Below are 144,179 nucleotides of genomic sequence, written 5' to 3' on the forward strand. Positions count from 1 at the left end.
TGAAAACAAATGAAATGCAAATTTCTTCTCGCCCCCATACAGTTCACATGCATTCCCGTAATTTTACACGCTTAAGTAGTCACTACAAATAGGGACTTTGTTCTTCAATTTAATGTTCACATCACCAGCTATAATTTTATTTAAATGAAGTAGTATTTACACGGTCCTTTACCTTAAGTTTCATGTAAAACATCTGCACAGCTATGTTAACGGTTTTATATATCAGCATCTCTTACTAGATAAGCTCCGAAATACTTTATTATGTAAAAAATATCTGCGAACCCAACTTTTAAACTAACTTGAAGGAGTTAATCCTAAATACAAGCACTACAAGTACATTCCAGCTACTAGTCATTATTTTTATGATTATCTACGATTTCACCCGTAAGACATGTAGGCATAACAATATCAACTAAAACTTTGGAAATTGATATGGTATGTCTAAACTATAACTTTTTCAATGAAGGTAAGTTTTGTGGTTCTGTGGAGAGCATAATTATTACAATAAAGAACCATTCGCCTTTTTTATAAGCTTGTTTCTTTAGTAATATAGTAATTTGGATTTCGTATATATTAATTGTTGTGTCGATTTTTTCACGCCAATATAATGATTATAAGTGATATCATAAGTAATATAAGTTGCAATATCCTCAATCCAATAACTGCCGTTAATGTAGTAGTAGATTTGTTTACATTCCCACCTACAAGATCTACTGTACTATTTTTTCAGGATTAGTATTTCACCTTCATTACTATTTCAGCTAGTCTTTATCGTATAACAGTATGACATATATCGTAATCACATTTATTCCCTTCGTTATATATAAATTTCATAATATAAACATTGCTTCTTCCTTCGAACTATATACTCCCAATAAGGTGTGCAGAGTATATATCTTACTGGTTTTGGAAAATAGTTCGGCTATTATTTTATTGGTTTTATAACACAGTTATTTGTAAATTTATTCTATATATTTTTATTTTACATTAAATCTTCCAAACTTAAAGTTAGATACAATTTTTTTATTTTTAGTTTTAATGGACCAGCAACCTAAGCAATCCACACAAAGTAATACATTTAAAATTTTGTAATTATTTAGTTTCTTTTCTATTGCAATACCTGTTGGAAACTTTAAACGCTAATTAAGAAATTAGTTTAACTTAGAACTTTACACTTTTTAAAACTTCACTTAAATTCGTTCAAAAACCTTTTCAAATACCTTTTATAAATTTTTTTTGTTATTTCTGTGTTCATCTATCAAAGTATTGAATGTTCGCTAAAGTTATTAGTAAAATTCTTAAGAAACTCTTCTTCAGAAATTTTGATTAGAAGTTCAAAGATAAATAAAAGTAGTACCAAGTATTAGTGTAGCAATTACTTTAAAATAATTACGTGAATAATTCATCCATATAAACTATTTAAAATTAACCTCACACAAACATAATAATTTTTTTTTGTTTCCAAGTATACACAATCTCACATAGGATCAGATCAAACCTCAAAGGACATGCTCAAGTAAGCAGATGATTTCATTCAATTTGTTGTATTTCATTAAAAAAACTAACATAAAATAGAAATTCAAAAATTCAAACCAAGAGAAAAATAAAACCGTTTGATTTTTGTTGGCTTTAGTCACTTTAATTTTAACAGAAAATTATTTTATTATAAATTTCACTGAAGCGATTCTTGAAAGCAATATTTCGCCTAATAACAAATTCCACTCAAACCCAGAACTGTGTGAATTTTCTTGGGCTATGTACGGTCACGTACAAAAATTGTGATTTTTTATTTATTTTATTTGTTGTTGTGCACAATTTGCTAAATAATATTTTCTTTTTTGTAGTAATATTGTTATATTCATTCAAGAAAATACGAATAAATCCTGTCCTTATTGTACTATTGTACTTACACCATTTCGTTTCAATCGAATATTTTCATAATCCTTGGCCTTATACTTTACCAGCAAAGTTATTTGTCTGCAGTCTGCAGACTTTATGTGTCCACCGCTCAAAACCACTGACAACTGCTGAAATTTTTATTATTGAAATTATTTCAATTTTGACAGATTTAAGCAGCAGCATTAACCTTACCACCTCCCATATTTCGTACCCCATCCTGCTAGACTCATCTTCACTACCCTTCACAGCAATCCACTCAACTCGATTCGTCTCTGCTTTCACTACTTTGCTATCAAATTTCCTTACCACCTCCCATATTTCGTACCCCATCCTGCTAGACTCATCTTCACTACCCTTCACAGCAATCCACTCAACTCGATTCGTCTCTGCTTTCACTACTTTGCTATCAAATTTCCATTTTTATGTATGAATTTTTCTTCTTAGCTTGAAGAAGAACGGTGGCATCAACCGTTTATTGTACGAATCAGAATTTAAGACATTTGTCAAAGTCTAAGCAGGTCTAAATTATCTTTAACAATTCGATTTATCTTTGCCTTTGGTAATATCACTCCAACATATGGCAGTTTCTACTTCAACTGATTTATTCACCCCTTTTCATCGGTTCATCTTGACGTTTTTCACTTTTGTCAGTGCGCGTACGGAATTTAATTTCAGCACAAATTTTTATTCCATTTCAGTCAAGAAACCATCAGTGCTGAGATAGCACTCAATATTACAACAATGAACTGTATATTCCGATGGAATCGAATATCATTCAATATTGCTATTCTAAAACTTATGTCAAAAATAAATTTATATCTTACAAATTTATTAAGTGCACTGACTTCCTCATGCCAACATACCTCAAAAAGCTCGTACTTACAGCAGCTCCCACGTCGTGGAGTGAAAAGTGACACAAAGCACTCATGCCAGTTGACATATATGTAACCAAACAATAATTTTGAATTATAAAATCAACAAAACTGCAAAAACAAATACGAGTTTGTATGTTCATCATCTTATTAATTTAGTTGTTCTTTGCCGTATCAAATTTGTTCCATATTCGATGTAAACAATGTTTTTTGTTCTGCGGTATAAGCACGCAACCATAATATCGAACCGCTCAACGTTGTCTTCCACAGCAGAGCAGCTCAATGAGTATAAAAACCAAGCAATTACGAAATAAATTACTAGTTGGACATCTTCACTTATGTTTAGAAGTACGAGTGGCACTAGTAGTACAAGTATAAATCAAATAAGAGCAGAATACGATAATATAAATAACTAATAGAAGAGTAGCAAAATGATTTTGAAATTTTTATTGTTTTTTTGCTTCTTGGCTTTGATAGTTCCTGGGATTACTGGCAGCGCAATCAATAGAAATCGTAATGGCAAAATTCGTTCTCGAGTACAAAATGATGAACAGACACACACTGTGGACAATGCCAACGTCGCGAACTTAGTCCAATCTCTTGTCCAACGACAGCTTGTACATGGCACTGAGACGAAAAATTTATCCCTCGCGGTACCGACTCGTATTAACAGCAGACAAACTAGATTTCCCGAAGACAACAAAACGGCGACAACAGTTAAACCAGTAAGCGTAAGAAACGGAAACGAAAGGCAGCGTTTAAGAAGAATTAATCGCACTAACCTAAACCGCACTAACCTAAACCGCACACACCCCAATCGCAACAACAACAGAAAAAACAACAACAACAACAACAATGAAGTTGTTAATAATAGTTCGCAAAAGGATCCACAAAGCACAAATAAGAAACGAAGGAGAGTCCTTCGAATCGCAGTTACTACTAAACAACCCAATAGCAAGGACATCATACGTTGAAGAAATAAAAGAAATTAATTAAAAAATAGGTAAAGGACGAAAACCAGTTAAGCTATTTTGGACAACTTACAAATTAAATAAATTAAAACTCTCACACTGACTCCTTTGATTTCTTTTGTTGTATTGTAGGCTTTGAGTACGACATCAAACGCCAATTCCCAAACATTTAATCCCTTTTAAGATTCCTTAAAAATTTTTTTCAAAAGTTTAACTATTGCTTTTCTTGTGATTCTATTTTTATATCATAATAGCAACTATTCGTATTAATGAATTTATAGAATTAAATGACCAGAGTTTTTTTCTTATTAGGTAAATATCTTAAATTCATAATATAAAATATTTATTTGCGGCTCAATAGTTGTGGTATGAGAACGGTATGGATTTTTATAGAACCTTTTACATTTTTGTTCGGTTCGTTTGACAGATGAAAAAGATCAGTAATTGGCAGACCTTGTCTAGATTATATACTTGATTGTGTAAAAAAAAATTGTCTAATAGAAATAACTTACAGAGAAATTGGTATTGTTATGCTATGAGTAAGTTGTGAAACACATTAAGGAAATGCAATCACATTTGTGCTATCCCATAAATACCAATAAATGGCTTATAGGTTCTCCATTTAAGTTTTGTTAAAAATTAAATGTTTTTCCAGCCTATGACTTATATGTAACTTGATGGCAGTGGTTCACTTTCAGGTTTCATTCTAATCGAATACAAACTTATTAGGAACGTCATCGTAATCTAACAAAGATTAAGTGCCTATGCATTAAATAATTTTTTTACCCATACCCTCTGTTATGGTTGTAATTTTTTAAATTTCGATGGGATTAAAGATATCGGACTTTATAGCATACTATGTCACAACATAGTATGGCAAAAACTTGAATTTACAAGTTTTACCCAATTACATTCTCGAACTAAAAAAAAAAAGTTAATATAAAATTATATCAGATCATTATAATAATTTTTTAGCTCTATTGTTAAACTTTATGATAGATTTTGTTTTATTATTTTAATCTTCTCTAAAAAATCAAGATAAGCCCAAGATAAGACTTGATGCAACAAGACGTCTTACACATCCTTAAGACACACAACAACCACAGATGGGCAATGGAATAGGCATTGGTTCAAATGTTCTAACTCGCAAACTATTACTGCGTTCTCTGGACGAAGTTTGTTGCTGTTCGGATGAGAATTGTTATCTAAATATCGTAGAATGCAGAAAATATTTTTAAAATGTTTTCGTTTATGTTATTCGTTTATTTTTATTATTATTTTATAGAAGAATGACTAGCACTGAATTGTGTAAACGTAGTTCAATTTAAATATACCTATACACAATATACCTATACACAATGTTTTCTAGCCTATAATACAAAAAATATCTATAGTATATTAGTTCTAAAGAAAAAAAAATTAATTGACATCCCACAAAAACTTTAGAAGAAGAATGAGCTTCCACATGTTTAGCTACGAATAACGTAATAACACAAGTATTATGTTGCTGTGCATCAGATCGAAACTATTTAACAAAACTCTATTAGGTCGTATAAACAAAAGCATTGACAAGCTAGCTTCAAATCAAGCTCATCCTAAGTTGATATAATCAGTACTCATTTCTTTGTAACATAATCGATTGGGCGACATCTCGTCTTTAGTATTATATGCAATAGAGAAGGAGAAAGCTTCAGAGAAATACAAAACTTTTAGTGAAATCAGCAATATATCCAAAGATCAGATTTGATAAGTATGGTAGCGTTCTTATGCATTACAGAGAACAAGAAGAAGTATTGATCTGTCAAATAATACCTAGGATGATGATAAGCTATCATGAGCTACAATGAGCTATAATAGGACAACTTTAAAAATGATATATATATATATAGAAAATAGAAAATGTTTAAGAACCCATCAATTCGAGGTTATAAATTCATCTAGTACTAATCGCTTTATATATGAAAAAACCAAACTTCAATTTGAAATGTGTATATAGCTGTTTTGGGTATAATTTTTACATTTTTATTTAGTGTTTCTAATCTATTCTAAAAATTCCGTTATCCTTTATGCGGTATCTGTTTCATAGAAATGAAATTTAGGTATTTTCTTCGCAATATGAATGAAGGATTTTATATCATTGAAAACATTTCAAATGAAGATACCTTCGTATTTCCATTGTTAAAAGATGCTGGCTTTCCCGCGGAAAATACAAAATTGTTGAATGAAACCGGTTGCATTTTATTCGTATACCCGTACCTTGCAGGTAATATGCATGAAATTTTCATATGCATGATTTATATAACTGAAAAGCGAACATTCCACGTATTTCGAATGCATAGCGAATCGAGTATCTTAAGTGTAAAAAAAATATTGTAAAAGTGGAATTTATATATGATGAAATCCATGTTTTATTATATATAAGATATTACTGTATAATATAAAATATAAAATAAATTTAAATTAATTCTAGTAATCAACTTCATCGAGTAATAAACATGATGCACTATCTAGAGCATATCAAATTCAGCGAATTTAATTTTATTTAAGAATATCACATTCCGCAATCACACAATTTGTTTTTGACAGACTGCTGGACGTTGTGTATAATTATTTATATGATGCTTTCCTTCTTCCCTTTTACACAAAATTCATTGGCAATATTAACAATAAATGTCACTTCACAATCTATGGTACGGCAAAAGGACGACGCGGCGCTCTCCATAACACTTCATTCAACGCATTGTGCTTGTGTAGTATAGGTGTGAAATGTATCTTTGCTCGTAATTGGCGTTTCTCTATTATAGTAAGATATTTCATTACCTTTCTGTGTGAAGCGGACATTGTGCCTATCTACTACGCTATGGTTTCATTGTAATTTTTTAGTTTATGGCACAGGTAGAGAGAAATGTTGCCTTGTGTCTTTTTGTGTATTTCCTTGAGTCCTTGAATTTAACAAAAACGTCACACTTTTGTGTGTTTCCGTCTCGCACAATTACCTTGAGGCCCGCTGGGATTTCGAGTGTTGGTCATTGTTTGTCTTTACGCCTTCACACAAAACTTCTGATCCCTCATAAAAATCTCAAGTGTTTATTATGAACGAACCATAATGCTCTTCAGGATACATCCTAAACTGAGAATGATAAGTTTTCAATAACACAATTGTTATTATACCAAATTTGGGCATTGTTTTTTCAAGTGGCATAGAACAGTAAAATATTACGATATTCGTATTTAACAATTTACCCATTTACGGATTGCACCTTTACTTTGCAAAGAAACAATTACAAAGTCGGAGATCTTTCTTTCTGTCTTATCATTAAAAAAATATAAATAGAATGCAAAAAGGTACAAATAACAACACAGATATTGTCATCCTTAATACCGCACCTTAGGATACGAAAAGGACTTCACGGCATTTAAAAGCATCTGTTGTTTGTGACCATGCAAAGAAGAGTAAATGACTAATTCCAAACCCTTTTCATTCAATTGTCATTAAAATCGTATTAGTCTGATTTTGATCTGATTTGCATGGTTCCATATTGATGCGAATAATCGAATGAAAATCGAATCGAAAATAGGTGTCAAAGGACTATAAAACTGATATTGTAGGGTTTGTAAAGCTCAGTTATACTAGCTTTACATTTTATACAATAAGCTTTATGTACGCATTTTATACTTAATCTATTTATTTCTTTTATTTGAAAAGGTGTCTCTGTCTAATTATCCATTTAGTTAGTGATACCAATGCATTGTACATTTTTATTTCATTGCAAATTCAAATGAAAATAAACTTTTATGAAATCTATTTTCATAACCAATCGAATGCATTGATAAAGTTAATATTCAGCTGATTTCTTGACTGCAGACTTTATGCAATCAGCTCCAGGAGCGCGCTTCTAAGCTTTACTTCAATATTGAATAAGCTTTGACAGACGTGTAATAGAACAAATGAACATAATTAACACGAGTTGCGATGGGACAGGTTCTTTACGTATACTTTATATAAAAATTCTCTCTGTGATGGGTGAATTGCGCAAGTGATTACTGTTATAAAGGTTATTGAAGCAGATTAAATGAGGGAAGTGTGGACTGTCGTTAAAGCTTAAACTCTATATTGTTATGAAGCTTGGTTGCAAGTTACAATACATGAAATCGGGTAAGAGACGACGAAAAGAGAACGTAACTGTAACATGTTCAATGTGAGCTAATTCGCCATATAAAGAACTTTGAAACGTTCGAAGATTGGGAAAAATTGCAAACAAAATATCAACTGCTTGTTTCAAAGCATTTTAGAATGTCTATTCTTTAGACTTTAAATTTGCTTCATATAATGTGATACAATTAGCAATGGGACGCAAAATAAAAATTTAAAATTCATAATAACGAAATTGTTTATGTTTAAAATACAAGGGTAATTTACTATAAGACTTTTAGAATATACCTAAGACTATTTACTTGACTTCTCAAAGTAACGCTGTTTGTGAGCCATAAGCTTCAGATTTTAGAGTGCTCCTTAAATATCAATGTCTAGCGTACAGTGTGTGTGTGTCGGTGTCTCATCAGTGGTATCAGAATGAGACATTATTTGTATTTAAAAGAGTTTTCGTGCACAATGCTGCCACCAAAGAAGATTTGCCACCTTGACTTGACTAAACGTGAAGCTTACCATGATCAAAAATTGAAAAAGGGGAATGCATGCAATCATATCACCAAATGAATGTGCTTCATATCACCAAATGAACTTTTTGATGTTCATATCTATGAATTTGCACTATGAACAACATATTTAAACAGATATATTAAACAGATATATTAACCTAATGAACTTAAAGACAATATTTAACAAGTGTTTAAACTGTAAAAGCTCTACCATAGAAAAACTTAAGAGCTATCATAGTTCATTGTAGTTCATCATAGCGCTAACATGCTACACATGCAAGTTAGAAATTGCCCATACTGACTAATGTAAGAAATGAAGAGATCTGGAAGAATTATATTATAAAACGCTCTTATGCTTATATCCTGCGTTATTATGTACAAACTTAAAATATTTCACATTTGTGAACATCTCATGAGTCTGGAATGGAGTTTGAAACTCTTCACTACAATTCTGCAGGGACCAATAGGCCTTTAAGTGACTAACGTCGAAGTATGTTTACCAACCTTATGTAATCAGTAGCAACAAAGCCTTTTGTTTTATATCATACAATACTATCTATAATAAAAAATGTAACTATAAAGTTTATACATTAACAGTTTAGCTATTTGTTTTTATTGTACTACATTTCAATATGAAAACACACAGTCTGGCATCATCGTTCAATCATGATCACTGCATTAATTCACCGGCAGCCACATAAGTGAGTAAATTTAGAATACTCCATTCCAAAAATAAATTTTAGTTCTCGGTAAATTCTTATAAGCAACGGCTCTCAGTGTACTTGAAAGCTTCACATACATATGTCGTGTCAATAGTTGTCTGAATTTGTTGTATTCTTTTTAGAAAAAGAAATGAAAGTAAATAATTTTAAACAAACAAAATATTTATTTAATCCATAAGCCATCATAAAAAGAAAAAAGTGACTCATGTGCTTGCACATTAAATAGTTGTGAACCTTCTCCAATAAGAACTCAACGCAGATATACTCAACTACCAACAACGTACACATATCTACATATCTGATATACATATTTATGTATATATACGTATATATATATGCATATGTAAACACATATATAAAGTTTGTGTGCTCGCTCGTATATTCAATAGAATTTGTTTTTCATATGCAACAAAAATAAATAATAAAAAAGGTCTTAGTCTCAATAAAATATTAATAATTTTTACTTTTAATTGTCCAATGAGAAGCGACATTCGTTCTGATCTTAAGTTGTGTATATGTTTTTCGCTTAATTAATTAAAAAACAAAAAAATAACACTAACAGAAACAATTTAGACTCGTCTACTGAGCTAGTGCAAGAGACACAATAAATAATTTATAAATACACGCAAAATTCAAAAAAAATTATTAACGCTGAAAGATGTGTTGTCAACCGGAATATTTATTAGCTGACCGAACAATACGATTTGAAGTACGACGTTCTCGCGCCGTTAAATGTAAACTACGAAATCGAGATATCGAACTTTTTGCAGAGACGTAGTCGTACTATGTGCACCCAACTGGAACTATCCAAGTTGTAAAAACAGTATTTAAAGGAACCTATGGCCATAATAGGCGCAATTGCTATTTGAATATTTAGTGGCCAAATGCAATTGGTGTCGATATGGCACCGATAACCTGAAGGGCCATTGAAAATAACTCTATGTAATAAATGAATATCACGTAAACGGCTCGTATGTAATAACCAACACAAGAAACAAACTTGTTAAGTTATGTTTATTTGTCGTACTTGCCATTTTATCAGTAAAGCAATTTCGATTTGAAATACTGTCTTATCGGTCTCACCGGTAAACAGGCGGTCGCGTTTAGTTATTTATTTCTTTTTTATATTATTTAATTCTTCGTTTAGGGCAAGCATTTAAGTTATAAAATCCTTAACTTTTGTAAATACTCAAATTCTTTAATAAAAAGTCGAAACGAAGTAATGCAACAAATTGTTGTTTCCATAGAACAAAAAAAGTTTTTGAACTGTGGCATTGAATTGGACCACCAATAGAAGGAGGATACTTCTAATTCTCATGTTCTTATTGTCTTCAAGGCCATTTCTACTATTCATGTATTTTTCTTGTTGTTGGGAACTTGCTTAAACGAGTTTGAAGCCGCACAAAAATTAAATTAAATTCATTAATACACTGAGAAAAAAACTGACTTTGGACCATTATGAGTTCTTTCTAAACAGCAAAAAAATCGAATACTATATATGTATTTCTTTTAACTTCTAATTTCGTTGATAAGTTAAAGTTGAATTAGTAAAAGCAGCTGTATTCTAATTAAATAAAAACCAACAGTCTAATTAAATAAAAAAATTGCAATTATGAACTTTTTTCAATATATAATAAATATTGAATATCAGCCGAAGTAATTGAACAGAAACGTAGTTGGTATATATTACACGACTAGAATATTTATAAAATAAGTAGTAATTTCTTTGACGGTGTTAAAGATATATATCAGTTATGACTTTTTAAAGTACAATATTATATATAATATCAAATCGGAAATTTATGATGAATTTTTTTATTACAATTCGTCCAAAAGTTTATTTTAAAATATTTTTTATTCTGAGTGGAAAAAACAAGCAATTTTGAATAATATGTATAATCTACTTGTTCAATCCGAAACTATTAAAGTAGGGAGATTAACAGAAGATATAGTTAGTTGTATTTTTTTAATTTTAAACTTATATATAGTTTTGGAGGACATAGTTTTATTATAGTGGAATAAATAATCCAGTTATTAGTGTTTTGTTTGTTATGAAATGGACAAAAGGACAGTCGGATTTTTGGATCATCAACCCAGAAGCTGATAGCCTTAAGTTAGATTAATCTGGCTTGATGCAAGTCCTACATAAACATATTGGTTTCTAGCGTCACCAAATGAAACAAGACCATTATGTAGACTTATGTTACGCATTACATAGGATGTCAACGCTGTTTGCTCATCAAAGAACTGCTTGAAATTGTCTTTCTGAGACCATCCAACTTAACAAATTATAGAACCCCTAAACATTTTACACGCATTGTTGGCACGGTAGGACATAAACATGAAAGATATTCCAAAGTCCTCTTTTTTCTCAAAGAGGTATATTAAGTTTGTCAAGAATTATATAATACAATTGAAGAAGTTCTGAACGAATATTTCAATATTAATATTCAAAAATTGGCTTACTAGCAGCCATGACTACGTCCTGCAACCATAAATTAGTAATAATGTTCAAATACCGTTCACTTCACTCCCTCAGATGAAATGAGTTACTTTACCAATAACATTATAAAAAATTCTCATCAATCCGTATCTGATTATTTGCAGTTAGACGATCAGTCTTCAAAGACTTTTTGTCACTGCCATTAATGAATTTGAAGTCGTGGCACCTTTTCATGGTTTCAGATAAAGATGTCTTTTCACTTATTTATATTATTGAAACAAGAAAAAGTATGAAAAGTGTATAAATGTAACAATGTCTAATTTAATATATATATTTTTGTGGTTTGATAAAGCATCTGGTCCTAAATATGTTTTTAAATGAAATATGAATTATTGAAGAAAAGTTTTAAATCTTTTCAATAACAGTAATGTTATTTTCTAATCTTATAATGCAAAAATACTCTAATCTAAGTATTTAATTTTATTTTATTTTGAAAGTCTTGCCGTTCAATTAATTAACTAAACTCTTCAACTTCAACCTCAACTATTTTTCAGAACATATAAAGCGTTATAAATCAGATGTGCCGGTCCTTTGAAGTTTATCTATAAGTTTTTATTTATCTGTGTACATGCGTTTTTTGTTTGCACCTACATTCACACATAAATTCCAACAAATTTATGCGAGTATATAGGGAATTTGTGTAGTATCTAAATTTATTTCTATACATGAACTCATACAAATTCCGAAGGAGGAGTACCAGAACGCAAGGAAACACAAGTATAAAAAGTGAACAAAAAGCACTATTCTATGGAAATAGTAAAGCAGAGTAACAGACTACCAGAGACGAGAAAAGAAAGGAGGCACAATAATGAGACGAGACAACAAAATATAAAGTAATATAGGCCGCAGCATCATCATATCATATTCACTTAATCAGCAGTGATCATACCTAAAACTGAAAACAGAAAACTGAAAACAGAAAACAGAAAAATGAAGTAACCAAAAGTGAAGTAAAGTTGAAGTTACTCGCAAACCAGAATAACAAGAATTTTGGTACCTGTTTGTCGGTATGTGCAGTGCCGTGCCGTGTCGTGCCGCTGATGTTGAAGTAGAAGTCGGTGTCAGTGTCGCTGTCGCTGTTGTTGTTGTTGTCAGTGTCGGTGTCGGTGTCGGTGTCGGTGTCGGTGTGTATAGAAACTGAAAGGTAGACGTAGATTCGTTGGTGCGGCTCGTTGTTTTGTGTATTGTAGCCATATTCAAAAGAATTTAGACTTTGTGCCAAGCCAAATCGAAATGTAAATCGCTAAAAGAAAAGAGCAGGTCAGATTTACACGATAAATACAAAAAGAAAAAAATAATAAAAACAAAAAGTGAGAAGTAAAGAAAACAAGTATCTGAAATGTTGAAGATTTGTTATAGAATGCGTTGTATCAGACGTAAATAAGTGTGTAAGCGCCCATTTCCATGCGCAGCACATGGAGGCAGTAGTGAGCGTACTATTCAGTATTCAGTCTAATCTCACAAACCAGTGCGAAATGTCGATCATTCCACTTTGGTGAATTGTTGAATTGCTGTTGAATTATTTTTGCATTGAAATAAATAGAATAAATAAAACTCAGAATTCATAACTATAAATTTTTTTGAAACTTGTGTAAATTTTTTTATTAAAAACAAAACAATTTTGATATAACGAATGTTTGCGTCATTTTAGTAGATGCAATATAATGAATGCGTTCTTAAATAGATAATAGACAAGTAAATCAAAAACAAAGTTTGAAAATATCTACAAAAAAATATACGCATTATTACATTTAAATGTTATCGACTGTTGATAGTTTTGGTCCTGTGACGGGTCCGTCGGCTGCACTTGCATATGCTCATCATCATCATCACCATCACAACACATATACAATTGCTGCCATTGCAGCCGCAAATGCCACAATACCACAAACTCCACTTCTGCAGACAGTACCCACCAAAGCGGAGCACCTACAACAAAGTCATCTTATACAGCAGGCACTCATAGCTACACCCATAATTACAGCACCTTTTGTGGACTCCCTTACAAATAAATTTTTAAAGCAAAATGTTTCATTGAATAGTTCGCAACACTTGAACCAATTAAGTCACACCTATATACCACAAACAATCAATAACAATTTAAAACGTTTGAAGTTGAAGGAAGACCTCGAGTCTGACATGTCTATTAACACTTTTTTGCAACCAAATCCAAAACAGCACCGATTTAATGGCACCATTCCAGAGAACCAAAGCTCCAAAAATTGTTATCAACAACCCATTAGTAATAATAACAATTACTATGCGAATGATAACTCTGGCGCCATGAACTTAGTTACGACTGGTGCAAATTCCAATAGTTCAACCCACAATCTAGAACGTGATCATTCTACATCATGTTCACCAGTCGACATCGAAAATGATGACAGCATGTCACCGCATAGCATTCCTGCACCCACGCGAAAACCTGTTGATATAGCTTTAATGCACCAACCTCTGGCATCCAATGAGCCAACTAATATAACAGCTACAAATGCTTTGCCAACAACTTATCCGTTTAATTACGCTCACTTGTACGCAAACGGTGCAGCATTGTACAGTGCACCTCTTGTATTTTCCGCTCATCAGACTCATCACCAAACACCAAACGATATTGCCAGTTCACATGAAACTTACTTAAATGCTTTACATGCTCATCATAATATTGAATCTGGCGAAGCAAACTCATTTTCAGCAGAGTATATCAAAGCTGCCATGGCTGCTGGTATACTTAATTCAGCGCAAACCCACCATTTAACTCAGTCACATAAAAATGTTTTGTCGTCATATAAAAGCAATTCTGCTCTTCCATTTACAATGACGCCGGCATACACCAGAACTACTAAATCTCCAAATACCTCAAATAATCAGAGACAAAAATCTGAAAGCGATACGAAAACCACCACTACTCCAATGATTAAATATTCCACGGGCACATATCTTAACGATAAAGTCAATATATCGAATAACGAAAGCGGCACAAATAATTATTTTAAAGTGCCCAATGGCAAGGAAGGATCACTTAAACATCGCATACTCACCCGTCCAACAAATACAGAGTCACCAGAAATTACAAAAAATTCAGTCATGAGGTAAGTTTGAATATAAAACTAACCATTTTTTTTCTTCGACTATCAAGAAATAAATCTTAAATTTATTTTAGAACCTACAACACTACTTCCAACTTTATTAAAGGGTCTTATATTGAGTTGTCAAACGGTGTGTTGCGAAAAGTTGAGGACATGCGAACTGAAGATTTTATATCATGTGCCGAACGCAGCCAGCATCATCAGCTAGCCGAATCGACAGTGGTTAAAATAACTTCCACACCTAATAAAACTGTGGTTATACAGTTTAGTTACGATAAAAATCGTTCGAAGGTAACTACATTCTTTAGAATTTGAATAATTCTAACATAGAATACTCTCTCTGTTTCTAATTTCTTTCCGTTACAATTTCTTTTCTATGCAACCGTTAAAGAGTTTTATATGAAAACAATAGCTATTAAAATGAATAAATTTATCTCAAACAGATTTAAATCCTGTTACTCGTATACAAGGACTAAGACCAATTTACCAGGGAAAACAAATTTTACAATAAACTAACTCAGCTGTCTTTACTAATCTTTACTAATATTCATTTATTGTATATATGAATTCTTGAGATTTTTGAAATACTACTAAAATAGCAGTATATCCAAATAGGTCTTTATTTGGTTACGAGCCTTCTTTGAATGAAATGTAAACATAGTTAAACGTTTCTCTTCTCTGTGTTGTGGGACACAGGGATCGTATCGTATCGAAGACAATTGCAAGACTGTTGAGATAACCAGAAATGGTGCTTTAAAAACTTGTTCGAAATATCTGAAAGATATTGGCGTACCGCTAGCTAACTTTATGAAACTTTCTTTTACTTAGCAATTTAATAGAAGATGGTAGGATTCGACTGGTGCCATTTAAATACAAAAAGATCTAGCGATTTCATTTAGATGTTAGGTAAAGATATAAGCTTTAGAGTACGTCTTCTGACTTATCACTGACTGATAAAAGATTATATCTTACTTTCAATGATTTATGCTGCAGTTATAATGAGCACAAATAAAGTGCTACACACCTGATTTGTGATGCACAAGCGTACGATTGACGAAAACTAAAAATGCTAGGAAATTTATTGCTGTATTATTTTAGTCAGCTGAAAGGTTCCAAATGATTTTAAACCTTTCGAACTTAAATTTCTAACACCAAGAGCTATGGAACCTTAAGAGATTTTCATGATAACCACTTTACCACACCTAATATTCGTTATAGGTATCTCAATTATATTATATTATATACATTAATTTAATATATTAGTTTTTCAAGTTATCAGAGTAATATCGTATTATTTTATTTATTTACTAGGTGGACATTGAAGTATCTTCCGATCATCCTTTTTTCGTATATGGCCAGGGCTGGGCTTCCTGCAATATTGAAAAATCCTTAGAAGCTTTTGGATTAAAATGTCAGCGACTTCAAGTTGGAGATATATGCATTTCCTTGACTCAACGAAATCAAACAAATATAAGCAGAACACCAAAATCAACTGTAGAGCAATCAACTTCCTGGACTAATTTAAGCATGAAGCCGAGTAATGCGAACGGATATACGCACAATGATATCAAACTCAACTCTGATCATTTAGATATAAGCACAGAGCCAGATAATCTTTCTATGCCTAAACCAACAAAAAATGATTTTCAACGTGGAACGCCAAATATGCCTAACAACAGCATTTACACAGTTGCAAACCAATCCGCTGACTCAAGCGATCAAACTACTGATGTTATATCCCGTAAACGACGTTGGTCTGCACCAGAGAGTTGAATGATTTGTAACACTTGTATAATATTAATATAACATCTTCAAGTAGTCACTATTGAATATTCATATGGGAAATATTAATATTGTTTCTCAACATGCAAAGATTATTGCACAAACCACAAAGACTGTCGCAAGAAATATTAAATAAACGGGATACCCAAACTACATATGAAGATCTCAAAATATAATAAGATAACAGTACTAGAGAGTTCCGTATATGTCTTCCTCCTAAAGTTTACGAACGATTTTTAAGTCGATCAAATTCATTCTGTAAACTTAATGTTATAATGTAAGGATTTAGTATTTAAGATACGAGTATAGTCATGATAATTTAATGTTCTCCTTGTATATAGCATAAGTTATTTTATGTAATATTAATATATATGTGCAGTATATACAAGTAAAATGTATGTTTATATTATTACTATATGTTAATGTTACATATAATATTGATAACACAAAATATAAATATATATAAATTAGACTGTTTGTAATGTAGCCATATGATGATTACCTTCACTAAGCTAAGGATTGTATAATATAATTATTATTCAATAAAAATGTAAATATTCAAATGTATTACTCTGAAGCGAATCATTTTCACTTAATTTACCCAACTCTGTTTTACGACTTAATCTTCTTTAACTATTCAAATAACAAGCACATTAAATAAAAGTATAAGATAATCGTAACAGTTCTACTATAATCCACTCAAACAATGAATAGAACATAATTTCACTGATTAATGATGAATAAGATAAGATGGATGGACAATATGGATATGGTATAACTGTAATATATTGTTTAAAATTTTACAATATATTTATTTACACTATTGAAATTATTTCGTCAAATACGCAGAAATAAGTGTACTGAGGCTGAGGGTTGATCTTTTAAGTTTGACCAAAATATACAGATAAATTATATTCAAAAGCTGATGGAACTAACTGTCAAAACTATAATTTAAAATGAAGCAATTAAAATACTAATATCACTGTCTTTTCGTTACTGAAAATCAAATTTTTTATACATAAATTGCAAACAGGTTAAGCTGTTAATATCTTCACTTTTCGATTCTTTACTGGTTTATCATTTTATTTGAAGTACTCATTTTCGTGTAAAATCAAAAAAAAAAAAACATGTTTGCAATAGAATCGCTAAAGTGTAGAACATTTGACAGCTCTACACAATAGATGTTGGTGATATGGCAAAGTTGCTAATCACATTTCATTTAGCATAACAATCTATTGTGAATGATGTTAAGTTGTAAAGCGAGTTTATTTATAGAAGTATTTTTATTGAGTTTATCAAATAAATTTGAAAAATGTTGGGTTGAAACAAAAAATACAAAAATAATTTAGTGTTTGTATGCAACGAACTGCAAATAATGCATAGTAAAGCAGCAGATTGTGGCCCAAGCTACAGCGGGACAATGCATGACTTGTGCTCAGGTGGAATGCAGCTTAGCGTAGGGCATTTGGATTTTAAGAGTATTACCGAATTTTATTTTTAAAATCACCTCTATTTTTCAATTTGCAATTTTTCATTTTGTAGGTTTTAATAAAAATGAAACACAAACATTAGATGCTGATCATATGTTTTCAACTCAGGTTTCGCTCCACACGGATGATTTACGTATTTCGAAAATTGTGCGACGGCTCCTGGCTGAAAATGTAAACGCGCAATTGGCATTTGAATTATTATGCAAATTTGAAGCTGCTATACGCTTACCTGCAAACTCTTCATTTATAAGACGGTCTTTCGATAATCTGCTTGAAAATATGATATCGATTTTGAAACATTGTCCAAAGGAAACTTTGGAAAAAGCCGGGACAATATTTGGATTATTAGGCTATATAAATCGATGTGATTTTGTTTCTTATAAAAATTGTGTAACGAAAGCGTTTCAAACAAACAAAAATATACGGAAATATTTGATGATAGCAATGAAAACGACAATTAGGTAAGGTTTTAATTTATGAGGTATGTTGATATATGTATACGTTACAATATTTATTTTAATAGTTGTGATGTGGTGAATATGGATCTGAATATATTCAGTGAGCGTTTGTTAGGTGTTTTGAAAGATTACCTTGAAAACGCCGAAACTACTGAGATATTTATAATCATCAGTGAAACAATTGCTGAATTCTCAAAGATATATAAAAAATCGTTTGAAATTCATTTCACAGATGTTGTCGACATTATCGTAGGCTGGCATTTAGAAGTGGAACAACCGTTAAAACTGAAATGGCATTGTGCGTTCGTACTGCAGCAATATGCTCAGTATTTTCTCAAGCAGCTTGATTTTACAATTAGTTTACTTGGACAATTTCTAGAGGATATTGTATCTTTTGGAGATGATATTGCAAATAAACAAAGTGAAGAAAAGGTGAAACAATCATGTGATAATCGCATTGGTGCATTTATCGGTGCCTATAATTCCATTTTTAAAGCACTTGCGTTTCAAACTAACTTCTTCAATTTTGAATCTGGCGATGCGATAATTCAAAAAGGATTTGACATAATACTAAAAGTTACTAGACAAACATTGAATGATGACTACGTTAGCGAAGAGACCATTTTAAGCATTAATGATTATATATGCACATTGTATGAACATAATTTTTCTGTTTCCGAGTTGATAGAAATCGAAACTATTATTCAGCTGGAATTAAATCATTTGATGCATTTTAACGATCAGCAAACTAGAAGCCTACTTTTTCTTATCTTAATTGTTATACGCTCTTTACGCACTAATTTATCCTGCACACTAGTATCAACAATATTTAAAAGTGATAGCCCATTATCAGTTATAAAGCTTTCCTCACAAGAAGACGCATTCGAGTTACTCCTACTTATATATTATGAAGTATTAGTACTTAAAAATGTCCCATTATTGCAAGAAGCATATAAACATATACAGAATGATATGAGCTATGCCATACAAATCCTTTCCGGAATTGAAACAGAATCATACTATATAGAGAAAGCGAAAGCAATTCTTAATTTTAATTTAACATCCTTAACTGCTCTTGCTACTCAAACTTCTTCCATTATTGGAATGTATGCGCTAAATCCATCAATATTAGAATTACTTATAGTAAATTGCCAAATAGGTAATATGGACATGTGGTGCAAATATTCTTCGGTGCATAATTCGGTTCTATACCTGCTGAAAGTTCACTGTCAAAATAATCGAAATTTTTGGCTTACTTCAAATATTTTGGTTGCTAATCGTTTTAGTGAGGATAATCCCGATGACAATAACTCGCCCACTTCCGAGAATTTTAGTTTAATACTCCAGTTTTTAGCGGACATTATAGAGCAATGCAATAAAATCACCAATGGAAATCTAATATTGCTCTTAGGGTGGTTAAATAATCTCCTTGTAGAATGCAAACAAAATTCTGAGCTATTGCAGAAAAATGAGAATTTCATCAGAATATGTAGTGCGTTGTCTTCAACGGTCAAGCAATGTCCAAGTGAAACTGCCAAATGTCTTTTAACAATTCTAATGTATAGTAAAATTAGCGAAGATGTGCTTTTTATATTCAGAGATTTGGCTTTGACTCAATTAGATTCTAACAACATTGAAACTAGAAATATCTATTTATCGATCTTTACCAAAATACCCCTAAATGTACTACTATCTCCACTGGAAACGTCGCCTTCAATTAACAAATATGACATCGAAATACGTGAGGCTCAGAAGTGGTACAAAATGTCTACTCACACAGGTGCACTTCGCGGTAAATATTTCACACCAATTCTCGACAAGTTCAAATTCTCTGCATCTGTAATCACAAACTGGGAGCAGCTACTCACGAACGTATTTGAGAAATGTACAACACAACAAAATGGTGACGACATAACACATCAAAAATTAATCAAAATAAGCAGAAGAGCTCTATTTGCTTGGTTTGAACATGAAGCAGCACGTTACTGTGTAAATAACAAAATGCGTACTTCAATTGGAAAACCACAAGAAACTTTTCTAGCAATCGAAGCTATCGTCATAGATTATGCACGCACTTTGGCTACAATTAACGTAGATGATTTAAGCAAAGAAAGCACTGACAATTTACTTCAAATCAAACGCAATGCATCAATATTATTGGGGTTTTTGGAAAGCCTTGAAAAGCAGATATACAATGCTGGAGAAGGTACCGCTTTTGCAATATTGTCACCCGAACAACCCGCAAAGACTTTTTTCCGTGTTAACGCACATACCTGTAATGAGTGGTTCAAGCGTATTCGGCTTGGGGTCAACTTAATAGCGCAGTATTGTAACGCTCCTGATTATGTTATACGTTACGCAGAGGTAAAAAGTTTAGACTAAGCATGGTTTTCATAAGCTAATCTTTGTTTTATTCACAGCACATACTGGCCATCGATCAGCCCAAAAATGGGCATTTTGATCAAGTTATCACTTCACTAACTTGGGGTCTATTGCAAGGGAATGAAAGTGATAATTTAAAAGGATTGTATACATGGCTTAAGACAAACGCACAAAAACGATACCCTTGGATACTGTATGCGTCTGATCAGGCAGCCGGTCGGAGAGAAACTGCATCTATTGGGTACGCCAAAATTCTTGATGAGTTTGATGACTCAATTGACGCATGCGTTAAAGATTTCATAATTAATCAGCTATGGGATTGCTATTACTATACAGGCCAATGGACAAAAATGCGTAAATTACTCGAACGTTTCACCACGTTTAAGCACAATAGTGTCATAACAAATATAAGATCAGATGCGCATATAGACGTTATGGAAGCATTAATCAAGGGATACCATTCTGAAAATGAAAAAGTGAAGATGCGTGAAGCATTTTTGCAACTGTCAAATTGGTCATTTGATAATAACGAAGGTGAAGATCATTTGAAGGCTAATTACGTAACTGTACAAAAGCTTGAAGATATCTGCTTGACACTTTCCGTGGAAGTGAATCCAAATATTTCGCAAGAGGTACACAACAGTATTCAAACATACCTTAATCAAAGTCTGTTTAACGATTGTATTAACGAGTGGAGTAACCTTACGACTGATTTAGTTATACTTAATCATGCTTACAACAAAATTAATGATGACGATTTAGCATGTGGTTTAGATAGTTTCAATTGCAGTCAGTCTGTAAAATCGTCCACAATACTAACAAAATGTCTACATTGGTCTCTGATTTGTAATGAATCCGCGTTAGATGCCAACAATATTAATAAGAACTGTTCAATTTATTTAGATATTGCAGCTGTAGCACGCAACGAAGGCAATATTAACTATTGTCAGATAATGTTAGAACGCTTTTTTGCTCAAAAAGGATTTACAGAACCGTTACCCGCAATAATGAGTAGCATTCAAAGTGAGTCATTTATTATTGATTTCGAAGATAACGATTTACAGCGGGCGTACATTGAGGCAGCTAAATGTATTTACATCAAATCTGTTCCAGAGCAAGTGGATGCAATTAATGTGGCTGCTGCTTATTGCAGTCGCGTAGCTGAACTAGCAGAGCAAAATGCAAAAGTCGTATATCCAGTGCATAGTGCCAATATGTTACTTACCATGGCTGATTGGATACAGCAACGAAATTTCAATGTCACCAGCATAAATTCTCCGCAACTGGAGCACTTGCTGACAATGTTACCAGAAATATCAGTAAATATGGCTGATACCAGCATGGAAGAAATAATTCCCGATGTAGAAAGAGCAGTAGGTAAAATTATTAATGCAAGTATATTCCAGCAGCCAAATATGTCGGAAGCTTGGTTCGCCTTTGGTAATTGGTGTTATCGGTGGGGCAAAAAGATGGTTGAAACTCAAAATGTAAATAGTGATAATTGCCAAAATGGCACTTTTACTCAAAGTGACCTAAATGCCATTCAAGAAGTGTTAGGCACTCAACTCATAAATCAAAATGATATAAAGCAACTCTCGCAAGTGCTTTCTTTAATGCAGCCACATTCATTCAATGGTCCTGAAGATATAGAAACTAATGATATCAGTTCAGTGGATGCAGTGATATATGAGCTAAGGAAAACTGATTTACTGATCAACAAATCACAAGATCAAATCCTAAAAATTATAAAAATATGGCGTCAAGCGCATAAAAGTATCTACGTATTCTATGAAATGGCTACAAAGGCATACTTTAAATATTTAGCTATTACCTCTACAAATAGAGACTCTTGTGCAAAGCAATGTTACGCTGAAGATAGTTATTTAGTGACTACTACTTTGCGGATATTACGATTAGTAGTTAAACACGCTATTGGATTGCAAGAAGTATTAGAAGAAGGTTTTAATGCTACACCGTTACAGCCATGGAAGATTATCATTCCGCAATTGTTTAGTAGACTGAATCATCATGAACCATATGTCCGCAAAAGCGTTTCTGAATTGTTATGTCGCTTGGCTGAAAGCCGTCCACACTTAGTGATATTTCCCGCTGTAGTAGGTGCTCAGCAAGAACAGAGAATGATTAATTATAGCACAACATCAAAGAATGCTGTTATTGGTGCAACGTTATTAAAAGACGGTGAAAATCAGTCATCTAAGCTATCATATTGCTTTAATTCACTACTCCTAACACTTTCCAAACAAACCCCGAATGCAGTTTTACATGTGCAACTTTTGGTTAAGGAATTGAAACGTGTCTCATTGTTGTGGGAAGAATATTGGTTGCATGCGCTGACTCAACTTTGCTCTGAATATGCTACCTTGTTTACCTCATTAGACATTGAACTAAAAAAGCGTGTGGATTCAAAAGAGAAGCTGATATCAAAATTCGAAATTCTTTTAATACATTTGGTCAAGGATTTGGAAAAAATTGCCATAGTTACGTCACAAAAAGCAGAAACGAATTACGAACGAAATTTTCAAACTCAATACAATGGTTTGATTAAGAGCACAATTGCGGAACTCAAGAAACCTTTTAACATCAATAAGCCACATGACATTAAATATGCCATTAAACACCTTTATTCTGTATTTCAGCAACGTTCTAGTAGAGGAATAGTTTCTACATACAAAATATCAGACCTTAGTCCAGTTTTGGCACAGATGTGCGATACCGAAATATCTATGCCTGGTGTCGAGAACTTTGACAAAACCCCAGTTTATATAAAGTCGGTTGACAGTACGGTTTACATACTTCCCACTAAAACGAAACCCAAAAAATTAGCATTTTTTGGAAGTGACGGTCGTAAATACACTTATCTTTTTAAGGGATTAGAGGACTTGCACTTGGATGAACGTATCATGCAATTCTTGTCAATTGCGAATTCTATGATGGCACGTTCAATCGAAGATCCGCACAATACTAATTGCTATAAAGCACAGCACTACTCTGTCATACCGCTTGGCCCACAATCTGGTTTAATAAGCTGGGTCGATGATGTGACTCCACTTTTTTCACTTTATAAAAAATGGCAACAGCGAGAAGCTACCATTAAACAAGAACAAAGACAACGAAAGAACAGTAACAATGAGCGGAACACAGCACCATCAACGGTAACTCGTCCTACTGAGGTATTCTACAACAAACTCACGCCACTTTTAGCCGAACATAACCTCAAAGTAACAGATGCTCGTAAATTATGGCCACTAAGTGCGTTACGTCAAGTATATGATGATCTTACGGCAGAAACTCCTAAAGATTTATTGGCTAAAGAGCTGTGGTGCTATTCAGAAAACGCATCAAATTGGCGCAAAACTGTACGCAAATATGTGAATTCCATTGCTGTTATGTCCGTTATTGGATATATCATTGGGCTTGGTGATCGTCATCTAGATAACATACTTATAAAGCTGAGTTCCGGAGAAATTGTCCACATTGACTATAATGTATGTTTTGAAAAAGGGAAAACATTACGTGTTCCTGAGAAAGTTCCCTTTCGCATGACACCTAATTTAGTAGAAGCTATGGGGCTTACCGGAATTGAGGTAAGTAATATATTTTTGCCTGTAATTTTTCTTACTAATACGAGTATAAGCATTACGAATCCTACTTTCAATTTCTGTTGCAGCTCCTTTTCAGTATTTTTTTGTTACTTAAACATTTAATAGTTTTCTAGTAATTTACTTCGTAAAACAAATAAAACAATTTATAGTACGATGCCGTTTTTAGTCTTCCATTTTTAATATATAATATTTTTAGTATATAATATTTTTAATATATAATATTTTTAATATATAATATTTTTAATATATAAACTAAGTCTTAATCCTAAAATATATACAAGTCTTATATCTAGTAGAAAACTCGTTTAGTTGAAAAAATCTTTTTAACTGATATTTGTGTTGTGTGTACATTCATTTGGATTTCTGCAGCGTAATAACTGTGCAAAGGCTCTTCTAAAGTTTGAATTTTTCCAGGCATATATAATAGGATTTAGGCCAGAATTTGTTATTGCTAGCGAAAACGCAACTCGGTACAAAGATGGTGAAGTCATGAATAGCCCGATGGTTTGACCACAAGTTACAATGAAGTAAGTCAACCAACATAACGAGAAACAGCCCATAATAAATAAAACGACCTTAAAAAAATAATTCAATTTACAAAAAAATTAAAGAAAGTAGTAAATCACTTACCTGTACTGATTTAAAATCAACATTTAATACAAAGGATGTTGATCTTTGCATACTTTTTCGCTCGCGCATGTGCTGAGCTTGTCTGGATGCCTCACTCATTATACGTCCATATATCACTAACATAAAAAACCAAATAAGTACGAATCCAGGAGTAAGGATCCCAAGAATATACCAGGTTGACAATACTTCATCAAATTCACATTGATGTCCCTTTTTCCAACGATTCCAAAACAATGGAATAGCTGCTACAGACGCACCCAAAATCCAATTAAACGAAATAATTACAATGACAGTACGACGAGTCATTAAACTAAAAACAATAGTATTTATAGTGATTGATTAAAATGATTTCCTCTACATAAATGAACTAAATAACTAAAATATTATGGACAGATGTTTTGAATTTTAGATAATATCATAATAGAATTTGTTATATCGTTTTAGTATATCCATAAAATAACAAACTACTATCTAGTCAAAAAAAAAATGATTTTTGAAATTACAGGATCCTAAATTTAGAATCTAAAGCAATAAAAATAATAGTATGTTATTCTCTTTCCTCACAAAAATATATTAATTATATAAATGGGTACTTATACTCGTATGCCATGGATATTTTAATAAGACTGATATTGCAGACATAATTCGAAAAAGTTTTTCATCCAATCATTTCTAATTATCTTTACCTTCAATCGTGTTCTTTGATTTTTTTTTAAACTATTAAAATATTATATACTATGAAAAAGTATTCTAAATACTAAATATATCTTGTATTTCCTTTAAATGAATTCATTAATCATTAATCTTACAGTAGATACATTGTAGCTGATCAATTTCCATTGTTTCTTTAGTTCTATGCGTTCTAATATTTTATAGTTATCCTATAGTTTCTGTTTAAAAATTCCATAATTTGATTTTTAGAAAGTACAATGAGAGTATTCACAATCTTGAGTAACTAGCTCGGGAACCGAATAACATAGCACAACACAAAGCGACAAGAGCAATATATATTTGAGTACTTACATTTTGTTGTTGAGATTTTACAATTTTACCGTATTACTCGATTACTCTTGATTGAAATAAATATATTTCCGATTTAGAAACCACTTCCTATGTTTTTGATATTATTAAATGCATTAAAAGACTAAATTATTATATATCCATTGAACGGAAAATTTAGTTTGAAACATTTTTCGCCAGAAATTAAAAAAATCTAAACGTACTCACCATGTATAATGCAGGGGGTAAACGATAGCAATGTATCGATCTATGGCAATCGTAATTAATGTTAGTATTGACACACAACAAGCGAATATGATGAGGAAAAATCGTAATAGGCAAAATTCGTGTGAGGTACCCAAGCCTGAGCCCAAATAAAAGGCAACATGGTACGGCAAAGTCAGTCCGACTACAAAATCAGATACTGCCAGAGACAAGATAAAAGTGTTTGATATAATAGAACGTAATCGCCGACATGTACGCACCGCGATTATGGTCAGCATGTTTCCTCCCAACGTAAAAATAAACATAAATCCATTGTAGACAAGCCACAATATGACGGTGACTGTAAGATTTGTAACGATTGTTGGTTCAATGTCTGCTCTATCTGATAAATTGGCAATGCTTTCCACAAAAGTTTCATTTAAAATGTTCGATATACTGTTCTCCATTTTTAGTTTCACATAAAATTAAAATCTTTTAATTCTGTTTAATTGTTCCACGGTTCACGTTACCGACCACAAAAACTTTTCTATGATATTCAAGATCGATTTCCACTAATTAATGTTTGGAATCCATATACTTTAGAGGTGAGAATATTTAACACAGTCTTCAGTTTCGTGATTGAAGCGTGCCTCATTTCGAGACGTATAAGTTTCATCAAACGACTGAATCATAATGAGCAAAGAATATGGGAAAAATCTCGCTGCCTCCATATCATGTTTTTATTTGTGTGTGGCGGTTAATATTGTGGCCTGCATACCACCCAATGATTACTGATAAAAATTCGCTTAAGATACGTAAACAAGTGATAAAGTTGTACACCCAAAACTGTCGACTAATACCAGATGTGCGAATAAAAAATTTCTTATTAAAGTTATTTACACAAAAATATTTATCAGCCATCGTATTTATACATATTTATTGTTAGTTAAATTAAGGTGGGATTGATAGGAGCTTTAACCCCATCATCTAGAGTCAACTTAATATAGTATTATCTGATATATATAACAAAATCTAATTCAATAAAAGTAATGTAGATTTTTAGAGTTATAATAAATACAGTTATACCAGTCAAAGTGCACTTTCTGAAAATACCATCTACCATTCCTACCTCTTTGGATTGTTTTTTCAGTTACATGTTAGTATATACCTATATTTTATAGGATTCAATAAGTTCACGATACTGATATTTAGAAATTGTAGCTGGCTCCATTCTTAATAAATGAATCTCTCAATGAATTTCTTATACTAATTTTCATATGTTATAATTAAGTTAGGGGATAGCGCTCTGGTACTTAAAAATCTGTTGCTCGTTCTTAATCACGAAGAATGAAGAGTATTTCTCTAAGCTCAATTTTCTCAATAAATTACAGTATTAAATTTACCTAATTGTTTATTATTTCTTCATCAATATAATATAATATAACCCACCTAAGTATTTCGCTTCATTTATGCATTAGTACCATGCACGTACCCAGATATATTTCAACTTGAAAATACCTATTCAATATTTCTGTTACAGTTATGGAAGGAGCGGGTTTTTTTTTTAGTAATTATTAGCCTGAAACAGTATCTGAAGGTACAGTAAATAAATAAAAACTTTCAATATTTTTTATTTACATTTAAGACAGTTTCTGTTTAATATCGAATTGTACCAAATCTTTATTATATTTCTTTATAAAATAATACTAAAGGGTTAATAGTATTGATTTCGGTACTTATCATCTTTTTGTGGATATCTGTTTTCTGTTTTTATCCATAACGTTAACTTATTACACTTCAGTATATCAAGCATAAAAATCGCTGCATCTATTTTTATAAATTTATTTTAGTTTAAGATAAGCAATAGCAACAGGACAATAAAGCGGCAAACGAAATAAAATAATAAACTTGTAAATTTATTTTGTCATAAAATTTGAAACATAAAATTGAGAAATCTCTGTGAGGCTCGTGACTATATATTGAATATATACTTTTGAATTTTGAATAGATAAAAAGAAGATAAAGTACACAATTTATAACAATTTTCTTTGCAGGGTGCATTCCGACTAGGCTGTGAGTATGTGATGAAAACACTGCGTAAAGAGAAGGAAACCCTTTTAACTCTTTTGGAGGCATTTGTCTACGATCCGTTAGTGGATTGGACAGTTGGTGAGGATGGTGTTACTTCAAACCGAGCTACTACTGCACATGAAGCAGCATTGAGTATATCAATTCAACAGGCATCTACAGAAGAAGCACGTAAGAGTATATTGAAAGCACACAAGCCTGACGATTTTATGATTAGGAAACATCATTTAGGCTTAACTCGCCAAACTATCGATAAGAAATATAAAGATATCAAGCCGCGCTGGGAGAAATACAAGTACACATTTGTTAAATATAAATTAATTGTCAAGATTTAATAAATAAATATACTCTTCTCATTCTAGGAATGAAATAATTTCTAAATTAATGAGTATTGATAATGAAACTGAACAATTTATCAAGCATCGTGAGATATATCAGCAAGCAGAGAAAGAACGCACTGCGCTTAGCAAGCAATTAGCCAAAATACACGAGTTAGAAGCATTAGGGAGTGCAATGAGTAGTCATGCATTCAATACCATCTCCCAACGGTACCAGTCGTTTAAAAGAAACGCCGTTGAATTCTCCAACGTTAAACAAAAAATCGAAGAGGATAATAACCGCATCAAAAAGTTACTCTCTGTTTATTTCGATGACTTGACAAGTACAACAGCTCATCAAAAGCTTAAATACTTACAGTTGCAAATCTCAGATCAGCCGAAAGCAATGTATATCAGTGAGTTTGATACTGTGTATGAAATGCTTAAGCAAAATCCTCAACATGCTGATCTTGACACTGGTGCAAAAAGGACACGAGCAGAAATGGATTCAGCATATACGAAGCTAACCGGTGTCGCCCATGACTGCCTGGATGCATTGGTACAATACACTAGCATTATGCAGTTTTATTCACGTACACAATTGCAACAGCATCGTCTTGTACAAACTGAACAGATTTATCAAGAGCTGTTGGAACAAAATAAGTTAACCGAATCTTTAAAGCAGTACATAGACGACTTGAAAAAATTTAAACACACACAGGATGCTGCTATCATAGATTCTATACGAAAATATTCGCATGCTATGGACAATATATGGGAACAGCTCAATGGCGAATTATCTGCTGCGGTTAAACATTTCAACTCTCACAAGCAGAAGAAGGTGAGTTAATATCTCGTAGAATTGATTTGTAATATTTTATTTGAAAATATCGTTAATTACAGTTCATAACTGTTGAAGTTGCCGATAACGCAATTCGTGACTTCATATCTATCAAAAAACAACACCTTCAAATTTTGCAACTGTCAATGTTGGATATACTGTCTAAGGGAAACAGTACATTCCTGCAAGTTGAAGAGGAGGCGATCATTAAAAAAGATCCCTATTTGTTGGATCAGCAAATCGATCATATCAATATTTATCTTACACTTTGCCAATCTATTTTCTATGAGGATAATCAACCTAATCTAATACCACTTCATAAATTGCTTTCTACTCTACAAGCTCTACACACATTGAAATCGGCATTCTTATTGGATATAACAGAACGAATCATATGGCTGTTTGTAGTCGATAATGATGTTAATCTACAAAAATGCCTGGATATTATGTGTAGTACTCCAAGTAGCTTGGCTGAATTTTGTAAAAGTCGTAGAAGTCGATTGACTGATGAACTGTTTACGCTTTTGGCAGAAATAAATTCAATTTTTGACAGATTTGAAAGTGAATTTAAACAGCTAAAACGTATCAGACAAAATATTTTGGATAAAATGGAAGATTGCAAATATAAACAATTCGTGGTGCGTAAGTCAGTGAAATTTGTGAAATTTATTTATTCCACATTTATTTAGAATTATTTATTTGTTTAATATATATAAGCCGTGGTATTCAACGGGATATTATTTATGCTCAATTAGGTACAAGGCTCTACTACAATGCCAATACTCAAAACCTAACCTAGCCTAATGCACAATAATAAATTATTTTATTATATCGTTTCAAGGAACCGGTTAAAACGAAATCCATAGCTATGTATATTTTCAATTATTTTTTTTTTTTATTTTAATTTATATGAATAATGTTTATTTTACTCTAACTGATAAACCAAATCAAAGTCTTTATTTATATACATATGTTATATATCACATTAAAAGATAATTGCATTCTTATAAATATATTTTCGAAACATTTAAATATTGCAGCAAATGAGGACTTTCAGCAGTGCCGTCAATGTTATTAGTACGATTACCAGAAGTGAACTGATATCACAAATCTTCTCTACAATTCGTAATCACGTCACCTCACTGAGAAGTTTTAGATCTCAAAATGTTTACGATATTAGAGAAATAACGAAGATTGTAACAGATTATGTAGATCACTTAGAGAATTCAATTATTAGTGGACTTGCGCCTTTATTCACACATTCCTTATATAATGATCTTAAAAGTTTTGTTCGATACAATTTGGAAGGTATAGAGAAAACGTCATTAGCTCAAGCGGAAGAACTTTGCCGAAATTTGTTTGTGGCGCTCAAATACAAGGCCAATCACAAAAACTTCCAAATGCGGATATTACAACTAAAAACATGTATAAATCACTACACTCTGGTTGAAAGTGCATACTATTGGGCTAATCTAGAAGTTCTAAGTAATCCCAAGGTAGCGGTCAAAAACGTCATAGTTAAAGGAAATTTAATAGATTCACTACAGGAAACCAAAGAACGCTTAATGACTGGAAACAATGAAGTATCAGATCTTCAACGATCTCTTGTAAAGTATAGAAATAGCATTGTTCATTTAATTAATAATGAAGAAATGAAAACTGCATTTTTGGATGGAATTGAACTTCAGAACAGTCGTTTTCAATTTTATGAACAAATGACGACGACATTGAAGGGTTATGTTAATGTAGTTTTGGAATTTGAACAGAATCACAATGCAAGTACAACAAATAAAGAACTATCTAGTACATTGGATGAGTGGGAAGAAGTGTATATTAAGAGTAATCGTAGTGAGGCTGTTATAACACCAACGGAAGTTCGAATCGTTGAGTTGCTTGATCCAGAAGGTAAAGTAGATCAGAATTGGATCAAGAACGTGCTTGGCCTACTTGATGAAATGAGTTTTGGGGTGCACCGAAAATTAGATAGCTTGGAACAAGAGGAAGAAAAAATTAAATCAATATTCCTGGTACAATCTGAACAATTGCAGGTAAGTACATATTTGTTCAAACAATAGAAAAATGTAAGCGGGACATAAAAATAAAATTTATTTTCAGTCTTTGTTTGAAACTTCAGTTCGGCTAGAAATGCGACAGTTGCTGCGATCAATTTCCAAAAACGAGAAGTATAACAAAAATGGTAAAATTGAAGTAACTGAAATAGCGACTGTCGCACGGCAACTGCATCAAACATTCAAACAATTCTATACCAAAGTGAGTGAACTGCAAGTAAACCTTGGCGCTGCGGAATACTCTTCTGATGCCCTTTATGAAATTAAGAAATCAGTGTCAGAGCTATTAACCGCCGTCGAACAGAATCATAACGAATTCATACAACTACTCCAGAAATTTCTGTACGATGAGGAATTGATACTGTCCACCGCAATCCAAGGAGAGAATCCAAATTCCGATATTTATAAAAATGAAAACCATAGCCCTAATACTTCGGATAAGAAAAGTAAATAAGAAAATTTTACTTACTCTTTTTTCATTGTAATTTATTTTAACTTCACTTTATTTTCACTTCAGATTATAACCAAGCCGAACAAAAACTGAATGTGCATGCGGTAGCCGTTTGGAGAAAAGTACGTGCCAAACTTGAGGGTCGCGATCCGGACTCCAACAAACGCAACACAGTAGCCGAACAAGTTGATTACATTATACAAGACGCCATGAACCGTGATAATTTAGCTCTTCTTTACGAAGGTTGGACGCCTTGGGTGTAAAAATAGAGAACGGCAACTCCTTTGGGAGTAGGAATCCAAATCGGTTGACACATACCAGTTTCAAAGTTGTCGAAATGTTTAAATTTAGATATCAATCAATCAATCAACACACTTTTCAGAAAGTATCACCGTCATTTAGCCAGTCAGGTGATAACCTTTTTAATTGATGTGTTGTTAGCATGCTTTGCAATCGTATGACTTTCATGTGTTTGCAAGTTTATAATTCGGGAGAAATTGAAAAAGCCGCGCATAGGGTCGATTGAAGCCCTGGTTAAGGAAATATTTTAAAATTTGTTTATGTCTAGAACAATATAAGCTTCCTCTTCGATGAATATGGCCTTTTCATTTCATTACAGTTTTAATTTCACCTCATTCAAATTTTTACAATTTAACCGTTTTTGTGGGTAATCTAAATTCAAAACTTTCCAAACGACTAGCGACATTATGTTTTTAATTTAAATCAATTAAAATTTATGCTATAATTTATATCTTTTTCGCCAAACTTAAAAACAATAAAATAAATATTATAATTCGAATCGAAAAATTTATATTAGCCCATAAGCCAAAATTTATTGAATTTAAATTTTATATATATGAATCAAAATAGAATCCATTTTGAACTTAATTTGTTTAGTATTGTTTACGTAAATATTATTGAATATATAAAAAATTACATTAATTTTCTCATTTCCAATTTTATTTTGTCCGTTTTTTGTTTTTTTTTTTTTTTTTAATTAAAATTTTAGTATCAAGCCGATAAAGATAAAATCGGTACCAATAACAAAAACTAACGAACTTATGAAAAGTTACTTCCTCATAATAAACTTTTCATTTAATGTAACCATACATAAAAGTTTTCGAATTCGTTAAGAATATCTAGAATAGAAACCCTATTTTTTTTTGATTCGCTTATTTTTTATAATAAAATTAAAAAAAAGACCATGCTCCAGGTGAGGCTCGAACTCACAACCCCGGCATTGCTCAACAACGTATACTGTTTATAAGTACCGTGCGCTAACCAATTGCGCCACTGGAGCTATGTTTAAATTGCGGCAAACTTTATAACTAAACTTATACAGTGTAAAATTTTTATTTATTTAATCAGCTGTATTACTATTGTGAATTACATAGAATATTTTTCGAGTCAAAACTTCACACAAAACAAAAACGATTGTAATTTTATTCGGTGGGCAGAATTCTTTAAAAATATTATTTTATTTTTGTTAATAATTTCTACTAAACGTTTCAACTATATATTGTTTCGTTTTGCATCGGATGTGTAAAAATATTCACAATAAACTCACCCAATAATATTATTGAGAATTAGGAATATGTAGAACATCAAAATGTTTGTATACAAAATGCAAAATAAAAATATGTGCAACATAATGCAAATTAATAAATAATAAAGCTGGTACAATTTCCAATTTAAATCGATGTTTCCTATTACTTTCAATTTATAACAATATTATCATTAAATAAAAATATGCATTACATTTATAAGGAATGACGTGTATATTAGGTAATTGTTCAACTTATTATTTCCAGATTAAACACAATGTGAACAACTAAATTACTGTGGAGCTATTGTATTAAAAGCCAAACACATCTACATAAACTTATTAATGGATGCGATTATGCATTAAATAAGGAAATAAGGTGTGGTAAAAAGGAATTATTTTATCATGCAGATTTATTCAATAAAAAATATATGTAAGATAAGCAATCATTTTAAAATTTACATTCAGTTTTAATTTTATATTACATAAAATATAAATAATTAAAAATAATGATAAGCAAAAAACCTTCAGTGTAATAAGTTATTTTTTATAAACTCGCAAATAATTCGCATTTTTAAATTCTATTGTGAATACCTTTTTTTTCATAAGAAAACAAAAAGTAAACTAACATTTCCAAAATAGTAAATACGTGTAAATAATTGAATTAATTTTATATTTAGTGTTAATGTGTAAAAAATAATTTCAAAATTATGAAAAAAATTATAAGTTCACTTTGAAACGAAGATAACAGTTAAAATAAGGTAAACCATGAGTTGGTTTGATAAAGGTCTTAAAGTTCTTTTAGAAGCCCAGAAACAGATTGACAAAGCACTTGATATACAAGAGAATGTCTCGACAACAACTGAGGATACCAGTGGAAAACGGGCAGTTGCAAAGCGAACTCCAGGGGGTGCTAATCGTGAAAAGAAGTGCAAAACGGATCCAAACACACCTACAGTAGAGGAAAATACTACTTCAACATGGGGTTCTTTCACAGGTTCATTTTTTGATAATCCGAAAACAAGTAATGAAATGATTACTGAAGCACCAAAAATGGGTGTAGAAAGCAATCCACTTTCAACGACCTTAATTACAAATGTGACTAAAAGGCAGTCGGTTACGTCAAATTCGGATTCCGTGGAATTACTTACACCTTCATCACCATGTTCAGAATTACTTTCAAATACAGACACTGCAATAAATACATCCGAATCCATAGAGTTAATAACTGCATCACCATCAGGTGATATTACTAGCCCAGATTCAAATCGAGACTCCTTAAATGATAGCATTGTCATAATTGCTAGTCATGATGCTGCAGATGAAGAAGATGATTCTATGTCTTATGACACAGTTATGGAAACTACTCTAACACCATGCCCTGATAGTTCTACTGGAATAGGTATGAAGTCGTTATATGATTACTTACATTTCATTTACTTATTTGTTTGTTAGAAATACTAGATACTAAAAATTTACCCACATCATCTGGATTGTGCAATCTTTCAACGAATACTTTAAAAAGTTTTACTGAAGAAACTCAAACTATTGATTCAGACTCTACCCAAAGTTTTGAAGACATTCAATTACAGACATCTATTTTGAAAAATGCAAATAAAGATATACTTTCCGACTCCACAGATGATAACCGTGACTTGAATAAATTAGCATTTCCAACTAGTTGCTCCAATTCGAACGATGAAATGGAAACGACAACATCTTCTGATATTGAAATCATATCAAATCCTAATGGTGACTCATCAAGCACCAATAGTACGACACCTCTAAAACTGAAAAAATTCGAAAAAAATTCCATGACTTCACATTCTACAGCCAACAAGCCTAGAAAAGGTCATTGTCGAGAACCATCTGAAATTTCAATTCTCTCAGAAGACTCACAATCGGAAGTTGATAAATTATCACAGCGTATAAGTGAACTAAATGAGGTGTTAGAATTGCGTGAACTACGGCTTTTAGAATCCGAACGTCAGAACTCGGCATTACAAGAACGAAATAATGAACTGCAAGTAACTTTAGATGCACTTAAAAATAACAGTAACTGCTTAGAATCTTCAGAGGAGTACACTCAACGGCTATCTGCTTTAGAGAAGAAATTTCAAGCAAGCATACGAGAACGCGATACATTGCGCACACAAATCAAAACTCTTAAAGACGAACTTCATAACAAAATACCAAAAAATGATCTTACACAAATTGTTAACGAAAATAATACCATGATTAATGAACTGCGTTTGGAAGGTAAGATTATCTCCATTACGTAATACGTAATACGTAATACTTATCCATCGAACGAAATAATAAAACAACACAATATTTTTTAGGTGAAAAGCTGTCTAAGGAGATACTTCAACAGTCAAATATTATCAAAAAATTGCGCACTAAAGAAAAAACCAGCGATAACTTGCTGAAGAAGAATAAAGAGCAAATCGAGAGCTTTACCGATGAGCTGGAGCGTTTAAAGAAAACATTAAATGCAAAAGAAGACCAAGAACGTATACAGATTGAAGCAGTGCACAAAATGTCGTCGGAAAAACGCAGATTAGATGAAGAAAACGCACTACTGCGCAGCAAAAACGAAGATCTCCAATCCAAAATTTTAACAGTACAAACAAATTTTGAAGCGGTTAAGATCGAAATGCAACAACGGGCTTTCAAATCGGAAGAAATGCTGGTTGCCAAAAAAGAACTAGAGGAAATGAAATCGGAAAACGAAGAACTAGTTCAGCAACTTAATGAAACACGGGAAAAGTTACGTTTTTATGAGAAGACACTTGCACGACGAGAACAGCAGCTAATGGAAGAAAATAAGGAGCTACTTAACCGATTAGAAGCAGCAGAATTACGTGCTGAGACCTCAACGCAAGAAGTCAGTTTAACGACCATTCCCCTTATACGACAATTGGAATCTCTACAAAATACCTTAACTCAACGTACATCCAATTGGAATAAGGAAGAAAAATCGCTTATGGATAAACTTAGTAAGTTACAAAAGATAAAGTTATGGATTTAATATTCAAATATGGTAATTTCATCAATTAATTTTCCAGATGCTGCGCAAGCACGTCTAAAGTCGCTTAAAAATGTCGAAAGCACATTTAAAGAGAAACAAGACATGCTACAAACACGTTGCTTAGAATTAGAAGAAAAACTTTCGAATGCGTTGTTACAGGAAGAAAGATCAAAAATCTCCTTGCATCAGGCTCAAATGGAGTACAGTATGAAGGAAACGCAAATTAATAAGTATAAACATAAACTAATTTAATTCATATCATATGAAAAAAATATTTTTTCAGGGAAATTATAAAATTAAAGGATACCGTAACAGATTGTGAAGACAAAAAAAAGTTGCTAGAGGAATCAAATCGAAATCTCGAGCAGAAGTTAGAAACACTAAAAGAAATAAAAGTTCAACATAGTGCAAGTTTGGACAACATTAATCAAAGAGACTTTTCAACAAACACATATACTGAGTTTTCTCGATCAGTTGAGCAACAAAGGTCGCAATCTCCTACCACCAGCTTTGGTGCAAATTCTGTTGAAGAAGTTCTTGGTGTAGGCAATGATGGTCAAACTGTAAGTTTTGCAATAAAATAATTTTTTTTTCTTACAATAAAAGATTTCTCTTATAAAAACTATGGCATTATGGACTTATTTTAGGATGATTTCGATTGTATTTCAAATTCAGGAGTTCGATATGGTACGACAAGTATACTTGGAATGAACTTGAATCTAATGGGAAATAATACTTCTACTTTGGAGCATTTACAATCCATGCTAAAACAGCGAGATGGTGAATTAAATCATTTACAATGGGAGTTATCACGACTACAAGCAGAGCGCAGTGTTTTAAATGACGAAATAACACATCTGACAATGGAACTAGAAAATGTAAGCGGAAAGAAATATATAATTTATGACTAGTATAGTTCAATTTACAATTTCAGCTTAAAGAAAAGCTTCAACCGTTTGAGCAACTAGACAAGAACTTCAATGACTTGCAACATCGATATGATGCACTACTCCAAATGTATGGAGAGAAAGTGGAACGTACTGAGGAATTAGAATTAGACTTAATTGAGTTAAAAGAGGCGTATAAGACTCAAATCGATGAGCTACTTGCGCAACCCCAAAGTAAAACATGATATCTATGCGTTATTAATGATTGTCTAAATAGTCCTTACCTATAAGTATAAAATTGTTGGTATAATTTAAGTTTCTTATTTATTATATAAGCTTAAAATCAGCTTATATAAAAAAAATTGTTCTATAGTCACGCAATTGTTAAACGATTTATAATAAATATTAATGGCGTTATTTGGTTTTAAAATGCAAAATGACCAAAATTCATGTTTGTTGCTTCTACTTTTAATAAAACGTGTATTTTTGCAATTGAATGAAAGGTTATTCTTCTTCTTTCATCTAGGCATTTCTCTATTGCACGAGAAGAAAACAACTTTTTCTAATGAAACTCTTATATTATTTAAAAATTAATACTAAAAAAATAGGTAATAGTTTTTAATGTATATACATAATATACTAATAACGTAAATTGCTGTAATCAACTTTTAAACCACATTAGTTGCACTTGCTGTAGTCGGTTGAGGGTTGGGTTTTGTAATTATGTTGACTGCGTTTTTAAAAATTTGTGTTTTCACGAAGTCGCTTGCTGCTGAATTGAGATCTTTACTTGCCCCAAAATTACACTTCACATACCCGTACAAATTTGCACCATTAAGTGCTAATGCTATCATTACGAGTAAAAGCCACTTAAACTTTAATCCGAATAAAGCAATAATAAAAAACAAGCTCCAGAACACGGGGCACATTATTAAGCCTAACCAAAACAATCGTGCCTCATTATTATTAATTTTAGACTGAAAGTAAATAAATATGTTTAAAATATAAAGTAAACATCAGTGTGTGGTACCTTTTTTGACTCAAATACCCAATGTGAGATACCTTCCTCGTCTACGTAGTTCCACCATCTTAAGCCTACCAAAAGCCTCCCTGTAATATTTTTGACAGTCCAAAAATCCGCAGACAAAAATAGCACAACAAAAACGAAACTTGTTATAAATGAATCGCTAAACCAACCACAGAACATGTAAATAACAATAGCGGCAACTCGGAAGAACAAATGAAAGAAGGTGACATACGGGTGCCTGCAAAATCCGTTTAAATATGATTAAAACTTCCATGTCTGAACTTTATTTCGCTACTCACGTATATTTCTTCGTTGCAACATTTGGATCTTGCATTTCAGTCTCTTCACCAAAAGGTATCGTATCATCATCAAGTAGTGGCACCTGCCGGTTATATATATACTAATTTTTATCAAAACTTATTTTACTTACAAATATTATATTTATTTACATATAAATTAAATTAAACAAGCACAACAAAACACCTAAGAGGGTGCAAAGTAAAGAATGAAAAAAAAACATACATTTCTTACCGTAGCCGATGACATTATCACGTATTTTTGCTCACTAACTCTTTTGTTTTTTAATATCGTATTAATTTTATTTACATTACACGTATCAAATATTGATAACGTCGGTACTTTAGTTAAATATCAGCAAAAGTTTTATGTGTAAAGGATGAAATGCTTGTCAAACTATTGTGAATGTTGCTTTGTATGTGTATTCCCCAGTCTTTACCAGACATTAGTGATGCATTGCCATTTCTCAATACATATCTGTGTAATGTGGAGAGTAGTCATGTTATGCCATATTTTGATATTCTGTTATAAATAACATGTATATAGTTAGTATGCATATGACAATATGAAATTGGTATTAAGGCTTAATTTTTTTTGCATTTAACATTCAAAAATGTTGACTTGCTCTAAATACATAGTCTAAACATATTGTAATTTTACCTAATTTATTATGTGTATTATTTTTTATATTAGATTTTACTTACTGACATGTATTCAATTTGACTTTGTTTTTTCGAAAAATATATTTTTCTGACAATCTTCTAATTGTTAAGTTTTTTTATTTACGCAAACACTTAACTCGAATGAAATGACAAAGATTGGGAAAATGTTCAGAATATTGCTGCAACATTCTGCATTTTGATTTAAGGCTAAATTAGTTGACATAGAGGGTATAAATTGTGAAAATTTAAACAGCAGAACGCAATAAAAGTGATCATTTGAAACAGAATACACACAAGCAAGCAAGTTTAATTGGATCACCAAAGAATAGCACAGTAATTGCTTAATGAATCTAATATAAACATTTTGCTATCAAAACTCAATTGATTTTTATGTTTTCTCCTACTTATACATCGGTATAAATAATCGAATACATTTATTTCAATTTGATAAAACGAGTCAACTGATTGCTAATGGTACAACTAATTCAGCATACGTGAGTGCAACTCCAAAAAAATTACAAAAAATTAAGATTTGTGGATTTTTAACGCACTAAACTGAAAGAATGTAATTACAATTAATTATGCTGTGTGAATAGGCTATATTATATCTTTCAGGAGGTTGTGTTGTCTTGTTTTGAATAAGTTATGTTAAGAATTTGTAATTTAAAGTTTAATTAAATTATAAACATAGTAGTAATACTATCCTATTTATACCAAACATTTTGAAGGGGGTTTTTTTACTTATGAATAACATATTCAAAATAATAACATACAGAAATTTTTTTGCAGGAAATGTTTTAATTCCATTTTGTACCTTGTGCCATACTAACTTGTTCCAGATTTTTGGTAGTCAGAAATGTTTTATTTTGACAATCATATGTTTTAAAAAGTGAAAATATACTAAACACTATTTTCAATTAAAAACAAAAATTATGTCTGACGAATACAGTGTAGTTTCAAAAAGCAAACTAAAGTTAAAAAATGATTCGCAGTTAAAAAAAAAGAAAAAGAAGTCTAAAGACAAAGAAAAGAAAGTGGAAGCTCTACATAACACTGCTAAGGAATATTTGAAAGAAACTGAAAAAAAGAGTGGAAACCTAGAAGGAGCGGAACGTAAGTTAACTAAAGCTGAGAAAGCATTTAAACAACAGCAGGAAAAAATGGTAAAGTTTTAAATTGAAGTTTTAATTTAATGGTTAAATTATATGGCATATTCACAGCGTAACAAACGTATAATGGAAAGAGCGTCCACTACCCACAAGGAACGTGTAGAGAAATTCAATGAACATTTGGACACATTAACAGAGCACTTTGACATCCCAAAAGTATCTTGGACTAAATAAAAATATGAAAATTTTTTGCGTATAATATGTAAAAGATTTCACTATTTACGACGTTATATATATATAGCTTATTTAATTACTCTTTGGCTTTTAAACTTCACAACATATAATTAGTGTAACATATAATCAAATCTAAAAAGTTTAACATACAATAACTTTTTCTTATTTATAACATACGAATGTTAAAGTATTGATTAAAACATTAAAATCGATTTGTAATCCAGTTGTTTATAATAATAGGGCAATATAACATGAATTCTGATTCAAATGAAGCATTATATCGGTATGCTTAAATTTGATATATTTTGATTATATTTTCATTTTTCTAAGCACTACTCCATATTAAATACGTTTTTATCAAACCTTTTGATACAAATTATTTTTAACAGCTTCTATTAGAGGAAATTTGGTGTTCTGATTATGTTCAATAATATAACATACATTTTTGTAATCATCGGAATTTAATGAAAATATCATAGCACCCCCAAGTTTCATCGATTTTATATAATCAGTCTTACATTGTAAACTCCGTTCATTTTCATATGAAATCCATTCCGCACCACTATTTATGTAAGGAGAACAAGTATCTTCATCATAAAAATGTTTAATAACATTTTTCATTTCAAAAACGCACGTTTCAAAGTAAGTCGTAAAACCCAAATTTCCACACTGCCCAAAATGTGATGCCGGAGCACCGATTTTATTGTTAAACGGATTTACAAGTCTAAATCAACAAAACAATTATTTTTTTTTCTTTTTTGCAATAAAAAAAAACTTACGTGAAGGAGTGACCATAGGTTGGTAAACCTACAACTAATTTCTGACGATCAAGGCCATTTGTTAACCACCAATTCACAGAATAATTAATATTAAAAGTTCCCATAATAGAGCGTTCATTCTTGCGTGCATAAAGTGGAGCATTCAAACCTTTAATTTGTAATATTAAATTACTTGAAAATGAATACAAAAAAAATTGACCATACTTACCGGTAAACGGAGTTTCTTGCGTATAAAAGTGATAATCGTAAGACATCAAATTGACAAAGTCTGCGTAGGAGTTCAGCTCTTTCACATCGTAGGCAAACAGAGCAATTCCTTCAGGTGCCGCAACTGCCACTGACAACAAATAGTCTTTCCGTTCGCGTATATATTCTTGCTTGATTTCTCTTAAAAGTTGGGAAAAATGCTGCCTTTGCTTATTATAGGCGCGAGGAAACTCCCAATCTAAGTCAACTCCGTCAAGTTTATATTTATGCAAAACCTCTTTTAAAGACCTTATAAATATCTTACGCGAACTATGGTTTCGAACCATTGATGCGAAACCTTCCTCTGCATAACCTCCACCACCCACCCATAACAGAATTTTTAATGAAGGATCAGTAACTCGTAAAGTAGCAAGCTCTTCGTTAAGTAAACGTATAAAGTTTGATGACAAAATTAATGTAGAGTTTTTAACATTTACGATTCCTATGTTGACGTGTGAACAAAGATTTTTTTTTATATCAACCAAACGTAAATAATCTTTTTCATCTGAATTTGGAGTGGTATAATAACATACCATACGATACTGTGAAGCGTCTACACTCCTATTGACATTTTCTATCACATCTTCTAGTACATCTTCCAAGTTCTTTTCTTTAACAAATTGGTCATACACAACAAACAAAGTAAATACACATATTAAGACCTGGGAAGCTAACACAAGTAACAGCAGCCAATTACTGCGTCATTTAATTAAATTAAAAATTATTCATGTTATTGGAAAAATATAATAAATAATAGCGAACCTTTTGTATTTTGAGCGTGCGATTTCCTCGTAAGCCACCATTGCTCGATATTTTTAGCATTGATAACAATGATTAACTTCAATAATACTTCAACTTTTGCATTGTTGAAAAAAATAGGAAAGCATAAACACATAAACACATAAACAATATTATGAAGACGAAAGAAATGCAAATACAAATTCTCTCAAAATTCGCGTATCTGTTTACAATAGAGATTTAATATAGTTCCGCATCAATTCACAATAAAGAAAAACTGCTTTCTAACAGAATTACACTCAAAGAAATTTGAGTAATGATGTTTCTTTATTAAAACTGACTTAACGTTAAAGAAGAAATTTTTATACAACCATTTATATATTTTTATTAGGAGAAAATTATTGTATTAATTGCATCAGGATTTTAAAATGTATTTCAGAAATACGGAGTAAGGAGCTTATTCAGTAGGGCAAAACGCTCTGGTAGGTGGGAAGAATATAGAGTTGCACTCACTCACTACAACAAATCAATCAGACAGTTCAAACGGACTAGCTAGCGTAGCCATTGTGGTAGTATTGAGAAGTTGCTGGAAGCAACTAGACTACCCTTTACCACTGGTTGTAAAGACACCCTCGGGTTTCCTTTGCAAAGTTACTTCTCTGGTTCTGTAACCGGAGCAACAATATTACAATCAAACAGGGAAGTTACTGCTCTCATTTCACATGTCAGGAATATGCGGAGAGGAATGAACGTAATCTTTATTCCCAAACTTGGTAATAAAATTATTGACCAACCAAAGTCCTACAGACCCATTGGCCTTACGTCTTTCTTACTGATCTGATATGATCTGCCTTATGTGTATTTCTGGATGTAGAAGGAGCTTTTAACAACACACCATATGAATCCTTATCCGGAGCTCTGGCCCGAAAAGATATTGACGCATGCACAATAACGTGGATAGAAATGATGTTATGAGACTGGAATATATCTTCCAAATAAGGTAGCACTACCATCATCATTAGTGCTGTACAGGGCTGTCCTCAAGGTTGCGTTCTCTCACCATTGCTATGGACGCTGGTAGTCGATGATGTCCCAGGTAAACTAGAGAAATTTGGCTACAATGCCATAAGTTATGCAGATGATATGGCAATCATTTTTTCTGGTAAATATGATGCCATAGTTACTCACGTAATGCAGGCGGACTTATACAAAGTCTCACAACTGGTGTATAAAAGAAGATCTAAGTATTAACCCAATAAAGGCAATAATTAAGCCATTTTCAAGAAGGTATAAACTGAATATCGAGTTCCTATCTATAAAAAAAAACGGCTGTTGAATGCTCCGAATAAGTCAAATATTTGATGTTACCCTACATAAGCGTCTTGATGGGAACACTCACCAGAATAATATAATTGGCAAAGCCACCTGAGTCATGTGGACGTACAGGAACTTATATGGTGGAACCTGAAACCTAAGTTCTAGAATTCTATTATGGCTCTACTGCACAATGGTCAGACACATTGTATCCTATGCAACTTTTGTTTGGTGGAGTGAGGCACACCAAAATGCTGTAATATTCAAATGCAATAAACTGTAAAGACTTGCATTTGTCGCTATGACGGGAACTATTCGAGTTTGTCCCACAATAGCACTGGAGTTCTTTATTAAAAAGACATCAGTTTTGAGTGCAGGTAGGCTACACCCTGTTATCAATATGCACGGAAGTCTTGACAGTCTAAACTCTATCTACAGACTAGTTCAGACATGGAACTTCGCTTCGGTAGAAAATTCGAAGTCATCATTCATGATCTAAAAACTAAAGGAGGAGTTGGTACAGGGGTATTTGGTCCTAACACTAGAATCTCGTTAGCGTTGGGTATATGGCCCACTGTCTTCCAAGCGGAGGTTCACGTATCAACCTTAACAATGGGCTGAAAGGCGTCCGTATCTGTATTTACTCAGATATTCCAGTAGCAATCAAGGCATTATCCTGCTGGAAGTTTTCCTCAATGCTTCTGTTAGACTACTATGACACGCTGAAGCAGGTGGCAAGCAAAAACAAAGTGATGTTTTGCTGGGTGACTGGTCACACAATAATCAATGCTAATGACAGACAGTCTTGCGACAGGATCCGCCATTCAACTCTGAGGACCGGAGCCATATTGTGGATTAAGTTGATCTACAATTGATTAATGGTCTCTGATTGATAATGGTTTTCATCCGAGAGAAGTCGCTACTGCCGCAGATAACCGTCATGCTATAGAGCTGGTTTGTTCATATAGTTATGGTAAGTTATCCATCTTCAGCAGAACAGAGTTAAGGTTGCTGGTGGGATATTTAACGGGTCACCATGGACTGCGTTATTACCTTCACAAAATGGATTTCTCTAAAGAGATAGATTGTCGACTCTACCTAGAAGCAGACAAGACTTCCAGTCACATTATTTTTGACTTCCCAGCCTTGATCTGTACCACAAGGAGTTCACTGAGTCGAGAACTACTCTCCCTTTTTGATATTAGGATGTCCTCAACGGCTGACATTCTGGCTTCCATTCAAGCTGGTACACTGTTTATTTCTATTATATTCCATTCTACAGCCAAAAGCTAACTTACTAAGCCAATGTCATTTAGTTCTATATTACATATTTACTTTCCTGTAAAACTTAAAACTCTACCCTCAAGGGTGGATTTATACCATAATTTTTTTATACATGCTTTTTTAAACCAATTCTTATCGTCTAATCCTCATATCTAATCTCATAGACTGTTAGGTATATTTTCTAAATGCATACTTAAAGTTTAATTTAATATTGACTATAGAATTTTATATATTTCAAATAAAATTGCTGGTTTTTGCTTATTCACCCACTACATTATTTGCTTTAATTAAGAAAGAAAGAGTTCAATTAATACTTAAATTAAATCAATTAATCAATAAATTTAATTATACTATATATATACATATATAAAATTATATCTATATATGTAATATAATTTTGATCGACACATACGGAATATTGTTTATATGTTGACTCCGATATATATATATATATATATATATATATATATGTTTATATATGTTTAAGTAAATAATAATCTTATATAACCTATAATTGGTAACAGAAAATCTAACGGAATTGTATATGCAGTACAGATGTTGCATTTATCATAACCTGTTCAAACTATTATTAATTTCATTATATTTAGATGTTCAATACCTGCCTCGCATAATCGAGAAAGATTTTAAAAGATTAAGACGCTCTGCAAGACTGTACCCTATCGGTCATAATTATTTTGCACATGTTTTTGAAAAGTTCTTCAATGACCACCACACATTTAGATCGATCGGTAGTTTCCAACTGGGAAGTAATTTCACCAACAACTACAAGGTCGGATTGCGCAGTCTTCTTTTTTTAATTCTCAGCCGCCTATGGTTAAAGATTGAAGCAAACAGATACTGAGTACTGTTTATGGTTTAATACCTAACAATTAAATAAGTAATCCGGAAAAAGCTTTAATAAGTAGGAAATGAATTTTTATTTCGTAAGTCCATTTTTTTCCAATTTGTTTAAAACAAAAAACAAAACCATTTTAAGGATCAAATACCTTAAAAGTATGTAATTATATGCACTATATACTATATTTAACACTAAATAATTAATAAATTACATAATTAACTATATATATATAAATAATTTGTGTTTGTATGCATTGCTATAAATGTAAGTAAAGTGCTGTATTATGTGCGTAGATATTTTGTTCAACGTCTGGTGTCTCCAGGAGAGTATGTGTCCAATCTATATGAATGTGATAATTTATCGAAGGAGCGGTACCTAAATACCGTAATACGAGTACATTTTCAATTATTGCGTTCGAACTTAACATTAATATAATACAAAAATTATGAAACAATACACACAAAATCGAACTCACACACGTGTTATGAGCTTACTAGAGTAAATGTGCTCAGGTGGATGCGCACTTGTTCCAAATGGGCGTCCACTTTTTGGTTTTGCAGCTCTATGTTAACAATAATTGAGTAGCGATTTTGCACCGCTTTAATATACATTAGAATAAGCCAACAATAATGCAAATGTATAATCTTAACAATTAAACCGTTTCCAGTGCCCTTACGTCTTTCTGAACAACATAAAATTTATGCTTCTTTCCAACTAGGCCCCAAATGACTGCAATATTTTCAATAACAATGTTAACAGGGATGGTGCAAACAGCACCTAACACACACGCCAAGAATTTCACCAAACCGAAGCGATACAGCGAAAATGATTTGATCACTCCAAACACGTACATATAGATATTTACAGCTGCAATAAATGCGCACACAAAGTCCACTAAGTTGGGACAAGGAATTGGATAGAGTCCAGCAAAGATAATATTTGATGTTGATAGTGGCATTGTAACCCAGGAATAAACACTTATACCTAGCAGCAATTTATATTTGATTGGTATAATCTTCGAATGAACCACCAGTAGAATTCCTTGTAGCCAGCGCTTGCGTTGTTGTAAAAAATCCAGTAGCGTAAATGGTGATTTTTCATACATTTCACCTTCAATGAAATTGAATGTAAAGCCTTGTGCAAAGGCACGCATAGCAAAGAAACAATCTTCCGCAACAGACCCATCGATACCATTATCAAACGATACCTGCCGTTCTGCAACTAACTGAAAATAAAAGAGTAATATAGTATTTATATTTTCTTCATTTTATGTTATAAGAACATCCATATTCTTATCCATATTTGATATTTATATGAAAATTGTCAAATCTATTCAAATCTGGACTAGTGTTTAGACTTATCTTAGTTAAAATTAAGCTTAATTTATAAAAATTTGATACTTAGCTTACCTGCGTCACTACATAGCTGCCTTTCCAACTAAATAGTGGCCTGTGGAACAATTTAAACTGTAGACGTAGTTTGCCCATATCATCAGACACTCGAAAACTATCTGCCAAGGTGGTCAACCAATTTACCACATTTTCGTTGGCATAAGTTATCAAGCCTTGACCAAACGGATGTTTTCCATCTAGCACAAAATTGATAATACCTCTTACTGCATTCTCAGTCAGCAAAGTTTCTTCATCTAAATGCACAATCCAATCATTGTCATTTAAAACGTTTACATTGTCTTCCAGACAATATTGAAGCGCACGTGATTTAAAGAGTGCACCTGTACGCGTTTTGTACTCTTTCGGTACGACTATTTCACGTATGCGCCTGTGATGTGATAAATTGACAGCTTTGTCTGTGACTACCTCAATCAAAAAGTTTTCTAGTCCCGTATCTAAACAAGTATTCATATTTCGAAGCACATTTGTTTTCACTAATTGAGGGAAATCTCCGCGAGTAACTACTCGTATGCAAATAAAGGGCGCGAGCAGCGGACTACCTTTAAGCACCACTTTTTCAGGAAAAGCATTATAAAAGACAAGTCCACAAAAATTAAATAATACCTGGGGCAGCGTTAAAAATGTTAAAAATCGTAATAAGTACAAAAATATTGTGCCTAATTGTCCATACGCCGCCACTGGATCGAGGACTGTAAATGAGTCTTCGTTGATTTTAATACCACCGGAAAATACTTCGAAGGTTATTATCACAATTATGAGAAGCGTGCAGTGCAGGAAGTGCTTTGTGCTAGAATTCATGGCGGGCGGATGACGACACTAAATTATATTCAAAAGCTATGTTAATTCGAAGATGCTCTTTGAGCTGCAAGCGTCGGCTTACTTCAAATCCCTTACAGTAAACTTATTGTGTGGAGTATTTCTAGTTTGGTCAAGTGTTGTATTCGAATAATTTCGCAAAGACTTATCGTTACTATAGTTGCGATATCAGTTTATAATACAAGTATCTTTACTGCTTGTTTGCGTACGTCTCTCCCGCGCTGCCTGTATGGCGTTGACAAGTGTGAGGCATTAAGTCAAATTACAACGGCACAATAATGACTCCCAGAGTTTGTAGACATCGTTAAAGACGCTTTGTCCTTATCAATATAAACATTACTAAAAATAAAAATTAATGAAAAAAAAAACAGAATTTGATTAAATTCATTTAATTGAGTTTTATTTTTGTATTAATTGAAAGTAAATTATTGCGTATGTATAGCAGTGTAGAGAAATGCTAATGAATCATTAAAAACCCGCTCATATGCAATGCAAATATTTTACAGATTAAAATTTGTTGTTTTTGAATGAATAATAAAAAAATATTTCATAAAATGTTTTCTTTCTACTTTACACTTGATTTTCAGAAGGCGAAGTTCAAGATTTGACTTCTAGTTACTGCGGGGTCGATTAAAACTTAGCGATACGGCGAAGTCTGATATTAATTGATCTGACATTGTTGCGTTGTTTTTCCCACAACGTATTTGAATATTTTTGAAAATTTTAAACAGTTTTACTATTTTAATCTGACCATGCAATGGTTGTCGAATAAAAGTTCTTGATAACTTTTTATTTACTATTATAATATAAAGTTTATGTTATTTACTTTGAATGATAAGGATTGCTAGAGTATGGGGTGAAAGAGTGAAACATCATAAACAATATAACTATAATAAGAAAATAAATAGTATTCACATATATGAAGAGATTTATGACCAAGTGTTGTTACGTTCTATATGTCATTAAGTTCAAACAAAGATTCTCCAATGACAAATTTTGGACTTTGTTTAATTTATTTGAAAGTGTCTCAATGTTTTTCTCTTAAAATGGACATGATAAGTGCTATAACGAATATTTCATATAAAGTTGGTCTTATTGTTACTCTTCGTTGAGTTATATAATTTTTCATGAATGAAGCACTCCGAAAGGTAACATAATACACAGAAGAAACTACAAAGAATTGTGATGTTTTAAAATCGGAAAGTCTCTAATTGCATGTTAAATTAGGTAGGTAAATATATAATTAATTGAGCTTTTTAGTTTTTAAATGGAAGTAATAAGCATATCGCAAATTAACAAATTAGAAACACCATTACTCATTACTGCTTCATGCAGGCACATTTAAATAGAGGATTTATTTATTTAAAAAACCAAGTAATTTGCATGAAGATATATTACGGGATATGTGCTACTAATTGTTAACAGCTTAAGCTTATCTGTGTACATGTTATTTACTGACATTTGTACTTATGGGCACAAGCATTTGTATATTTACTGCAATATCAATAATGAGTATCATCACAGTGAACTTGATATTTACTCCATTCATATTTGAGCCAACAGGCAATCACACATTATAATATTAATTAAGTCGATGATAGCAGCGATGATAAAGTAACGAAGGATATAGAAATATGTGAACAAAAAAAATTTGATATTTTAGAACTTCTCCCATTAAACATTACCAATATCAAAAAGTTTATCATATCAAGAGATTAAGCTGGACTCATTCATTTTTATTATGGTATACCCGTTGGTTACCTCTACCCACGAAAACATCGAATTATGAATATACTGTCCGCCATCACTTCTGTGATTTATTGTGATATATAAAAATTAGTTAGTTAATTATAACTTTAATACAAAAATTATCGTAAATAGACCATACCATAGTTGTTTTCATATCCTAATTGTCGAGCGTTATGAATGAAGAATATGTTTTGTGCATTTTTTAAATATTTAATAAAGATTATAATATTTATATTTATTCAAATCTACAAATTAGCTACATTTTTTAATATAAATCTGTGGATTGTGATCTCTGGTTCTCAATAAGATTTCTAAACAAACTAAAACAACCGTTGTATAAACTAAATTAATATCGAATTCATATATGTAAGATAACAATAATGACAAGCTTTTAATGCGGTACTAAATGCGATTCATCGCAATTTATATATTATGATAAATAAGATATCTTATTTTTAAGATATCAATCAAAATGACAAAATCAACTTAAGATAAAGTGCCACTTCGCCAAAAACAATGGACCGATGGACCTACTCGACTTTCAACAACAAATTTTCATGCAAATAGTACGATAATATAATTCAAATTGGGTGAAAAAGATTAAAAATTATTACAATTACAACAACACATTTATTGATTATATAATCTTCGATCTCGAGAAACGTAATTTTTTTAAAAAAATGTTTTAATATTGTTAAGCAGTTTAAAAATATTTAGAAAACCAAGTACTTTTTATCTTAACTGAGAAATTTAAAAACCTTTTTTTTCTAATAATGATAATAATAATGATAATGATTAATTATGACATCACGTCTTCCGCTCAGTGGAAAATTGTTAGTAAGCCGTAGAAAACGTACTTCACTGAGAATCTGATAACATAAAATTAATTAACACAACGGTGACCGATTCTTTGAATTTTTTAATATAAATCAATATTATTTTATTGATTGTATGAAATATACTACACTTCTAACCATTGCAATGTACATAAGAGAGGTGTACAGGTACATATAGATTCATATATCAACCTGAAGCTCTTTGAATGATAAGCTATTAAAATTATTCCGCAACAGTGATTTTATAATCACTTATACAAAGTTATAAAAAAACCACGTATTTTATCAAGTTCGGAATTATTTTATATCGGTTTCGTGTACTCGTTGAAGTTAATTGATCATTTGTAGAATAGCAACGTCTTCCTATGCTTCATTTAATATACATATGTACGTAGATTAAATTTAAGTGAAGCAACTAGCGGGGATCATTTTAATGTGATTCATTGTTTAGAGTTCATTTGCGAAGAACAAAGCGTGAATCATGGTGGAAAGGGGTTGACGCGTGAACCCAATAAGATGAAATATTTGTTGCTGATCTATTTATACCATTATCGCATAAAATATGCCGGCTTATACATGATACTTCACTTGAAGATTTTTGTCAGCCTCGTGATTCAAATAAAACACATATTTACAAATATGTACTGGTATGTTTGCACAGACATTTCACTTACCCGCATAATGGAACAATCTTTAGATAAAGTAAGATAAGAGTCACAATACGTGCGTACATACTAGAAGTCTCTTCTATATTCGAAGGCAATCTAAGTACAAATTAAACATTAAGTTATTTATTAATTGTGGCAGTACAACCAGAATCGAGTATATGAGTACTTGGGAGTGTGTAGAGACGCACTCCAGTACATATATGATGAATTGTTAACTTGATAAGATTTTTGGTATTCCAAGTATGGAATGTGGGCTGCGAAACAAATTAAATTACACACTCGCACATTTACAGAAGTACACATTATTAAATTATTCTGAGCCAATGGTTAATTATCAGTAACTGTACACATTGGAGTGCCCAGCAACAATGAAAACATCCACAACAGCTCATCGCTTGCCCAAACACCCAAAATACACAATTTCTGTATACGAGATTTTATGGGGAGTCGATAACTAGCACTGTTTCAATTATTTATTAGCATATTAACGACATACATATTCACATCAATTAAAACAAAGTGATTTTATGAGAATGCAAACGGACTGGTACACACCTTGAGTTGTAGGAAAATCTTTACAATTTCTCACAATTGTCAATTTTAGCGGACGGGGGGAAGATTCAGATATAATTGCGCTTATATATTTTAAACACTTTTTATGTGTAAATAATTATTACAGATAATTTTTTTGCAATTACAAGTTTACTAGTCACGTAATTAGCTTAGCAGTATAATTCGTTTTAACAAAGCCGTTCGAAATTCGTTTCATCACTTTTATAAGGATTACCTCGATAAAATTCTCTCGTTTTCTTTTGCAGGCCAAATCGATATTTATTTTTCACCCTTTCCAGCAATAAAAATTTCGAATTTTTTCGCGACGATTTTTCCTGCGAGAAACAACGCAAAACACGCTGCCACCACTTCTGCGATTAAAGTGTAATGTAAATAATTTATTTATATTTTTTGTTTCGGCCTTATATTCTGTGTTATTATTTTTCTATTTTATTAATCAATGAGTAATAGAGTAAACGAAAATGAAGCGGGCGCGTTTGACATTCTTCTTTGCTTGCCCGTTTTGCTCTTGAGTAGATACGATGTTGCCGTATTTTATTATTCGTTTTCATTATATAATTGATCGTGGAGTGGAATGCATGTTCAGTATATGTATTAACTAGAATCTAATTCTAGTAAGAAAGCACTTTTGCTCTATTAAAACCTTTTAAGTTAGGCCTTCTAATCATGAATTGCAAAATATGTTCATCTAGATATCACACCTTCAAGTTCTTTACTTTTTACACTAATTAATTTATTAGGCTTTTGCAAAAAATTATAATGAACATTTTCGTAGCAAATGTTTGCTTAAAACTTTAATGTTTCTTCATGTCCTCACTAGCAGAGGCTCATGTAATCGAGAATTAATTTCAAAAACAAAATATATCTATTTGTTCATTATCTGAAACCAGCAAAAAAAAAAATAAATTGTGGGTATAACTCAGAAGCAAGAATGTATCAAAACATAAGTTCAATAACAAAATCATAATACAAACGAATTTCAAAAAGAGCTTTAAAGAGTAGATTCGGATTTCTCAAAGAAAATATTTTAATTTTATTGTTATTCTTTAATATAAGAAACAACAACAGAAAGCTTTTATAGGTATTAATAGTATTTGTTTAAATATGTAAAACTAGTTCTAAAGAATTTATATGAAGGATTCAAATGTATAGAAAACAAAGAGTAAAATACAAAAATTATGATTTTATTTTATAAAAATTCAATTTGTTAATATAAGATAACAATGAAAAAAAAAACTATTTCAAACTTTAAAAGTTAGACGGTTTCGAATAACAAAGAAAAGACAAACTTTGTTATTTTTCTTGAAAGTCTGGTGCTTTAGTATAAGAAAGCAATTCAGTTTTATTTAGTATAAGAAATTATTTGGAAGTTATTTGCAAATTTATAACTTCCGAGGAATAAATTAATTGCTAAAAAATATATATTATAAACATATAATTTACAATTTTCATGCCTGCAATTCTTATATAGTTTCGAATTACCTATTCATATTATTTATGCAAATGTATTTCATTTTGAATGAGCGAAATTTAACGAATCTTGGTAACTCTGATTTCACAATAATATCTCTTTTCGACATTTTCTATCAGTTCACAACTATAAATCAACACAATTTGAGGTTTGGTTAAGAATTTTTTGGTCAATTTGATAAAAAATAATAAATTAGTGCTTGGAAGTTCAATGAGTTATGAATTAATTAAAGTATGGAAAACAGATTTACAAATGTTAAAAAGCGATACGTGTAAAACAGGAAGTACCAAGCGAAAAGATCTCTAGCGTCTGCATTCTTTGTTCTTGGAAGTGTGGAAGAAGGAAGGGAAAGTTTAACACGAAAAAAACATACATGATTTACAAAGAGGTAGGAGCATATGATTGTTCACAAATTATGTCCTTGTTCAATATCGTTTCGTACAAATATACCTGATATCAGTACATTATGCGAATTATCAGAATATTAAACAAATAGCTATATTCGTCAATGCCTTTGATATCGAGTTCCGTGTTCAAAAATATTACAATATATGATTTTGTAATCAAATATACATTACACTTTTTGTATGTATATATGTATGCATGCATTCATCTCCGATTCAAAGTGTTTGAGTATGTATTCTTGCAGCTGATATTTCAAATTTTTGATATAAAAAAGAACACAGGTGAAGTATAAGCATGCATATTATATCAGGTATAAAATTTGAAACATTTTTGTTTTTGTTCTCATAGCCAACAAACATGTTGGGAATTGGAAAATAAAAATATATTTCCAGTTCTCTTTTAGAATTTCCAAATTAATTATGTGTAAATATATCTTGAATAAAATTTATATGATATATGTATCAAATTTTTTTTTTAGCTGGAGGCGAAGAAAATCATACATCATCAATCCACTGCCAATAATATAATTAGTATAATTAATTAAATATTAGCTTTATATTAAAAGACGACAAATTTTAAGCTAAATTCAAGTGCCGATTTGTATAGTAACCAAATTATATTGTCATAGACTAGTACAAGTTATAGTTTGGGTTGTGAAAAGTAAAAAGTAATATGTCCAATAATTCCCACTACCAAAACCAAAATAATTTTCGTCCAGGCGGTTCAAATTCTCAGAGATCTCATCATAATAATGTTAACACCAATGGCATTACCGAAGACGAATACCGTCAAAGAAATAATGCAACCAGAATGCAAAACGGACACAGTGTGAAACCATTGAATAACGTTGCGGTACCCGATATGTGCTTATTTTGTTTTGAGGTGCTTGATTCTGAGTTAAATAATTTGGATGGACCTGGAGTTCCACAATTTACTAATGACGCTTAGTAAGTAATAAAATTTAATATATTTAGTTGTGCATGATCTACTTAGTTCCATTCATTAAATCTGATATTTCTAGTCCATTATTTGTAACTTGGAAGACTGGTCGTGATAAGCGTCTTCGTGGTTGTATTGGAACATTTAGTGCTATGCATTTACATTCCGGACTACGTGAGTATGCTTTAACAAGCGCATTAAAAGATTCACGTTTTTCGCCAATCGGCAAAGAGGAACTACCCAAATTAACTGTATCCGTCTCAATATTGCAAAATTTTGAAGAAGCCCATGGGTATTTAGATTGGACATTAGGCATTCATGGAATACGTATTGAATTTCTGAATGAAAGAGGATGTAAACGAACAGCTACTTATCTGCCGCAAGTAGCTACTGAACAAGGTCTGTATATTGAAGTATATTTATTGGTTAGTATATGTTAAAACAGATATTTATTTTAGGTTGGGATCAAACTCAAACAATTGACTCATTACTCAGGAAGGGTGGATATCGAGCCACAATCACCCCAGACACTCGTCGTTCAATCAAATTAACGCGTTATCGCTCTCAAGAAATTCAGATGAATTATAAGGAGTATCGTGAAATTTTGGAACGAAGATCACAATATGGCAAAGTGCAATGCTAACAAATGCAGAAAATCAGACTTATTAGCCACAATAATACAAATTCGTATATATGCAAAATTATAGGCATTAAAGTAACTCTTTATTATATATACATGTATACATGTATTGTAATCGTACGTAATTCGAAATAATCGCGTTTTCCAATTTATATTAACTAAAAATTATTATGTCTGTATTGATATATATTTAATGTTTTTCTCTTAGTATAAATTATGTTTTATAAAAAAATGAATAGCTTGTACTAGTGTGTCTCATAAATAATATAATTTATATTTTTTAGACTTATTTGAAAATTTTAGATATTTTAGTAAACTAAATATATTATTTAATACATAGAATTGTATATTTAATATAATTTAATTTCTGAAAACAAATTATCTAAATGATTTATAAAATAACTAAATCCACAAGTTTATTTCAAATGCATAATTATATTAAATAATGAATAAAAAATATCAATACTGCATTGCTTGTTTATTTAGTGGGGTTAAAATTAACGGTATAAGTTTTCATTTTTTCATTTACATATAGAAAATTAGCAGCATTATTTTCATAAAATATTTTTAATAATATTAAGAAACAAACATAAGTTGCTTTGTTTTTCTATTTTATTTAAAATTTTTTAACCTATATATAAAACGTAATATAAAAAGGTATCTATTACTTATTTTCTGATTTGACAGTTAAATTTCATTGAATTTTGGTTGTCTATTGTGAATTTGTCATGTCAAAAAGAAGCAATCTATATCAGAAACCGTGTCCGATTATGTAGATAACTCTATTTGTTAAAATTTTGTATGTAAGGTATATACGCAGATTTTAAAGCGAACACATTTGGTTTTTGTCAGTAAAATTAATATATGCAATTTTTTCTGCCCAGTTAAAATCTTTAGTATAAATATAATTCATATATATATATATTCGTACATATACACAAAAAAATGGAATGTCATAAATGCTGAAGTTAAAATAAAAATGAAACTCTAATTAAAACTGAATTGACAGACGTAAAGAAAAAATACACCAGCTAAAACGCAGAAATGGTAATAATTGAAAATATTTGTGCCACATGAGAAGTTTCAAAACAAAAAGAACAGCATTGGACGAAGATTATTTATGATCAAAGTAATTATTATATAAAATAATAACAAATTAGTTTTTAATCCAAATCATCCTAGTTGCGTCAGCGATTAATTGATGTCAACGTAGTTTTATTTTGAATTAATTTTTTTTTGTTAAAACAGAATACAACGATATAGATATAAAAAAAGAGGAAACAAGAAACAGAAAAAGGAATTTAAAAGTGCATTGTTCAAGAAAATCCTTTTTCTTTGTTAGAGAACACAAAGACAAAGTTAATTCGAAAATCACTTAGCACACACCCAACGAATGGGCGCAAAGTCGAGCACACCTGCCGGCCATCAGAGCCCACGATCACGGACATTTTCTAGCAGTTCTGCAGATACGCCACCGTCACCTACTGCTGATTTAAATGTACCAGGAGAGGAATCGGCTCAAGGATTTAACTTGTTGCGAACTTTACCAGGGCTTCACATGCAACATGTCCAAAGCGCTGTAGATAGGCAACGTGCACGTAGTTTAAGTTCAGTACCAGATATACATCAACAGAGCACCTCTCATACACATCCCGCTTTAGCAACTACTACACCAAGCGGAAACAACTTTGGTGTTGTTGTCAACAATAATTTATCACAAAACCATACCACCTATCTACGTCATCCGCAAGGTGACAGCTTTCGTTTAAATGTGCCAGTTAGTCGAGGAGCGGGCAATCATCAGCTAGCATTAAATTTTGAAGACCTACAAGAGGTATCTCGAACGGGCGCTAATTTTGTAGAAAGTATCGCTCTTGCAGCTGGTAGTGAGAATGGCATTGGACGAGTTTATACAGCTACATCGCTACCATCACACATATGGTCGTTTAATGGTAAGTTAATAAAGTTGTTAATTGATAAAATTTTCTACAATTTCTTATAAAAAAACCCAATCAATGAAAAATGTATACATAATACCAATATTAATGAAAGCGGTTTACTTAACATTATATGTGGTCCATGGAACTGTTTTTTATTAGTGAACGTTTGTGTCCCGCATTTACATCAAATATTTCAAATGTTATAGCAGAAAGATCTTAATTATAAAAAATTGAACTAAGATACTCTTGGAATTTTTTATTTTTTTTTATATTTTCTTGGGATATTGGATTTCTAGAAACATAAGACAGCTTTTTACAGAAAACTGCATTTTCATTAAAGGTATTGGTTGTATCTCACATTATTTTAATATTTTAATCAGTCATCTAAAATTTCATCATCTTGAAGTATGTATGTATTTTAGAATACTTTTAGATGAGGCGAGCACAAAGGTATGGAAGCAAAATTAAAGATAAGAGAAGTAAACATTGTAGTTAATTGCATATTTAGAAACATTTGGAGATTGTTATTTTAAGATTTTTATTTATTTTCATTCGTCGAAAATTATCACAGTTTAAAATTTAGATATTTTAGATCTAGTTTAAATCTAATTTAATTTAGATCTAATTTAAAAATTAGATATTTTGTCATTAGTTAGAAATAGTTGGTTTTTAAGTCCATTGAAACATTTTCTTATATCAAGTTACTGACTATTTTTAATGCTCTACTATCTAAAATAAATAAGTTTTTTTTAGTTAACATATTGTAGTATTAAAACTGATGTATTTTGAACTCGGTAAAATGTTTATATTTAGATTTTATAGAGCTAATCCGCTGTGAGAAAGAACCTTGTGCCGTTAGGTTGTTTGCCGATGGTTAAAGGCGGACATTTTAAAAATATTGTTATAAATATAGACTCCTTACAACTATATATATTCTTACAGGAATCAAATGCCCAGTTTGTAATAAATTTGTTCTACCTGATGATATTGAATGCCATTTAGTTATGTGCCTCACAAAACCACGACTTTCATATAATGGTATGTTTAAATATATAAAATATTTTTTAAATAAACAAAATTTATAATTGGAATTTTTAGAGGATATTTTATCAGATGCAAAAGGTGAATGCGTAATATGCTTAGAGGATTTAAATCCAGGCGACGTTATTGCAAGATTACCTTGCCTTTGTATATATCATAAAGGGTAAGATATACAAATATAAAATCATTAAATTTGTAAAAATTATTAATAAATAAATTATTCATAGTTGCATTGATAGATGGTTCGAAGTAAATCGGTCCTGCCCTGAACATCCTGGCGATTAGTTAAATCTTTAAATCAATTAGGATATTTTTACGTGAACGACTAATATAATTATTAAAAGCATAAAACAAATACAAAGTAGTTTTAATAAATATTGCAACACAGAAATATATATGTTTTACACATATATATATAATATAAATGAGCTAGTGATATACATATTACATAATAAAATTAATAAAAAATGAATGATACGTTAGTTGTAATTTTTCTTTTTATACTGTGACATATAAGTAATATAAAATGAAATGTATTTGTAATTTGTAATTTGTAATTTGTGAATTTGTTCTAGTTTAATTGTGATCGTTATATTCAAATATTTTAGTCTTATTTTATTATTTTTATATGAAAATATGTATGTAAAATATTATATGTTGTGTATTTTTGTCTGAGTTTAAGTAAAACAAATGTGGTGTTCAACATTTTTATTTGGCTCAACTTGTGTAATTTAAAATTCCTCAACTAAATACTTTGAAAATAAAAACGATTAAGTATAAAGTAAAAATTTTAGATATAGCTACTATATATAAGATAACTATAATATTCGGTATATAATGAGAAAATAAATGTGAAAGTAACTAAGTGTAGAAGAAAGTTCTCCTCATTTTCTTAGTTCGTAAAAAATATTAAATCATAATATTAAGGATGTTTAGCATTAGGTGTTTACATAAAAATATGGGCTATATATACACTAAATAATTTCAAACTTTTGTATATGAACAGATTGACATACATGCATTAAAAACATTTTTAACTAAATGTAAATTATTTGAAAGTTGCTATATGTACTTGTAATTGTACTGGTTTTATACTAATATATTGTTACATTACTGAATATAATAATTTTTATTTTATCAGTTTGTTCGAAGTATCTTTCATTCGATAAGTTTGATAAGTTTGATAAGATTGATAGAATAGTTTGATAAACGTAGCTTCATATTAAATACTTAGCCTGGCTTAGATACTTAATGTATTTAGAATATTTTGAATCCATATTTGTCAGTTGTTTAATATTTACATTATGATTCGTAAAAAAAGACAAATCAATAATTACACATTTGCTTTTCTGGATGCCTTCGTTTTGAGTACTTGATTTTTAGTACAGCAAAAAGAACTAAAATAGATATTGACTGAAGACAGACGTTATCAAAGGAATGAAAAAGTGTCTGAATAACGTTAAATAATATAAAATATGTAGTTCCTTGAAAAAAAAAAATTTAGAAATTCTCTATGTAAACTAGGTCCTTAACATCATTAACTAAAGTAATTAAATCATACATTGAAAATATTCTCATTATCAACGTAACTTACTTTATTCTAGATATATTCATCACATGAACAGTTTATCGCCAATCAATAATTAGCTTACAAAAGTTCAATTTTAAATAATTCTTTTACAAACAAACATACAATCAAACTTTTACGAAACTCTTGTTTATTTTTTAAGTGTACATAATGATTGCATTGTTATTATTGCTTCTTGACTGATGTCTTTTTATATTTTTATATTTTTATTTTTTTGATAACAAAAGAAGGGACCTAGAATCTTCTAACTTTTGAACTTCTTAAACCTACTGTTGACAATATATTGTAATATGTTCAATATATGAAATTAAGCTTAATTGAACAAATTCACTGATCTGTTCTTTTTTTATCATGATTGGTAATGATTTAACATCATTTTAATGTTAAGCCGTAGCACATTCTTTCCCTTCATTTACCTACTTTTACAGATTTTTCAGTGGCGTGTTTAGAAAGTTTGGTAAACTTCAAAGATACATTGTATACGCATATTTTTTAATATATTCCCATCTTGGCACAATTCAGGCTACGCTACTCAGTAGAGATAACCATTTATTAAGCATAAACAATTACAAAAGTATCATTACTACTAAGTTACTTTTTTAAAAATTCTCAAATACAGAAGAAATTTTAAAATTAGCTGTTCCCTGTAATGTTCAGTGCAACATGGACCTCTTACATTCTAATCATAGTACTGTATTTCAATAAAAGAAGTTAATCTGTTTAACTATGATTTCTTCTAAACTGAAATTGAGGTGCCTAGGCCTGTATTTTATTATGATAACTTTGTGGATATAAGAGACTTTTCGCATATTCGGCAATAACTGTCCTGCCACAATTTATGTCCGGAAATAGTCATGTGTTTTATAATTATTTGTTACATATGGATTCAGGGTTTATTTGATTACTTTTCAGATTCTATCCGATTAGACTAAAAAAACATAACTATAAGAACTGGATTCTTATTTAAAATAACGAAAAATGGAAATTTTCAAAGTCACTTATATTGAATAAAACTATTTTCCTTAAAACTACTATTTTCCTAAACTACTGTTCAAAAACCTTTTTATATAACTTTTTAGCAAAAATTCAATTTTTGTTTGACTGATTTTTATATTAGATATGTTATGCAGTGACTTTCAGAATAGTGCGTTTGAATGTTTGAATCTCAATGTAAATAACTCTGATGTCTCTTTCTCGAACACAAATAGGTTTGATTTTTAGAATTACAATTGGGCAGACTGCAGCTTAGTTTAATTGCTTCTCTTTATAGTAATCCACTTCTCTTTATAGTAAAAAGTCTAAAAATCTGGTTTGTGACCTGATTGGCGGACGTGGTAAGATTTAATAAATTCCTGAAGAAAGTGGTGATAAATCTATTATCCTATGTAACTGGTAGGAACAGGAGCTGTTAAAGCCCTGCTATACGGTGGGTACTATGCTTCACAAATTCTTCAATATTTTCATTCTTCGTTATTCGACATGACCAGAAATCCATGCTGAAGCTATCATTGAACTACTATTCCAAACATATTTGCGATTTTATTTGATAGTGTTTAAAGTTTATTCACATTGTTTTCAAGAGTAAGTTGGAGCAAAAAATCTTGATGTACTACAAAAACAGATGGGTCAAAATGTTCTTCCGTACCTCTGCATTAAACTATAAGTAAGAATCCTGCTTTTAACTATGAGATCATATACCATATAATGAAAATCGAGTATACTTATATTGCCAAATTTCAATATTGATTTATGTTTAAGACTAGAGCTGTTATTACGTATGGTTCATAATGTCATTAATTTGAAATCGGTTTAACTAATCTTCAGATTAATCTATCTTTCAGATTTTTCGATCTTTCAGATCTATAGTCATTCCTTTACATAATTTTTTAATTCATGAAAGATGTTGAAATAAAGTTTGCAAAGAATACCAAGTATGAAATATTTATTATTCCTTGACATATAAATTTCGCCATTATATTTAAATTGAGTCTTTGAATTAATTTATTAGAAATGCAAATATACATAAGACGACTGAAATCAAGTGTTGTGTCAGTCATTTAAAATTTTAAATATTTTTCTTTCATGTTCAACACTGACTGAATATATTTAGAGAGATCACTTAGCACGGTTCTCATGTTTGACGCTAAAATTGCATATCGAAAACATTTTGAAAAATGTATCTACTGGATACACTGCGCTTATGTGAAGTTGAGAATAATATTTAAGTATTGCCAGTGTGAAATAATGATCCCACAGACGATAGTGTACTTAATATTTTTTACTTTAAACGCGAAGACTTGTTGAATGAACACTTCAGTCTTATTTCAAACTCGACGGAGGAGAGATCGAATTTTGTAAATAAAGTCACTTGCGAAACAAGTTATACACTCTATATATACTAACACTGTTCAAAATTATATTATGTTTTAAATTTTATAATTTCGAATTATATAAAATTAATTTAATTAAAGTAAGTTGGAAAGATTTTGTCTACCATAATTTATTCTAAATACATTTAATAAACAAACGCCATAAGTTATTGGAAAATTTATATTAAATTTTGTGCAAATTTAAAAATAAATCGAAAAATAAAAAAAATTAAATTAAATCAAAAATTTTCTATATAACGAAATTAAATAAAAAAAGGTTAAAAAATCAGAAACAAAGATTTCCTTTGATCTGCGAACATTGCGCTTTAATTGAAGTTAAAAATGATAGAAGCGAAAATATAATTTTGTACAAAAAAGATTATAAAAACAAAGTGCAGAAGTTAAAAGACATCAGATAAAAAATGGCAAACATCGCCAATGACTGTAATGCAATAAACTGCAATAAAAGGATTACCACTGTTCGCTGAACAAAAGTGTATCTGTTAAGTGATTATGTGTATCTGTTAAATGCAGTTGATGAGTATCTTCGCATCTACGTATCTTGGTATCTTGGTTTGTGTTGTTTCTTGTTATCTGTTATCGAATGCAACAAGTTCTAGTTTCAGTTCCTTAATGATGCATGATAAATCTGTGGTCATAATGAATTGATTTATGTATTTTTTATATATGGGGAAGAAACTGTGCTACCACAATCATTATCATCCCCATCAACTTCATCATCGTCATTATGATTGCTGTCAATTACTGTGCTTTCGAAGTGAATGTGTATTCAGTAAACTCAATTTGAATTAAGCGACGGCGGTATCTCGCATCGGCGAAAAACGAACTGATTTTCAGTGATTGTGAATGATGTAGTGAAGTGTGTTAAAGCGGAATAGCCAAGAATTAAATTATATCTAATAATAAAAATACTTAATAGCGTTCAGAAGCATAGCCAAGATTCAAAATTCGGAGATTAGCTCATTCCAAACTTTACAACTGAAAAACGATTTAAAGTTTTAACTTTGATCTAGAAATCAACGATGGTATATACATTGCCACATCAACATTTTGCCATATTAACTCTATCGAGTTGTCTACTTATCTAACAAGTAAGATATATCTGATATTGCTTATTGTTGTATTAAACATATTCAAAATATGGGTTTTTTTTTGTGAATAGTATATTTAGTTTATATTTAAGGATTAATACTCTTAAATGTGATTTTAGGCCCTCAATAAATGGATAAAGTATGGCTTTTAAAATATCGGTGTCTCTTTCTCTCTCTTTGAGGTATTCACTCGTTTTTATAGAAGATACTTATGAGTTATCTGTTGTCTATAATTAACAAGTATAAAAATGCTTGTCTGAAAAATACCAATAAGAGTATATTTTAACATTGAAATAAATATGTTTTCTACAGAAATTTTTTCACATTTTTATTGCATTTTTAGTGCAATTAGATAGCACTTTTTTATTTATCATTGGTTTTTTTTTTAATTCAAAGTCAAAATTCAAAGTTAGCTGACACTTTTTCCTCCAATTGTCTAAGAACCATGTTATATAGACGTTATATTAATATCGTCGAACATCATATATAATTTTGCTTTTCAATTTTTTAATTTACACTGTAAATAACAACAACTGTGATGATAGACCATTTAAATCTTATTTTTATTTTTATTTATATTTATATTTATTTTTTATAGAAAAAAATTGTTTTGTTGACATTTATAGTAATTTAGTCACAGAAAAGTTTTAATTGCTTGCAAAGCTTGAAATAATTAATTCCTATTTTGGGTCGCATGAGTTATAATTGTGTTTTCAACTACACAGTTTTGAGCATTCACATATGATGAGTTCAAATGTTTTGATATCCATTTTCTATTTTTAGAAGGGACAGATACTGGTCTCTGAAATTTTTGTTAAAAAGCATCTAAAACAGTATCTTTCTTGTACCATAAAACAAATCCAGTGATCATGTTGATATCCTCTCTGATCAGTACAAGGTGTCTTTAAAGACTGTTGATGAATCTCTTAATTTGTATTTACCATAGACTCTAATAGTTTTCATTTTAAGGTTCCTCCCATATTGAAAAGCGATAATTGCTCCGATAGTTAGACCGTTTAGCTGTTATAGATTATATTGATTGTCTCCCATTTTGTCGTTTCCGTTTGTTTCTGTTTAACACACAAAAAAAAATCTTATAGAGTTTATTTAGCTTGCATATATTTATTGAGCATCATCTCTAGAATTCTAAATGTTTTGATAATGGCAAGACACTGATTAAGCATTAAACGACTTTCAGCAAAAGAGTATAGAACTAAATAATTTCAATTTTATTTTTAACCTATTGAATATGGACTAATTATGTCTAAATCTGAAGTTGAGGTTTTTATGTGTTAGGGAATTTTCAGATTCTTTTAGTTTTTTTAGCATACGCCTCTTATACTCGTATATGTATGGGACGTAATTTATTTGAATAAATAAATAAATCAAATTTTGATTTTTTTCATTTTTAAAACATAAGGATAAACATTTTTCAGGGGTGTATTATTGATAATAAATTTTGTTTCGTTTTTGAACGTTCTATGCTTTAGAATATCCAATATTATCAAATATGTCAGAGTATTGAGAGATTATCATATGCAGTGTTTATGAATGTGAAAGCGGAAGAACAGCATCAAAACTTTAAGTAAAGTTCAGTATAAGAAGTCATATGTTTAATATTTGTCGTAATAGAGCACACGGTTATGCAATATACATTAAAGTATGGGCATGACAAGTGTGAGTCTTGTATTTTTAACAGTATAAATAATTAATACTTTGACTAGGATAGTTTAAGGCTGTTGGTGTAAAAAGACAGTTCAGACAGTTTTAAAAAAAATCATCCCAATGATTTACTAATGCATTGTTTGTGTACGTATCGTAGACTACCTTTTCATAGATATCTAGTAGTTTTACAAATCTGGCAAGTAAACAAACTACAAGATAACATATATTATATTTGATTTTCTAGACAAAACTGAAGATCATGTGTTAAATCATTATTTAAAAAGAGGCCTTCACATTATACATTAATGAAAAAAGCGGTATAGTTTTTCAAATTTAACATAATATCTGGCAAATAGAATTATGTGTGCATATAATAGCCTCTCAGATATAAAAGCTTTAAGCTTTTATTTAGTTTTGATATCTCATATTTATTCAACTCGTATATTGTGATGATAAAAGTAATAGGTTTATTCATTAATTCATTCTAAGTTTGATTAATTCATTAAAAACATTCGAAATACCTAATTTAGAACCTACAGTGTTCACTTTTTTCTTTGAGTGTACTACTCTTACAGGATTTTGTAAGTTTACGTTTTGCTTAATTACGGAAAAATCGTAGTAATCCTACCAGCATAGTAACTGCTCGCGGGCGTAGAAACGAGCATTCTGAAGACGACTTGGAACTAATTTGCAAATCTTTTGCCACATGTCACGATGCGATGCTCACACAAACAAGGCGGAGGTGTATCTAGCCCATTTGAATGTAAAAGTTCAATTTTCTGAAATGAAAACAGTGTGGCATTCAAATTGTTTAAATATTTTCGAATTAAAAGAAATTTACACAAATAAATTTTTATACATATATTAATTGGAATAACTTAAATTTAATGGTTTGTTCCTTATATACCATTTATAATTCTATCTAATCCATAGCTACTGCCACGCGAGTAGCCAAAATTTTTTGAAATTTCAGTCCGATCTCAATTACTTGATCGCAGCACCTAAATCAATTGATCGAGATACAAAAGAAAAGATACGTATCATAAAATTTTTTGTATTTACACACAAATTTTAATTGGCAAAAAACCAAATATTTTCAGCAAATTTTAATTAGTGCGCGCGGCTATGTTCGTACTAATCGAAATAATAAATTTGCAAATAATTTGTTCTGTCAGCCTGCCAAATGACACAAAAAATAGCCTTAATGGAACAAAATAACATTGAAATGCATAAATCCATTAGAATGGGTCTCCATTCTCAACGTCTTGGCGACTCTAAAAATTTGTTTTCGTTTTGTTATTCAAATTAAATTTGACTGTTTAGTAAACATACTTCAAACAGACTTTTCTCATTAAATCTTTTTCGCTTTGATAGCTCACACCTATGAATGAGGGTATGCAGTCTAGGGTTTTTGCTCATCTGGCTATTGTTTGAAGAGCAGAAAATCAAGTCACTGTATTATGGTAAAATTTGAAGAAAGTTAGATTTATGTATAAGCATTTCTTCTGTAATTCCAAACATTATTCTAAAAGTCCCCACAGGTACGGCTAACACGATTTTAAAAAAAGTTCGATTCAATAAGTTTTAATGTACGTTATGCTCTCTTTAGTGATATATTATATATACACACATATTTGTAATTAAACGTTAAATATATTTCAATATATTCGAAAGTAATATACATTGTGACCGGAAATTTAAAATAAAACGCAAAATTCTTAATCTTCATCAATATTTATTTTATCTCCTTCAAAATATGCTCCATTAGAAGCGATACACAAATGCCAACGTTTCTTCCAATCATAAAAACATTTTTTATAGGCGCTTTCCGGTATGGCTTTGAGTTCCCTCTGCGAATTCTGTTTTACGTCTTCTATGGATTCAAAACGCGTTCCTCTGAGTGGTAATTTGAGTGTGGGAAACAGGAAAAAGTCACACGGTGCAAGATCAGGTGAATACGGTGGCTGTTCGATGGTATTTATTGAATGTTTGGCCTTAAAATCTTTGATAATGTTGGCTCGGTGCGAGGGAGCATTATCGTCATGAAAAATCCATGAATTATCCTTCCACAATTGAGGCCGTTTACGGCGGATATTTTCACGCAAACGTCTTAAAACAGTCAAATAATAGGCTTTATTGACTGTTTGTCCTTCAGGGACGAATTCATGATGCACCACACCACGAATATCGAAGAAAACAATCAGCATTGCCTTGATTTTCGAGCGACTTTGGCGTGGTTTTTTCGGTTTCGGCTCGTCTTTTCCTCTCCATTCCGATGATTGTTGGCTTGTTTGCATGTCGTACTCGTAGACCCATGTCTCGTCACCCGTTATGATGCGTTCCATGAAAGTTGGATCGGAATTGGCACGATCAAGCATGTCTAACGAGACCTGTCCACGATGGTGTTTTTGGAACAAATTGAGGTGAATCGGAAAAAGCCGAGCGTTGACACGTCGCATACACAAATTGTCCACCAAAATCAAACGAGCCATCTCACGACCGATGCCTAGCTCTCGTGCTATCTCTCTAACACTCACATGAGGATTTTTGAACACGATTTCCTTTGCCTTTTCAATGTTTTCGTCGGTGGTAGAGGTCGAAGGTCGTCCAGAACGCGGCATGTCTTCGACGGTCGTACGACAGTCCTGAAAGGCTTTGTACCACTCATAAACTTGAGTTTTCGATAAAACTGATTCCCCATAAGCCTTTTGTAGCATTCGCAACGATTCTGCACACGAAAATTCGTTCGAAACACAAAATTTGATGCAAACTCTTTGATCAATATTTTTTTCCATTGTTTTTTCGCAACGCACTACTGAGGTGAACTGGTTTCAACAGCTGCCGTAAACGAACTGTTCTGACAGATCGCGCTCATTTTTGGCATAGTAATTAAGGACAGTGCTGCCAAACTACATAAACTTAAAATATCGAAAAATATACAGCGCGCGAATTTTAAATGAGAATTTCCGAAAACTTTTCGGTCACAATGTATGTGTATAATAAAAATTAAAGACGGCAAACACGATTTTAAAAAAAGTTCGATTCAATAAGTTTTAATGTACGGTATGCTCTCTTTAATGATATATTATATATACACACATATTTGTACTTAAACGTTGAATATATTTCAATATATTCGAAAGTAATCTATGTGTATAATAAAAATGAAAGAATTAAAGAATAAATGAGTACCTTAGTTGCTACATTGTACTACCATTGAATATTAGTTATACTGATTATTTCTATAATTTATAGTGTGTTAGGCCTCTTTGTAAAATATATATATATATAAAATAATTTATTTTTGTGTGAGTAAATTAATTTATTTAACAATCCTCTCTTTCCTATAACAACTATACAGATGGTTGAACAACAAGAAGCGGAGTTTAAGCCGGCGTCTACTGTGCTGAGCTTCATATAATAGAGTGGCCTAAACTTCTTAACCACTATAGCGTGTTTTACGCGAAGTTTTTCTATTAAAAAGGCAATGAAATTTGTTGCATTAAAAGTACAAAAAATAATAGTTTGGATTATGATAGGGTTCGGAGTCCTAAGGTCCCAGTAGGGTCCGCTAATAGTGTTAACAATAAATGTTATAATATCATCTACCCAGTTTAGAAATATTAATAATTTTGGATGGGAAAATGAGGTCTAAAAGATGTCTATAAGGTCTATATTGAATTATTGCAAATTTAATAAATGAAATTTGTAGTTTTTTCGTAAATACAAATATAAAAATTGTTTATATATCCATGAAATTACATCATCGGTCTATGGTCTGTTTTTAAAAATATAAAGGTAGGTGTTTCAAACTAACATATAATATAATTTAATTTGTTAAATTATTCCTCCCTAATCAATTGGATTTATTTTAGATTAAAAGTTCTTTAATTCGATAAGTCAATACTGGTTGGTTAATAGAATTTATTATCGGAAAGATATATAACAAAATTGAGTGTGAAATGCGTATCGGTGCGGTATTCGTTCTGTTATGCGCCCTTCCTTTTCTTAGGTGATCTCACCCATTTCAGGTCTCATTGCCAGTCTATCTATCTCTCTGAGCTATATATTTAATCATCTCAATTACAGATATATTTTACTCACCTAAAAAGTAAATAACCTTACGTCAAAAACAAATATGTTGAACTATAAAAAATTCTAAGTCAAAAAATAAAATTTGAAATGGATTGGAGAACCCCTCACTCGTGTAGCTTTAAATTATTATGTCAGAGATGGTGCGGGATTAGTTGTACTCGTATGTTAAGTATTATTATTTCATATTGTTGTTGTTGTTGCTGTCATTGTTGCAAATACTCATGCATTATTTAAAACGCGACGACGGGCAACAAAAATTTTCAACTGAGACCGCTGACAGTGACTGCAATTTACGATTAAATCTGCTTGTTGCGCTTATGTAGCGCTAATTGAGGCCCCTGCGATATGAGGACGATCCGCATCTGCCGCGCAGCAGTTTCATCTCAAAGATGCTGCCGTTGCAGCAAGAAAATTAAAAACAAAAAAACATAAAACGAGAAAATGATTAAAAAACAATTTTCATTAATGTGTACAGAAAAATTCAAAATTAAATTTTTTGTTTACAAATTCGTTTTATTTGTGCTCTGCTATTTTCATTTTTCCCACTTTTTAATTTTTTTTTCAATTTAATTTTTATTTTACAATGAATTTATTTATTCAACTACAACATCTGGGACAGTGCTTTTATTTTTGGATTTTTACTTCAAATTTGTTGTTTTAGCCCTTTTTGTTGCATCAAGCGGCAGAGGCGGGGCAAAAAGCGCGCTCAAGAGTACTCAGATTTGTAGTTTATTATTTTTAGAACAACAAATTTCCAACAATTTTCTTAAAAAATTTCTCTAAATTTATGTTTGGCAACTCATCAAAATTGTTGTACTTATTTCAATTAAAAATTTTTTTACTCGTTAGAGATATCAAGTGAAACCGAAGTATTCCAAGCTCAGCTATAGCTAATGGTTCGAGGGCCGTTTTCCAAATGTAAGCCGTAGGTTTCTTAGTTTCCTTTTTTCTTCAAAAAGTGTTAAGTTTAGTGGATAAAATGCTTTTGAATTGTTCATTATTCTATTATGTACGTTATTATGTTATTATTTTCACACAATTCTGCATACATTGTGGTTCCTAAGTACTGGCAGTTTCTTGGTTTTAATGAGACATATCAGTGAGATTTTTAGCTATTAATTTTCCTAACAGTTTCCAAGCCATTTACAATATGTATGTATGTATAAATATTTAAACTTCTACTCTCGTATATGTTTAAGGTTACCTATGTACATTCATATTTATGTGCATGTAATTACATTATCTTTGATATGTAACAGTTCCCATGTTGTTGATAGGGTTTGTACGTATATGGAGACTAAAACGAGCCATTTAAGTCAATACATAAAAAAAAAAATGAGCAAGCAATGTCACTCCATCACGTGTCAGACAGTTGTGTAAAGTAAAAATTTACAGAACCGGAACAGTATCTGAATATAAAGAGGAAATGTAAGTCTCAACTCTTTTGCAATTAAGACAACATACGAAGTACGCAAGATATTAAAACTAATAGACGGTTAGAATAAAATACTATAAATTAAAAGCCACAACAATAAATTGAAACCTTGAAAACAATTTCCCATTGTTTCAATTATTCACCAATATTAAAATTTTCAAAGCAAAAAACCGTCACGTCAGATACAATAAAAGTGCAAAGAGACGACAAGTTTTTGATCATTTTTTCTCGTTTGCAGAGTCAAAACTCAAAAGAATTGTAAACAATTGATCAATCAAAAAAAAATTATTTTTATTTAAAATAATTGTTTTTGTTTTACTGTAAATAATTACATCAGTAAAGTGGTTTTAATGAATGCACTCTGCGAGGCTACTGGTGCGCGATCGTCTTAACTTTCGATGTACCTACAGCCAACTAATCGATTGCGTGGTAGAATTGAAGTCATCGGACTTCAAAGTGTCAACACTTTAATTTCTAAATAATAATCGATTATCTATTTAATACAATAACAGTTATTCAAAGACCTGTGCGTAAAAATATTTAAAGTGTTTTTTTTCTTCTTCTTCTTGCGTTGTCATGATGTTTCTGTTGATAATATCGCGACAAAAACAATGACGACGATGACAGTTTTTAGTGCCGGTGGTGGTCATTGTGGCTAATTTTAATTAAACATTTCTTCCTGTTGTTTTCACATTTTGTACTTCGGTTCAGATATATTTGTTGTTGTTTCTGTATTCGAATTAGTGGATTTTAAATGAATGTTTTATATTTTTTCCTTCCCTACGTAACTAACGTTAAGCAATTCCAAGCGATTTTGTTCACTACACAAACACTCAGTAGCGGATTTGAGTAAATTCCAAGCAGTGTGAATGCGCATATATTAAATTATTTATTATATTATAACAAAGAGAGCATCCACAAAAAATTTTTTTTTGAATTAATCTACTATTTTTTTTTTTTGAAAATAACACTTTCTTCTTATTTTATTTTTTCGTGTCCATCCATTTCTTTAACTGACACTAGCAGAAGAAATAGAGAAGTGCTTGAATACCCACTATCAATAAGACATGTTTTTTCCCAATTTCAGCATCCATCTATTTTCTTTTTAATCAAACAATTTTCCTTTTCTGGAAAATTTGAAACAACTACAATATATGATTTTGAGAGAATTATTTATAAGTAATATTCAAGTCCTCGCAGTAATATTATAGCAACTATAAAAAGACGTTTTCCATATATTTAAAATTACCCGTAATTAGCGGCTTTAGGTTACTGAAATGCAAGTTGAACCGTCAATGAATCGTCAAACGGAAGTAGTTGTAGCACTTGCTTGATAGATTCGTATAAGTGCCGCCATATTTAGGCAGTCGAAGCTGAAGCTCATTATGCGCTTAGAAATTGTAAAACCGATCGCACCGAGCATTTGCAGTGACAAGAGACAATGTTTGCGTTTTCATTTGAATACGAAAATGATGATCGCAAGCGATTTGTTTGTGATTGGATTGAAATGTGACTTGACTTTTTTGCTGTGCAGTTTTTCTAGTTTTTTCTTTTTTCTTTTTGCTATTTTACGTTTGACAATTGGCCTGCTATGCTAAGTGATCAGCACTGTTATCAGCCTTAAGTGGATGTCCATATATGTGCGCGCGCAATTTCATTTCAAAATGGACGGGGAAATCCATCACCATAACGCAGTAGCAGTAGCAGCAGCACAGTTCAGTATTGTGAGGTCAGTTACTCGATTTGCACGACTCAATATGCAACACTGTGCGCGGCACACTATGAAAAGTGCAGAGCTTCACTTCGGGCAGTTTAGGCAACTCAGGTTGTACTAATAATTTTTACCCTTTTGGCAATATTTTTGCAGTTCAACTGAATAAATATAACAGTTAACCGGCAATTTGACTGCAAATGCCATTCTTTTTCTATCTTTTTCGTTTTTTTTGTTATTTCTTGATTTATGCTGAGTGGATTTTTGCTTAGTACGCGAGTGACGTGGCAACAAATGCTAAAATAAAACCGAAAGCCATAGATACCCAAACATAAATCTGTTCAACTGATAGCGAGTATCATCGCTACCGAAATCACACAAATTAAACTAAATTAAATTAGTAACAAAAAATGCGCGTACCACCGCCATGTTGACGATTTCAACGAATTTATCTGTACTTTCATCTTTTTGTTTCAACGATGCTTCACTCAAAGTTTGACGCAGAAATGTCAAGAGAACGACCCTCGGCCCTCATTCTTCTGTGTTACACAGACGCAAGAGTGCAATGTCATTTCGAAGACTTCATTTGAATTTGCATTTTAATGTGTTTGGGAAAACGTTTAACGTTCTCAGCTGAAATGGACACCATTTGATTTGAAGTTATTTATGGGTGCAATTGCAATGAAGTTGAGTACTCGTTAAATATCTATGTGATACTATTGTCATGATGGTTACACTAGTTCGAAGTTCGAATCTAAGGCGATAGCGGCGTCAATAAAACTAGTTCACATGGGAAAATTTAACCCTCACATGACAGCTTGTGTATAAGCTATTCATATTATTTCTATCTATAATATGATAACAATGGTTAATTCTCAGTTGAGAAAACTTCACTAATAAAGACGTTTTAATTTTAGATATATTTTAAGAACGGGGTCTTTTGTGATGACAAATGTTTATACCATTCTTATATTTGCAGATTATGTCGAATCGAAGTACATATACAACACATAAATATTCTACAACGGGTAAGGCAGAGCCCCCATTAGCAACACCCCTAATCGATCCACTTAGCATACAAACGGCGCAACGTTTAGCTTGGCAAATTTCGGAAGATTACTATTCAAAAGCCAACACATCACGAAGCAGACGAAAAAGATTTAGCCAACTTACTATTAACGATTTTGAGGCCCCCGCAAATCACACAACAGTAGACGACAATTGTTCTGCGAATATTATCCAAAATAGAAGGAAATGCAATCGATTAAAACGACCTGCGTTTTCTTATTTAAATGCTGTAACAACAATCTCCCGCTATCATCTCACAACGTTAACTGTTTATATAGTTTTATTTTTTTTCATCGGCACTTGTTCAATTTGTACCGCATCGCCGTGCGACTCGCAAAGTTGGTGGGATCCAGTGAAAGATAAGTGCATTTCCTGCACAGTGTGTCAAGTACGAACACTAGTTTTTGTTCTTTATTCTTAATATGTAAATAAATTTTTAACTGCAGGGTGAAATGATACCTTTACGGCCATGCCAATTACATCGGGATACTATTTGCGGCTCTATTTACGATCTAAAAATAGATTGGGTTGTTTTAGCAAAAACAGAGCCTAATTGGAAAGAGGTTAGTCAACAGGATTTACTTTGTATTAACATGTTTTTATAAGCTTGTGTTATTTCAGCGTCGAAAGTCCGAGGAGTTGGATATGGAGCAGCAACTAACACCGGAAGAGCTATTGCAATTGCACGAGGAGTCCATTTCATTGGATTGGCAGACTGGAGCTCTATTCATAGCGGTACTAGCTTGCTTGCTATTCTTCATAGTAGCGGCATGCATATTGATGCAACACATGAAGCAGTGGCGGCGCATGGAACGACGTTTGGATCAAGGTAAGCGCCTTTGTTATAAAAGTATTTACACTTTTTATTTAAAAAAAAATCAGCAGTGACTTCAGTGAAGTTTTATGACAACAATTTTTAATGATTGCGGTAGAAAAATTGATTTTATAATATAAACGTGTACCATAATTTGTGGTTTTTAATCGTGGTTTTTATGGGTTTATGAGCTTAATTGCAATCGTAAAACTGCTACCGAATACCAAACTTGTAGATTCGGTATTATACATATTTGAATTCGTATGTATGTATAAACACACATATTCAGATAAATACAAACGTAATATAGTAATATTTAGATTTTTATTTAGAAAAGCGTAGCAATAATAACCATCCACTTATTTGAAGTTTTTTAATCCATTATAAGTCTTCACATTTAATTCATATTTATAACAATTAAATCCAATGGACAAACAATTCATAGATATATATGTATAAACACATTATTCACACAATAATTTTTTTCCTGTTTGGAAAATTTTTTTTCTTGCCTTTGCAAATGTAAACAAACAACAAATGTCCTATGTCATAGAAATGTAGTTTCGGTTGTCATGAGTGTAAATAGACAATGGACAGTAGCAATTCTCAGTGTCAAGATCGTAGAGATACCATTACGCTCAGGTAACAGAAAGGCAGTCTCAACTCGATAGAAATTAATATTCCTGCCATAATTCGTGGATAAATTTTACTTGCTCACGCGCAGGGCTACCAGAACGACCAAGAGATAAACGTCTAAAGTAAATCATTTTTATCAATGTGGCATGGGTAACATCAAATCAAACAGTAAACATTTTTTATATTTAGAAAAGACATAAAAACTTATTTATCTGCGGATTTATTAATTTATTACGTATGCATATATTTATATAAAATATCTATCAAAATTGTCAGAGGAGCGCAACTTTTCTATAGAAATCGCACAGAAAAAGCAAGAACATTTTCATTGCCAATACTACGTAGCCTGCGAGTGGAATTGCCGCTGGATTGCTATTATTTAAATGTTGTTCATGTGGCAATTTGTGCTGCCAGAGTTGCTTTTATTGTTGCTGTTGCTGCTGTTGCTGCTGTTTTACGCATTTGCGACAGGCATAATTAATTAGTTACGTAGAAAACTTTTCATTTTTTGAGTTATTTTGCGTTATTTTTGCGGTGATCAGTGTTCAATGTTCAGTGTTCGGTATCGAAAAGGTCTGTAGGTTGTTGTCGTAGTTCGTCTGCATAACCTGGCTTCATGCCGCCTGCCTGCGGGTCACTTAGTATTCTGTAGACATAAAAATTTTTAGATGCTGATACTAAAACGATTCGGTTTAGCTTAGCATAAACACCGAATGCGTTCGTTTCAAGGAGTCCCTCAAACATCACCCTCCACATAATATGTCCCAAGATTATACAATATATGTAGATACATATACCATATGTATATATAAAATTAAATCTTTTTTTAATTATTAATAAAAATTTATGCTCTGCTGGTAGTTTGTGTTGTAGCTGAAGTAGAACAGACATCAAAATATTCAGGCGGCAACTTTTGGTCAAAACTAAGCTATCTCCAAGTAAAATCTAAAACAAATTGGGTGTGTTTCGTGCTCAAAAAAATGTGCACACATCTGACAATGCCAAAAAAAATTAAATATATTATAAAAAATATTTGAGTAGTAGCAAATCATAATTCGCACGTACAAAAATTGATGTAAGACGCCACTTTGTGGTTTGTTAATGTGCCAATTTCGGTTAAAGTTACGATTGTAAAATTTCAATTATGGTTTCACAATTATAATTATAATTAGGACATAGAGACATTCTTGTTAAATGCAAACCCAGATAAGTTAGTTAAAACAATAAAAAGAAGACATTGACAATTTACTGTTTTCTTTGCAAGAGCTGGTTTATCTTAATTTTTTATAAAGCTGTCCTTATAAAATGTATTCGTCCGTTAATTGTGGGTTTACTAACATATCATTGTGTTTATGATAATTACGTATTGTATAGGGTCTCAACGGCATACGTTATGATACCGACATCCTTAAGCCGAGTTTGCTGTGGATTCGAATGTAACGCCTGTCTGGTTGGGTTGCCGCAATTTATCGCCACCTATCTACACATAAATAATCAATATCACAGTTGTGCAGTACTATGTCGGAAGCTCTATATAAATTAGTCTCATCTGAATAATATCGAAATTTTTTTAAAACATTAACATGATTTTCAAGCTCACGACATATATGAAGATATTTCTCAACAATATCATGATAGATCATTTAGCTTAAGTGAGATAAGCTTACTATAAACCTCATAAAGTTAAATACTGGATTCCAATGTCGGACTATTTTTATATGAAACTCAACTATTATAACAAAATTATAAACATAACATAATATTAATATATTTATATTCTAAAATGGAGCATTGTGCGTAATTAATAATTTTTAAACCTTCAACAACATATATTAAAAATGCGAAATAAATGTTTTTGTTATTAAAATTTGGTTTCCTATCAAACATTTACGATATAATAAAATTGTCAAGATTGAAATTATGAATTGCGAAAAAAAAATTCAAGTACTCGTACATGAACCTTACAGTTTTAGACTACGCTAGTGTTTAGTTAAGGAGTATATATAAGACGAAGAGAACAGCCAAAGTCATTGGAGTTTCCTCTAACAACTCGCGTTATTTATAGACACCCACACATGCCAATAGCAACAACATGCTGCAGGCACAGTGGCTTGTGCTTTTGCACCTTAGTAATTCTTCGCATGTTCAGTGGGAGTTGCTTTCCAAAGCACTTAATACAACGTGAACAGTCTCGATTTGTTTTTTCAACGAAATCTTTTTTAATCTTTTCTGTTTATTAAAAAATCATATTTCTTCGTGTTCCAGCTGTTCACTTGTTTTTTCACAGAAGACTAGAACTATTTATGTTGTTTTTTGGTTTATTCTCGTTCGGGTTCTTGTTTTTATTTTAAAAACAAAATTTCTTTTTACATTATTTTTATTATTTCGATTTCGAGTTGTTGGAATTGTTTTCTGTAAATTTTGACTTTTGCCGGAGCATGTGAAAAAATATGAACTTAAGATAAATGTGCATTTCCACCCACTAAAACTAATATTTTCCGTTCTGACTTTTCATTCATGGTGTAGACAATGTTTTTGTTTGAATTTTCTATATAATTTATGTGCTGTTTTGATATGGAATTGATTCATTTACTTGAAAGGCAATCATTTTGGATTAAAAAGATCGTCTCTTATGTTGATGAACACTATTGGGTGCCTCTGATCGGACAAGTGTTAGGTGTTGGTTGGTAAAGTTTATGTTGTTTATAAATGGATGCGTAGTATTTTATTAAAAGTTTTATTAATCTTTTTCAAAATGAGGTTGTTGCTTATGAAAGGATGATTGATTTTTGAATAATGAAATCACTCATGAGCTTTATGAAGAGAAGTCTGCAAAACAATTTCCAGCATAGCGAACTATAAAGATAGCTTCATTTCAATTATGAAGAGTTCGTCTTAGTTTTCAGTAGGTAGAACGCATCAAAAGCCCCAACGTTAGAGTTAACGCACTAAACCAGTTTTGAATGTGTTGTGAAAAGAAAGCCAGCAGTTCAGAAAAGGCCAACTTTTGAAATCACGTTTGAGTAATCAAGCGATAAAATATAAAAAGTTAATATATGAATTTCCAAATTTATTTAAGCTAAAAGTGTGAACGAAAATGAAAAAAAATGTTAGATATTACGACTGGAGCGGTTTATATATTCAATTTGTGTTATTGTCTGTTATGTTCTGTAAGTTTTGTTTATATAGTTTCTTTTTCTATAATTTTAAAAAACACTATTCAAAAATTTAAAAGTGCCTGTACTTTCATAATACCTACATAAACATAATATTGCTTGAAATTTTCACGAAAGTTGAATTTTAAAAAATTCCTCATAGAAACGGAAACGTTAGATCCTCAATAAATATGTCAATAATAACGCCAATTTATAGGAAAATTTCAAATATTATATATTGCATAAATGCATATAAAAAAAATTTAATGAAATATCCAAATGTATACGTAGATAGAATTTCTTTTTCAATAAGGAAACAAAAGTCACGTACATCAAAAACGACAACGGACGCCCTTAACAATTTTGAACTGAAAAGAATTTTAACTCAAGGACAATATATGTGTATAATAACAGAAATATAATGAAATTTAAATAATAATGTATGAAAGCGGAACTATAAAAAACTACAAGGTAACATGCCAGTCAAAATGAATGAAAATTTGCTTCCGGACGAGCTGGAAAACGCAATCGCCACAAATTAAAATTACTCACGAAAACCACAAACCACAAACCACAGCAAGAAAATGCTTGTATCCTAAAAAAAAGAAAAACTATTTTAATAATGTCACAAATGTGTGCTATGTGCATTATTTTCCTATAAAATGATCTTATTACAAAAACAAGAAGGGAAACATCATAGCGACACACGACGAAGAGCCCATATATCATGCGTCACTTATACATGGACGCGTAGGTAAACCTCTTGATATAAATTTGATATACTCAAGAAATAGAAAAAAATCGAATTATGAGGAAATGGAAAATGAAATGGGTGCAATCGGAAGTCGTCATCGTCTAACAATCGATGTTGTATGCAGCCGATGATCACACTGATCGCGACAGCGCATATAGTATAGATTGTGATCGTAATCAAATCTTGTGTATTTGACGCTATGACAATTAAAGTTGTGGGGTTGAGCTGCACCGTTGATGGAAAAGTTGTCATTTACGTTATTACTTTAATGTGTGATACTTAAAATAATAGTGGAATAAAGAGTTAAAAAATTTATTGCTCAGCTGTTTCCTGACATTGCGGTTAGGTTATGCCGAAGAAGTAGTATGTTGTTCTTGTAATTTTTTTCTTTCTATTTCACTGTTCTAAATATAGCTAAGAACCTATCAAGCAAAGAGTTCTCTTTATTCGAGCTGAAAATAGACATGTGGCATCGGAGTGCTTATGTGCTGCATACATGTGGCACAACGAAAGAGTACAGTTTATTGATGTAAAATTAATGTTGATGGATTACGTTATTTGTGTATGTCAAATTAGAAAGACATTTTAACCGAATGATTTAGAATTTTGGCACAGCTGGAGAATAGTTTCAAGATATCATTTTAATTGAAAAATGTGTAAAGCCTTTTGAAGCATAACTATAGCACAATAATAAATATATAAGTATGTAAATAAATCGCTGCTTACGAGTATATAACATATAACATTATTTTCAAAAGTAATTTATATTATATAACGTTATAAAAAATATTTATACAATATTAATAGCTAAGATCGATAAGTATTTTGAGAAAATTTGAGAAAAGTTGATCTAGTTCTATCTATATTTAAAAATAAACCATTTAAGCTTCATATGGATTAAGTATTAATATAGTTTCAAATATAGATTTTTAACATCATGCTAGTGAGATGTGACTAGTCAATGTAGTAGGGAACGATGTATATTATTTTTATACTATTATAAGTAAAAAAATGTGATTATTTTCTATTACAGCACATAACACTTCACAGAAATAATGTTTTTTTATTAATATTTACACACTATAAACTTCAAATTCGGATAGTTGCGAATCCAAAACTAAAAAATTTGATTCTAAAATATACATAACTGATGGCATATGACATAACTGATGTTAATATATTTAAAGTGCAAAAAGTTAAGTTTTTTTGTAATGAAAATTCTTTCAAAACATTAATATATGCGAGCATTTTTATTCAGAAAACTGCTCTTTTATCTCTTATAAGTTAAAAAGTTGTTTTTACAATTTATTTACAATAACTCTTATACAATAAAAATTAAATGTAGTTAAATTCCATCAATATCAAATATCAGTTTCAGAATTCTATAAAGCTTTAGTTAAGATATGTCACGCCTACAATCAAAAATGGATAAAGTATTCATTCTTCATGATAACTTCTCACTGTTTAATACGATTGTAGTACTAAATGGCTAATAGGTAGGCATGCTGAGCGGATACAGGTTCTTTCAACGATCACTGTCACAGTTATGCTTACATGTTCTGTTGTTTTTGAAGGTGTGTAGTATAGGTTTCGACTTTCTTAAACGTTTATTAGACATTTCTCGTTATTTCAATATAACACAATGCTTTTTCAGACTAGAATAGGAGCATCTCTATCCAAAATTTCAACATCCAGCTGGCGTCTTTTAAAACTACTCTGCGGTATGACATATAATTGATTCGGGTCTAAATTAGACTTTAATGAAATGGATTGCTATTGGCACTCTAGCAGGACGTAACTTTGGTATCATGAAAATTATGTTTAATCTTAAATCTTTAATACGACTTTTACGTAATAAAACGACACGATTCAATTTTAATGTAGGTATGTATATGTTAATATATGTAATAACTATCCTGAGTTAGAAATCGTACTGAAAGCTCTAAGTAAATGTTTCTTCCCTTCCGTATACATACAAGATCCCATTAAAGTTGGCCTTTTCGGTGCCCAATATGTTTTCCTTCAGTTTGGCGTGGCCAATGCGTTGCGCAAATATTTACTTAACAAGTTTATAATGTTCAGAACATTTTGCGAACAAGTCCATACCAAAATCGTACATGTTTAATGTTCGCATTAATTGCAGTACTTAAAAAGAACAATCTTAAGAACATAAAATATTACAAAGTTTAAAAAACAGAATGCCACAAACATCTCGCAATGATAGAAAGTGTTAAAATAAACTTCCTTTTTCCATGAACCCCATTGAGAATCAGGCCGAACATACCCGAGTACACAGATCTCATCATGGATCAGCAACAACACAATAACAACAACAACGCTTGAACACTGATTGCTAAGCTAATTTTCATATTTTGTATTTCGTATCTTTTGTTTAACAAATAAAAAAGTGAAATTAATAAAAATAATTTTGAAATAATTGAACAGCGCAAATTTGAAAGCAATTTCAAAATATGTTTTTGTTTTTTCATTTTGAACGGTTTTTTCTTTTGAGATTTACGGTCTCAGTATATGAGAAATGTTTAGATTGAGTACGCACGTATCGGCAATTTACCTATGGACGCGTATGCGAATATCTCACAGATTTATAGCTTCGCACACAGCCACTGAGATTGTTTGCAGGAACCTTCGCAGCCGTGGCAGAGTGTATAGTAGCTATTGCACGCGCACATGTAGGAAAATAAATTTTTTTATAAGGAAATCAACGGCAACGACAACAACAACAACAACAACAACTGTTATATTCTGCAGTACTTTGGCATAGCTGTTGTTTAGTCGATCAGTGTTCAGATAGTCAGTTTATAAATAAATTATCTATAAATTAACTCAGTGCGAATGGAAGATTTTGTTTACGTTGCACAAAATCATTTTAACGGACAAAACTGACGGACGGACAGCGAACGGGAAAAAAATGAAAGCAACATGGAAGGAAAACTGCGTCAATATTTAAAGGCATTGAGCCAAAATCAACCTTCCGATTATTTTTTTAATTTTTTCCTTTTATTGTTAATTTTAATTTGTTTATAAGAAGATTGAAAATGTTTTGTATATTCTTTAGATTTTTAATGGTATTTTAATATTTTCTGTGAAATTGTTTGAAAGTTTTTTACTCTTTCGAGGGACGAGCTCTCAAAAGTTTAACTTCCAATTCACAAGGAAGAAAATGAAATGCATTTAAATATCTAAAAATCTTTGCTGTGAATCCCAAAATTAATGAAGTGTCCCGTGCCTAATTTCTAAAGAGCAAAATATGGTCTTAGGCACAAAAGAGCTATATGTGGCTATTCGGTTTGCCCTTCATTGACGAATTTAGCAAAGATAGACCGTGGTTCCGATGCTCTCAAATACATGATAATTGACTTATTATATTGTTTAATTTGCAGTGTAATATGTTTTTCTTATTGTTTAATAAAATGAGAGAAACCGCCAAGTTGTGTGAATATTGCGCATATTCACACAACAAATAATAACATTCTCGAACCCTTAGTGGCTTGTTGGTGTGGAAACTGATTTGACATCACTTGGAATATGATTTTAAAACAGTTGTGAGAAACCGTGAAGACGGAAGGAATGTTGTAGGAAACACAAGGTGATAGGAGTACTGAAGCGGAGTACTGTGACTACAGATATTTTGTGCTCCCACCGTCGTTATAATACTACTGTTATCCGCTACATGCTTAATCTTACATGCTTAATTTTATCTTTAATTTATATAATTTATGCTTCTATAATATTTCTCTATTAGCAAGTATAATAGTATATAAAAAAGGGTATTGAATTCTGTTAATGACTTCATTTCTAGATTTTTATTTTTTAATTTTTATTTCTTTTCCCTAATTCTTTCTCTCTCTAACTATTGCAGATGTGGAAGAATTATCAACAAAACTTATGGCAAAATTAGCAGAAGTACAAAGTATTGAGGGTGGAACGTTCTTCATTGGCAATGCTGACGCTTTAAGGGTTCCAACGACATTTCAGCCACAACATGTGTTGTTACCGGGTAAGTTCCATGCATTAGCTAATGCCAAGATAAATGATGCCAACACATAAAAATTGAAAACAAAAATGACAGAATCTAAAAATAATTTTTCGTATATTTAAATGCAGAAAAGAAAAAACGAAATGCATACATCGTGTGTGGAGAAGTGTGTGTATGTGTAGTATTTTTAAAATCCTTGATCACATTTTCTATTCTGGAGCTGCCACATTGACACTTAAATGTTGTAAAACAGTGGGTGACTGAGCAAACGATTTTTTTCTATACTCTTATATCTCATATCTCTCCTCTTCGTATTGACTTACAGGTAGTTTCTCCATTTCTTCTTCTTTTTATTGTTTCCATTTCAATAGTTTAGAAAATAATGCCAGATCCACTTAAGAATAGATTTTTTAAAGTGGCACGAACAAACCAACAACAATGACTAATACTTAAAGTATCTAATGTGTTTGTCGGATTTAATTGTTTTTGTGTTTATTTAGTGTATGACATTAGTTGAAGCACTTAAGCACCCTTCCAGGGCATGTCTGATATAATAGTGAGGGCGTCATACGTTCACTACGGGGTGCTTCGTTTCAAGAAGTTTCGTATGTGGAAAGTGTTAAAATTTGCATATTAATGAAGTTAAATGAATTCGTGCCATAAATAAAGATTTTACTGTTTTTCGTAAGGCGTTTAAAGTCATTTTCAGTACTTTAAAAATTATTCTTGGCTGCCTCTGGTGCCGCTCAAGTTGAATAGCTTTCGATAGCAGCGAATCGGGCGCCTTTACTGATGTCGTCTAGTCAATTTAACAAAAAAACCTCATCAAAAGTTGCCATTGAACTTAGCACACTAAAAAAATGTATTTACAGGCGAAAGCATCAAGTGGTGTATAATTTTAATTTTTCAATTGATTGGTAAAATTTGCTTGTGAGAGTTGCAATTGGCTCCTTTACAACTTCAGGCAATCGCTAGTTGCTTGTCAGTTTCAAGTTGCCTTCAATTGTCTTAGTGTGAACTTTTATTACTAATTCGAGGCTTATTGACGCGTGATTTATGGATCGTGTTGACGCGTCAAAATTTTGATTCTCCTTTATTTTCGCAGTTATTTATAAATACTTCAGCAGTAAAGGAGTGGAGTAGCCTTTTCATTACCCACTTAACTGCTGTAACCAACATTAATATCACGGGTAATAAGTGTGAGTGAATTATATTCGCCACACATTTGCCTCATAAATCACTGTGAACGTTTCTGTTTTGTTTAAAGTATCTTTTTCTCCAAATTTCATTACTTTGTTTATTGTTTTTGGAAAGATATTCGTATTATTTTGCAGATCACGTTCACTTATTTTTGACAAAAATCCATACTGATGTGACTGCAAATGATATTATCAGAAATAAATGAAAATTTCAGCACAAATATTTGATATGACTTTTCTATTAAATTTACTCAGGTATTCAAGATATATACAACTATTGTAGAGTGTGTTGTAGGAACTTATGCTTTTAATGGTGAAGAGCTCTGCAACCGTAGTAGATCTGTGGGCTACAATGGACTCTAACTGAACATAAGACGTCCAGTCTTTGAAATGAGGCAAGAACGTCCCTCGTTCAGGACTTGTAATTAACAGTTTCATATTCGATTATACAGATTGCAATTTGGATAATGTGCTTAATTTGGTATGCTCCAACAAATTCTTTTGATTTTTTGTATTTAAATAACATATTTTTTTGGTTTATTTTTTTTGGTATATGCAAATTTATTGTCATTAATATTCACCAAAGAAGGGTTATAAATATTTCAAAAGAATACTGTAAACTGTCTGTTTAACCTGACAGCGTACGTCAAAATGTGTGGCATTAAGGCATCCTTGTCCAAAACATGTTTGTTGGTTTTTGGACTCAAATTTATGAGAAGTTAGTATTGAAAAAAGAATCACTTTATTTTTTAAAAACAGTGGCTGCAAATGAGATTTTTTTAAATTTTACAAGAAAAATTGTCCAATGAACTCTTAATCTAATATTTAAGTAGTAAAATTTGATGTATGTTTTATAAATTCTATTTATGACAAAAAAATATACATTCCATTCCATTGTGACTTATACCTCGAACACAAGATGCAGATTATAATGCTTCAGTTAGCCGTGATACAGTAATTTTGAAACTAGAAATTAGCTTTAATCACTATGGAGTGTTTGGAATGATGTTATAATTTTGTGCTTACATGGATTTGTTATTTCCTAAATTTATTGATTAGTGAAACGTTTACTGCAGTGGTGAGCGATACTTGTTTAACGATGTTATCAATTACTTTCCGAATGTATATCCGGTCGCTTTTGAAACAAGAAGTATCTCTCAGATAGTCTGCCTTCAGTTCGACAATTCAATGATCGATTCTCCGGTAATCTAGTGTTTATTTTTCAACATAGCTTGCTTTTAGCTCCATATATATGAGTCTATGTGTAGCATTTTCCTATATTTTTTCTCTTATCCCTTTCATATAAGAGGTTTGCTTAACGTTCTCAAAATAAACGTTTATTTTAGTGTTGATCTTTTCATCTGACCTATATCTCTTACTGTGGAACCTATCTTCAAGTTCGAAAACAAGATATAATCGCAAAGGGCCAAATCAGAAGAATATGCTATACGGAGTGAGAGTTCATAGCTAATTTATGAATTTTACCATGGCAACTGTACATATGGGCACGCGTGCATTGTCTTAATCCAAGAGTACTGTCTAGATGTCTGCACCTTGCTCAAACTTTTACAGTAGTCTATGAACAGGTGGTAGTTGACAACAGCAGTGTTGCGTTTAAAGTTTGTACACGGTGGTCGTTGGTGGTATAGGTAAATTTAGGTTACTGTTGTTGTCCATTCTCTTGGACTATTTGCTAATCCATTGTTATGCCATTTATAGATAAATTGTCTTCATAACTTTTTATTTTCAAAATTATCCTCATTTGTTACTATAGCTCGATATGTTATTTGACATCAGCATCTCATAATTATAAAGTTTTGAGTAGTCTTAGTTGTTAGAGTAGATGATATTCGCTCTTTTCATCTTCTTCTGTTACATTTAACATTTTAATGGAATTAGTCAGTGTTCCATTGTTACTTCTTCTAGTAAAGATATAGAACTGCTACTTCTTCTGTATACTTGTTTTTAATTTAGGTATTTAAGTAGTTTAATAATTTCTTTGTACGAATTTTAACGCCAAAAAATTGTTTTTGATGCATAAGAAGTATATGAATAGGGTTTTCCATTACAACCAATACTTTTTTTAAATTGTTTTATGAACGTTTTCTTAAATTTCAGAAAAATCGGTTAAACAACATGAACGGCGTCTGCTGAAGACATTGCAGCCCGGTAATGTCTACATCGAGGAAAATGGTTCAAAAGGTTGAACATTTGTGTTGGACCCATAAAATGGCTTTTGATAACGCAACGAGTTCGAAGCAGAGCTCGAACGAGTCAAACGGAAATCAAAGTGAATACATATACATTATATGAATTATTAAATGAAAGAAATATATACTTAAACCTATTAAGAGTAATAAGATAATGAATAAAATTTAAAAAAAAATGGGAAAACAAAAAGAAATGCAAAATAAACAAACAACGGAAGTAATTAAAAGTTTATGTGTACAAAATAATAATTAAAAATTGTTAACTCGTTGTAAATTACTCGAAATAATAATTAAAAAATTATTAGGAAATTTATATTAAACAAAATACTCAATTTCTTGATCGAAAAAGTGAAAGAAGGCAAAGGTTTGGAACTGTGGCAGAGTAAAATAATTTTCATAAAGGCTATTTAATATTATTAATTCATAATATAATATAAAATATATTGAGATATAAACTGAAATTGTAAATATTTAAATATTTAAATGCTAAAAGTTAACATTTCTATGTTAAATTTAATTATTTTAATTAACATTTAGCGAAGCTGAAACATTTTTGTAATTTAATCGCCTTTACTTAATGTATATATGTATGTATTTGTATTTTATAATTAGTCTAGAACTAATTAGTGTTTAACTGAGAGAGCCACAACAACAACTAACAAGCAAACGCTTAGTATATATATTCATACATATCCATGAAGATATTATTTTTAATTTATATTTAAGGAACGAACAGAAACTGATATTCAAAAAAATAAAAAGTGTGTTGCAATTAAAATCTTTGTATAAAAATAATAAATTTATAATTATACAAAATTAAATGTCTTTACTTATTTACTTAAGTAGGTGAAATATCGTCTTATTAGGTTCTCGAAGAGCACTTATAAGTAGCAGTTAATCGTTGATAGCGAATAGTTTTGAAAAATATATATATGATTTTACATTCTAAAAGTAACTCGCGTGATTAGAACGGGTTTAATCTTCAAATATTTTGTTTGTAGATTTTGTAAAAATATTGTAGCATAATAAGTTGTTAAGTTCAAATGAAAAAAAAAGACAACATTTATAGTACTATTAATATTTGAATCTATTTTAATCTATATCTGGGCACGAACCCCAGATAGATAATAACTTTTTAGTAGGATTGTAATAAGCTAATTGTTGGTTAAGAAACTATGCTAGGAATAATTCAGATAATTCTTCTTCGCTGTGAAGAAGATGAAAAATGTAATTCAGATTTGTTTTCTTATAGACAAATGTTTATTCAACTTAGGTTAAATATGCTTAGAACTTACTTTCTACATAATGTCAGTAAGATTCAAGATCTCTCCTTAAAGATGTAAGTAGATTTGTAGAATCAACGTAATATCCTAAGTTAGGTAAGGTTGAAACGGCAGGAATAATTCAGATAATTCTTCTTCGCTGTGAAGAAGATGAAAAATGTAATTCAGATTTGTTTTCTTATAGACAAATGTTTATTCAACTTAGGTTAAATATGCTTAGAACTTACTTTCTACATAATGTCAGTAAGATTCAAGATCTCTCCTTAAAGATGTAAGTAGATTTGTAGAATCAACGTAATATCCTAAGTTAGGTAAGGTTGAAACGGCAGCCTTGTAAACCAAAACCGTAATCGACCGTAGTGATACCAGAGATTAACATTGCTTATATGCAAACCTTCTGGTTTCTAGACTCCAAGAACGATATAGTTGATTAGCTTACAAACAACTCTTAAAGGCATGACTCCAACACTCAAGTAAGAGTGATAAACTGATTTGATCCGCTGATAATTGAACCTGATAAATTAGTGGCTTAGCTTTATGGGAGCAAAGGATTGTTACTTGACTAACCATCCTTCTGTATGTAGTGTATTATTGTTTATGAGTCACAACTCATTAGTTAGTTTACGGTATGTTTTTTGTGCTACAGTATTTTTAAACTCTATTAAATTTATAATAAATGAACATTGATTTCCTGAATTAGAAATACGAGCAAATATGATTCCTTGTTTTTCATTCGACACTCTAAATCATTAGCATTGAAACGTGTGCAGTTTAGCTTTTTGAAATCATAACTCGGCACCAAAATGTCTCCTCCATTGCATCTCTAGTCATGTAAATACTGCAAACCGCTCACCCTCTTCCGTTGACAACACAATTAAATAAACTTATTATTATTCTTTAAGAAAATTGAAATGCAAATATTTGTTTCTTATGCAAATATCCTAATAGAAACAGAATAACAACTGCTAATGCAACTAAGAAAACATCTTTAAACGCACTGTCCCCAGTCTTTTCGAGATTCTCTACTCTTATGAATACCATCAGAATTAATTTTGCATGACGAAATGGAAAAATGCTTTAAAGTAGCACACAAAAGCGTTCTTAACATTGAAAATTTTATTCAATTTCTTTTCATTTAATAAATATTTATTTTTTTTACGTCTTTGCCGCTTACAAATGCTTTTCACGTTTTCTGTATGCGATGAGCGGTTATAGATGCTCGGCGACAGAACAACTAAGCCTAAATGATTTTAATAATTGCAAAATCACATATTGAAACGTCAACTTATGATAAAATATTTTTATATATAGTTTTCATGTCGATATTTAGAAGTTATCGACAACGAAAAGCAACAACGAAACTACTTCTCCATTTTGGGGAATTTTTATGCTGCGCACGCTTTTTTTATTTGCAATGCATATCCAAATGCGATTAACTATCGTTTCATCTTCACCGAACGCAATCTTCCGTTGCTGGGGTAAATGCAATGCAATACAATATATTATGCGTGTAGATATAAAGAGGCTCAGGTCTAATAATATTATATTCAATATTGTTTTTTAAGTATATGAAAAAAATTTTGAGTTAGCTCTTTATCTAAGACAAAGGTGTGCCAACTCCCAGAACAAAACCATTTTGGATTAAAGAAGAGGTATGATATTTTGTTTTAGAATATTTGATCTTTGTTGAACTTTTAAATGTTCGTTTTTCTAGTATCATTTTAATGGTATTATATTCAATTCTTGTTCAATAAAAAAATTTACATTTTCAAAATGTATAGTTAATCGGAAGTTTTTCCTTTGAATCCTCTGATTAAAATTTTGGAAGAATTCGTTCTTGGTCATCTGCCAAGCGGGACGCTCTCAAAGGAAATACATATCACATACCCAATACACATAAAAATATAGATAAACCGATATGTGATAATAGACTAATTTCTTTTTAAATATAGAAGGAAACCCTAAAAGGGTTATAGTTAATGGCAACGTAAATCTCTTTGCGGTACTGTGTTATATTGCAAGAATAATGATGAAGTGGAGTGGGCGTTAGCACAAGTATATTAATTTTATTCATATTTCTGTAAACAATAATAAACTAATAGATTAGCTACAAATTTATATCGACGAGCAAGATCTAACTAAATTTTTATTAATTTATATCTAATCCCAGAGATCTGACAAAATATGGAAACAATAGTGTATCTTACAAATAAATTACAAGAATCTTATACGTTACCCGGATATAATCATAAATTAGAGGACTTTCGAGTGCATCCACTTGATTTTATTAATTTTATATTATACTGATAAAGTACGTTCGTTTCTTGATGAATTCAGAAACATTCGCTGTTGCTACTAATGTTTTCTTTAGAGCGTATGTTGTACTGTAACAACATTACATGCTGTCCACAAGTGTAGAAGGCACCAAGGAAATCATTTTCCTTTAATGGCTGCCACAACAATTTGATTTGCACAGCAATCGACGAGTACGAGTTTTTGCAACAGAAATTAAAAAACATGGCCTAGCAGAACGGCTCTGGGAATACCGATACTTTTGATTGCTAATATATGAACTACGAAAAAATTCCCAGTTTGCATTAAAAATAGGAATTTTAAAAAAATGCCTAGAATTTGGGGAAAAAATTGGTTTTGACATATAAAGTTTTTCTTGGGGTGTTCCTGTTCGCGGTTGTCGAGGAGCTCGATTACTTTTAGTCGGAGAGACAGAGTAGCGAGAAGTCGATTTCAATGTTGTGATCTCTAGTGCCATTCAATGCGCAACTGTCGCTGGAAATTATGTAAAAATCACAACAACAACGATGACGGCAATGACAGTAGTGGCAGCAGCAGTGGCAGCAGCAGTGGCAGATGCAATTGCAATTGTGACTGAGCCTGGAACTTGCAATGTTTAATGGTTGAACAATTTTTAATGGTTCAGAGCTGCAGTTTCGTGAATGTTGTTGTTGTTGTTGCATTGCTATTGCATGCAACACATGCCAAACTCATTTAAACTATTTTTAACGAAATTTTCAGGTTTTTTAATCGTATCTTCACATTTTCCAGTGCAACAGATGCAAATGACACATTTTTGGACTGCAATTGACACGCGCACAGGATGCAAGAGATTCTTTTTCTGAACTTTTTTCGAATCTATTCTGACTATGTCATTGTTTATGCTTCTTTATCGTTGTGCGTTAGTTGTGGCATTTATTTTTGTTCTCTCGAAGGTTGATGGCGATCTAAAATAGTTTGAAATGAAATGGCATTAGTATCATTAGAAAAACCGGAAGGAAGTGCCAGTGTTATTCAGGCAATGCGGAATTTTTTGTTTTAATAAAGTAAGAAAACAATATCTAACAATATGAAGGGTTCATTATTAAGACAAGTGGTTTGGTTTTATGATTGCTACTGAGGCACTTAATATTTCCTTTGTCTTTCTACATTTTCATCGCCAATGGTCTTAGGTAGTGCGGCGCCTAGTTTGCGGTTGCTAGTTTTGAAGCTAGTTTTGAAGAAAAAATAAGTTCTGAATGTTCAAATTATTGTTACATACCATGTATTCATCTATACCCACATATGTATTTATAAAAATGTTATTTTATTTCAAAATCTTAGTTCATAGTAGGTGCTTAAAATTATATTCAGTTCTTCACAGTATTTTTAAATATTGCAGGTTGAAACATAAAGTAATGAATTCTGATTGACTTCACTCCTTTATGTGGAGTGAAAATATATAGCTTTAGTAGCCTAAGTTAACATATGAAATCTTAAAAGAAGTGTAACTTAAATTCGAAATCACTCATATTACATGAATTGAATAGAGTTTTTGGAAAAGTAATGTCCTATAACAACAAAAATTATTGAACAAAAAAAGTATTGAATTTTGAAAATTGAATTTTTGGCCGACCACACACTTGTTTTGAGTATTGCTAAATACCCATCATCAGTGGTCTTGGAATTATTTCTTATATTTAATTATTCGTTAATAATTTTGAGACTGCAAGTACCGAGGGTTAAACTCGTATCCTGCCAAATTTGAAGCTCAGGCTCAGTGTTCATTAGTCAACTGGCCCAAAGCTGTACTTGACTTGTGTGTTCGCGCTAGGAGTTTTGTTTTGTTATTTAGAGGACGAATATCCGTCCATTTAAAGTAAGGCTAGAATATCTTCCGTTAAAATCTTCTTCATATTAGACGTGAATATCAGGTCTAAGCTTAATATTCTTCGCTTTATCGAATAGTCATAAAGAATGTGAATATTCTCTTCTAGACAAAGATGATATGCAGTAATCTTATGGTAAAAATTTCATTTGGCTATAAATGTTAGTCATTTAAGAAAATATTGGTAAATGAAACAGTCTTTAGGTTTAAATTGAAGTGGTCGATTTTTCGAATTAAAAATAATGCCTTTGGATTTGAGCATACCTATTGTTCTTTAATTTGTCGTATAATATACTACATGTTAAGGGATTGTATATTGATATATATATATTTATCTGAATTTAATTTATCAATTATCAGAAGACACCACTTTGAAACTCTATGCTCTCTAAAGGAAAATAGTAAGGCAATATAATATATAACTATAACTTGAAATATCTTAAATGTTTGACTTAAATCCGATTATGTATTCTAATAAATAACTACAGATAATATAAGACTCTAATTTAAAAGATTATTGTATTGGCAGTACTATAAATAGCTAAGACCAACAACGTTCACACATTTTTTTGAATTAAAATAAGTAATTCAATTAAAATTAAAATTTAAGGAATGCTTTAGGTTACCATTTTGAGCGATTCATTCAGTTTCTGAAAATGGCAAATGAAATAAAATATAAAATATTAAATATTAAATCGTATGGATTTAAATAATTTCAAAATTTCAAGTCGCAAATCCAATTAAAGTGAATTTTATTGTTTTTTAATTGCACTCAGTGCTCGCCTTGCAGCGCAGTTAGAGGCCCTGTTTGGACGCTACCATGGCCAATTTCTGAGGAGTGCCGATCGCATTGAAATATCTGCTTCGTTCTCGTACTTCACTTCAACGTCGTTGACCAACAAATGCTTGGAATAACAAATCCATTCACAGCAAATTTATTATTTTCAACGAATTAAATTTCCAAACATTTGCAATTGCAAACACTTCTATCGGCCGAAGTAATTTTGGATCTGAGTTTCCGCTCTGTTCGTGTCAGTGCCACATTTGCGCAACATTAGTCGGCTGAGCCACGTACTTAACGGAAATGTGCGCACACCATTTGGAATTAGAAATCGCAAAATTGCTTCCACAAACTTGTGAATGAAGCAATTCTCCGTCTTCATTCACTCGAACACCAACCTAGCAGCTTTGCTCTTTGCTGGATAAAAGCTTCGATTGTTTTTTGGTTTCCTTACATGCTGAAGCGATTAACAAATGTTGAGAAAAATATTCGTGCAATCTTTTTACACAATTATCTTCACACCTATAGTTTAAAAAGAGTCGAAACATTTCTAACGCAGTAATATAGACATGGGATAGTCCATAAAGTATATTTGTAAGTATTTGATCGAAGATAATACAAATCGATGTCCATTTGAATGCAAAAGAGTTTATCTCAGATAAAATGTGACTGATGAATCAAAGTTTTGTATATAGCCTTTTTAGAAGTGGACTTTAGATATTTGTTGGAGTGTTAAGAATTGGATGAATGAAGTACATTACTGTCATAGAAACTGAACTTAATTTTTTTCAATTTTTATGGAAACTCCCTTAACATTGTAAGATTAGCTTGAAAGAAATAATAAGAAGAAATAGATGATATTTTGGGTTTCAGAATTTTATTGAAACAAATGCTACTAGAAATGCTTAAAAACAATCATGAGAAAAAACAAATAATATTACAAGCTCCGTAATTCTATTTGAAACTTTCATATATAATTTTGTACGTATGTTGAATTAGTAAAATTAATTGAAAATTTAAAATAATATCATTCGTCTACATTCCTGGGTGGAAATATTAATGAGGAAAAATATTAGTGGGTGACCTTTGATATTTTTCAAGTCTGTTACGGACTATCAATGGTCTTTTAATACAGGAACCTAACCATATTCTCTAAGTTACGGAATATTACTCTTGTGTGGATCCGAACCTTTGGTTTTTAACGAAAAATCACTTTCACCTTTTATTTGCGTTCCAGAAGAAATATTTAAGGAGAACTGTTGACTCTATTCAATGCAATTTCAACTTGTATGTGATCCAGGTAAACAAGATATAGTAACAAAACCAAGGCTCACTAAACTTCAACAGGCAGTGCATCCGAGTGTGCTCAGGCTAGAAGCATACTGGATGACAAGAGTCTTCAAATGGATAACATGAGTGGACTGGTCGGTTGAAGAGATTCGTTTAAGAATGTCAAGGCTAGGCAAATGGTATAGTGCCATTGACGATGATTATATAAACACTATATATATCAAAATTACAAGATGTATGCCATTCCGTTCATGATTGTGAATTGGTATAACCTTTGTTGTCAATATTTGTTAAACTGCAGCAGTTATTGGCTATTCTCAACTGTTTGGTTCTTCATTCATATTTTTATATTTCCAAATCTACTGTAAAAATCAAATGAATTATTTTTAGAATTTTGTAATTGAATAAATTGCAAAAATGGTGCATTAAATATTTTTCTGAAGTGTTTTGCACGTATTTTCTAAATGTTTCTACAATTAACAAATTTGAAATAAGTGTGGATATTTTTGTTTACTAAGGAAATTTTGGAGGTCGAAATCGTGGACTAAAATTTTAAGTAACATTAGCACAGAGCAGGAAGTCGAAATGGCTACTTCCGTTTCACATTCATCCATGTTGATACTATAAATTATTTTAATGATTGATAAACGATGATGTACATACGTTAATAATGCAGACTTTTCCGATTTGGATTTTTAGCAAAATTGTAACGAAACCATATATGTAAGGGAAGAGAGGAAAATTATTAACCCTTCTGCTATACAAAATGTAATTAAAATTAATTTAACCAATAATTTGGATTTGTGTATTCTTTCGTCCAATTTACTAACTCTTATTGAATTATGCAGGCATAAGATAAATAGGATCGCAGATTTAAACTAATACTAAATTCATATCTCTCATAGTGTCATATATAAATTTAATGAAAGTTTAATTATTTATGATATATGGATGAATATTTGGATTTGTATTTGATTTTAACCTATGATTTCAAAATCTTCTGATGGTTTTCTAAAATCATATTAACTTTTTACTTTTATAACAAAATTCAGGTGTATTCTGTGACCTAAAACATCTAAAATATTGTGGTAATTAACTTCTATGACAAACTATGGAAATCGATGACTTGTATAAAACTAACGAAACAAATACTATTTCGTTTTATAAATGGAAATTTATTTAATCAAATTTTAAGTTAATTGTTGTAAGTTGTCACCATGCCTGCACCTGACCTGAAGACCTACGATAAAAGTAGAAGTCCCAAACATCTTGTGCATGAACGACGTCCCTTCAAGAAGCCGCCACTACTAAATCAAGAAGAAAACTAACCTAAGAAGTCTACGAATTGGGCTATGTCCTTCGTTTTATGTCGGGTCAGTTAGAAAAGGGACCCCGAAGATTAAGCATCTTCTCCTTTTCAATAAAATGTGTTGCACTTTCCTTGTCATTGGCAGAGCTACAGTTTTTAGTTGATTTATGTATGAACATTGGATTAAGTCATATAAATATTGATGTTATCGAAATGACAATTTTAAATTTGTGAATTTGTGTTCATGCATTCGATTTACTAAATCAAATTTTATTGATTAGCAACTTTTATTGACTTCAGTATAAAAAGTACCGCGTACAAAATTGAAAATTGCCGCACGTATTTGGAAAACTAAAATTTCTAACGAGTTTTTAAACAGTTTTTATTGTCGCAAATGACGAGTTATTGTGCTTCACTTCATTAAGAATTCAAAAAATGGGCACGGAACCTTCTTTAAGTAGGCATGAGAGTACGAGAATACCTAAATTCAAGAAAGTGAAAATGCATGCTTAAAAAATTATGAAAGAACCAAAGTTTATGTATTTTTAAATTTGTTGACAACAGCAAATTTTACTCCATGAGTTTAAGAAAACTTATTAGAAGCAATTAATGACATTAAACATTCTTTTCTGCTTTCTTCAGATTACCGATTTTTGATATCAAAAAATAATGCTGCTTCATTCTGCCGAAGTTGTTTTGCTAGATTTCGGTATTAGGAACACGAAAAAAAATTATTTCATGAAGAATATCGAACATCATATAAAAATTATATTTATACGATCTTATCAATTATTCTATACGGTCTTAGATACGATGTCTTCGTTGTTACGTTCTAGCCATGTTGAAACCATGTGCAAGAACCTATTCATTTGTTTTCAGATGAAGAGGACGCTTCGTACAGTTGAAAGTAATAATTTTTCGAATTTTACAAAATTTATTAATTTTTTTATTATTTTTGAAATAAACTCAATTTCTTTTGTTTAATTAAATTTAAAATTTATCATTGAAATAATACTTTAGATTTATGTGTGAAAGAAAAATATCCGCTTTATTATTTGTGACTAATAAAATAGTGTTATTCTATAATTTTCTCGTCAAATTTTTATTTTCCGAAATCTGTTCTGTTTTAGTTAGTTTAATCAGCTAAAACTAACTTTTAACTGCTTATGACAAATCTCTCCATTGTAAGAGAAATTTTTCAACATTATTTATTCAAGTTATTGAATCTGACACATAAAATATTTACGTTACAAAGACGGTCTACTTTTTTGTATATAATTTTATGTTTTAATGAAATATAATGTATCTTAGAAAAAGTAAATTTTAATTTAATTTGTAGCAAATACGAAGTAAAATGGTTGACGTCACTTACACATACCATCAGTGCTCAACAAATTTATACAAAGGCGCAATGGTGTGCTGATCCATGACGTAACATAACATAAAATGTCTCTTCTAATTAGAATCTCAAGACTTTTCTATTCAAATATCTGCTCATTCACTTTTCACTTAGCAACTTTACTAGAGTTTATTTAACCAAGACTAGTGCACTCTAAAATATATATATATATTAAATCCTTTAACTCCTAGAAGGAGCATAGGGCCGCACTCTAAGATAGGAGACAAACAAAAGTTAGAAGACCGTTGCACTACATCTTCAGGATAGAACGATATAAACCGTTTCCTATCACTGTTGAAAGCGAAATGCTTATATAAGTGCATATATATGGTATATATACTGTTGTTAGGCATAAGTTAGGCATATCTAAATTTCGCACACCGCGAAATAGAACCATTCATGGTCTGTATGCTATATCTTAGTCTAAGAAACGTGATTACATTCTTCAATTCGATCCTGTGCTTTTATCAAGAACTATGATACTAAACAGAAAAATAAAAACAATAATATGATAAATAGCAGTACTAAATATGAGAAACATGTCAAGAAGACACTCAAACACTCAAATTGCCAGATAACAGCACTAAAAAATGAAAAAATAAAAAGAAAAAATGCTCTGAAATATAGAAAAATACAAGTGGTTTCATAAAAAATTACTTCTTTCTGTAAAAAACTTCTCAATATTTATGAAAAAATATTTCGATGATTGTACAACCCGAAATCATAGAGCGTTTGTTGTGGTGAAATTTAAAGCCCAAATATATTGTATACCATCGATCACTTATGTATTGTATTGAATAGTTTGGGTTATATGCAATTTACTTCTCTGCTTATATACGATTCAAAGATTTCTCGTGGTATGGCAATTATTTACTACGATGATGTGATTAAAACCTTAAATTATAAATTTATTTTATGGAAGAAATATTTATTCCGTATAAAAATACAAAGTCCAAGTACCAAGACTCATTTAGACATTTTCCAAACAGAACATGTTTTTATGTTGAAAAAATATTATTAAATTAAAATAAAACTAACAATTTTTATTATTCAAGTAGTTTTTTATAAGTAAATGATGGGTAAGCACCTTCTTTTACAGATGTAAGCTCCACTAAAATGCAGCTAATTGCACTTTCCCTTTAAAGCCAGTTTCTTAACAGAAACGCTCGTTGATTGAAAATCTTCTTCAATTTACTCTTATATTGTGCACATTTCCTTCACTTACACTCAACTATAAAAGGCGCTGAAATTAGCGCGGATTAGTTGCCTACTTATTAATCCTTCTCTCCTCGATACCCATAATTACACATAATTCGTCCTTTAGTATTTTAATGGCTAATTTAGCGAAACACAGCGAAACAAAAGAAAACGATGAGGAGGCGGAGAAGTTAGTTGTTGGGGTGCAGTACGTGAGTTTGTGAGTTTGGAGTCTGAAGTTAGAAATTTGAAGTCACTCTGTGTGAATGTCTTCCTTTTGTTTATGCCAAAAACACTTTGGGGAACAATAGACGCACAAAAGCAAAACAAAAAGTTTTCCTTTTCAAATATTATTTGTTGCTTGGCTTATACGTATTTGTTTTTTTGTTTTACCAGGCTTTTTGTCCTAGGCTCCGCCGAGAGTCATCACTTCTTACTTAACAGCATGGAATGCTTCTTGAAGCTGCTTCGCTCCCACCTCTTCACCATTTATTTCGACTGTTTAGGGAAGAGCAACGCGCAATTACTTTCTGTAAAATTCAAAAGTTTTGTTGTCGTTGCCACCGCTTCGAAGGTGTCCTTTTAGGATTTCCTTAATTTCTTGCACGGCCTTCAATGCTACATTCATTCTTCGCTTTGTTCTCGTGTTGAAAGCTCCTCTCTTAAATTTAACCTGTATGGGGCTATGTTTGTGTTGCGGGAAGCCATTAAATGCAATTATTTCAAAGCGCTTTCTTTCACATCTGTTTGAGGAGAAATGCAAATTTTGCTACATTTTAAGTGGGTTTTTATATAAATTGTGTAAAGTCGCTGAATCACATTATAGGCTGATTTTTTTTAACTTAGAATTCTTCACAAATCGATGAATTATATTACTAACAAAAAATTAACGAAAAATGTAGGTATCCAGCAGTTTTAGTAGTCAGCAAGCTTAAATGAACATGAAACGCATAGGAAAGATATTCTGTCTGTAAGACTGCGATTAGAAATGATAGGTAGGTGTATGAAGTAGAAGGTTTTCATATTTATTCAATTAGTTAAAAAGCTGTTTTCATTTCATATTGATAATAATTTTAGGGAGAGAATTTTACAACCAATTGGAAGTATTGATGAATGCAAGTACGTAGCTGATTTCTATGCTGGAGATACGATGCTGGAGTTTTAGAATGCTAGAATGCTTGTGACCGGCGGTCACAAATTACTGGAGTATCGATGGATCCCAGCTTGAGTCCCTATCATTCTATAGTCCAGTGGACTGTTATAACCGATGTTATTTTAGATACTTCTATTAAATATTTTAGTGAGGAAATATTTTGGAAAATATATGCTGCGTCGCTTTTTACTTGACCTCATTTTTTCTGGAATTCCACACTCCTAAATTGAGAGTATAAATGTTCGCTTTTCTTTGAAATTCCACTTTTATAATGAAAGAGCACACTTTTATAATCGTTAGTCGATTGACTATACTTGATTATGCATGCCTTGTGATCAAAAACGAACGAGAATTTTAATTTTTTTGAATTTCCGCGCTTATGCAATCGGTATATATGCACTATACCACATGTTAGACCATGGTATCTCAGGTATGTAGCCTGATATTCCAGTATTATCGTTTGATGAAACTTCGATGACCCTCATTGGAAAAAGACTTTTAATTTACTTTCTGCGATAAAGCGAACTGGTGGCTATACTAGTCACATACACTAGCCACGAAAATTACAAATTTTACCCATTTTAAGTCTTAAAAATTAGTGCGAAATTCGATTTGTTAATTTAAAGTTGGCCCGCATATTTCACGGGTCCTGCGAACAAATTATCCGTGATGATTTTCGCACAACTCAGCGTGAAATTAGAAATCAACACCGAGTATAATTTCTACCGAAAGGATTTTGGACGTGTAGTGCAAGTTACCATTCCACAGTGGAGGGAGAACAAGGGGTTCTATTAACTGAGTTGCAGTTCAGCACAACAGAGGACATATAGGGATGTGGTCAGCATATGCTGCATGCAACTATACGTGGTGTCGACACAATGCGGTGCGCAGTCTGGAGTTGACAGGACAAATTAAAATGTGACGCTTGTCCTGCTGAGTGTTTTCGGTGTCGTCAGTTAATGACTAATTTGAAGTAGAAAAATGGCTGAACAGCAGTTGCAAGTGTGCGTTGTGCGAACTGTTGAAAAAACTCGTCTTGACATAAACAAATTGGATTTGAAATGAATCGTATCCTTGTCTGGGGAATCCGCAAATCTGACAATTTTCTTTATGGCAAGTAATAAATCATCGATTTAAGAGACATGCAAATCAGATAAATGTTCAGATAAGAACCTAATGTTGTTGTGATTGCTGTTGGAATTTGAAATTGCAACAACAACAAATAGTACAACAACAACAGCAACAGCATTACAACAGAGATTACAGGAGTTAAATGTGTTCCTCTGGAGTTGAAGTTTTTCTTTGCGGTAGAAACTTTCCGTCAGTTGTGGTTAAGTAAATTCTTGTGGTTGTTTTTGTTGTTGCAATTAACTTTTAAGTGCGTCATTTATGTTTAAGTACAACGTTGAGACATTCGCGTTTAACTAGAAGATACAATGATATATTAATTTTATACGAATTCCCTGCAACCAAAACTGCCGTTGACTTTTAATAAAAAGTTTATATGAATTTTCTCACAAGAAAAGCTCCCCTTTCTATTATGTAACAAGTAAGCAAATATATTTGAACGTGTCAAACATTTTATTCCATTCCGACATTTTTTTTAATTCTCATCACTGAAGTTTTGAAAGTTTTCTCATGCACTTATTAATATCACAAGTTTCCATTGAAAGTTTGCTTTTAATGTATATCTGATGATATGTCATATATTTGCCTGTGCCAAATGGATCAGAACTCAGATTAATTACTGGTTTCTTGACCGGATATGCTTAAAGATAGTGCTAAATGACGTCGAAAGCTGAAGATTCTGTATAATACAGAGTGCACTGCAATTGCTAGGAAACGTTTCCAATACCTCCAGTCAACTCTTATTGAACAAAATTAGGTCTGGGAAATTTTATCTAATATATTGTTCAATCAGATTAATAACTGGTTTTTTCTCTGGACATGCTCAAAAATAGCACTAAAGGACGCTAACAACTGAAGATTCTGTGCAATACAGAATATACAACACAATCCTCGTCGCTGGTATAGGTAGGCGAGGAATTAAGTATCTCTATTCGACTTCCATTGAACAGAATGAGGTGTGAGGTCATCAACTCAAAGATATTGTTAGATTTCTCAAAAAATTTAATACTTCCAGATTAGCTTAGGAGATTTTTCAGGGAAAGCACAAAAGATCTCATAAATCGTAGTGCATCATTGTTCTTTTTAATAATTATGTTAATAATAATATCAATTGTTGGATTCCTGTTGGATTTCTCCAGTATAGTTGGTGTGTTAGATCCCACAGTATCTGAGCTCTTGACGCAGAGAAACTGCGCCCTCTTATACATCCTTACAACGCATCTTCTTAATAATTTTTGACATTCCAATAGTTAGACCTTATGATATTTTAGAAAGTATAATAAACTATAATTTTTTGTGTTGTCTAAACTTAGTGAATTATGAATTTGTGAATACTTAAGTCCAATGGTTAAAGTAATGAGTATTCGAAAACAAATAAAATTAACACAAACAATCTAATAAATATCAAATTGGTTGTAAGCTGAATAGTAAATTAATAATTTTAAATAATTATAGCAATTAACTTTAAAGATTTCAGCATGTTTATTTTAACAATGACAAGAACTATTAAGTTTCCAGTTATATTAGTTTTGCATCCAAAGTTCAGACATGGTTCAATATTAAGATGGCCATAAAGTGTGGAATATGCAGTATAAAAAAATTATTCATATTTTATACCTATAAAATAAACCCATTCTTTATACTTTTTCCCTTCACTGACTCTTCCCAAGTGATTGGCTTGCATGCTGTCACCTTTTTACACCGCTAATCGACATCCATTAATCATACTTAATGAAATTCGCAGAAGCAGCAGTGCTCCGATACGCTGTGACGCGTCGGCTGGATTGTAACCATAACACTTTAGGGTTGTTTCTCGGAGAGAAGCAGAAATTATGAATAGTTAATTCATCGAAAAGAAAAGTAAGTGTTTCAACGCTTTTATACATGAAACTAAAGAGTGCCCTTGTCGTATTGTTTATCTGGACGTAGAAATGCAGTTTTCCCGCAGTTCAACGTCACGTGTCTTGCCTTGTTTGTTGACAATTGGGTTTGCGGTGAATTCCTTACTTCATCATTTTTTTTCTTTTGTTTTAGTTTCTTTTCCTTTACGAATGACTTTTGAATGGTTTTAGACCCAATTTTAAGCCAATTGAAGTAATGCAACTGTCACGTGCACAATTAAATTGAGACCATTAAATTGAAGTTGAGCAATCAGAAGCGAAGAGACGACAGGGGAATTCAAGCTAGAAGAAATGCAACAAAGTTTTTTAAATATTAGATTTGCATCATTAATCAAACTTACAAGTGTGAACATTGTAGAAGAATGTCTGTTATTAAATATTCTTTGATAATCACTTAAATTCATATGAGACTAGGATAGACTTCCGTTTTACGAATTATAAATCTTAATTAAGATTTTTGTCAATCAATCATTACAATTATCTTTATTTAAATTGATATTTAATATTATTCTTTTAGTTTGAATTTATGCTTAAATGTTTGAATATAAGGCCAAAAACATTTCAGATACTAAGCGTTCTGAATTACTGTAGACATAGACCCATAAACAGTTAGCAATAACAATTTGAAAGAGTTATAGTATCATTGAGAGCTGCATATCGATATTGTGAGCGATTTCACTAGTTGCAAGAAAGTTCTATTAGGGCTAATGAGGTCCTTTTTGGACTAAGGAAGTTCCATTTTGACTAAGAAAGTTCCATTCATAAAGGATCTCTTTGCTTTATATTTATTGGATTATTTGTCTGATTAGAAAAAAATGTTTGCCTTGCGAATAAACTATGTCTCAATCAAATTAAATGGAGAAGTTTCATTAACTATTTATTTAATGCAAATATATGTATATAAATACAAGTTATTAACACGAGCATTTCAGATGAGTTCAACATAAACCCTACTGAACTAATGAACTGAAATGAACAACATTTATTTACACAGTTCTTATCTCTCATAAATAAATTGCAACTAAATTTGGAAAGCAAAGCAATAATTCACATATCCTTGCTAATAAATTACTAAGCATCAAAGGATAACTTCGCGTGCGACTGCTTAATACAGAAGAGCAAACATTAACCTGGGAAATTAATCTGTTTATCAAAGTGAAAGTTTGACATAAGGACACGAGGGACAAAAAAGTATGCAGGGAGGCTACATATCTCTTGCTATTGCCGCTGGCAGAATAACTGTGGAAATGTCACAAAGTACGCCTCCAATGCAAAATAAAAGGAATTAAACATGGAAAAGTTTAAATTGACATAAGCATTTTATGGAACAATTTAGTTTGGAAAAGTTTTAAAGTTAAATATTTCAAAGCAAAAAAATAAAATGTCCTTGTGAATGAGATAGAAACACCGAAATAAATGTCCGTGCTCACAATGACCCCAGCAGTTGTAATTTGGTCATTTGCTAGGATTAACGTTGAGATTGAAAAAACATCATTGCCATTTGATTCGCCTCACAGAGGATAAAGATAAAAACCAACAAATAGAAATGAATGTCATTGAGTAATCAAAATAAATGTGTAGGAATTAGGATGGCGAGTTTATTGCTCTGGTTCTGTAGAAGGAAATTCATGGAAAGCTGAAATATTAAATGGGCGAATAGAGTTGAACTAAAATGAAGTTGTTAAGAAAAAAAATTTTTTTGGACTTATAAGTGACAAGATATAAATCAATCTGTTCCATGTTGAGCTTAGAAGATGGCTGCAGTGTGTGGTGATGAAGTTATCACTAACCAAATGGACAAGATAAATATGTGAGGTGATAAAGAATATGCTAACTCTTGGTTTATATAGAGTATAAGTCAATTATGACTATTGAAAAACCTTTTATTTTAGAAACCACTAAAATATATTGAGCTCTATAAGAAAAACTTATAAAATTATCTATAAGAATCTGCTTTAGAAAGCCGTATCCACTAATATCAAATATTGACTTTTTACGATTTTTAAGAAAGTAAAATCGTCATTATCAAGTATCTAACATTATTTAGGATGATACTGTTATATACTAATGAAAAACTTAAGGAATGTTAAAGCGGGATATATAACAAATCTTTGACCACAAATATGTTAGTAAGCAACAGTTTAAACTAAACACTCTACATGAAAATCGCTAATTCTCATACAAAATTTTATTTTACATATTAGTAGTTCTGCATACTAGTTCTATGTACTTTAACACATATCCCTCTTAAATATAGCGGATAACTTACATTATAATTGTTAATAGATGGTCTCATTACAAAAATCCTTTTTCAAAAAGTCCTATTTACTTTGGAATGAATGAACCTTGTATATCGAACGTATACGCAAATAAACAAATATATTTACTAAGAAGCTCCAGTATACGTAATTTACCTGCTTATATAGAAGCAACCAAATGCAAATCCTTAATGTAAAGCAGAGCAAAACAACAACCATAATAAGTCCTTAAAGATTAATTAATCTTTTGCACATGCCGGCCGTTTGTTCCGTTCCTGTTTTTAGTGATGTTCGCTTCTACGTACACCCATTCAACGAAGTTTTGTCGATGACCGGCCGGCGACTAACGACAAATGGCTAAAGACCAACTACCATCGGCCACTGACCACGAACCGCACTCGTTATACTTGCAGCTAATGACACAAAATGAAAAAGGATACGTTTGGGGTTAATTTCACAGGCTCAACTCATTACATTGCCGGCATTTGGTAACGCTTATCTTTCGGTTTTTGAAGAAATAATTAATGACCTTGTTTTTGCCACTGTTGGCAGCCGCTGGCGCACAAAAAGGAAATAAACCAAACCAAATGACTACATAAAATTCACTATCTCTTCACTCCAGTATGTATCATATGTATATATAGCCAACTGGATGTGTACTTGGGTGTGCATGTTTGGTTTAAAATATTTTATCCTTTAGTCCCTGGCTCAGTTACAGCAGAGCTGGCCATTAAAAATCGTTTATTTCGAATTGATTTAATTCAGAATTGATGGTCCGAGATTTGCTTGCTTATGAACGACTACGACGCCAATTTATGCACTCAATTTGCGACACTCAGTGCGATTCCAGCGATGAACTGCAACAGCCGAGCAAGCATAGCTTTACAATAGTCGAGGTGAGATGTGGCCAGCAAATGGATGGAATGGGTTAAGTAGTGGCAGTTAACTTGTCGTTGGTTGTTGTTTTCGTTATTGTTTTGGCAAAATGAACGAAAAACGATTATAAATTTTAGTTAATCCTTATTTTCGTATTTAATGCTCACTCCAAAGTGCCATGCCCTGGTATTGCACACAAACTGCAAGGACGACATCCTAGCATATTAAACGCATAGTTAAACGGAATGTGAATGTGAGTGTGCGTATTTAAATTGATGTTGCCACAGAAAAGCAAATCGAAATATTTACATTGCGTAAATGTTGCATGGACGAGCAGAAGCGGGCGCGCATTACGCGTCTGGGCGGTATAGGGAATGTAGTTAGTGGGAGTCTGAAACCCTTATTCAATGGAATCGTATCGACACTATTGCAATCACATCCACATATTTTGAGAATACCAATTTTGGAGGCTTCAAATGCGTTTAGTAAACGACCACAAAATGGCAATTAAACTAATCGCGTTGCCAGGATTAAAGTACGATTTTGTGGTGGCAATGATTTCAATGGAAAGCCCAGTGCATTCATTTTTGTTGATTTCGGTTTGTGATTTCGTTGCAAATTTATTGGTTTATTTAAGCTACTAAAACGTTCCGTATGGGAGAAGTGTAATTTTTCCGGTTACAATGGACGCAATGTTCCTAATGGGAACATTTGCTCTAATGTCATTGAAACTGTATTTATTTATGCCAAAAATAATATTGTTTTGTTCTTAGGCTAAATTGTGTTTAATTTTTCGGGTAAATTAAATAAATAAATAAATATTTGAACATTTAGAGAAATTAGTTTTTAATATGAAACAAAATTAGATGTAAATCATATGAGTTACAACGTTTAAAAATATTATTTAAAATCAATTATATTTAAAGTGTGTACATTTAATTAGTCACTTGTTCAGCTTGGTTGTATTTTAACACAATAAAGAGATAAAAAACACTCATTAAAAATGTATCTCACATTTTGTTACTGATATATTTAGTTAATTTAACTGAGTCTACTGAGTTTTTAGAGTTATTAACTTCTTCTGATACTTGTATATGATATATTTCCAGATGCAATATATAAATCAACAAATTTTAATTATTTAATATGGAAGTATATTTTCAATAGAATGACCTATGCATATACTTCTAAAATGAATGTCGAACTGAGAGGATTTCAATCCAGTAATAAGGCAAATGTGACGTCTTTAATTATATCTCATATTTCCCTCCTAAGAATAAATGTATTCCTTACGCAGAAATATTTTCCCATATTGTAGATACAATGGACTCAACCATTGCGAAATAAATTGTGCTAAAAGTGATTAATGATGTGTGATGTAACATAAGGATATTTTGTTACTTAAGGATGCGTGAATTCCTCAAATGCTTTACATTTACAAGGTTTTCTTTATTTGATTACTTCTCTCTTCCTGCACGCGCTAAGCTGAACTGAGAAAACGCATGGGAAACCCATATTTTAGCTCTGAAAAGAGGAATAAGAAGAAATTTTGCTTGTGAAATATTATCATATATTATAAATAAGGCAAGTTATGTTGTGAGATGCGGTTATGAATAATCTGCTCACATGTCAAACAGTCGTTTTAGGTCACATTAACGTCAAATAATGCGCATAAATTCAGTTAGTTGGGTTTGTTCAGGATCAAAGTAGAGTCTTTAATATTATCATCAATTAACCACACTTCGAAATGCATTAAAGATGAGTTGAATAGATTATTTCTGGATAGGTAAGTAGGTTGACTCTTCCCAATACAATAAAACAGTCTTTTTAAAACCACATTCCTTGTAATTTCGTGCTCGGGTGTTTTAAAACTAGCCAAATGCTTTGATGGAAGTGTTTGGCTGATTTATAGGTTGCAAATACTATGAAGTAAGTTTAGGATTAACATTCGCATGGACCTGAGAGTGGATATAAATCAGCCTAAACAGTTTTGCAAGAAGCATTCAAATGTCTTAAACTCAGATATCGATTGGAACATTCGTTTATGGTAGTTGCTTATAGAGAACCAAAAAGGACGTGAGAAATAAAAAGTTTTTAAATAAAGTTTAAGTACTATATTTAAAATTTTTAGGAATAAGTGTGTCTATTTATAATTTATAATATATAGTATATTTATATAATTTATAATATATCAAGTGTAATTGAGATAAATTTCCATTTTATTGATGGAATTAATAACTACAGTGTTAATGTATTATTTTATAAATAATTTAGTTTTTGAAAAAAGATTAATTAAAAATAAATAGCTTGAATGAGAAATGTGTTTAACTTAGCAATAGACTGGGCACAGATTGTTTGCTGTTATTTGCTGGGATATAATCCTGGTACGTTGCAATAAATTTTAAAGAAAAGACAGTGTTTATTAAAGTTATTGAGTATATTAATTAATGTTTGCTTTCTTAGTCTAACATTTGTTATCAGTGTTTTCAAAAATAAATACAGAAGTCGATCTTTAACTGGCTTGAGATATTTCTCTTTCGTCCCTGTTGTTGAGTAGAGTTCTTCTACGGACATACTTACTTCTTACTGTAGTCTTCTACTCCCAGTGAAGCATAGGGCCTCAAAAATTCCTCTAAATCTCACTCTATTGTTTGTTTCTATGCATAATGCGATCCACAAATAAACCATCTCATTTAGATCGCCTCCAACACTTTCACCTTAGCGCTTGTTTCACAATATAAATGTTATTTTTGCAGAAAGTATGCCATATTCACTTCTATTTACGTTTTTGAACTTCAGTACTTGCACATACTTGATCTGTTCGCTCCCAAAGTTCTTGGTTTTATACGCGAATTGGCCACCACATCTCACGAATCTGCCGCAAGCACTTGTTTATAAAGACTTGGATTCTCTGATCAATTGGCTTTGAGAATTTCCAGGTTTCAGAGCCATGATACAATACTGACTTTACGTTAGAGTTAAATATCCTTGGTTTTGTTTTTTTAATATTCTGTCCTGACCGTCATACGTTTCGCAGCATACTAAATGCGGTCGCTTTATTGTTTTTCGTTTTCGTTAATGCGGGAGAATTTCAAGATAATGGTTTCTTTATGAAGTACAGCATACTCTTCATTGTTTAGTTTTCTAGTATCAAACTTCTTATTTCTTTTGGCGTCATTACTCGTAATGGCAGCAACCTTTAACCGCAATTTCGCTAAAACTAAATTGTGATCACTTCCAATGTCTGCACCTCTTACTGATCTAGTATCTAAAAGTGGTGACCTCCATTTGATGTTAATTACTGAGGTTTGTAAACGATTTCAACTTTAATTGAATTTATTTTTTCTTCGACCGTTATCGTTTTTCGACATCTATGTTGTTTGACCCAACTTTTGCGTTCATATCGCCGAGAACTATACCTATGGTATATTATCTATTCGGATATAAGCATTTATGCAACTACTTAGTTGATTAAAAATCTCGGTTTTGACATCGTCGGATTGAACTTCAGGAGGTGCATAGTAGTATACAATAACCATTTTACGTGCTTTTATTTGTATAGTTAATACTATCAATCTTTCATTTATAGGCGTCCATTCAATAGCTGATCAGTTTCGAACAATCCGGCGACTTTTATACACACAAACCGAGCTTTTTGTGTAGCGCACACAAAGCTTAGCTTCGTGTTTTCGTCGCTGTTTGCTACTATCTTTGTTCGATCTTCGTTGATGCAATTCAGCACTCTTTTGACATTTCGTATAAAAGCTTTCATGTTTTGCCGTTTTGTGAATGTGTCAGTTACATTTAGTTTTTCCACGTGCGCGGTGTAAATGTTTAAAATAATTAAATTTTATTTTTAAACAAATAAAAAAGTGATAAAATAAAAAAGAGACTTTTACCTTTAGTTGAATTTATTTTTTAAACATTTCCGTGTTTAACTCAACTTCCGAATCTTACAGGAGGATCATAAAACAAATACATATTACACTAGACTTGCTGCCGACTAAAGTACTGGGGGATGATGTCAAGTGAGAATTTTATTATTTATTATTTTTGTCATTTTTTTATGTAATTCTTCTCTTTTCAGGTAATTCATTAATAATAAAATATCCAATGTGAGTTTTTTTATGAAGGATGGAAAGTTGTACAAATTTCCCTACAAGCTTAATATGTTATATCATTTGACACATAGATTTTTTATGCCATGATAATGTGATATTATAAAATCTTGCTTCAAAAAATTAATACTGAAACGAGTTATTTATTATGAAGTTCCAATAAATATTAGAAAGATGAGCACTTAAATATTTATAAAACATCATTTTTTCAGCATAATAATAATAATAATAAAATCTAAGACGCTTAACTATAACCAAGTAGAGACTCAACCTTTTAACACGCTTAGCTATAGTATGTATTTACTCAGTTTATATAGTCCTGTTTCCAGAAATTAAAAGCAATTCTATACAGAACAAAAGCTTTACTATGGTTAGTTTGTTTTGTTTGGCTGAGAGCCCTTACTTTTATTTAATTCCAGCTGGTTAGTTATTGTTTTGAATATTTATTGACCAGTTGCTTAAGAGGAGAATTAATGAAGTTAAAATGGGTGTATCCACTACATTTAATTTTTATTAAATTTTAATTTTAATTAAATTTAATTTTAATTAAAATAAATTTTTATTAAATTTTATTATTTAACAAGTACAGCTTAGGATTAACTTTTGTCATTTCTACAATGAAAAATACTAGTAAGAAAGCAACTAATAGAACTAAAGATGTAGAATGCAATGTAATTATATTCAAGTAATTTTCCTTGATTGAAAGAGAACATATTCTCTTTCACATAACATACAGCTTATAGCACTTCTACTGTTAACTTAGTATATCGCAATTATTCAACCATTTTGTTTTTCAGATAAAGATAACGAGATCCAAAAAGTTCAACTTCGTTATTTGTGCAAGGTCAGTAAACAAATGACTTTCAAAGCATTGAAGTCGCTTTAGTCCCAGACAAAGATATAGAAAGTGATTAATTGACTCTATCTCTTTTCATTGTTACAACTTCTCAACAGTTCACTTGTCGAAATGTGCCACCATTAAAACATCGGTGCAATGGCACTCTACCCAGTTAATATAGGCCATAAGGTTCTAGCAACCTCGACGTTCACGCGATTAGTCCGCAATTCATTTGATACCCAGATGGTGAACTCTTATGTGCACTTCAGAACCTGCTCTGACCATTCGTTTACTATATTGTTCCCTTCAATATTTCTATGACCAGGAATCTAACAAATTGGATCACGATATTTCGTCACAATCCTCAATATAACCGTTTTGAATTCGTTGACTTCGTTGACTCTAACCTTCTCTCCGGGCACTTGAACCCTTAAGAAGTTAAGCCCGAACTTTATCATTTTATCATTTTTCGAATCATATCGAAAACCAAAATCGAGAAACTAGCTCAATTTGAGTTTCTTGACAGCATTGCTGTCATCAGTCGTATTTTAGCTGGTGGTCAATTCTTGGGAGATGTCTTCCCGTCAGGGTTAACTTTGGATTTTTATGAGCCTCCTCTCCAGATCGAACTTTTATACAGCTTTACTTGAAGACTGCGCTTGTAACATTTATGTAGGATTGGTGGATTTGGTTTTTAGTGGCAACCTAAAATTGCTACCCAAGTCTTATATGGGAGTTCCTGATGTTGCTTAGAAGTCAACACAAATAAGAAACAATTTGTAATTGTTAAATATAGCACAGGCTTATTCCAATGCACAGTTATATTTGTAATAAGAGGAGTTAAAAGTACTATTTCATCCTAGACATAAAATACGACTTCTTAAGTCCTTATAGTATACATATTCTTCCAAATAAAATTCCATGCTTCCCTTTTTTTCTTTCCGTAGATGTCTTGTCGAAAAATATATTAAAATTCAAAATATTTTATTTCGTTATTTTATCACGTATCTTATCGTTGCAAAAATATTTTCGCTCTAAACTATAAAGGATTAATGTTAAATTGTTCTTACGTAAAAGAGTTAAAAGTTAAAAGCCTTAAAGGATTTTATTCCAATTGTGGCGTAAATATAAGTACATTTTAAAACTTACTAAAAATTACTTGAAGGGGAGGAAGTGGAGACCTAACTTCAAATTATGATTATTCTTTCCCAGTTGGGAACAAATGTGAAACTCGAAGGAATATTTGAAATAAAGTTTTTGTTTTATCTTCTTCAAGTGGTTAAAAATACTTGCAAACTCTGAGTTCTGGAATTCAAAGCACGTATCTAAAGCTGTAGTGAATTTTGTTCCGATTTGATGTTAGCACCACGTATGTATCCATTCTAAAATCCATGCATTTTAGATTTTAACCTTCAGTCAGTCATGTGAACTGCTAGAGATTGTTTGAGTAAGTGGTAGTTTTGTATTTATGATCTACCAAACAGTGACTTTTGAGTGATTCATTAGATATTTCAATCAGTATATAATCGTCCATTTCTATATGGTTTAACATGCTTAATACATAAGTGTATGCTTTCCAGGAAGATTCTAGGTGTGAACACAAATTTGAGCTCCTCTAAACGGTAAAATTTATCATTGAAGTTAATGATCCATAGACTTTGAATGTACTTTATTATTATGTTAATATTACTTATGGTATATTTCTATAAGATTATAAACATATTAAGGATAAGCATTTATTTATTATAAGCATCAAAAAAAAGAAAAAATAAATTTAGTGTTGATTGCCAATTGGAAATCTTACTTGTGCCAGGATTCATTCGTCTTGTAATTCAAAATTTATGAAAAATATAAAAAATCGCTTCGTAAGCCTTTTCCTTCTGAGGTTCTATTTCGATTTAAATATTTTATTACTTTTTGTGGTGAATGAAATGATTTTATTGTTGTGGATTTAACGATGTGTAAATTGCAAATTGTAAGTCGTTGCATTAGATTTCGCTACGTGCTCAGATTTCCACTTCGAGTCAAGGGCTAACTTAGCAGTGATATGAGCACGAATCCTATTAGCTTTGATGGAGAAGGTTGCTCATTTCATGCTGCGTTAGTTCGGCAAGTGTTTTTGTTTCTTTGATTTTGGAGTACATATGAGGCATATGGTGGTTAGCATGGCAGCTTGAAGATTTTTTGTTTAGCAAAAATTATTTAAACCCTTTGAGTTTCTTCCGCACAGTAATTTTTAAAATGCGAATATTTACATTTAAACTTAACACGCGTTGCTCATTTAAGTGGGCGTGAAAAATATCGAAATCTTAGATCATATGTGAGTGGAATGTGACGAATTCAGGGAAATGATTGTTTGAGTGCTACTATTATAATTATAATTAGCTAGATTAATATGAGTTGTGTTTTTAAAATCAGTTTGATTAATGGATATGCAGGATTATATAGCAGCTATCAATTAAAATATATCGATTTAGTACTATTAAATTTTATTCCTTTATCTAAATACTACCAAAAATAACCTTGCCTAATGTTGAACTAAACAAGTTAAACCTTTTCAGCATTATTGTGAATGTACCAACATATAAGAAGAAAAATAGTTTTTGTATTTATACTTCTTTCTATTATTTAAGTATTGAATAAACCTTTAGTCCGTACACTCATTGTTTTACTTTCGTTTCTAACACTTAAAGCTCAAAATATGATTCGATTTGATACCTGGTAGAGGTATTGGATCTGATTCTGATTATCTCATTGAGTTAAAGACTTAAAATCGATTTGAATTCAATAAAACCCTGTGAAGGTATACAAACAGATAATATATGCAGTTCTATTTCTTCATGATCTCTGACTATGAGCAGAACATTATCTCTGAAGATGCAAGTGTCGGTTAGTGTACTGAGCGTGTCTAGTTAAGGAGCAGTGATTAATCTGGAATACTAACAGCTAAGAAAGCTTTTGGTATTTTTGTTGTCAGCATAAATTACCAGTCTGTGTTGGTTTGCCTTCGAGTTGTTCGTGAGTAAGGTTTCAAGTTGAATACAACGACTAGTGTTTCCACTAGCTAATTGAGATATAGGAGCCATGTAGCTTTGGACCAACTTAATTATAGTGGTCCAAGATTGCAGAGTTTTTATAGCTGATTCTAAAACTAATGGATTACTTTGCATGATTAGATGGGACATGGTTAGATTCGTTTGTTTATTCTAGTTCGTAAATATATATACATACTTATATATATAATAGCATTCATTGAATGCTAATATATTAAAATAAATTGTATTTAAAAAATCTTAATCAATATTTGCAGGGCACAAACATACACAGAATTTAATAAATTCAATAAACTAAAATGAAATAAAACAAATAAAATTGTTAATTTTTCATTAAACATGTACACAATACGACCAGAAAATTAACGCCCGCCTAACCACAAATTTAAACCGCAATCATATGCCTTCAACGATAGAGAATAAAACGGGGGTGTTGGAACAGAAACAGTTACTGTTTGCAACATTTTTAATCTGCAATTAACCTCAACTGCTTTTGGTGCACAAATAAACAATCGAACAGATACATTCTCGAACAGATGGACAAACAGAGAGGCGAAGAGACAGACAGACCAAAATAAAGGCAAACAATTATCCACTGCGCTCCAGTTGCTGCTGCAATATTGATTCTATTAATTATAAAAACATTAAACGGATTTCTGCCACCAAATTGCGGTGGCACAAGTCCTCGACCATAGAAGCTTCGTGGCACTTCATGCCACTTCAATCGATTTATAATGAATCTGAACATTCTGGTAATGTAATTTAAATGCATTAAACAATTGTTGCAATAAAAATGCCAATGAATTCATTTAAGTAGTTGCAGTTAACCATGGGATCATGCCATTAGCCAGCCACCTTCAATGCGGAGGATTGTACATGTCAGCAGAGTTGGCAGAGTTGGCAGCGCCTGATGACCGAACGATAAGCACGCGTGCAATTGATTTCATTTGTTTCTATTATTTTTTCGCATTAAAAAACTCGCTTAAAAAAAAAATTATTTACTGACTGCGTCGGTGCTCCTGACACTCCTGGCTTGTCCTGGCTTGTCCTGGCCAGAACGTGTTAACGACAAAATTATTGGCCAAATTGCAAGCGTTTAATTTAATTTTTTTTTTTTATAATTTTAAATTTTAATTTCATGCAAATGTGCATGCATTGTTTGCATAATCGCGCCAATAAGTCAACAAAGAAGGGCTTCTAATCAGCTTATGTGGAACTGCAGTGCCAAATCCGATGCCAAATTCCATTCCAATTATTACTAAATTAATCTAAATTTATTTAGAAATTTATTTTTATTTATTTAAATGCCGAAAATTGTCACGATGACGACAGCGGCGTTAATGAGTTTTATCTGTTGGCTCTAAAGTGGCAATTGCCGTTCACGCAGCTTCCACATACATGGATGTGGAAAATGAGAAACTGTGGCAACATTTTGAATAAATTATTTTCGAATTATTATGCAAATAACAATTTAAGTTTTCATTATTGCGACTGCTATTACTGTTGTTGATAAAGATTTATTTATCTTATGTGTAGCATTCATAATTGAAGGTGTTGCTCCATTAAAACATAATATTATAATTATAATTCACTTAATGAATAATTCAATAGGTCTCCAGCTATTTAGGCATGAACAATGGGTTTATAACAAATATATCAGCTTTGGCTTATAAGAGAAAAGTATTTCTGAAATGTACGGAGTATCAAATTCGATCATATAATAGAGATTGAGATAAAATGCAAAAAATCTCAGCATCTGGTATTACTAATGCAATTGAAAATCAATCAAGTAACATAACAAGAACTTACATGGGCATCGCATACTAGGGTGGTTAGAAGAGGCAGGTCAAGCAAAAAATGTTTGAATAATTTAGTAGATATCCAAAATAAAATAGTTGTAGAAAATTAGAAGACGTCGCATCGGCTCAAATATATATAAGGGCTCAAAGATATTTACGCAACAAGGTAAAAGGCACCAACTTTTAAATACTCTTTTTAATTCCTAAGCAAATAAATGAGTGTCAGACAAATTTTCTTAGAATATTTATACTTTACATTATAATTATGTCAAACTTTGCTTCAAATATTTTTCTTTAATACACAATAATCTATCAACAAAGTTAAAGCCTAGTGTGGGGTAGAGATAAGCCCCCCAGCCATTAAAGAGTAAAAGTGCGTAATAGCACTAACTCAAGAAGAAGAAGAATCAAGAATCAAGAAAGTTCAAATTAAATTTCTACCGCAATTGTCAAATTTTTACAAGTCTATAATTAAATTTTAATTTTTTTGAAATTATTATCGTTTTATTGACAGCAGTTGCTAATACCAAAGTTCTCACAAGCCTTAAGTGCTGATTTACTTAATACACTTCTTACCCCATTCTGATATTATCGAGCTACAACTCACTTGATTTTATTTTATTATCTTCATTATTGCTAAGACAGCGAGAAACGAATTCTCTACAAATTAAAAATCTATGAAACTCTTTCAAAGACTGCCAAAAGCCCTTCCCACTCCAAATGCTCGACAAGTGTTACACTAGCACTTCAGCAGTTTTAATTGACACCTCGTCTGCACTCTCATACTCATCCACAACCAAATCGCTCTACAGAGTTGCCATTAATACATATACTTTCGACGTTGTAGAGTTCCATTCATGGCATTCGTGGCCTTGCTCACTTCGAATATTCAACTTCCTGCATAAGTTATGAGTACAAAAATTAATCCTTTTTGCTTAACGCTAAGACATCGCAGTCGAGCAATCAAAAGTTTGTTGCTGCAAATTGTACTTTGCAATTTTCAGTATCTATGCTGGCATAGATACTTTTACTTTTCTTGCTTTTAATCGAATACATGTGCTGCTAATAATTGACTTTGTTGACTTTAAACGGCAAATTGAAATTTCATGTTCTTATGTTTCATATCAGCATCGGTTCATCCTTCATATCCTTCAGCAATATTCGTATAAGTAAATTTTAATATACGAATGGTATAATTTCTTGAGTACAAATGCCTAGATGCCTCAGAGGCACTTACTAACAAATAAAATTAAATATGAAAAAGGATCTTATTTTCATTCCACCCACAATCACACAAGAACATACAGGAATTTTTAATACGAGTAGCAAATTGAATACTATTTTATATGAATCATTTTTATTCTGTCCAAGAAGTTGCTAAGATACTACTTGCCATTTTTGTCAAATGGTCAACAAATTGTATTTTATTACAATATAAGGATATTTTTTTTATTTTGTATGTGATTCAGTTTTTATCTCACAGCATTAGCAAGTGTCATTTAAAAGAGAAAGATTTGGGGACTACAGTTATAATTGTGTCATTCCAATAATAAAAAAAGCATTTCAGTTAAAGAATTTATTAAATTCTTTATAAAGAGCCGACGATGTCTTCTTAATTCTCCTTCAAATGATTTCTCTAAAGTAAAAAATCTGCTACGAAATGGTCACTCGAAAATTGTCATGGGTGGGCAACTTGACAATAGATTTACATGTTAAGAGCAATGAATTTATTACAGAGTGTAAGTGAAACTGTTTTGCTATTTTTATAATTGGTCATATAATCTGATGGAAAATTATCTGATATTTTATTTTTAAATATTGTTGAGACTTTTAAGAAAGATTCAGATGTGTTCTTTGTTAAATGTCACTAAACTATTCATTTGCTTCTTTGCGTTCATTTTGTTTCCTCCTTTGTTTCTCTTTTTGGCGTGAATAATCATTCATTCAAAATCCATAATTTTAATTAATATTTCTATAAATTCCTACGAACAATGTATGGCATAAGTTAAGATTCCTACACTTGAAAGATTTTAAAATTAGAATTCATTGGTACTCAAATCACTTCGCAAGGTAAAAAAAAATTTCCTAAACTTTTTAAATCAGTAATTGAAACAAGTGAATTTGATTTCATTGCAGAATTTCATCTCGATCTGATTGCTTGATAGGCAAATATTGTGGGATATGCTTTAAGTCAGTAATTAAAAATGTTCCGAATGTTTAGAAACACAAATACTTAGGGTACCTATAATCAGTGTATATAAGGTACTAAAACATCGTAGTGTATTTATTGAGAAATAACATGACCTAACAAATGGAAGAAAACCTAACAGTAGAATATTTGTCTCATTATCCAGTCTTTGTATAGTTTGTTGACGTTTTTTTTTTAAATGTAGAATCTAAGAAAACAAAATATTTATTTTTATACATTCATTTTTACTTTTGTGGCATTCTTGACAACCAAAGTTGCCCACACATTATCTATTCTATTTACTCCATCCAATAGATTGGCAATCAAATCATAAGGAAACATTTTTTCGCAGAAAGGAATTTCGGCACCTGAAGGTGGGAGGAGGAAAAATAGTTTACAGTTAATATATTTCAGCATAAATTGTTGGCATGACATCAGCTGATTGTAAGAGCACGGCACAGACAGTGCTCGTCGCTGGCATCCGTAATAATGAGCATGAGTTGCAGTAACTGCTAAATATGATTTGTGATGTGTAACTTTGCCGACAACACAACATTTACGAGATTTCAAAATATTTACTAAATATTTTCCAATTTACTTTAACGCTTCATTTGCAGTATTCCTAGAAGCCGACACTTTCATTTGTTGCAACGGTGTAAGTTATTCGGTGTTGGAAAAAGTTTTGCAAATCTGCAGTTAAAAACTTTTAGAGTTAAGACGTGTTTGCAATCAGTTTGATTAAAGTACATGAAAAAGATGAACTTCAACAGCGCCCTTTGCTTACAGAACACTTTTTATTGCATGAAGATTTACATTACGAATAATTACAGGCACACATCCATTAAGGTCTCGTGTAAATAAATGTGTTGGCTCCACCTTTAGGCAATAGCAGCACCAAAATTAATTGATCCCAAATGTCTCATTTAAACTTAACGGGCAGTGAGAGGGCAATGGTTGCGGCTACACTTCATAATTTAAAATACCAACACAACGTAGCCGCAACTGCCAGTTCACAATCAACCGCACATAAGGTCACAAATGCATCTTGTCCTTCCTAATGGCCAGAAATACATTTAAGTTCATAAAGAACGAGTCCCGCCACTGTTCCCGTTTTTGATGCTGCTGCTGCTTATAAAGCAATTATCCGCATGCGGCTACTGACCAGCGGTCGGAAGTGATACATTCGACTGCAAGCACATAAGCCAAGTGGATGAGTACATCGGCAAAGGATGCGCATCTATTTTAATGGCCATTTTCATAACTAACAAATTTAAAATAAAATTCACAAAAATTCAGAAATTCATATGCACAGATATGCAAATTGGAAAAAAATCGTCTGTTAAGGGAAGAGATAAAAAATAAATAAAAGCACTGAAAGTATCTAAAAACTAAGATTTTTATTTAATAAAATTATCAACTAAAGTGTCTAAAGTTTCTGCCACAGGCAGCTTAACAATTGAGTAAACAATTTAATTACTTTTACTTCTTAAGCCGTACGGGGTCGGACGTCACTGGGTTTGTGCAGTTGCGAAAGCCATAAAACTAAATGATATACAAACAATGATTTTGTATTTTGTTCTACGCCAACACTGTTATAAATACAAAAAGGATAATAGAACACCAGTACGAGTGTTTAAAATAAAAGAAAAATATTTTATATTAAGTTTTTGACTGACTATAACTCACGTATAATCGAGGAGGTCCTTGAATAGTAGGCAACAGTTTTCATTTGTACATTCGCACTTTTCAGATTGCACACATACCCATCCATTCCTGCTGATAATTTTCTGCATCCGACTGATAACATTTAATTTAATGCCCGAGGTCAGAAACATTCCATTTATTACTGGATTAAATTTGGGAAAAAAAAAATTTTTGGTTTCCTTTCTGTCAGTACTCCAATGTAGCAGAGATGTGCTAGCTGGATAAGAGCAGTGGCAGGGAGGAATAGCAGAGTGGGGCATGTGACTGCTGTACAGTATATATAAATTTGTAAATACATGCAATTCACTTTTTTTCTGCTTGAATACAAAATTCATCTCTTGGTGTTCATTTCTTCTTTTTAATGAAAATATGCATTTTTTCGGCAATCTATCTCAGTTAGTTATAAAGCCAACAGTGAGCGAACGAGCGAACAGTAAGGAATTCTTATACAGTCGCCTACTGTCAGTATGCAAAACATACATCGTAGTGTACTAAATCCTTGTATTTATAGTATTTGGTCATTTGCTGTCTGTCCAGTTGCTACTATTCCGGCTTGTGTTCATCTGTACATGGTCATCCGCCACCGCATTTTTCGTTAGTTCGAGCACTGACTAGACAGCACAGGAAATGTATTTTATGTTTTTTCCATACACGTTAGAACACTTGAAAATAGCTTCTTCTCACATCACAACCTCCACATTTAACCCAGCTCTCAGCTATTTGTTTAACGTATGACGACATGTTGCTTATGCCGCGAATGGATTTGGGGTTCGCTGTGAGTAGCAATGCAGAAATGGTTACAAAATGCCCATAAGGGATTAGCTGTAAATCGTCCGCTTTCAGTTTTGTTTATTTTCCACTTGTTTTTAAGTATTCCATTTTTTATTTGACTTGGTCGGTGTCACTTTTTTCATCTGAAATTTGTTACAAAACTCATTTAAGCGCTGCTTTATGTGAAATATGTAAATTGTTTTAGATGATTTTTTTAGTTGATGGTAGCACAAGCGACTGGGATCTGACATTCACTAACAAGTGTTTTTTATATTTTTTATTTGGAGTTTATATAGGAGAAGATTTAATGTGATTTTTATGATTCTATAATTGTTTTAAACGAAACAATTTAAAACGGCTTAAAAATGTGATTTGTATATGAGAAGAAAGCTAACCAGATAATGGTTGTTTTTCATTCATTAAGTTGATTTATTTATTTACAACAGATTTTTAGGAAATCATTATGTAGTTATTTGAAATCAAGAGCATAGAATAAATACTTAAGTCCTCAAAAACATCAACCATTACGGGAAATGAAATAAATGATACTCAGAGAATATTGGATTAAACTTGAGAAGGGTAAATCTTTATTATTGCATCATTAATCACTTTTATTTATCAACTGAAGCCACTATTCTGTGTATAGAGTCTACAACTAACTTAAGTTAGTTAATAAATAACATCCCAAATACATCCTGCAATAATCTAGTGAATATTTTCAATATATAATTCCTTGATTTTTGATAATATGACTTTAGTTCACTTAATATTAAGATTATTATAATTTTTTTACTTCTCGCTCTTCTTAAAAAATAGATTGGTCTTAGTACTTTTATATTAAAAGAAGTACTTATAAGTTGCATTTTCAATAAATATATAAATATATATAATTCTTTTTGCAAATATCTCAACAATAACAAATAAAACTACACTGCGTACTTTGACCACCGGTTTTCGTGACCCAACTATGGATTACATATAGTATCCTGAAGTTTTAAGAAATAAATACCCCAGATACATTACAGATATGCAGCCCACTCTTCGAAAAAGATGTTTTTGTAAGGTTTTTGAACGCAATTAAATATATAGAAAACAACAATATTCATTAGATCACTAATGGCAAGGCGTTTTGAACTGTTGTACGTATTATATTATTTAATTTTAAGACTTCAATTTATCTGTGATTAAACCTGGCAAATAAATGTATCTATATTGTGTTATCATAAGTATAGTTTAATACTTATATATACATATATGTTGGTTAGCATATCTACTTTTTACTGTCGGGCTCAAAATCAATATAGATTTTTAGTTATTAAAATAAAATTTGTATAGTTACTTTAATTTTACTTCTTTAGACGTTATTTAAATAACCATCGAATCACAATTATAATAAGTTAACAAACTGAAATTAGTCAATAACTACTATATACAGACTTCCTCTATACTTTGGAAGGTTTCTATTCTAACAATTTCACTAGATTTCTTTTAAATTCCCCGAGTATAAAATAAAATCCCATACAAATAAATGCTTTAATTTTTTTTTTTTTTTTTTAAATATCTATTTTATTTATTGAATCTCTTTTATAAGAAGATTTACAATAAGTATTCAAATCTTAAAAAAACTAAAGCAAACAAATGAACTGACAATTATAACTGCAGTTCATTGATAATAATTAAAGTTGAAAATAATAAAAATAAATAAAATAAAATAAAATAAAAAATAAACAAAAAAGAAAAAAAAAAGTATATTAAATTGAAGTAAATTAAAGTTTAAATAAGGCTGATAATAAGTAAATATATAAAGATAGAAAAAGGAATCAGTGCGTTGGTACATCTTTTCTGCGTAATCTTGACGAAGGCCGCGTTAGCAATAGATTCCTTGCAAGGTGGTTCGGATGAATTTCAAGTTTTTGTTTGTACTTGCATTTGATTTTAGTGAGTTCATCTTTGATTAGTAGTATTTTCTGATCTTCATGAATTTTATCACTTCTTATATACCACGGAGCCCCAGTAATTATACGAAGGATTCTGGATTGAGTACGCTGAATTAACTCAATGTTGGAGGAACATGCATTACCCCATAGTTCAGCGCTATACTTCCAAATTGGCTTAAGTAAACTATTGTAGAGCAACACTTTGTGGTTTAGCCGTAACTTGGAATTTTTATGCAATAACCAGTGAATTTTTTGCGTCTTTAGTTTTATTTGCGTTCGCTTAGCTTCTAGATGTTTACGCCAAGTTAGTCTCCTATCCGAATGAACACCCAGATACGATACGGTGTTTGATTGCTGGATGGTGATGCCGTTGAAGGTTACTGGGGGACATGTGTCCTTACGTAGGGTAAATGTTACATGTGTGCTTTTACTTTCATTTACGCGAATGCGCCAGTTGGCTAACCATGTTTCAATGAGTTCGAGGTGTTCAATTAAGTCCCTAGATGCTATGAATCTATTTTGGTGAGAACTAAGGACAGCAGTGTCATCAGCAAACGTAGAAGTCACAAGACGAGAGTTGCTTGGTATATCCGAATTAAACAGGATATAAAAGTATTGGACCTAGAACACTGCCTTGAGGAACTCCAGCCTTTATGTCAAGATTAGCTGTTGTATGGCTTCCAACTTTTATATGGAATTTCCTGTCCTGAAGATATGACTCTAGTATTTTGTGAGTAAATGGTTTAATTAAAAGTTTTTTTAAATAGAATTTCTTATAGAACTATCGCAATGTGATTTTTTTAAATTTTATCATATTATCAATTTTATTATTTATTTATAATCTGAATATCTACAAATGAAACAAAATTACTAGCTGCTATCTTGAAGGATAATAAAATTTTCATAAAGCTCAGACAATTTTTTCTATTATTTTTAATTTATTAAAAAGGAAAAATATTTTTTTTAGACAAAATCACATTTTCATATTTAAAATTTCACACGATGACTTCGTTCATAAAACTTTATAGTGAAAGTAATTTGGCGTCGGAGCATATAGAAGCTTCTCTAATGGTACTCATACCAGATATATTTTAGAAAAATTGATTACATCAAGGAAGCGAAGAAAACTTCCTGACATCATTAAAAAAATATCTACAAGCATTAAACTATGAATATTTAAAGGTAATTTACCAAAAAAAAATTGACGTTCTAATCTAAGATCTCCTAAGAAGAAACATTAAATTTTAATGTGCACTTGTGAAGTCTACAAGTGAGGGGTTTGTAAATGAATGTCTAAAGGATGAAACGAAAATCGAATATGCTTCGATAAAGACAAGAAAACCAAACCAATATGCAGTGCTGAGAAAATAAATGTACGCAAAGTTCATTTAATGTGAAAGCCACAGATGCAAATCAGTTTCCAGCACTTGGAAAAACTTGTGTGCTGTGGTGTGGAAGATGTGAGAAAATGAACCCATGTCCAACTAATCCACTCTTAATTAAACTTCCTTGAGAAGGTTGTGCGTTTTGGGAAGTTAATGTGCTTTAAAGTTTAGCAAAACGAAGAAAGGCTTCTTGTGCTGAAATTTTCTTATGAGAAACTATTATTAGCATTTGTGAAAGAGTAGTAAGGGTGGATTCAGTGCAGCAAAGAGTGACTGTTCTATAGTTTATTAACCCTCTTCTCGTCTTCATTACCCATAAATAAGCACAAGAAATAAATCTTGACAAAGCTGCATTTACAATTTGTTTGGTTTTTGTAAGGAAGTTTGCATAAACCAAATGGCTACAATTTGCCAGTCCTATACGTATGGCTGCTGTTCATCCTGCCTGTCCGTTCATAGAATATAGTGTGCTAATAGAGCAAATATTTGCAGCCAGAAGGTGTTATTTTAATTTTTAGTCGTCTGTGCGCTATGTGATAAGATCATAATCCCATTTATGTCTTACTTCCAAAAAAAAAGGAAGTTGCTCTTTTTATGTATGTGTCAGATGGAAAGAGTATTCTTACTTTGCGGTGGTAAGTCGCCAAGTTTTGGCTGTAAAATTGCTACACAGAAGCTGTTGGATAGTACTGGAGGCCAACACAAATGTGCCCTGCTGGATTCTAAGTTGCTGTTTACATTTAAACTGAGGTCAAAGAGCATTAAATCAAGTACGACAGACGCACAATATTTGCAAACTTTCGCTAACAATAGCGGATAGAGAGGAGATACTACAAATGGAGATGTTATATGCTTTCGTATTGCTTTGTTATTGTTAAGCAGATTATAAAGTTTACTACAGGAAGACTGAAATCTTGCCTAAGTTGGTCTGGCAAAATGTTGTATCGATTAGAAAGTTTTCTGTTTTCTATTGAAGAACATTTTTAGGAGCTTCCCTGTGTCCATTGCCGCTATAGCTGGTAAGTATGTGTTATTTTAACGGAAGCAATGAACCAAAAGCATAAGAGAAACATTTTCGAGTCTCTTAAGTTTCACCTATGCATAGTCGATATAAAAAAGATACATGTAGTATATATTCTTGAGAAGTAAGCTTAAATGTTGCCTTATTCATAGCTTCCGCATGTGACGCGATGTTATCGTTTGGCTGCGGATGCTTGGTATTGTTATAAAACAAATGGGATACAAAGCATTGTGGATACTCCCAGAAGGGTTGCGCCAATTCTACTCCATGTAAATGACGGACAAGTAAGCAGTACACATAAATAAATTTAAGACATTTGCAACGCTTACAGTTGCCATTATTCAGGCAAACCACCAATCTGTAACTAATTTGTTGCTCATAAGTTTAATTGAGACACTTCGATGCATGGTTGGCGTGTCGGTTGCACATAAACAACCGACAAACAGATAAGCATTACTGTATTTTATAATTAAATTTAAAAATAACTTGTTTAAACTCAATTAAAATCTAACCAACCAACTGATTCACCCCACATTACATATCCTTATATTCCTATATCCAAATACATTTCCGTTGCCTTGTTTACTCTGCTTAATAAGCGTAACAAACAAAGTGCAAATAAATTTTGTTCTTGTTCTGTGTTTCTTGTCTCACAGTACTTTGGAAAAATCGTTATAACCACAACCAAAATAAAAACCAATTCAATTTCTAACCGAGTCATTACTATCCATAAATATGCCAACCACACATGATAACAAACATCCAACTCTGCGCCTAAAAGGACTGCTCCATTTGAAGTTCTTATCTGATTGAGTGTGAAAATAATCAAAGCATTGGTTTAGGTTTAGTATGAGTCGAAATCAAAAGAACCCCTTTTCCAGAGGACTTCAGTCTAAGCAATGCCCAACTGTGTTGAAACAAAGATGATTGAATTAAGCATTTGTTTACTTACAGCGGCTACGTAATATGGAATTACACATTAGTATCCTTTAGCATATCCTTCATGGTATTATCGTTCGGTGCTGTTATCAGTTTGCTGTTTTGGTGTTTTTGGTAGAATGTCGGAAGTTCAATTGTGAAATATATGGGTTTGTTTCAGTTTCCTATGAGCGCCACACAAATTTCATGCATAAATTCATGTTTGTTTTCTGGTTGAAAAATATTTCCGCTGATAATGAAGAAATGAGAAGTTCGTACTTGCAGAATATTTGTGCGGAATGCTGTCTGTTCTCATGTCCAAGGTTTTTTGAGTTCATTGGTTTTTTTCAGTTAAACGTATCAAGTTAAGCTACATAAATGTATACATAAACGTTTTTCATATATAAATGAAAGTGTTCAAACAGATTTTAATGTGTTGGTACGTTTTTAATAACTGTAGAGGTGATGAGTTGACCAAAAGTGGCACAGGACTGGATAACTTTAAAAATACTTGGTATATGAAAAGAATATTCTAAAATAGTGAATCAAAGGTGACATGAAGAACATTCACGCAAAACACATGTCGACAGTATGACCCAACTTTAATCACAATAAGAACAAAACAGCTTATTGAGATTATTTTCGTAAAAATTGTTGGAAGAAAATAAAAACATTAGTAGTAGATCTTCTATGCCACAACTAATCCTAAACGAACAAGAGGCAAATTCGTTTATCAGTCTTTCGTTTGTAGGGTCAAATAGTTAGTTAGGAGTTGCTAATATTAGATAGAGACTGCAGCTTTCACACTTTCACATTTGTATGTGTCAAATCAAAGCCGGAAAATTACAGAAAATGTGAATAGAAATCTTAATCTTTCCAGTAAGGAAAAGCATCCTATCACCTAAATATGACTTATCTAATTGAGATGGCAACGGATATTAGTATGTCCTTAAAGATAATCTGAGAGTAAACTTAATGACAAAAGAAGTAGTCGAAAAAAAATCGTTATTATCTGAAGTACTTCAAAGCAAGAATTCGGTTTTATTTCATTCAAGAACCGAAGAGCTAAATAAAACTAGAGATTTAATTATTAAAAATCGCAGAAGAAACAGAATCAAAAAAAATTTTATAAAGAAAACTTAAAACCTTAATTTCTAAAATCCACCAATTGGAAATGATTGGTTTCAGAGCTTCAAACCCCATTTGAGTTTTATTGGCTTTCATTTGAAGAGCAGAGTATCTTCTGTTCTGTTAGGGTGGGCGATCAGCACAAAATATTAACTATAATCACATTGTTCTTTTCTGTTGAGAGCGAGTATCCTATCTTTCCCTTTCGTATATTATTTTTTATTATCCAAATATTCCTTGTAAATATAGACATTCTTTAACTCACTTAGCAATATCTCCAGTATCAGCATTAGCCAGATTCTTGCCTTTGTTAATGCCTCTGGTTGGTTCTAGTTTGACCCTCTATCTATTACCCACTATTACGAGATTTTTCTGGATTCAAAACGGCTTTCATCCTTAGCTATTTGAGGAGGATTCGTCCTCTCTTCACCACAACTAACTAACTAACTAGACATTTTTAGCACATATTTTTGATGTGAATTAAGAAAACTACATATTTTATTCCACAATTTAATACCATTGATATAACTACAGTAATTTAATATAACTTCCACCCAAACTATTTGCAGTTCAACACGTTTTGCAATAAAAAATTAATCACAGCAGCTTTCGTTGCTGCAAAAGAAATACTCATGCCGTTATCCTGGATCTAATGTGTAATATCAAAAGGTGCTTACGTTGCCAAGTAGTGTGAAGTTGCTCTGGCCACTGTAAATACAATAGTTGCCAATTGTCTATGAATTACTATAGCAATATGTTGGTTCTTCGCTTCGGCTGGGCTCATGCTTTAAATGCTTAGAAGATGCTGCGACCACAATATTTACTTATGCAAAAGGAAATGCCACATGGTCTATTAAATCCCCAGATTGGAATGAAATCTAATTGCTCGTTAGATTAAGCTTATTTCTTTTCTATCTTTTTTTTTGGTACTCGAATCCTGCCGCTGTATATATTGTTAACTGCTGATTACAGCATTTGTTGCTGAAGGGAGAAGAATGTAAGGCAATTTGATGGCATGAGTAGTCCAAGGCGATGTTCATCTTTGTATGTTTTATTCTTTTTAAGTGAAATTCGCATTTTTATTAAGACTCAACAGCAAATGATTCCCAGCTGGTTCATAAAAAGAAATTAACTGCTCTTTTTCTAGTTTCTTATTAGTTCCACGGCGGAGTCAGCAGCGTGTAAAGCTCCTGCAAATCGTTTAATGAGGTTGTAACTACCACATTTCGCCGGCAGTGACGACAAACGGCATAATGGCCAGTTTCCTTACTTAATTTCTTTTAATGCGGATGAAGTTATTCGTTTGTCGGCTTGTTTAGCGAGTTTGTTTATTTGTTCATTGAAGCGCATAAACAGGCGTTACAAGCTAAACACTCTTTCGCCCGAAATCGTAGAAATTTCATTGGGAAAATTTTTTTGTCTGCTTGTGTACTTATGACAGGTTTATCGCAGTTTTTAGTTACTTTTGTTGGATAGTTTTTGTTAAGTCATTGTTGCTTTGCGTAAAAGTAATGTTAATGGCTCGTTGATAAGAAAATATTTGGTCTTCAGCTTACAATCATCTTAAGAAGTAACCAGCCACTCTCACGAAATGCACTAAAAATTAAAAGCACAATAAATAAAGAAAGAAACCGGTTCATTGATTGAAAAAGTTTTCATTACAAATGGAAATGTGAAAGTAATCCTCCATCTTTGTAACAAGTTATCCATTGTTGTTTGTCATTTTGTCTTCTCCAACCCTAATCCTAACCGCAATCTAAACCAAAAGTCCAAATATAACTAAAATAAAAACGTTTCACATTAATTGAGTCGCACTCGACTTGTTTGCAAATATTTACGGGTTAAATATTTGCAATATTTGATCTCTGTTTCTAGTTGCTCATTGGGGACTTCAGGTTACGCAATATAGAGATACCAACTTGAAAAAGGTGTTCAACAAATGTAAAGCTGCAAAAGTATATGGAATGAGCAAAGAATCGCATAAATCACAGAGAACTTTTATAAAATATTTAATGGTAGGAAAAAAAGTGGGAAAGGAAATAACCGAAAAGTAACGAGTTCAAACGAAATGTTTATTATTATTAAATTTTATGAAAAATTGAATTTAATATTAAAATATTTTTTATCTTTTCGTATATTTTGGAAAATGTACCGTTGTTTCCGTTTTAAAATGACTACACATGTTTAAATGTCGACCGGAAGTAAGGTTTCAATTTCTTTTTTTTTATGATATTTGTCTCTGATTAAACACGTGGTACGTAATATATTGGAGTAAATTCTTACCCTCAACTATAAATTGAAATTCATCTATTCATAATTCAATATTTGTCAAAAGACTGGTGGAAGCTATTTAACACAGGAAGTGAAAAACAATAAACTTTTCAATTTTCAAAATTTTTAAGTTTCATTATTAACAAATATTTGAAGAATAGATACTCGTACAACGTGCAATGCGTATTTATAAATTTAGAAACCGCATTTGACAGCAATAAATTTTAAAAATTAGATAAATAAAACTAATTCAAATTGCAATGGAAAAAATGACATAAAAGAAGTGTTAATAACTCTCTTTCCGTAGTGTATTTTTATTTTTTATTTAAAGAAATTTTCTAATAAACAAATACACAGAGGCAAAAACTATAATACAATGACTACACTGGGTGAAATAGAATATAAAGAAAGTTTGTGACCATATTAAGCACTATCTTCAAATGGAACTACAAATAATAGTTTCAGCAACAGAAACTATATATTAAAAAACAGCTGAATCCGGTTTTACAATGTGTTTTGTTGTTGCGTTATTGTCCATCTTTACTGAAATTTACTATAGCAGGTGTCAAAGAACAGTGTGCAGTACGAAAGAGATATACCAGCCCTATACTAAATATAGTGAAGAACGTACATGATGAAATATTTGTTGTTCGAATACATATTTTGAATAGATTTATAGTCTATAACTCTTCTATGATACGTTTAACAAATGAAAATTTGGAAGTTTGAGTTATCTTAAATCATCATTTAAGATTATATATTAACTATAATGATTTATTTCATACAAATTTCAATACATATCATGAATAAATAAATAAATAAATAAATACAAAAGTAAATATTAGGTGTACAGGTATGAAATGGGCGTTTTTTGGTGAAAATAAAACACTAATTATTAATAGGAAAGTAAAAAACATTTTATTCAAAGTATTGGCCATTGCTTTCTACACATTTTGATCACCTTTCTGGCAATTTGTGGATACCACGCCAAAAAAATTTTTCGTCTTTTAAAGCAAACCAACCAGACACCCAATTTTCAACCTCCTCGTTGGAATCAAAGTGCTGCTCAGCCAATGCGTGTCCCATCGATGAAAACAAATGGTTGTCGGAAGGAGCCAAGTCTGGTGAATACGGCGGGTGGGGTAGCAGCTCCCAGCCAAGTGTTTTGATTGCATCCTGAACCCGTTTTGCTTTGTGTGCAGGTGCATTGTCATGGAGCAGAATTACCTTGCCGTGTCTTCTGGCCCATTCTGGTCGTTTCTCGATCAATGCATGGTTCAAATTTATCATTTGTTGTTCATAGCGACCAGCATTGACGGTTTCACCAGGTTTTAGGAGCTCGTGGTACACCACACCTTTCTGGTCCCACCAAACACACAGTATTATCTTCTTGCCGAATCGATCTGGTTTTGCAGTCGATGTTGATGGTTGTCCCGGATTAACCCATGATTTTTTCCATTTAGGATTCATAAAATAAATCCATTTTTCATCGCCAGTAACAATCCGATCCAAAACCGATTTTCTTTCGTGTCTTTGAAGCAAAATTTCGGTTTTTTTTTCGGTTTTCCATCTGTCTTTCATTCAATTCATGTGGCACCCATTTTCCACACTTTTGAATCTTTCCCATAGCTTTTAAACGGTCAGAAATTGTTTGTTGTGCAACATTTAACATTTCTGCCATTTGCTTTTGACCCAAAGTGTCATCTCAATCCAATATCGTTTGCAATTCGGCGTCTTCAAACTTTTTTGGCGGTCTTCCACGTTCTTCTTTTCGCACATCAAAATCATTATTTCTGAACCGTTGAAACCATCTTTTGCATGTTGCTTCTGATAGAGCATGATCACCATATGCCTCGACAAGAAGTTGATGCGACTCTGCACCACTTTTCTTCAAATGAAAACAAAAAATTAATACTTTCCGCAAATCATCACTTTCTGGTACAAAATTCGACATTTTTAACACGATGAAAAAATATGATGTCTGTTCAATGACTTGATGTATACTAAATATATTTCACACATGTCATACAAACAAACAAAAAAAAATAAAGGCTCGTTCACAACAAATGTTCCCTGTCGGAACATTTGTATCTTTACGCTCACTTCATACCGGTACACCTGGTAAATAATTAATAAAATAAATAAATAAAATAAATAAATAAATAAACAAATAAATAATAATAATAAATTAATAATCATAAACAATTTTTTTTTGTTTTTTTTTTTTTTGTGAAGTGAATATAATACTTAATACTTAAATAGGTAGGAAGTGTACGTTTTAGACGTTTTTTTCTAAGTTTGTGTGCTGAAGCAATTTAGATAAGTGGTTAGCACTGCTTTTTTGAATTGTTTCATGTATAGTAGGAACATTCAGGTCTTTGTGAATATCGTCGTTTCTGATGTACCATCTAGCATCTACTTCCCCATATTTCAATTCCATATTTTCAAATCGGAACAATAACAGTTTTGTAAATTAGTAGTTTGTTATCTATTGGCAGCAATTTTTACCAAGAAGCCAATATAAATCTGCAAATCTTCGATGAGCTTCCTTTTTCTTCTGAATTATGTGCTCCTTCTAATTCAGTTTTCGGTCTAATAGCATGCCCAAGTATTTGGCTTTCTTGCAGATTGGTATATCAATGCTAATAATTTTCAGTTTCTGTTCTTCAAATTTCCTGTTGGTGAAAATAACTTGGACAGTTTTTCGGCGTTTATCTTTATCCTCCAGGTGTCAGACCAATGCATCACTTCGTTTTGAAGTGATTTTGAAGGTTTTGCAGTTGCTTTTGTGATGTCATGGTTTGTTGATAAAAATTCAGTGTTCTCAGCAAACGTTACAGTTAGTATTTTTCCACTTTTCGGCTTAGGAATATCTGCAGTGTATAATAGATATAGATTGGGGCCAAATACACTCCTTTGAGGGACATCAGCTTCTATTTATATCATGTGTGATGTGCCGTTTTGATATTGCACAAAGAAGTATCTATTTTTAAGGTAACTCTTTAGTAGTAATTAAAAATCAGCTGGCAATATTCTTGATAGTTTATAAAGCAATCCTTCGTGTCAGACGCTGTCGAATGTTTTAGCTACGTCTAAAAACACACCCACAGTGATCTTCGATATTCATAGCAATTTTGCTAGCCACCTGATGATTTTGCTGAATTGTAGAATGCTTTTTACGAAATCCAAATTAGTGATTTGGCAATATGTTGTTTTCTCGTATTATTGGTTCCAGTCGGGAGAAAAGAAGATTTTCAAATAGTTTAGATAAGATGGGTAATAAGAGTTGATAATAAGAGTTATAAGCATTTTTGCTTGGTTTCTGTACTGCTGCAACCTTCGCTACTTTCCAGACAGAAGGGAAAATTTTTTTGCTAATCATGCAGTTAAAGATGTTTCTAATGTAAATGATTGCTATTACAGGCAATTCTAGAAGGAAGTTACCAGTTATTTCATCATAGCCTGGTGATTTTTTTGGGTTGATGTTAACGGCAATGATAGTTTTTATTTCAGCAATTGTTATCTTCTTAATTTTCTTAATTTTAACGTAGCACTCAATCTTGAGATAAAGTTTTGTACATTTTTTGTCTTTCAGTCTCTAATATTCTTTCAGTTCTTTTGTTAATTTGTTTAACTTTGTCCTCATTTGAAGAGCTCTAAATACTTGCCAGATTTTTTTCAACTTTCTTTATGTTTGATGTGATTTGGGACAGGTATTACATTTTTGGTTTTAGTTATTGTTGTAGATGCAGATGGTGGAGATAATAGTAGAGTATTGAAATTGATTATTGCATTATTTATTTCCTTTTCTGTTCTTAACTAATTGTTCTTCTATTAACTCACGATATGAATTCCAACACGTTTTATAATTGTAGGTATGTTCAAATTTATTGTTGAAAAAAATTTGGTGTGATCATAAATGACATAAATGTTAATCATAAATGACTTGCACAAAACTTTACTCTACTAAACTTCCAATTTCTATCTTTCGCTACATTACATACATAATGCAACATATTTTATCAGATGGATTTTTTTCTCATGATCTCTAGGCTGTTTCTGTTTATTTATAAAATAATTCTTATTTTAGAAAGATTTTAAACTTTTGAGACTTGCAGTTGTTAGCATTAATCTTAATTATACGCATAAATTAAAAAAAAATTGTTAAGTATTTAAAACATTTTCTTAATTATGCAAACAACATATCCACAGTCACAAAAAAAGTAAAAAATGCCGCCCCTTGTTTTTGAAAATTCTCAGAAACTTCAGTTTGCATAAATAAGAGGTGATGTTATGACTTCGGTGCTGTGAGTATGTGCGATTGCAACTAAGATTGTAAGTACGAAATTAACATGCATAAAAAACGAGTTAAAAGTTTTAAAACAAGTAACAAACGAGATAGCTCTGACAATAATGGAAGATGGGAAAGATTTCAGCAAAGGCACCAAACACAACACCAGCGACTATTTCCGTTTCCTGGGCACGTTCTAGAGCATCTCAAAACCGCTCATGTTAATCAGGTTATGATAATTATTTGTAACAAATTACAGCAGCAGTGCTATGGGGTAATGGAAGAAGATTGGGGGTTCAGTCGATTACAGAGGAACTTAATTTACATACTGTTGTGCCATAGAATTTAAAATAACAACAACAATTAAAAGTAAAATTTAAAAAAAATACTAAGTACAACGAACATAAAAGGTTGAACGACGGAAGCGGAAGCGACAGTAAAACGACATTTTCATTTAAACAATTAAAATTTAAACTGGCGTTAAATTATACAAGCATTAACAGAAGTGCCAGTGGAGTGAGGCTGTACGGTAGTTGCGTTTAACTACTTTTTTGACAAGACGCCTCTCGTTAACTGTTATGCAGACTCACTCGAGTGAAAGGAAAGTTGTGCTTATCAGTTCCAGGAATAAATTAGACTTAAATATTTCGTACAGTTTTAGTTACCGAAAATAAAATATTTTATCTGTAGTAAAACTTCTCGACGAATGTAAATAATTTATGAAACAGACACCAACTAATGGATACCTTTCAGAAAAGTTTGCAACATCTTTACCGACTTAACTTAAAGAAATCGGAAAGGGGCATAAGTTATGAGAGCAAATGAATGAGACCCATTCACGCATCAAGTTTCTCTGTTTGACATTTAAATGTCAAAGAAGTTTGGTAAATCAGTTTTATTATGAAAACTATTTGTATGAAAATTAACTGAGGAAGCCACATTAATGTCGAAGAAATAGATTTCGTGCCTTCGGTAGGTGGGGGATATACAGTCCTCAAAGCCGCAAAGCAGAAGTTGTTAGTTTTCTAAACTTTCACGCCAAAAGAAATTAAATGTGAACGTACTCGCACTCAGACCAACAAACGCTTAAAGTTGACAATTAAGAAATTTGTTTGCCACTTAAGTGAACTGTCAGTTTGACAAGATAGCAAACAGACAAGCGTCTTCTTTAAAGCAAAAGCGAGCATTATCAACAGTCTAACACCTTGCCTTGACGTTGGTGTGGGCTTGAGTGTACCTCTGCCGCCATAGATGCCACTCATAATTAAATCACTTATATGTATGTCTGTCCGTATGTTTCTGTGTGTGCATGGTTCTTACCTTACCGGTAATGTTTCCTAGTAAACTTCATAGTCGACTTGTTTTTGGCAACATTTTTGCGTGAAGCTTAAGCATTAATTTGGTGAAGTAAATAAAAACTACTCGTTTAGGATTTATGCTCCAGGCAAGGAGCAACATATTTCCCGGGGGAAAGTCACCGGCATATGTGTTTGTGTTTCCTTTATGCACATAAGGATATATTGTTGATATCATCCAACATCAGAGCAGAAGTCGGAGTTGGCATTAGTTTCCATTCAAATAGTGAAAAGCGTATTGTGGCGTCTTTATTATATTTACAGTTCGCTTTATCACTTACGTAGCTTACGTTACGATGCGCGTATATACATAGCCAAGTATACGTAATGATAAGTGACTTGGCAGTTCGCATGCTAAGCACACATTAGTCGAGAAATGCGATATGGAAAAGTTATAGAAATTAAAATGCATATGTTTATGTTTATCTGGTGAATGTGATGTTTCTTACTACTCTTCAGTTGTGGAATAAGTAATAAATTTATATGGAACATTTCCCCTTAGTAAATATTGTAGGTAGCTTAATAGCACGTCATTATTATGGAGAATTTACAAATATCAATTATTTACTTCACTTTATTTCTATAATCATAATTAAAAAATTGAACGTATTTGAGCAAAACAGGTTGTTAGTTAATATTTATATTTTTATGTACTACCTTCCTGTTCCTAGCAACATTTAAATTTGCATCGGAATGTCAGACACATTTTGCTGGTTACGGTCTTTAGTTACATTTCTTGCAGTTGTTGTGCTAATGTATTGGATAAAAGTGTTGTACTCGTAGGACTCCTTATAACAAATAACCAGAGTTGGATATTGTTTTACTATTAGTTGATCTGGCTTTCCGAACAGAAAACTTTATAAAGGTAGATTAATAGTAGCACGAGGAGTACTCATACCAAACCAAATGCTTGACATGATCTATTTACAATTACATAAAAACAGAGGTTCGAATTGATGTTGATACTAGCACACTATTAAAAACTATGCTTACAAGATAGGAACTCATTACAACCAGCGTTGTGGAAATTCTGGGTCAGTGGAATAAGAGGAAAATATTGTTAGGCTATTATGTCGTCTTTTGGGGCTCGATACTTTCACGATTTAACAAAATGGCAGAGATGTTTTCGGTTTCTTTTTTGTATGATAAAGGATTCACTCGTAAGAGTGTAATTGAGCCTTTTTTGCATTAAACGGTTTACAACTGGTACTTCTTTGTTAATGGGATTCGGAATAAAAAACATATATAAAGAAAAAATCTTAACACTGAAAAAAATAATTCATTAAAATGCTATGAATTTAAAACTAACTTCAATTAGATGAAAGTTTTTTACAGTAAGAATGCGAAATCAAAATAATTCAAATAATTAAAGATATGAGAAAATAGCAAGGGAATAGCAATTAGCAATTAGAAACTATCAAAATTTATTTCATTTATATAAATATTGACCTTGTGAACTAAAAGCTTAACTTATCCATCTTCAAAATTTGTAATCCTATGAAGTACCTTCTGCTCAAAAAGAACCCGGATTTTGTAAATAAAACACACAAATTTAAATTTTATTCCAAATTTATTTCATCTCCTTCAAATTATGCTCTTTCTGAAGCGATACACATATGCCAATGCTTAACCCAATCTTCTATACACTTTTCGTAGGCTCGTGCAGGTATGGCTTTTAGTTCCTTCAGCGAATTCTCTTTTACCGATTCAATCGACTCAAAACGCTTACCACGAAGGGACAATTTCAGTTTCGGGAACTGGAAAAAATCGCATGGCGCCGGATCTGGCGAATATGGTGCCTGAGCGATGACATTCGTGCCGTGTTTGGTCAAAAAATCGCGTACAACAACAGCCGTGTGCGATGGAGCATTGTCGTGGTAAAGAATCCAATTGTTGGCTTTCCACAAATCTGGTCTTTTCTTACGGATAGACTCACGCAAATGCCACATAACGCCGAGGTAATATTCTTTATTGATAGTATGACCCTCTGGCAAAAGTTCGTAATGAACAATACCGCGGTAGTCGAAAAAAACAGTGAGCATAACTTTAATTTTCGAGCGACTTTTGCGACATTTTTTGGGTTTTGACTCGTTTTCGGAGCGCCATTCGCTCGATTGTTGATTGGTTTCGACGTCATACTCATAAACCCATGTCTCATCATCTGTTATGATGCGTTTCGGTACAAGTCGAGCAGCAACGCGTCTCATGCCCAATATATAATGTAGAATGTGGTGAATGGATCCATTTGATATGTTTAAGTCACGAGCAATCTCCTTTTCAGTCATATGACGATCTTCCAGCACAATATTCTTGGTTCTTGCCATGTTTTCTTCGGTATTTGATGTTGATGGACGTCCAGAACAAAGCAAATCTTCGATCACTTCACGACCCTCTTTGAATGATTTATACCACTCGTATGCCTGTGTTCGAAAATAAAATTTTTTTTTTGAAAAAGGTCTATTAATTAAGGAGTAGTTAACAACTTAACTTAACGTGCTTTTTGAGCAGAAGGTATTGAGTATTAGTACTATACGTTCTTAAAACAGTCTTTATATGATTTTTCTTTATTTTTTAACAAAACTTCCTATAATAATATATATTATATTTGTGTAAGATATATTTCCTTTTATATAATATTATATATTTATAAAATCTATGTTTTTTAATCCTTCCATGGCAGACCACAGAGAACTAAGTATTAAGGTCTTACCATTGTAGAGTAGAATACGCAAATAAAATAAATATTTATATTTAAATTATATTAGAATTTAATCATATCAAATAGTCAGAATATCTTTCGTTGATAATTAATATTTTCAAATACTAGATAGGAATGAAAGCTTCAGTCTAATATATTCTTTTTGTCACATATCAAATCCGGACAGCTTCAAATAATGCGTCTGAAAGGTGTTGTTCTGATTTTTTTTTCTTATCTATTTATTTCAGACTTGCATAGATAATATATTAAAATAATATTTAATCAACAAAAAGCGAAAACAAAAGAAAATTTGAGTCCCTATATGCGTTTTATTCCTTTTTAAAATAAATCAAAAGCCAAATTTTATTCAATTAAAATAAATATTTTATAAGAACCTTATCCATTTACATCCATTAGGCCACATTAATTTTCCACTTCATCATTATCAATAAATAATTTGAAGCATAATTACGAATTAAAGTACCACAAAAGGAAAATATGGCCAACTGGTCAATGGCACCGTAAATCAAGCATTTTATGTAAAGTATCCTTGCGGAGTCGCTTCCCCTCGTGGTACACATGCAACAGGATATTGAATGTGTTTACAGCCTCTTCACAAACACTTGTTAAACGATGAATATAATTTTGCGTTTTTTTAATGCCGTTTAATCCTGCATAATTTATTGCTGAAGTCGGTAAAAAAAGGAGGATATTTTTTAAGGAAAAGTCAACATTTTTAAATAAAAATTCAGAAAGTCAACAGGTTCCTTAGAGCTTCTTATAAGAAAGTGAAGTATTCAAAGTTCGATGCAATACCCAAAGTGGTAAATAAATTTAAAAACAAACAAACTCAAGAGGAAAATCTGACCCAAGTCAAATGTTAGAGTGTTTGGAAGGAAAAATGTAAATATACTGTTTTTTGAGATTTTTTCCGCGGAAATAATTTTTATTTTGCCAGACAATTTGCTTATTTTGTTATTTCCGCTTATGTTTTGCTATTTAAATATTTCCGGTATTAATGCTATTGCATATAAACTTGTGTAAGAGCTCTAGGAACCCGGACATGTCCTTTTAACGTTTTATATACATTTTTGGTGGTATTAAGAAGTTGGTAATGGATTTTAGTTGTCTTTTCTTTGTTTTCTTTATTTCCTTAAAAAATTTTTAAGATTTCAAATTAGCACAAATAAATTTAGCATATAATTTCCCAATTAAATTTCATTTATTAACTAAAAATTTGACTTTAATATTGGAATCGATCTGTCCAAATATTAAACTTTTATTTATCGTACATACATTCATTTAGTTGATACTCATACATGGTAACAGTTTCCATGAGCGGAAGTGCCGATTTCCAGCTCCATTTGCAGTTGACTTCGCATTGTCAATTGCTCATAAATTTCAAATGGCCAAAATCTTGTTTAATGGCCACCATTGCTTTTTCAATGCTGTTAGTATATCCGACTACGACTGTCATCCGTTCGGAGAATGGGTTGCATATTTTATTGCTGCGTACCCCGGGATTAATGGAAATCGCTCGGTCAGAGTCACATTTGCATACAATCGACGACTGGCATACACTTTTATTTCAGCTGCGCCTCGCCTGAAATTGTACCATTTTTTGTTCCAAATATATGTTTCCTTTGTCTGTTTAAGTCCTTATTTTTTATTGCCTCCATGTGTATAGTCTTCAAATGGCGCATATCATAGTCCGTTATGTTGTTTATGTTTTTGTAGATTAATCGTTGTTTCGGTTAAATGGCTTAAACGACAGTTAACTCTTGCCATTGTGTTAATTTACAAATGATGCTGATACTCAACGAGAGACGAGTATCGATAGGATAACGAATCCACAAAAAACGATATTTATTGCTAATAGCAGCAAATAGTTGGTATCAAGTGTTGGGGGTCCATTTGCAATAATTTCGGATTGTCAGTCTTAAATATATTATAATATGGAGGTTAACTTATTATCTAGTTGTATCTTGTGGACAAGGTAATGATAAAAAACGTATATATATAAATAACTTCACTTCAGAAATAAAATATGATGCTAAGAATCACAGCATAAGAAAAGTACCCATTTGCTCAATAATAGTGGTCCTAGATTTAAATAATTAAAAGTAATGAAAATGTTTTGACATCGTTACAAAAACAAACTGAAGGCACTATACATTTTACACCTGTCTTTATTGCTTCTATCAGAGGAGGCCTTAAATCTTTAAATCCAAGTAAATTAAAATAGGATCAAGTTTTAAAAAAAGTTGCCAAGCATGGTTCCAAAGGTATGGAATGCGAGTCACTTAACCTTATACAATTATAAGTATTATGTACTGACTCTCCATATCTCTTATGTTATCATCTACTCATTTCAACGAGGTCTGTTGCCCTTTAATATGATCATAATGATCACCTTACGCCTTGAAAATATAATTGATATCTCTAGCCAATTTCCTCAATAAATATATATCCAATTTGAAACTTTTACGATATCTTTTTTAAAACCATATCCAACACGTTTTTGCCTGACCTTTAAACCGATTCTTGACACTTCTCTTCCTTCCATTCTTTTACTTGATTAGGTGTCAAGAAGTGTATAAGTAAAGTAAACAGAGACAGTTAAATTATAAATGAAATGACAACGCTATTGAAGCTTTCTGATCTACATATACTCGTAAATTGAAGAATATATAAAAATATCTAAGAACGCAAACATTAAAAGTACAGTGAGCTATGAAAGTATCGCAAGTAAATATTGTAAATTATTTAATTTTATAAATAAAACTAAGCAGAGTGTGTAATTACAATATGTTATAAATTTTCTTATATTTATTTTTACTAATTAAAGTGACAAATACATTACAACATATCTAGGAAAAATATATTGTCTATAAACTTAATCTTTTTATTTTAATTTAAATTAAATTGAAAGATACAAATTTTAAAGCATCAAAACTAAATTTAGTCATTAAGCACACGATGTGAATATCATTGTCAAAGGATGCAGCCATCGCCTATATGAAATTCCTTTTGTTGCCGCAAAGTTATCTGATTGAGTGTGAAATATCTATGAAAACGTTTTCGGTTTTTTATTGCAAATTTTATTTTGCACAACAATGCAGAGAAAGTGATGATCTAAAACGGAAATCCTGTGGGCTATGTGCCCATATTTTAGGCAAAAGTATCCCTTATGCATCTAAAGTAGGTAAAGATATTTATATTGTTTTTGTACAGGATTGCAGTCTGTGTGTTGGTGTTGATGTTGTTGCTCTATTCGCATTGTGTCTGGTACACATGCTTTTGCGGTAGCAGTTTTGGCTTTGTTGGTTATTGAATTAGCCCAATAAACCAGAAAAACAACACACAAAAAGACACATCATGGATACAAATAGAAATACATGCTGTGATTTGGAGGGAGTTTGACTCAAAACTCACCAATACACACACTCACACATATTGGCACTTTATGGTTATTATCCTTATATGTGGAAATGTGTGCAATGAGCTGTAAGCAATTTTTTTTTGTGTTGCTATTTATCCAGATACTTTGATTATTTATTTTTAGAAAATTTTCAAACATTTGTATCTCAGGTGTGTTTTTTGTTGTTGCATATGTATGAATATGTATAGACGTACTCAATTATTTGATGAAGTCCTTAAAATGTGATTGTTACGAGTACAAATTTGTGCTGTTGTGCCTGAGCAAAAACTTTTAAATATTTTTATTAGGGAGAATTTAATTTCTGAAACCCATATGAGTTACTAGTATTTTATTTTTATTAGTAATTTGAATGTTTGCTTCTAATGGTTGAATTTTTGTGTAATGGAGCAACATTGCTAGAGATAATGAGCTTGTTTGTTTGATTTGAAAACATCAAAGGATTTCTAATGGTTTCAATTTCATTTTGATTTTGTTCATAGTTTAATTTTAATAAAAAATTATTAAAAATTAATTTTATTAATTCAGTCAATAATATTAATAAATAATTTAATATTAAAATTAAATCTACCAACTTATGCCATTAGAGATCTGATCATTTAACCAAAGGGCTCCTTTAATTTGTAAACTAGGTTTTCTCAAATTTAATGACAAAGCGCTGCCGTATTCTCCCGCAAATGGGACAGCTTAGATAAATTAAATTTAAATTATTTAATTTAATATGTTTTAAAATCTTAAGTTCAAGAAAAAGAATTGAGCTCACAAAAAACTCACAAAAAGAATAATGCAATAATATGAGAGTACTAGAATAGTATACAATATTTTTGTCAAGCTCTTCGAATCTGATCGAATAAGCATTATTCGACTTACAACATTATATAGCACTTATAACATTAATAAATATGTGTTTATTTTATGTTCACTTGTATTGGTATGAATGAAACCATAGTATTTTTTTACATATAATAATGAAAACTGAATTAATGTATTAAACAAAAAAAAAATGCGTTTCAGCCATCTTTGCAAATTTTTACTAATATTTTCTACACAGTATTGCTCAGTACCTTATGTGTGAAGTCTATTATCCCTTTCTCTTTCCTTATCATTCTACTCATACTTCATCTACTCTTCAGATTTAATTCTATCGTGTACAAAAATAGCTTTAATGGAAATTTTATTGATCAAAAAGATATGATGCTAGTAAGAAGATGAGTAAGTCAGTACCAAGCAGACCAAGTCCTATCGTAAGTAAAACAAGCAAGGATATTAATCGGTTTACAAAGCATGACAAGCATATAAAGGATAACAAACGCATTTATGCCTTATGCGTGTGCAGACAAGTAAATCGTCTGAAAAAATCAACAAGGATATTAAGTTGAGACTGGAAGGGTACCGCACGAGTATGAAGACGTTTTTAGTACTGTTTTCACTTCATTTGCTTTGATTTGAAATTTAAAATTTTTGTTACAGGATTTTGTTAGCATGAAAAATATTTAATAATCTGAAAAGTAATTAAGTTAATGTAAGCACTGAGCATCAAAATAATAGAAATATGAACATAAAAACTAATGTTTCTTCAAACTTAACAGCCACACTTAACCTAATAATTTGCTTTTCATATAAATGCCTTAAAAGTACATTATTGTTACTCGAAAAGTTTTTGAAGTACTCACATAAAACTGACGCAGACGAGAAATGATAAAAAGTTGAAATAAAAAGTTGACAAAATATTGTTGACTCACACCGAATCAAATTGAGATGCAAATCTTCTTAAATACACTTTACAATTGGCCGTTACCAAAGGAATAAGTGCGGAAAAGAAAGGACAAAAAATCCGCGAGCCACTTAAAATGATCAAGTAGGATTCACAGTTTGTAAAATGGCCTTCTACGACTTAAGAAAACATTTTCCTTTCGCCACTGTACAGAAAAATTCAAGAAGAAAATGTTGAACACAAACACACGACTCTGAAAATGGTTCAAGAGACTCGTGTCCTTTGCCGGTCTACGCACAGGATGCATAAAGTGAACAAATCACACCCTATTATTTCAACAATACCGACACCTCCAACCCAAGTCAATGTCTTGGCATTTACCAGCGCCAGGGGAAAAATTCCTCAATGTCAGTTTTTCACACAGATTTTGAGCGGCTTATCGCGACTTCATTTGAATATTTTGAGATGCTTTTTTCCTTTCGCCCCAAACAGTATGTAGTTTTTCTTATTTTTTTTTTACGCAAAAATAATAATAATAAAAAACGGAATTTTCCTTTAAGGATTTTTTATGTGCTTGTTAATGTTGTAACGGAGATTTTCAACAATATATCTTTTAAATAAATGAAAATAATAACAACAACAATGCTAAGTACTCTGAACAAGTAAACAGCGGCAACGCCAATGTCATTTTAGCAATGGTATACTACAAGTTGGAGCTCTGCATCTAGAAAAAATTACGCTACAGGCAGAAGGAAAATATTTTTCAAACGCTCATTTTGGCACGCTTATAGTACTGGTACTTTGTAGTTCCCCACCCGCCTCTAACTCCAAAATCTACGGTTTTTTGCCTTTTTGCCATATTAAACAAATTATGTCAGCCCTTGCAGATTTCGCTTTTTTCTGTAGTACCAAAATAATTCCTATTATGGCTTTAATGACAAATTAGGCGAGTACTTTACTAGGGATTATTGAAAACACGCTGTTTAGCGACTTTTTAAACATAAAAATATATATAAAGATATATTTGAATTACTTAATTCAGTTGAGTACACTCAGATAATCCCAAGATGGCAGCATTTTCATAAAATTTAGAATATGAACAAAGTTAATTTATCTCATTTTTTTACTAGGATTTATGTAGAAGATATTGTTTGGATCTCCTTCATCCAATGTTAAAAGGACGTAAATCACAAATGACATTGTAAATATATAAAAAAATATACTTTTGTGTTACTCAATAAGATAAGTCGATGTATTCAATTGTGTTTATTGTTCCAGTTCATAGTTAAGTTCTGTGTTGTAGTTTAATGATAGCTGAAGAACTTTGGAGAGGTTTATAAAAGTCTATAAAGATCTATTTAAAAATTTAATGAGATTTTGCACTGAATAGTAATGGATAAACCATAGAAAAAACTTGAAAATTGGTTACGTGGTAAAATTTATATAAAACAGTTCAGAATATTAATATATAACATTTTATATATAACCTTTTACTCTAAGATAATAATTAAATTGACGCAATAATAAGCTTAATAATATGTTTACGCATTTAGATTTTCATATTTTTTGAAATAGTTCTACGATTCTAATTCGAATACTTCAAATTCTTCGAACTATCCAAATACTGGGTTAGTCACTTCTGTATCACTAAGCTCGAAAACTGAAAAAATGCGAATAGTGCTGATTATGCACTTATTTGTTTTTTAAATTGAATAAGTTATAATTTTCATGTAATTAAATCGATATGTAGACTGAACTGTATCCTACTAAGTTTCTACGCATAAACCTACAAGTCCCTAATGATACCAGTTCGAAACATGGTTATTAGAGTGGTAGCTTTAATAAGTGATGTATGTGTGGTCTGTAGCTGATTTTGTCAATTATAAATGAGATTTCTAGTTTTCACTTTTTAAGTATTAACTTTTTAATTTTTGCGTCGTTTACAAAATTTACAGTGTCGTAATCTGCTTTAATAATAACAGAGAATGACACTGTTTTATACCAAGACGATTCAATTGCATCCTTAAAATGGCTGGGAATGAACAGTGTGCATCTTTTTCTTTGTTACAGATACGTTGCACATTCGACAGGGACTGTTTCTCACTAATACCATCTTTTAAATTAATGTAAATAAATTAAGAGATTTGTCCTATGATTGCATTAATCATTACTATGCAATCCTTGTAGTGCGCGTAAAAAATTGGTGACGTTTCGATTGATATATTGCAGATAGTTTTGTTGACTTCAAAGTTAGCAAGTCTTTATAATCTGTCTTTCGTGTATTTCTGTTAGAATATGATATACATATTGGATAGATATGTCAATTCGGTTCCCAAGTTAAGTGAGCTATAATTTGATATTTAAAAAAATTACTGATGTAGAGTTTCGTTAAGTCAAGATTCGTTTGTTATTAATATTAATAATAATAATAAATTATAATGAATATTATGTAACAATTATCTT

General features: G+C 31.5%; 12 protein-coding genes and 1 non-coding gene across 22 annotated transcripts in view; 7 read left to right on the forward strand and 6 right to left on the reverse strand.

Moving 5' to 3' along the window:
• Positions 1 to 9,151: 9,151 nt before the first annotated feature.
• LOC119671951 (uncharacterized protein DDB_G0275275) lies at positions 9,152 to 16,872 on the forward strand. Of its 4 annotated transcripts, none has more exons than XM_038082858.1 (4): positions 9,152 to 9,259; positions 12,121 to 14,715; positions 14,787 to 15,003; positions 16,024 to 16,872. In XM_038082858.1, exons 2-4 carry the CDS (start codon positions 13,382 to 13,384, stop codon positions 16,483 to 16,485), a joined length of 2,013 nt encoding a protein of 670 aa, XP_037938786.1. In that variant the 5' UTR covers positions 9,152 to 9,259; positions 12,121 to 13,381; the 3' UTR covers positions 16,486 to 16,872. The 4 variants fall into 4 exon arrangements, with proteins under 4 accessions (XP_037938786.1, XP_037938787.1, XP_037938788.1 ...); XM_038082859.1 differs by having other exon boundaries at positions 12,315 to 14,715; XM_038082860.1 differs by having other exon boundaries at positions 13,278 to 14,715.
• Positions 16,873 to 17,642: 770 nt separating this feature from the next.
• LOC119671952 (serine/threonine-protein kinase Smg1) lies at positions 17,643 to 32,803 on the forward strand. Its single transcript, XM_038082861.1, has 10 exons — positions 17,643 to 17,972; positions 18,037 to 18,445; positions 18,508 to 20,806; positions 20,863 to 24,429; positions 28,335 to 28,663; positions 28,731 to 29,526; positions 29,589 to 30,164; positions 30,567 to 31,574; positions 31,642 to 32,041; positions 32,113 to 32,803. Exons 1-10 carry the CDS (start codon positions 17,870 to 17,872, stop codon positions 32,307 to 32,309), a joined length of 9,684 nt encoding a protein of 3,227 aa, XP_037938789.1. The 5' UTR covers positions 17,643 to 17,869; the 3' UTR covers positions 32,310 to 32,803.
• LOC119671953 (histamine H2 receptor) lies at positions 24,728 to 26,995 on the reverse strand. Its single transcript, XM_038082862.1, has 3 exons — positions 26,305 to 26,995; positions 25,078 to 25,387; positions 24,728 to 25,022 (listed from the first exon to the last, which is right to left on the reverse strand). Exons 1-3 carry the CDS (start codon positions 26,745 to 26,747, stop codon positions 24,771 to 24,773), a joined length of 1,005 nt encoding a protein of 334 aa, XP_037938790.1. The 5' UTR covers positions 26,748 to 26,995; the 3' UTR covers positions 24,728 to 24,770.
• A 448-nt stretch (positions 32,804 to 33,251) lies between the features above and the next one.
• Trnai-uau lies at positions 33,252 to 33,346 on the reverse strand. The gene is made up of 2 exons: positions 33,309 to 33,346; positions 33,252 to 33,287 (listed from the first exon to the last, which is right to left on the reverse strand). It is a non-coding gene; the product is annotated as a tRNA-Ile (tRNA).
• Positions 33,347 to 34,200: 854 nt separating this feature from the next.
• LOC119671954 (TATA element modulatory factor) lies at positions 34,201 to 37,957 on the forward strand. The gene is made up of 7 exons (XM_038082863.1): positions 34,201 to 34,991; positions 35,045 to 35,848; positions 35,932 to 36,588; positions 36,658 to 36,850; positions 36,904 to 37,183; positions 37,268 to 37,498; positions 37,555 to 37,957. The coding sequence occupies exons 1-7, from the start codon at positions 34,358 to 34,360 to the stop codon at positions 37,750 to 37,752; spliced, it is 2,997 nt and encodes a 998-aa protein (XP_037938791.1). The 5' UTR covers positions 34,201 to 34,357; the 3' UTR covers positions 37,753 to 37,957.
• Positions 37,958 to 38,115: 158 nt separating this feature from the next.
• LOC119671957 (uncharacterized Golgi apparatus membrane protein-like protein CG5021) lies at positions 38,116 to 39,559 on the reverse strand. Of its 3 annotated transcripts, none has more exons than XM_038082868.1 (4): positions 39,536 to 39,559; positions 38,834 to 38,916; positions 38,538 to 38,772; positions 38,116 to 38,484 (listed from the first exon to the last, which is right to left on the reverse strand). In XM_038082868.1, exons 1-4 carry the CDS (start codon positions 39,539 to 39,541, stop codon positions 38,176 to 38,178), a joined length of 633 nt encoding a protein of 210 aa, XP_037938796.1. In that variant the 5' UTR covers positions 39,542 to 39,559; the 3' UTR covers positions 38,116 to 38,175. The 3 variants fall into 3 exon arrangements, with proteins under 3 accessions (XP_037938796.1, XP_037938794.1, XP_037938793.1); XM_038082866.1 differs by lacking the exon at positions 39,536 to 39,559 and adding an exon at positions 39,066 to 39,493; XM_038082865.1 differs by lacking the exon at positions 39,536 to 39,559 and adding an exon at positions 39,057 to 39,493.
• Positions 39,560 to 39,643: 84 nt separating this feature from the next.
• Positions 39,644 to 40,854, forward strand: LOC119671958 (protein FAM32A). Its single transcript, XM_038082869.1, has 3 exons — positions 39,644 to 39,987; positions 40,283 to 40,656; positions 40,714 to 40,854. The coding sequence occupies exons 2-3, from the start codon at positions 40,426 to 40,428 to the stop codon at positions 40,834 to 40,836; spliced, it is 354 nt and encodes a 117-aa protein (XP_037938797.1). The 5' UTR covers positions 39,644 to 39,987; positions 40,283 to 40,425; the 3' UTR covers positions 40,837 to 40,854.
• Positions 40,855 to 41,177: 323 nt separating this feature from the next.
• LOC119671956 (chitinase-3-like protein 2) lies at positions 41,178 to 42,811 on the reverse strand. Its single transcript, XM_038082864.1, has 4 exons — positions 42,624 to 42,811; positions 41,824 to 42,557; positions 41,616 to 41,763; positions 41,178 to 41,560 (listed from the first exon to the last, which is right to left on the reverse strand). Exons 1-4 carry the CDS (start codon positions 42,662 to 42,664, stop codon positions 41,194 to 41,196), a joined length of 1,290 nt encoding a protein of 429 aa, XP_037938792.1. The 5' UTR covers positions 42,665 to 42,811; the 3' UTR covers positions 41,178 to 41,193.
• A 3,305-nt stretch (positions 42,812 to 46,116) lies between these two features.
• Positions 46,117 to 52,596, reverse strand: LOC119671959 (beta-1,4-mannosyltransferase egh). Of its 3 annotated transcripts, none has more exons than XM_038082871.1 (3): positions 52,325 to 52,596; positions 47,466 to 48,623; positions 46,117 to 47,281 (listed from the first exon to the last, which is right to left on the reverse strand). In XM_038082871.1, the coding sequence occupies exons 2-3, from the start codon at positions 48,264 to 48,266 to the stop codon at positions 46,709 to 46,711; spliced, it is 1,374 nt and encodes a 457-aa protein (XP_037938799.1). In that variant the 5' UTR covers positions 48,267 to 48,623; positions 52,325 to 52,596; the 3' UTR covers positions 46,117 to 46,708. The 3 variants fall into 3 exon arrangements, with proteins under 3 accessions (XP_037938799.1, XP_037938798.1, XP_037938800.1); XM_038082870.1 differs by having other exon boundaries at positions 52,093 to 52,591; XM_038082872.1 differs by lacking the exon at positions 52,325 to 52,596 and adding an exon at positions 51,544 to 51,605.
• A 1,091-nt stretch (positions 52,597 to 53,687) lies between these two features.
• Positions 53,688 to 55,730, forward strand: LOC119671960 (uncharacterized protein CG5902). Its single transcript, XM_038082873.1, has 4 exons — positions 53,688 to 53,969; positions 54,465 to 54,933; positions 55,008 to 55,324; positions 55,384 to 55,730. Exons 2-4 carry the CDS (start codon positions 54,659 to 54,661, stop codon positions 55,566 to 55,568), a joined length of 777 nt encoding a protein of 258 aa, XP_037938801.1. The 5' UTR covers positions 53,688 to 53,969; positions 54,465 to 54,658; the 3' UTR covers positions 55,569 to 55,730.
• A 496-nt stretch (positions 55,731 to 56,226) lies between these two features.
• LOC119671961 (E3 ubiquitin-protein ligase ZNRF1) lies at positions 56,227 to 58,844 on the forward strand. Of its 2 annotated transcripts, none has more exons than XM_038082874.1 (5): positions 56,227 to 56,694; positions 56,748 to 57,517; positions 58,448 to 58,543; positions 58,604 to 58,709; positions 58,774 to 58,844. In XM_038082874.1, the coding sequence occupies exons 2-5, from the start codon at positions 56,959 to 56,961 to the stop codon at positions 58,829 to 58,831; spliced, it is 819 nt and encodes a 272-aa protein (XP_037938802.1). In that variant the 5' UTR covers positions 56,227 to 56,694; positions 56,748 to 56,958; the 3' UTR covers positions 58,832 to 58,844. The 2 variants fall into 2 exon arrangements, with proteins under 2 accessions (XP_037938802.1, XP_037938803.1); XM_038082875.1 differs by having other exon boundaries at positions 56,814 to 57,517.
• Positions 58,845 to 62,438: 3,594 nt separating this feature from the next.
• Positions 62,439 to 86,507, forward strand: LOC119671963 (tumor necrosis factor receptor superfamily member wengen). 2 transcript variants are annotated; one of them, XM_038082877.1, is made up of 6 exons: positions 62,439 to 62,604; positions 73,501 to 73,977; positions 74,036 to 74,152; positions 74,211 to 74,418; positions 82,829 to 82,966; positions 86,263 to 86,507. In XM_038082877.1, the coding sequence occupies exons 2-6, from the start codon at positions 73,504 to 73,506 to the stop codon at positions 86,349 to 86,351; spliced, it is 1,026 nt and encodes a 341-aa protein (XP_037938805.1). In that variant the 5' UTR covers positions 62,439 to 62,604; positions 73,501 to 73,503; the 3' UTR covers positions 86,352 to 86,507. The 2 variants fall into 2 exon arrangements, with proteins under 2 accessions (XP_037938805.1, XP_037938804.1); XM_038082876.1 differs by lacking the exon at positions 62,439 to 62,604 and adding an exon at positions 62,863 to 63,615 and having other exon boundaries at positions 86,263 to 86,351.
• Positions 86,508 to 117,315: 30,808 nt separating this feature from the next.
• Positions 117,316 to 144,179, reverse strand: part of LOC119667250 (tubulin beta-1 chain-like) — an 81,585-nt gene continuing 54,721 nt past the window's right edge. Inside the window, exons 3-4 of the mRNA XM_038076541.1 lie at positions 135,790 to 136,285; positions 117,316 to 117,452 (exon numbers count right to left, since the gene is read on the reverse strand). Of these exons, the coding sequence (XP_037932469.1) occupies positions 117,316 to 117,452; positions 135,790 to 136,285 (633 nt within the window). The remainder of the gene's footprint in view (positions 117,453 to 135,789; positions 136,286 to 144,179) is intronic.

Source organism: Teleopsis dalmanni, chromosome 1 (assembly GCF_002237135.1).
Source record: "Teleopsis dalmanni isolate 2A chromosome 1, ASM223713v2, whole genome shotgun sequence".
Taxonomy (NCBI): Eukaryota; Metazoa; Arthropoda; class Insecta; order Diptera; family Diopsidae; genus Teleopsis; species Teleopsis dalmanni.

Coding starts and splice junctions, on each gene's coding strand:
- LOC119671963 (XM_038082877.1), top strand. CDS start 73,504: ATGTCGAATCGAAGTACATATACAACACATAAATATTCTACAACGGGT. Junction 74,153..74,210: donor CAGAGCCTAATTGGAAAGAG/GTTAGTCAACAG, acceptor GTGTTATTTCAG/CGTCGAAAGTCCGAGGAGTT. Junction 82,967..86,262: donor ACAACATGTGTTGTTACCGG/GTAAGTTCCATG, acceptor CTTAAATTTCAG/AAAAATCGGTTAAACAACAT.
- LOC119671952 (XM_038082861.1), top strand. CDS start 17,870: ATGCATAGTAAAGCAGCAGATTGTGGCCCAAGCTACAGCGGGACAATG. Junction 20,807..20,862: donor ATGTTATACGTTACGCAGAG/GTAAAAAGTTTA, acceptor TTTTATTCACAG/CACATACTGGCCATCGATCA. Junction 29,527..29,588: donor ACTCTCACAAGCAGAAGAAG/GTGAGTTAATAT, acceptor CGTTAATTACAG/TTCATAACTGTTGAAGTTGC.
- LOC119671960 (XM_038082873.1), top strand. CDS start 54,659: ATGTCCAATAATTCCCACTACCAAAACCAAAATAATTTTCGTCCAGGC. Junction 54,934..55,007: donor CAATTTACTAATGACGCTTA/GTAAGTAATAAA, acceptor TGATATTTCTAG/TCCATTATTTGTAACTTGGA. Junction 55,325..55,383: donor GCAAGTAGCTACTGAACAAG/GTCTGTATATTG, acceptor TATTTATTTTAG/GTTGGGATCAAACTCAAACA.
- LOC119671954 (XM_038082863.1), top strand. CDS start 34,358: ATGAGTTGGTTTGATAAAGGTCTTAAAGTTCTTTTAGAAGCCCAGAAA. Junction 35,849..35,931: donor TAATGAACTGCGTTTGGAAG/GTAAGATTATCT, acceptor AATATTTTTTAG/GTGAAAAGCTGTCTAAGGAG. Junction 37,499..37,554: donor TGACAATGGAACTAGAAAAT/GTAAGCGGAAAG, acceptor TTACAATTTCAG/CTTAAAGAAAAGCTTCAACC.
- LOC119671959 (XM_038082871.1), bottom strand. CDS start 48,266: ATGAATTCTAGCACAAAGCACTTCCTGCACTGCACGCTTCTCATAATT. Junction 47,282..47,465: donor GCAGCTATGTAGTGACGCAG/GTAAGCTAAGTA, acceptor TTTTATTTTCAG/TTAGTTGCAGAACGGCAGGT.
- LOC119671956 (XM_038082864.1), bottom strand. CDS start 42,664: ATGGTGGCTTACGAGGAAATCGCACGCTCAAAATACAAAAG. Junction 41,764..41,823: donor GCAAGAAACTCCGTTTACCG/GTAAGTATGGTC, acceptor TACAAATTAAAG/GTTTGAATGCTCCACTTTAT. Junction 41,561..41,615: donor ACCTATGGTCACTCCTTCAC/GTAAGTTTTTTT, acceptor TTGTTGATTTAG/ACTTGTAAATCCGTTTAACA.
- LOC119671957 (XM_038082865.1), bottom strand. CDS start 39,080: ATGTCATCGGCTACGGTAAGAAAT. Junction 38,917..39,056: donor CATCGGCTACGGTAAGAAAT/GTATGTTTTTTT, acceptor TATAACCGGCAG/GTGCCACTACTTGATGATGA. Junction 38,773..38,833: donor GTTGCAACGAAGAAATATAC/GTGAGTAGCGAA, acceptor CGGATTTTGCAG/GCACCCGTATGTCACCTTCT.
- LOC119671951 (XM_038082858.1), top strand. CDS start 13,382: ATGTTATCGACTGTTGATAGTTTTGGTCCTGTGACGGGTCCGTCGGCT. Junction 14,716..14,786: donor ACAAAAAATTCAGTCATGAG/GTAAGTTTGAAT, acceptor AATTTATTTTAG/AACCTACAACACTACTTCCA. Junction 15,004..16,023: donor ACGATAAAAATCGTTCGAAG/GTAACTACATTC, acceptor TTTATTTACTAG/GTGGACATTGAAGTATCTTC.
- LOC119671953 (XM_038082862.1), bottom strand. CDS start 26,747: ATGGAGAACAGTATATCGAACATTTTAAATGAAACTTTTGTGGAAAGC. Junction 25,388..26,304: donor TACCCCCTGCATTATACATG/GTGAGTACGTTT, acceptor TATTGTTTTTAG/TTTAATGACTCGTCGTACTG. Junction 25,023..25,077: donor TTGATTTTAAATCAGTACAG/GTAAGTGATTTA, acceptor TATTTTTTTAAG/GTCGTTTTATTTATTATGGG.
- LOC119671961 (XM_038082874.1), top strand. CDS start 56,959: ATGGGCGCAAAGTCGAGCACACCTGCCGGCCATCAGAGCCCACGATCA. Junction 58,544..58,603: donor ACCACGACTTTCATATAATG/GTATGTTTAAAT, acceptor TGGAATTTTTAG/AGGATATTTTATCAGATGCA. Junction 58,710..58,773: donor CTTTGTATATATCATAAAGG/GTAAGATATACA, acceptor AATTATTCATAG/TTGCATTGATAGATGGTTCG.
- LOC119671958 (XM_038082869.1), top strand. CDS start 40,426: ATGTCTGACGAATACAGTGTAGTTTCAAAAAGCAAACTAAAGTTAAAA. Junction 40,657..40,713: donor AACAACAGCAGGAAAAAATG/GTAAAGTTTTAA, acceptor GCATATTCACAG/CGTAACAAACGTATAATGGA.